The sequence below is a fragment of the Globicephala melas genome, chromosome 3 (assembly GCF_963455315.2).
Source record: "Globicephala melas chromosome 3, mGloMel1.2, whole genome shotgun sequence".
Lineage (NCBI taxonomy): Eukaryota > Metazoa > Chordata > Mammalia > Artiodactyla > Delphinidae > Globicephala > Globicephala melas.
Window position 1 is genome coordinate 112,181,227 of NC_083316.1, and position 144,179 is coordinate 112,325,405.

General features: G+C 47.0%; 1 protein-coding gene across 5 annotated transcripts; it reads right to left on the reverse strand.

The window, feature by feature from the left end:
* Positions 1–35,593: 35,593 nt before the first annotated feature.
* MACROH2A1 (macroH2A.1 histone) lies at positions 35,594–115,698 on the reverse strand. 5 transcript variants are annotated; one of them, XM_030869564.3, is made up of 9 exons: positions 115,513–115,698; positions 105,271–105,475; positions 84,808–84,914; positions 84,147–84,344; positions 62,606–62,713; positions 53,215–53,305; positions 48,310–48,399; positions 45,530–45,704; positions 35,594–36,373 (listed from the first exon to the last, which is right to left on the reverse strand). In XM_030869564.3, exons 2-9 carry the CDS (start codon positions 105,440–105,442, stop codon positions 36,208–36,210), a joined length of 1,107 nt encoding a protein of 368 aa, XP_030725424.1. In that variant the 5' UTR covers positions 105,443–105,475; positions 115,513–115,698; the 3' UTR covers positions 35,594–36,207. The 5 variants fall into 5 exon arrangements, with proteins under 5 accessions (XP_030725424.1, XP_030725423.1, XP_030725421.1 ...); XM_030869563.3 differs by having other exon boundaries at positions 62,606–62,716; XM_030869561.3 differs by lacking the exon at positions 53,215–53,305 and adding an exon at positions 55,069–55,168 and having other exon boundaries at positions 62,606–62,716.
* Positions 115,699–144,179: the final 28,481 nt, after the last annotated feature.

Below are 144,179 nucleotides of genomic sequence, written 5' to 3' on the forward strand. Positions count from 1 at the left end.
CATCAACTTCCCTCTTGGAACTGCTTTTCCTGTGTCATATGGACTTTGGGTCATTGTGTTTCCATTTTCATTTGTCTCCAGGTGTTTTTTTGATTTCCTCTTTGATTTCTTCCTTTGACTTCTCCATTGGTTGTTTAGTAGCATATTGTTTAGCCTCTGTGTGTTTGTGTTTTTTGCAGTTTTTTTCCTTGTAGTTGATTTGTAGTCTCAACATTGTGGTCATAAAAGATACTTGATATGATTTTAATCTTCTTAAATTTACTGAGACTTGTTTTGTGTCCTAGCATGCGATCATCCTGGATCTGTTCCATGTGCACTCGAAAAGAATGTATATTCTGCTGCTATGTGATAGAATGTTGGAGTAAGTCCATATGATCTAATGTGTCATTTAAAGCCAGTGTTTCCTTATTGAATTTCTATCTGGATAATCTGTCAATCGATATAAGTGGGATGTTAAAGTCTCCTATTATTATTACGTTACTGTTAATTTCGTCCTTGAACAACACTTGTTACAGTTGCACCCTTGAACAACATGGGGTTGAACTGCTCAGGTCCACTTATACGTTGATTTTTTTTCAATAGTACATACTATAGTTGTACGTGATCTGTAATTGGTTGAATCTGTGCATGTGGAACTGTGGATGTGGAGGAACTATGTATATGGGACTGACTATAAGTTATAAGCAACTTTTTGACTGCACAGAGGGTTGCCCTAACTCCTGCGTTGTTCAGAGATCAGCTGTATTTAGGTGCTCCTATGTTGGGTGCATATATATTTAAAATTGTTATATCCTCTCTTTGGGTTGGTCCCTTTATCATTATATACTGTCCTTTGTCCCTTGTTACATACAGTCTTTGCTTTAAAGTCTATTTTGTCTGATGTAAGTATTGCTACCCTAGCTTTGTTTTCATTTCCATTTGCATGGAATACCACTTTCCATCCCTTCACTTTCAGGCTATGGTGTCTTCAGATCTGAAATGAGTCTCTTGTAGGCAACATATATATGGGTCTTATTTTTTTAAACCATTCAACCACTTTGTGTCTTTTGATTGGGGCCTTTAGTCCAATTTACATTTAAAGTAATTATTGATGGGTAGGTATTTATATGCCATTTAAAACATTGGTTTCTGGTTGTTTTTATAGTTCTTTTCCCCCCCTTTCTTCTTTTGCTCTCTTCTCTTGTGATTTGATGTCATATTTAGTGTTTGTTTATATTCCTTTTTCTTTTTTTGTGTGTGTATCTAGATTTCTGATTTTTGATTACCATGAAGTTTTTATAAAGCTATATATATGATTATTTTAAATTGACGATCTCTTAAGTTTGAATGCATTCTAGCAACCTTGCATTTTTACTCCCCCTGCTCACATTTAATGTTTTTGACATCATATTTTGCATCCTTTTGTGTATCCCTAAACTACTTATTGTATATATAGATGATTTTATTTCTTTTGTATTTTAACCTTTCTTTAAAAGTGGTTGATCTATTACCTTTACTGTATATTTGTCTTTACCGATGAGATTTTTTCCTTTCATAAATTTTATATTTCTAGTTGTGGTCTTTTTTTAAAAAAATTTTTAATTTTTGGCTGCATTGGGTCTTCATTGCTGCACATGGGCTTTCTCTAGTTGCAGCGAGTGGGGGCTACTCTTTGTTGTGGTACGCAGGCTTCTCACTGCAGTGGCTTCTCTTGTTGCAGAGCATGGGCTCTAGGCACGCAGGCTTCAGTAGTTGTGGCACACAGGCTCAGTAGTTGTGGCTCGCAGGCTCTAGAGCGCAGGCTCAGAAGTTGTGGTGCAGAGGCTTAGTTGCTCTGTGGCATGTGGGATCTTCCTGGACCAAGGCTCGAACCCTTGTCCCCTGCACTGGCAGGCGGATTCTTAACCACTGTGCCACCAGGGAAGTCCCTCTAGTTGTGGTCTTTTCTTTTCTGTTTAGAGAAGTCCCTTTAACATTTCTTGTAAAGCTGGTTTAGTGGTGCTGCACTCTTTAACTCTTGCTTGTCTGTAAAATTCTTTCTCTCTCCTTTAAATCTCCTTACTCTTGCTGGGTAGAGTATTCTTGGTTGTAGGGTTTTTCCTATAATCGCTTTAAATACATCATGCCCCACACCCTGCTGAACTGCAAATTTCCGTTGAAAAGTCAACTGTTAGTCTATGGGAGTTCCCTTCTACCTAACTAGTTGTTTTTCCCTGCTGTTTTTAAGATTCTCTTTATCTGTAATTTTTGTCATTTTAATGATAGTGTGTCTTGGTATGAATCTCTTTGGATTCATCTTAGTTGGGACTCTGTGCTTCCTGGACCTGGATGTCTGTTTCCTTTCTTAGGTTAGTGAATTTTTCAGCTATTATTTCTTTGAATAAGTTCTTTGTCCCTTTCTTTCTCTCTTCTCCCCTGGGACCCCTGGGACTAGTGCCAACTGGCTAGAGGGCAGGTATGCCCCCAGCACTATTAAGGTAGAGGGAGGGCTCCAGAATGGCACTTGCCAGCCCAGCATTCTCATGGTGGAACAAGCGCTCCAAAGTGGCTGCCGCCAGCATCTGTGTCCCAGGGGGCATTACAGTTGCCTTCTGCCTCTTCAGGAGGCTCTCCAAGATAAGCAGGTAGGTCTGACCCAGGCTCCTTTCAAATTACTCCTTCTGCACTGAGTCTCAGAGTATATGGGATTTTGTGTGCACCTTTTGAGAGTGGAGTCTATGTTTCTTAAAGCCTTCTGGCTCTCCTGTAATGGTGCTCTGCTGGCCTTCAAAGCCAGACGTTCTGCGGCTTCGTCTTCCTGGTGTAGGACCCCTGGGCTAGGGAGCCTGATGTGGGGCTCAGACCCCACACTTCTTGGGGAGAATCTCTGTAATTGTGATTGTCCTCCTGTGGGTCGCCTACCCAAGGGTGTGGGTCTTGATGGTACCGCATCTTCATCCCTCCTACCCGTCTCATGTGATTCGTTCTTTACATCTTTAGTTGTGGAAAATCTTTTCTGCTAAGCTTCAAGTCATTCTGATTGATAGTTGCTCTCTAAACAGTTGTAAGTTTGGTGTGCCTATGGGAGGAGGTAAGCTCAGGGTCTTCCTACTCTGTCATCTTGGCCACTCCCTGTAAAATTTTAATGAGTGACAATGCCAAATGTTGGCGAAGTTGTGGAGCATTTAGAATGCCCATACATTGCTCTCTATGGGGATGTAAAATCATTCAGCCACTTTGGAAAAGAGTTTGGCTGGATGAAGCATAGGCTTACCATATAGCCCAGCAATTAAACTCCTTGTTATTTACCCAAGAATAATGAAAAAATATGCCTCCCCCCCAAAAAAAACAAAAGAAGAATTGTACATGAACATTCTTAGAAGTGTTATTTATAATAGCCCCAAACTGGAAACAATCCACTGGCCATCAACTGGTGAATGAATAAACAAATTGTAGTATGTCCATACTATGGAATACTATTTGATAATAAAAAGGAGTGAACTATTCATACATACAACAGAATGGATGAATCTCAAAGAGCATGAAGCCAAGTGAAAACACTACATACTGTATGATTTCATTTGCATGCAATGCTGGGAAAGGCAAAACTGTAGTTACAAAATGCAGATCAGTGGTAGGTTGAGGATCAGGGCTCAGGGGAGGGGATCAACGGCACGAGGGCTCAAGGGAACCTTTGGTGATAAAAAGTTTCTGTATCTTGATTGTGGTTGTGGTTACATGACTATATGTAATTACTAAAGTTAATCAAACTGTATCCTTAACATGGGTGAGTGTAATTGACTCTAATTTATGCCTCAATAAATCTGTAGAAAAAGAAAATATGTCGAATACCTAAAAAAGCTGACATTTTCAAGCGCTAGTGAGGATGCAGAGTAACTATAACTCTCATATATTGTAGGTTGAGGTGTAAAATTGTACAACCTCTTCGGGAAACGGGTTGGCAGCTTCATTTAAAGTTAAATACGCACTTAACAGTATTTCATTCTTAGGTGTTTATTCAAAAGAAATGGAAACAAGTGTCCACCAAAAGACTTTTATATGAATATTAATAGCAGTTTCACTCCTAAGAGCCCCAAACTGGAAACAATCCAAATGCTCATCCGTAAGTGAATGGATAAACAAGTTGTGGTCCATTCATCCAATGAAATACTGCCTAGCAATAAAGGTCAGAAAGCTGCTGAAATACACAGCCTCATGGATGAATCTCAAAAACGTTATGCTGAGTGAAAGAAGAGCATATCTTTCATGATTCCATTTACATGAAGATTTAGAACAAGCAAAGCTGTAGTGATTGAAATTACATTCATTGCTGGCTGGAGGTAAGGGAAATTGACTGTACAAAGGGTACGAGGGAACTTTTGGGGGTGATGGAATTACTCAAGATCTTGACTGCTGTGGTTACGTCTACATATATGTATAAATGTTTTATACATATAATATATGTGTCAAAAATGCCACCTATCTCTTTATATGTATGGCCTAATTTAGGTGTCTGACCAGGATCCCTCAGTCTGATTTTTAAGGCATTCTGGGTTATAAATAGAAGAAAAAAATTTTTTAACTTTTTTTTCCAAAGATGTAGTTGGAGGGCAAATTCACACTCATTAGGACTTTGCATTATTACCATTTTCATGTGAATTTTTTTTTACTTTTCCAGGGATTCTCTTGAACTCAATTCCCTGTACTGAGCAATTCTTGTGGGAATTGCATTTTTAGTTGTAAGTACTCCTCTTGCTCTCTGCAAAGGCAAGGTTGTCCTTCTGACTTCTGGAAATATGACCAGGGGCTGGCTTTTCATCCAGGGCCACTAAGTCCCTTGTTTATCAGTCTATGTCTGTTGCACACATATGAAACTTGAGGCCATTTAGATAATTTCCATGGGGAAAAACACCTTGTTATTTCAATTATCTAGTGACATTCATTAAAAAAAAATATTTTGCTTTATCTAAGCAATTGATCCACTGGCCCACTTTGGGGTGGTGGTGCAGATGTGCTATATTCTGAAGTGGACACTGTCGTTGACGGCAGAGGACACATATTATGAAGAAACAGGGATGTGCCGGGCACAGGGCTCAGTACTTCACGAGCATCGTCTTCTACCCTCAAACAGGCACCTCAGGCAGCTCCCATCATCTCCATCTTTCGCCAGTGCCCAAGGGTCAGCTTAGAGAAGCAACGCAGCTTTCAAATTGTGGAACAGGATTGAAACCTGGGACCTGACCCCCATGATCTCTCTGCAACATCTCACCATCGAAAATAAATTATGGTCCAAAGATGGCCAAGGAAACAAGCCCGCTTTCATCGAATCTGAAATGCCATCTTTGTCATTTTTTGCCCAAAGAGAACTGACTGCATGTTCCCACCTCATGTGAATGGCTGAGGAACATGGCAGGGGACAGGCCGCTGCCACGTCACCATCCAACAGCAGCCAACAGGACTTGTCTCTGAAGTCCCTGAGAGTCTGGCCTGGTTCCCCTCTAAATTTGCAGAATGTGTGCCTCCCAACCTCTCGACCCACCTGGAAGATCCCACAATTTTCTTGTGAAAAGATCAACCAAGAGTTCTCAGGGTTTCGAGAGCTTGTGTTACCCGCTCCTCTACCGAGCACATTTTACACTGGATTGAATTTCCCCTGCTTTATGGAAGAACTCAGCCCTGTGCATGAGCACACCGCCAGAGTCATAAATATTAAGAACAAAATTTTCTTTCATTTTTCTCCTGCTGCCCAGCTGTGGTACAGGCAGCAAAACCAGGCAGGTGTACAATTCTGCATGGATCACTTGAGTTCTGTGGGCTCCCCATGGGTAGGGTGTGCTGGGCTGGGTGGTGCTTGCATTGCTGAGGCAGAAGAAATGCTTTTGTGCACGTTGAAGCCCGGGGGAAGGTTCATGGCCAGGTCACAGCGTCAGCATTCTTGCCTCGGCCACAGCGGCAGGGCAGTGGTGGGCCCCAACCGGAGAAGCCCAGGAAGGCGGGGCGTATGGGTCCTGGGAGGCAGAGCTGCAGCTGCTGTGTTTGGTTTCCCTTTGGTCCCAGGGATTGAGATAAAAGGGCTGCTTTTATCGATTGGGGAGATTGGGGGAGGAAGGGGGCTCTAGAATTAGTCTTTGCCTTTTTGTTTTTTCTAAGCAAACATTTATTGAGCATATACTGTGGACCAGGCATCGTGCTAAAGGCTTTTCATGCATTATCGGGTTGAATCCACATGACAGTCCCGCTGTTACAATCTCATTCCACAGAGGAGGCGACTAAAGCTCAGAAAGGTTAAGTAATGTGCCCAAGGTCACACAGCTTGTACATGGTGAAGAGTGTGGACCCTGGAGCCCTCTCTCCCCTGAACTGTTGCAATAGTCCCCTTATTGCTTTCCTCTTTCTACCCCACAGCCCCCAATCCACTTGCAACTCTGCCACCAGAGTGGTCTTTCTAGAACTCAGCCCTGCTCTGCAGTTGCCAGTGGCTCTCCTTTTCCCATGGTGCAAAGTTCACAGAGTTATCTGAGCGCTACTTACCCTACCCCAGGAGTCCCCCTGGGCTTCCCTCCCTCACACCATGCCATCCCCCACAATACTGCCTCCCAGGCCTCCTGCCCAGCTCTCAAAGCACCTCTCGAGGCCCCTCCTGTAGGGAGCCACCCCCAACCCACGAGTCACAGCTCCTCCACCAGCTCCTTCTGGCCCCAACGTGCTTGGCCTTGGTCAGACAGGGCTCCAGAGGGTAGGGGTATATGTTGTTTGTCTTCCCCCTCCCCACCGACTGCCTGCGTGGGAACTGGCATGTAGCAGGTGTTCCGCTAGTGCTTGTTACGTGGACTTGCATAGGAAAACCTACCTTTTTGCCCCCTTTGTCCTCAGCACCAAGGTGCTTCACCGTCTCAGGAATCTCCCAGACCCCTTCCCCACTTGGCAGCGGACCCACGCCTAAAGGAGGGTCGGCCTTAGTGGCCATTTCCTGTCTAGTAATAAAGTCACAGGAGAAATTGACCAGGGATTTGAGAGGAAGGTGCTGCCTCTGCGTGGGCTGAGGCAGGCCAGAAAAGATGGGTGAGGGTCTGGCTGGTTCTGGACAGACATGGGAGATGCTGGGGTAAGATATGGGGCCAGTTGGGGACGGACATCAGGCCCACACAGGGATACAGTAAGAGAGAAGGTGAGGGGACCTCTGGGAGTCCAGGTGTTACCCGGCCAACAGGAAACCAGAGGGGCAGGGATTATCCAATTTGAGATCACAGAGACAGAGATGCTTTGGATGCCATTTACTGAAATGAATTAGGACCCCAGCTGGGTATTCGAATTGCAAAAACACCTCAAAGAAGTATTACTGGGGGATCAGTGTTCTACACTCTAGTTAATGAGTAGATAATGCTTCCATGGAAACCCTTCCACTGAGACCTAAGGGGAAATCTCCCTGGGCCTCAGTTTCCTCATCTGTGACAAGAGGCTCTCGCACAGCGGCCCTCCCGCCGCGCAGTGGTGGTGTCCACGGTAGAGAGACTCTGCCCCTGTGCTGTGGGCCGTGAGGACGGGTCTGCCTGAAAACGTTGTTCTGGGACCCTTAGCATCAGCAGTCACTCTGTGGGTTAGGACAGAACATGACTTGCTATCGGGGGGTTACGTTTCATTATAGGTTCCATCAGTTCAGAGTTTTAGCAGGAGTTTCTGGGTGGGGGTGTCTCCTGCCCTGCCTATCCTATATATGGGGCACAGATGGGCTCATTTCATTCCAAACGACACTGGGGGTGCAGCAGAGTTGGGGGGTTGGTATTCTCATTTGTAAAATGGGCGTGATGTGGCTCAGACAGGGCAGGTGCCAGTCCCAGGTCGCATAGGTGAGTCGTGGGGCGGGGATGGAAGTCAGGTGCGGCTCACTTGCGTGCTCCTGCCCTGGGCTGCTCTGTTGGTGGCCTTGCTCTGACCTCAGTGACAGAAAGGCCTCCCAGGTGCACAGCGTGGGACAGAACTGTGGCTCGTCCGTCATCCTCTTTTCCCGGTCCTCCCAGAACACCAGGATCACAGAACATACCAACCACATGTCTCTGCATCCACCCCTTGCTGAGGGCCGGCAGATTGCGCTGGAGGTGCCCTTCTGTTCTCGACCTGACGGCCCACGTGTGACCGGCAGCCCCGCCCTCTGCGTGGCTCACTCACTCTGGAAGGCTCTTGGTAGAGGCAGCGTTGCTTTGCTTACAGTTCGTTCCCAAGCTTAATGGTTCAAATGAAAACAAAAGAGAGTGACGCTCTGGGTGATGGCACGGGCTCACGGGGGTATGTGGCTGCTTACAGAGCGCTTCCACACCCCAGGTCATGCTGAAGAGGCCCACGGGCCTGACTTCCTTGCTGAAAGACGTTGGAAGGGTGTCTGGAGCAATGGTTGGAGACGGTGGCTTGCTGACCACAGCTGCATGAGGCAGGACTAGAGAGTGGGCGAGCGCTCAGGGCTGTGTGTCAAACAGCCTGGAGCTGGTTCCTGACGGCTACTTTGTGCCGTCTGAGCCCGAGCGAGTTGCTTAGGCTCTGTGGTCCCCTCATCTGTGCAAAAGGGGGGATGATGATGGTGACGATGGTGATGGTGATGATGGTGATGATAGGCGCTCACCATGTGGGGTGTGTGAGCCCCTGCAGGGACGCTGGGTCATGGGAAGCAGCACCTACGTGCTGGAAGTGGTTGACAGTTGCTGTTTTGACCCTGGTAGAATCAGGTTCTCCCAGCCCCCTCCCCCAGCAGGCCGGGAGGAGGCTGACTGGCCGAGCGACCCTGCAGGACAGGTTCCTCCACCAGGCCGGCACTGCGCCTGCCCAGGGCCCTTTCTGCAGGGAGACACATGCAGATAGTGTTAGGGCCCCGGCATCCATTGTTCAATCAATCAGGCTAATCTGCCTGGCCCTCGATAAGGGCAGGGATCAGGTTTCAGGGAGATTTTCCCGGGATTACTTCTGGTAGCCGCTCAGTCTAGACAGGCCTCTCAGTTACACGGGTGCAGACAAAGGCGAGGGCCGGGAGTGCCCGGCCACGAGGCAGGCCCAGAGCCCTGCCCCACGGGCTTCTTCCCCCTACAGCCCCTGCTTTCCTCCTGGGGGGCCAGGGCAGGGAATACATCAGCTCACTGGCCGGGGGCCCTGGTCTGTCCAAGCGAGGGTCCTGAGCCCCTCTCGTGTGTCCAGGCGGGGCCCCACGGCACCACCATAGTGTGAGCGGCTGGTGTCCATGGAGCCGTCTCACTGTGCCAGGCGTGGTGAAAGCACAGCTCATGCTTTCCGCCATTCAGTTCCTGCAAGATCTCGTGAGGTAGCTGCTAGTGAGAGAAGGGCTGTCCCCGTGCTGAAGAGACGGGCAGGGAAGTCTACCTACACGCTCACTTCTGGGTTCCCAGCCTGGTTTTTCTACTTCCTTGCTCTGAGACTTGGGTACTTGCTTTTGGACATCAGTGTGCCCATCTGTAGAATGGGCATGATATCAACCCTGCCAAATAGGGTCATTGTGTGAATCACCTAGAGAACGTGTGTGAAATGGTTTTGGAAATTGTGAAGTGCTGTGCTCATGATGGTCATGGGTTCCTAGTGTGCTGTCTGCCACAGAGTTGACCATAAGTAAGTAGATGAATGAATGAATGAATGAATCTGAATGAACCTCCCTCTACTATGGAATTTGTGAGTCTCAATTGCTCCCCTTCTCCACCTCCCTAACTCCCCCTGACCCTGGGAAATGTGTGGGAACAGCCTGAGGCACAAAGGACAGGGAGCTGCAGGGACAGCCTGCTCCTCAGTCTTTCTGGGAGAGGAGGGGGTGACATGTCCTGCCCTCACTGGCATCCTGGGGACATTGTAGGTGTGACCCCTCCCATTCAGATATCGCTGTGTCCAGATGGGGTGTGCCTGCCCCTCTTGGGCTTCGGAAACAGAGCCTGGAGAGGGGCTTTGAGAAAATGTCCTTTGGGGCTGGCATGTAAACTTTGGTCACGTAGGTGTGCGCATGGGGCGGGGGGGAAATGAGGAGACAGACGGACAAACAGCTCTTCGTTTTCTGGCTCATCTACCTTGGGTTTGAAACAGGCGCTACATTGCTTTCTGGTTCTCTACAGCTATACCCATGCCCTCTAACAAAGTTAGACTTGGCTCAAGACGACTAAGCATCGCTCATTTAATGAATTCGCTTTTCTCAAAGCAGCAAAACAAAAAGTCAAAATAGAATAAAAACAATGATAACAACAGCAAAGCTTACAAGTTCAATGAGACCGTCAGGCAGTGCTCTCAGGACACATGGCTTCTACCTCTTAGGGTTCTTTGATTTAAAAGCCTGCGATCAGAAATTGCCCTTGTACATGGAGCTCCAAGGGCAGAGGCTTCACAGAGGTTGGCTGACTTGCACACCCCTTATCTGGTGTTGGACAGTTATCCAGTCTGTAGGCTGTGTTCTTCAGATCAAAGGGTAGAATGACCAAGGGAGCATAGTGAGGTGGAAAGAGGACGTCTCTGTGACAAGGGACACTCAAAAGAGGCATGGGGAGGGCATGGGGACCTCATGGAGTTTTGAATCTCAGTGACCTGAGTTTGAGGCCTGGATTCACCATCTGCCAGCTGTGTGACTTAGGCAAGTCAGTTAACCTCTCTGAACCTCTGCTTTCTCGTCTGTGAAATGGGGAGAATGAGAGGACTAATGTCATGGGGCCATTGTGAAGATATGTCTGAGATGGCAGGCATGAAAAGGCGTGTGGGGAGAACAGGGCTTCCAAAGGGTCTGCCTCTGGAAGTGTGAGTGTGGGGAGCTGTCAACAGGGCGTGAATCCACCAGCAAGGCCTTCGCTGTGGGCTCTGCGGGTATTTGACTTGCTCGTGAATAACTGGCCTTGAGTGCCTTGACTCATTTCCATTTTCACAAATGCATTAAAAATGCCACCGGGCTTAGGACAAATGCCAGCTGAACCCTGTAATGGAGTCTGAACCTCCACCAAGCCATGCATGGCTGCTCCCAGCAAGATGAGCAGAGTTATAATGAAATCAGCATGTGTTCATGGACGTTGACTGCGTTAATAGCATCTCTGGATCTGATGAACCCTACTCTTTTCCACGGTCTGTGAGCGAACCATGTCAGTGAAAGAGAGATGGGAACCTTGCCGAAAAGGGAATGGTAGTAGCTCTGCCACCTCCTCTCAGTAGAGCCTTGAATAAATCACTTGGCAGCTCTGGGCCTCAGTTTCCCTAATCTGTCATATGTGCTCATTCCTGTTTTGTCTGCCCACTGGGTTGTTTTGAAGAACATGTGAAAATATGTACAGGAAAGATGTTAGAATCTTATACAAACGTACAGAGTTGTTATTGATGGTAGAACATGGTGATGTATGGATAGCCACTGGCAACAGATGATTTGTAAAATTCTGTAGTTAAGTATTAGGTTTCTGAGCTCCGTGAGTGACTTGGAAAATAGGCCAACCAAGACAAGTGTTTACATTTCTACAAATACTACACTTTGTGTATTTTACATTTCATTGCACATCCTTCTGTCTCCCTAAATAGAGCTAAGACAAAATATAACCTTTTCTTGTTGACCTGGTCTTTATAAACAGTATCAGCGATGGTAGCTGTTAGAGGCCAAGTACTGAATATGCATTTCCCATGTATTATCTTATTTAATCCTTGCCACAAAACTAGGAGGCAGATCTCATTATTTATTCTGTTTTATAGTGAGAAAACTGAGGCTCATAGGAGTGGGATAACATGCCCCAAATCATACCACTAATAAGAAGAGGGACAGGGGTTTGAGACCCTGAAATTATTGTCCTCTAGTATTGCCAGTAAGTCATTTAAAAATATTTTTCCTCTCTTCCCTTCATCCCTCTTTTCTTCCTTCCTTCCTTCTTCAATACCTTAGTCAAAAAGCCCTTGGACATTGGTATGGTGGGAATGAGAGGCTTGGCAAATCCTCTCCCCAAATGACACTGGACAAAATTGTCAAAAACAATTGTTTCAGGGCTCTAGAAGCTGACCAAGGTTATATATTTCTGGTGAGAATGTAAAATGGTACAGCGGCTTTGACAGACAGTTGGGCAGCTTCTTAAAAAGTTAAACATAAACTTGCTATGCAACCCAATTAGGTATCTGCCCGTATTGGTTTTCTGTCACTGCTGTAACAACGTACCACAAAACTTAGTGGCTGAAGAAAACACAAATGTATTATCTTACAGTTTTGGAGGTTAGAGGTCCCACAGGGTCTGACTGGGATACAGTCAAGGTGTCAGCAGGGCTGCATTCCTTTCGGGAAGCTCTGGAGGCAGAACTTTCCAGCTTCTAGAGGCTGCCCACGGTTCCTTGGTTCATGGTTCATGGCCTTCTTCCTCCATCTTGGTTCATGGTTCATGGGTTGAGTCCTTCTCACATCACATTACATCACTCTGACCTCCTCTTCTGCCTCTTCCACTTTTAAGAAACCTTGTGAGTAAACTGGGCCTGCCCAGATCATCCAGGATAATCTTGCTTTGTCAACACCGGTTGATTAGCAACCGTAATTCCGTCTCCAACCTAAATTCCCCCTTGCCATGTAACATAACGTATTCACAGGTTCTAGGGATTAGGACATAATATACAATAATCTAGGATAATCTTGCTTTCTTAAAGTTAGCTGATTAGTAAATTGGACTTCTTTGGGAGCCATTATTCTGCCAACCACACTACCCAAGATGAATGAAAATACGTATCCATGCAAAGACTTGTACATGAAAGTCCATGGCATTATACATAACAGCCCCCAACTGGTAACAATCTAAATGTCTGTCTGCTGGTTAACAGATACTTTGTTACAAAGGTAACATACTTGGTTTAAGTCTGACACATCCTTTAAATGGAATATGATATGGTAATAAAAAGGAGCTGTGGATGCATGTTACCTCATTATGTAAAAACATTGTGCTAAGTGAAACAAGTGAGATGCAAAAGATATACAATTCCCTTTATATGACATTTCCAGAACGGGTAAATCTACAGAGACAGGAAGCACATCTGTGGTTGCCTGGGGATGGGGAATGGGGTCTGGCTGCAAATGAACACTGGGGAGTTCGTTGGAGTGATGGAAGTGTTCTAAAACTGAATTTTAGATGATGGTTAGGTGATGGCTACACAATTCTATGAATTTACTTTAAAAATCTTTGAATTGGGGCTTCCCTGGTGGCGCAGTGGTTGAGAGTCTGCCTGCCGATGCAGGGGACACGGGTTCGTACCCTGGTCCAGGAAGATCCCACATGCCGCAGAGCGGCTGGGCCCGTGAGCCATGGCCGCTGAGCCTGCGCGTCCAGAGCCTGTGCTCTGCAACGGGAGAGGCCACAACAGTGAGAGGCCCGAGTACAGCAAAAAAAAAAAACAAAAAAAAAAACTTTGAATTGTATACTTAAAGTGGGTTAATTTCATGGTAATTTATAATTCACTAAAACTATTCGGGAAAAAAAGCATTTATGCAGGCCCAACAGGGGATGTGGCCTGGCAGAGGTTGAAGGCCATGTGAGGAAGGTGGCTGAGTGTGGTGGCAACCTAGGAGATTTGAGAATTTGATTATACACAGGGCGACTGAGCAGATAAGTAAATATATTAGGATAGTGGAGGCTAGTTTTCCTGTTATCAGAGGAAGGAGTTACAGATAAGGAAAGGGGAAAGTGAGAATGAACCCAGTGTTGTTGGCCTAAAATTGGAGGTATTGGTATAAACACTTGGTTTTAAACATAGATAAATGTAGAAATTAGCATATATGTAAATGTGATATATACGTGTATTCACATATACAAATATTACTGAGCTCTTTCCACTGGGAGGTCATAGAAACAATGACACCTATGTAGCAAATAGCACACCTAGTTGCTCAGGTAATGGTTTCTAATACCATTTTCCACTAAAGAGGACCAGGCCTCCTTGGAGAAATGGCTGAATCCAGGGCTGGGGCAGGAAAAGTACATGATGAGTTGGAAACATCTTCTGCCAGAAAGTGAGGAGGTAATCAAAGAATGATGTGGGTATGTCAGAAGAACATGGAAGTCAAATTGAAAGGGCTCCCCCTGGTGCAATCTGGGACATTTGAGCATCAAATTATATAATGATAGTAATGGGTTAAAACCCAATGCACAGCAATCCGTGAGTCCACACTGGTTTAAATTAATGCAGAAGAGGAAGCTCCTTATCATGGTAGAATGCCAACAGATCAATGTAGAAGGAGTAATGGGATTAGAAAAAAATCTCCATTCGGCAGTCCTTATAATGATAATGAATTCAGGTAAAACTCATTCATTAAAATTGTTTCCTATTAAAACATTCAAAAATATATTTGCATGCAATGATGAGCCCATCATTCTGTGCTACTCAGATATATGGCACTGTCCGTCCCTGCCCTGAGTGGTCACAGGCTACTTTTTTTAAGTTTCTTTTCATCTGTTTTACGGATCTGCATTCTTTCCCTGTGTCTTTGCTGTCAGTTAGTAGCTGTCACTTTTTGCTATGGCCCGTGTTCTGTCTGCAGGTGGTCCTGCTTGATCTTCTCATTGGCGGCTCCTACCTGTAATTTCCAATCTGTCATGGCTTAGGATACCATAGGAACAAGCTTGTTAGGGGCAGCACCACTGGCTCTGAGGGACTTGTGCATGAGGAAAGGACATGGGCTTTTGTGCATGGAAGTTGGGACAGTACTTTTGGCCTCTTGGAGACCTTTTGGCCCATTTCCTGGCTCCTAAGATATTTTGAAGAGGTAAGATCGCCTGAGGGTTGGATATAACTTGTGACTGCCTTTGGTTTGGGAGGGACATCCGGTTCCTTTTCCTAAAGCAGAGTCGCTTGACAGGTCAATGTGAGAATGCACATTGACCTGGAGCCCAGAGGTTGCCCACTGTTAATAGATTGGCCAAAGCCACCTGCAGAGTGAGTTGTCCATAGGCAGATACTTGGGAGGTGGCTCCAGGGCTGCCATCCGGGGGAACACCAGCCAGATTATCCTTTTAATGAAAATGAGCAAATGCTTGGCTGTTAGTGAGCTGAGTAATTGCCTCAGTTATCCATCCAGACCCAGACCCTTTTGCTCAAAGACAAATGCAGTTTCTCTGCCTGCCAGTCCACACATTCCACAAGCCTCTTCACTTCCATGTTGTCTGGGCCATCGTGAACCCTGCAGTTGTGTCTGTCCTTCCTTCCCAGGGCCTGGGAGGAAGATATTTGTGGAGGCAGATCTCCAGGACAACTGTCATCTATGGAGACCTCATTGCCAGTGACACCTCTGGGACTGGGAATGTGGGCAGGACAGATGGCCCTGGGCTCTGGGAAGCTGTCCCAAGATGTTTGGTCTACCACCCACAAATAGACATTCATCATCCTGAAGCTGGAAGTTTGGTTTCTGGACTCATTTTTATGTACTGTTTATGTTGGCCACTCTCCTCAAAATAACCTTGGCCAGCTGAGGAATGAGGGAAGTCATGCTGTGTCCACTTTGAGAGGGTAATTCCAAAGGGATGAGTTGGATGATCAGGGACTTTTCTGATGGGGTCTGGCATGCCTCTGCTTGGCAGAGCTGGGATTTTATCTGGGCTGAGTGCTCTCTTGGGAGTGGTAGCAGGGGTATTCCAGGCTGGGAGAGGCCCCAGAAGCCAGTTGGCACCACGTAGAAGGCAGTTCCTTCCCGGGCGCGGCCACCGTGGGCCAAGTAGGGTCTGGGTATGTGGCCTAGGTATCAGAGCCCTCGGGGGCCTTCCTTTCTTCTTCTAGGCCCTGTCGCATGGATTTGGGAAGCACCTGTTCTCCGTGTACCCCTCTATAACGGGCTGGGCACATTCAGCCCTCTCTCATAGGAAACACAGGTTGAGAAGTGGTGCTCTGGCCTCTCATGTCCGCCAAGAGAGTGAGACAGTATATGCAGGCATTTCCCCTCTCTCTTTTGGAGCCCAGTGTCCTCATCTGTCATTGAGGGGGCCAGATTAGAGACCCCCTGAGATTCCTTCCAGATAACACGACACATACAAAGCCACCTGCCTGGCAATTCTCCTCAATAAAGGGTGTAAGCGTCTGTTCCCATACGTAGACCCCTAGGCGTGGAGTTCACGCAAGGCAGGGGATCAATTGCACCCTTGCTGGCAACTTTTAAGATCTTCTTTTTGTCTTTGGGGTTATCCAGTTTCACTGTAGTAGGTGTAAGTGTGAGTTTCTTTTTTTCTATCCTACTTGGGATTCATTGGGCTTCCTAAATCTGAGGGTTGATACCTTTTACCAATTCTGGAACAGCGTCTGTCATTATGTATTTCCCCTCTCTCATTCTACTATCTTCAGGGAATCTGATGAGATATATAATAAATAAACGTTCTCAATCTATCTTCCATTAGATTTTGCAGGGAAGAACTTGTAACGGAAAGATTTACTTTTTGCTTACAGATTTGTAGGTTGGCTCTGGTGGCTCCACTCCATACTGAGGGTCAGGTTTGGGTCTGATCCACGTGTTGTCATTCCAGGACCCAGGCAGAAGGGACAGCAGTTACCTGCATGTGAGAGGCCAAGGAAAACCACAGGAGTACGTTTAACCTCAGTATACATCGTGTCCACTCACATTCCATTTGCCAAAGAAAATCACACGGCTAAGCCCAAAACAGTAGGTGGGAAGTCTCATTCACTCATGGAGGGGACTAAGGAAAGGTGATTATTTGCTGAGCGATAATGCACTGTCCTGCAGTCTGTCCACCTAGTCACAAATATTCACCTTAAGCAAAACACACGTCCTCTCTCCCCAAGACTGTACAACATTCTATCCAGTGATAGAATCAGGCTTAGAATCTTGTAATCTCCAACAGTTCTCCTGGCCCAGAGGCCTGTGAACTAAAGAGACAAGTATTTGCTCCCTATCCCCACCCCCTTCCCCGGCAAAAATAAAAACTACACAATATGCAATTGAATAATGGGGACAAAGTAACTACAATTATTATTCCCATTGAATCGAGGAAGAATGGGAGGAGCAAAGCAGTGGTCCACAGTAAATTCCTCCTTCTGGGAAAATACGGTGAGATCCTCTTCTGCGGAGGGTAGACAATATTCCTTGATTATTCCTTGAATATTCCTGGATTCCCTGATTCTTGGAGTAGCACCCACATCCATTGTTCTCTGTGGCTCCTGGTTTCACCCCTTGGGAGTTTCTCCCTCTTCCGTTGTCCTCCTTGCCTCCCTCCAAAGAAAGTGTTAAAAAATACGACTTCCTTCACTGGCTGAGAAACTTTCTCAGCCTCCTCCCCTGTCTGTGGAAAGTTGCGGGGGCCACGGGCTTTTTTAATGGCAATATTTCTGGTAATATAATACTCTCAAAATCATGTTTAAAAATGTATTTGACTTTTAGTTTTATTACATACCTCTAAAAATGTTTTTGAGTTCCAACTCCATATGCCACAAGCCAGTCTCACAATTCTTTTGAGGCCTGCCCCTCCCCCTCTCCTTCCCTTTCCCTCTCCCTCTCTTTCTCTCTCACTTTAATTATAGGTATTCTGAGTTAATCAGGCTTCCATGAGAGGAAAGCCTGACTTTGTCCTTGATCTACCCGGTATGATCTTAATCCCTTCAGATGTGAACAAATGCTGTGTGATGGCCACATCTGTGGTTTGATCTCTGTTCTGAGACAGTGTCTTAAAGGCTGTGCCCTTGATTTGGTCTTTGACCTAAGACTGAGTCTTATGGCTACACCCTCAACTTGGTGGGAAAGCATTTCCATTTTGCAGCTTTGCAAGTCCAGGGACTTTAGAACCACCTCCATTCTGCTTGCAAACTGGTCAGTTCTTCCCTGAGCTCATTTCTCTCTTGTAGCACCTTATGAAATGCAGCTAGTAACATCTGACTCACCCAAGGAATCATCTTTTCTGACTCTTCTTCACTGGAAGCCATAAATATATCAGGTGTATGTCCGGCTTTCCAGGGCTCATGGGCAGCACTTTTACCACCACATAACCCAAGTGCCATTTCTCTAGCCCTGTTTAGGTTTCCTTACCACTTGCTACCCAGTCCCAAAGCCAGTGCCACATATTTTAGGTTGTGATAGCAGCCCACTTCTAGGTACCAACTTCTGTGTTAGTTCTAGCAGCAGTCGTACTTTCTAATAACTCCAGGGCTTACAGCAAAAAAAAAAAAAAAAGCAACAACAAAAGAGCTTACTTTTTACTCAGGGATCTGCAGGGCGTCTGTTCTGCTCCAGGCTGTGGGTCAGGCTCAGGTCCACTCAACTGTGGATATTCTGGGCTCCAGGCTGAAGTACCAACCGCTGTGTAGGACATGTGCTCTTCTCACGGCACGTCACAGAGTGTGAGCAATAGCTTCGTTTTACACGTTTCTTTCATTTTCTCCCCCATCGCATTCTATCTTTGTGCCAGTTTCCAAGTTGTTTCTTTAGACCTTTTCCAGCTAATTTATTCTCACGTCAGCTCTCTTTAACCGTTCGTTGGGCTTCTAATTTCATTTTTCATTTCTGGAAATTCTAGTTGATTCTTTTTCAGGTATGCCTGGTCAGTCTTGAAATGTTCTTTTCCCATTATGTTTAAGCTTACAGGTCTTAATTTATGTTTGGTACCTGCAAATTTGATATCTGGTCCTTGGGGCCCAATGTTCCCACCGTTGTTCTTGCTGACTCTCACTCCTGGTGCCTTCTCTCCTTGGGTATTTGGTAATTTTTCATGGTGAGTTTATAGCTAACCGATTGTAATCTGCAAAATTCTTAGGGGGCCGGGGGTGAGCGTGCATCCCTTCAGAGAGATTTTGTGAAGGCTTCTTCCTGGTGCCCAGGGATGCTACCTCTCTGAAATCACTTTAAATCAATGTCTCTTCCTGGAGTTTCCCAGACTGAGAAGGTGTTGTAAATTCATACCCAAACCTGAGTGAAGGCAGGCTTGGGCTGTGATCTCCTATGAGATGTTTCTGGGGTATTTCTCATTCAGAGCCAAGGCTGGAGATGGCCATATTTCCTGGTGGTCTCCTTTTCCAGTGACTGGACTGGAGGAGGTATATCTCTTAGAGAGCCCTGGATCCGGGCAGAGATCTCAGTTCAGACCTCCCTCTTTTGTGGGCCAAAGGCTTTATCTGCTTCTGGGATTGGCAGATGTCCCGGGGGCAGCCCATGGCTTTAGTGTTCACATGGCCTTGACCTCCTTCTAGCACTGCTGGTTTCCCACATCTGCTCCCTTCCTCTCTTCCTTCCCTCTTTGCTTCCTTTGCTTAGCCTTTACATTTAAATTTATGTGTATCATGTCTTATCCAACATTTCTGGATGTTTATGGTGGGAAGGTGGCCTGGCACCCCTCCGTAGGACACTTGCTCCCGGGGTGCACAGTGGGCCCTGTTTCTCAAGAGGCCTCAGGGGGCACAGCCCTGGACTCAGCCCAGGGGCCATCCAGAGGAAGGAAAAGACTCACTTTCCCTTTATGAAGTCTTGTCCGAGGACAGGGTGGACAGACACAAGGAGGTGGAAGAGGACTAATGACCATGCATTTATTGAGCACCTACTGTGTGCAAGATCCTGTGTTGGCGCCTCTCCAATACACTCATATCATCTTATTTAATCCTCATGACAACCTTTTGAAAGGCTCAGAAATGGCAAGTGACGTACCCAAGGTCACACATGTAGTAGGTGGCCAGGCTGAGAAGCCAGATCCACCCCCTTTTCACTGTCCTGTGCTTCTCTAGAAAACAAGGCACAGGTGGGCCTGGCTGTCAGGCACGGGCTGCAGAGGAAGCAGTGTGACCCTTCAGGTACCACTGTGCAGCTGGCTCTGAGTGCGTGTGTACAAGCTGACATTGGACACCGATGGAGGGGGCGCTTTGAGGGGGCCTTTCCCCCTCTTCCCTTTTCATGATGGTTGTAGAAATTCAAAAGGAACCAACACGTCAACTTCTTAAATGAGGTGAGGGGATGCCGTGTACTGTCTGTGGAGGCAGACGGCTGTGGGCTGGCGGGGCTGCCAAAGCACTGTTGGCTTTAAAGTCGACATCTGGAGCCGCTGGTGACTTGAGTGTGGATGCTTCAGAGGCGCGTGTGGACGAGGCTTGGCCATGTGGTGCTACCTCTGCAGAAGTCCTAGTTGCCGCGTTGTTGAATTGCTCCCCAAACATTCGCCAGCCAGGACTCGTCAGGCCCAGGATCCTCAGATGTTTTATTATTTTTTTAAATCAGGATTCATTCCCAAGGATCACAGCAGCTTTAACACACAAGTCTGGACTTAGATCTTCTCCCCCAACCCAGTAGTGTCTGCTTACACCTTTGCCACCGAGAAAGTCTCAGTTCAGCTCTCCTCCCTGGCACTGCGTCAGCCCCCATGAAGTCGGTTCCTCTGCATCAGGAGGTCCCTGTCACCGAGAGGTAAGGCTCCAGCAGATGTTGGTGGCAGAGCAGAAGGAAGCTACCCCTCAGGGAATACAGGGCCCTGGGTGCCGTGTTCCCTTTGGTTTTCCCAGGCCCGCAGGGACAGGGTGCTCAGCGTAGGCAGGCGGGTAGCCTGGGGGTGCTCAGCTGCTGCACGCAGTACCCTGAGCTGGCTTTAGGTTCGCAAAGGCTTCCTAGGCACAGCAGCTTGGAAGCTGGGGCCTCTGGACGGAGTTCTGCGATGGGACGGGAAACACCAGGACAGGGCGGGAAGCAGAGTGGTTCAGAAAATAGGCTCTGGTGTCAGACCTGGATTCAAGTCCTGGCTCTGTCACTTGCTGTGTGACCTTGGGCAAGTTCCTTAACTTCTCAAAGCCGCAGCTGCCAGCCCTGGCCCCCACCTTGAGAATGAGAGTAATGGTAGCGTTCCCCTCTGTGTTGCCGCCGCTGCTGCAGCGCCTTTGGCACAGGGCCTGACCCGTGCTAAGCCATCGGTAAATGTTCCCTGTTGTCGGTGTCACCACTGTAGATGTTGCAGGACCCTGGAGTCCAAGGCTCTGACTTCCGTTGGCTCTGGTCTGAGGGGTAAGAGGAAAGCCCAGACCACAGAGCCCAATAATTCAGAGCACCAGTGTAGAAAGTGAGTTGCCAGTACTGGCGAGGCGGCAGCCCCCAGCTCCGGGAGGAGGGCGTCTGAAAGGCCGAGTGGGGTCAGCAGGTGGTTGAAGGGGGAGGAGCTGGTTTCCCCGTAGTTTCTGCAAGGAGCCTGGCAGGTGAGGCCTCTGCTCCCCTCTCAGATGGGACTGGTCTACCCCGCCTGACTCCCTGAGTCCTCCTGGGATGCCAGGAGATGAGGGCCTTTTCTAGGTGAAGGCTGCAGAGGAGCCTGGGTTGCCGGGGAGAAAAGCAGGCAGTCTAGGACCCCAGAGAGAATTAGGAGAAAGCCACCAAGCCTGACGATTGGAGAAGGGTAGATACTTACCCACTAGGCTTCACTGTGCCTGTGACTGTGGTCGTGTCAGGGCCCGCGGGCTCAGCCAGCTGCAGAAGTAGGCATTGAACCGGGGTTCATGGGCTCCAGAGCTCCGTTCTCAACCTGCTGGCTGTGTACGTCGTGTGGGAGCTGCTGTGTGTAGCTGGTACAGGGGTGCTCAGAGCCCACTCCCCGGGCCCTCTGTGACTCTGCATCCACCCCTATTTCACCCCCTGCCAGGACTTCACAGGCTCGAAAACTTATCAAAAACCAAGTGGCTGGAGACCACATTTGCAGCTTCATTAGGTGATGCCATGAAAGATTTGAGTGGGGCATGGCAGCCAGGTGGGGGAAGGTTTGGGTTAAGCAGTGGAGGGCCCAGGTCCTACTTCCCACAAGGGCCAAGGGCATGCCTGACCCTGGAGACAGCCCAGGCACAGGAGAGGGGTCCTTGTGCCCCCTGGGCCGGCAGAGGCCCTCAAATTCATGTTCATCAGGTGACACTGGGAGAAAGAGCACTTTGTAGGGAAAGATGTGTGTCATCTACTGGATTTCCTTCCCTCGGTGACACATGGATTCTGCTAACCCTTTTCTGATGGCGAGTCCATCTTTCCCTGTTCTTTGTGGCGTGAGGACCACTTATGCCCCAGGGGTCTCTGAAGACACTGCTGTAGATGGAGTAACACCCCCCAACGAGGTCCAATCCTCATCCCCTTTACGTGGCAGGAGACTTTGCAGATGTGATTAAGTTAAAGATTTCGAGATTATCTTGGATTATACGGTTGGGTCAATGTAATAATCATAAGGGCCCTAGAAGTGAGAGAGGAAGGCAGGAGTGTCAGAGTCAGAAAAGGACATGTGATGACAGAAGCAGAGGTCGCAGAGAGTCAGAGAGAAGTCAGAAGGTGCTACACAGCCGGCTTTGCAGGTGAAAGAAGGGACGCGAGCCAGAGACTGTAGGCGGCCTCTAGATGCTGGAAAAGGCAAAGAAACAGATTCTCCCTTCAAGCCCAGAAGGAACACAGCCTGGTGACACCTTGACTTTTAGTGCAGTAGACCCATTGTGGACTTCTGACCTATAGAACTGTAGGATAACTTGTGTTGTTTTAAGCCACTAAGTTCTAGATAATTCATGACAGCAGCAGTGAGAAACTAATACACACACTACGTCCTGAGCTTGGGCTGAATGAGATGATGAGCAGAGGGCCTGTCCTAGATCTGCTCCAGAGCCTCTACCTGAAGTGGCCCCCAGCCGCTGTTCTGCACCAGTTCTGCTGCATGGGTTTCCTGTTCTTCCCTTGCTACTACCCGACACTCCGCTGGTGTGTCTCTGTGAGCGTCCTCTATCTTCTCACTGTTCATTTCCTTCAGAGTTGCATCCAACAGCAGATTAGGAGCAAACAGAAAGAATATCAGGCCACTGAGGGAAGATCGGTCTCACTGATGTGGAATGGAGCCCCTTTTTCCACATGAGTCACAACTGTGAGCTTTGCGACAACAGTTTCTCCATCCGGCTGCATTTCTTCCACAATCTCTGGCTTTATAGCAGTGTTCCAGAGGGCAGAGCTCCCAGAAGGCTGAGTGCCAGCCAAAAGGTGGGTTCCGGGTGCTTTCAGCGAACACAGGAGCACTCACTCCACTTTCTTGCATGTATAGAAAGCCAGCACAGCAGTAGAATCTGTGAGCTTTTGCAGAAATACCTTTGGCTTTGGCGTACTCAGAGAGCAAGCGCTAAACCAACATCTTCACCACGGCTTAAAGAAGACAGCGTGCGGTTGGCAACTGGCTTTGTTAGAGGAACCATCAGGCTGTGTTGATGGACAGGGGGTGGGATGCGGGGGCGCATCAACTTTGGCGTTTTGCTTTTTCCTAAGGCCTCCGGAATCTTCCATGAATAGGCCAGCCTTTGCTCCTGGTGGGCCCCTTCCTAGAACCTGATGGACCTACACATTTCTGGACCTTTTAGCAACTTGGAAAAACAATTCAGCTCTTTATCCAAAGAGGAATTTAGCACAGACAATTACCATGGGATCTGGGCGTTTCAAGGCTGTTATAAAGGAGGGTGAGGCAAAGACAGAAAGGCAGACAGACCAAGACAGTGACGCTTACCTCCCCAGCACTGATGCAAAGCTGGTAACTGGGTCTTGCGTGGTCCCTCTGCACTGGGGCCTCAGTTTCCCCACCTGCTATCCAGGTGTTCCCCGTGGATCCAGCCACTTACTTCTGCCTTGTACCACTGGTTGATTCTAAACCTGAGCATCGCCACAGGCCTATGTTTTACATGACTTTACACTGAGGAGGTTTTGCTCCATTCAGAAACAAGGAGAAACTATTTCGTGAATGATTCCAAGAAATTCTCCTAGAAGGTTAGAATTCCGCAAAGGTGGTTAGCAGACAGTCCTCAGAATTTGCAAAGAGATATCAATTTTCCAGGTATTTCCGGACTAGGATGTGGTGGAGAGATGCCAGCTCTTTGAGGGGGATGCCAGGCAGCCTTGACTCCTGTCTGCAATCCCTCCCCACCCCTCCCTCCCTGAGCGCACAGCCAGAGGACTTCTGTCGGCCTGGCCTCCACGGCTGGGAGGCTGCAGGGCCTGGCCTCTCGGAGCCATGTTTAGTTAACTGCCCGTGGAGTAGGGGTTTGATTTTCTGCAGCAGATAGTAAACTGGCCCCCCCACACTAGACTGACTCCCTTTAGCACTGAAAACATTATACCACCACTACCCTCCACCATCGCCGGCTCAAACTAAGAAACAGAATTAAACCATGGGGCCGAAATGAAAATGATTTCTTTGTAATTCCAGCTAAGTTTCTTGATTTCTCACTGATTGAAGGGTGTGCTTGGCTCTCAAGCCTAGGATGTTTTGTAGTAAAGAGTTCATGGTCGTGGGCTTAGGAGTCTGAAAGACCTGAGACTTAAACGCAGTTCTGTCTCTTTCTCAAATGGGACTTTGGGTACGTCGATTAACCTTCTCACTTCCCTCGTTCTCCAGAAGGGGAGACTGGTGTCTTCCTCTCAGTGTTTTTAGGCTCTAAGCTACCATTTATGGAGTGCTTGCACCATGGCATTTAATATTCACAGCAACCTCATGGTGGGTGGGTGTGTGTTTGGGGCAGGGGGTATCACTGTTCCTATTTTAGAGATCAGTTATAGACTCAGAGAAGCTAAGTGACCCACCCAAGGTTACAGCTAATAAGTGGCACAGCCGGGACTCGAACCCAGGAATTGACTCAAATGTCTGCTTTCTTAACCACTGAGCTAATGCCCACCACATGCCCAGGAGGCCTTGCACACATGCAAATGCTCATGCAAATGAGTGAACAGAGAGAGAGCTGTGCACATGTCTGCAAACCTGACCCAAGATGTGTCCTGTCTCAGGCGTGAAACCTTCGTTCCCGTGACCTTGGCGTGATGGCAGGCAGGCAGACGGCATCCTTGGGGATTGTTCCAGGGCGAGGCTGGGCAGGAGAAGGCCTTCTGGGATGCCCACGCTCTCTCGTCCTGTTCCTCCTGGGTGGGCATCTCTGGAGTCTGAGGCTGGATCCTGGATCCTGGAGGCAGGCACAGGGGTGCTTAGATTTAAGGGGTAAGTTCAAAGCAGAAAGGAAGCCCTCTTAAAAATGAAGGGCAGCATGAGTGTCGGGGCCAAAGGAGGATGGTTGAGAATTCCTAGTAAAACTTTACAGCTTCCGCATTTCCCCTCCTCTAAATCTTCCCATGAAAACCGTGCGTCTGGGGGCCTGTCTTGACTGAGTGAGGGCAGGAGCCACCCATTAGCCCAGCCAGGGAGGGCTTTCCGGCATCACCAGTGCCCGCCCATGGTCTGGTGGACAGCGGCCTGCTAATTGGGGGCCATGCTCCAGTCCCAGGGGTGAGGAGAAGCGGCCACAGAGGCCTGCAGTAGCTGGGTGGCACCCATGCTACCCTCCAGCCCTGCTGGACCGCATTTGCGCAGAGGAAGCTCAGCTGTTGTCCCTTTCATGCGTATTGACTTAGTGGAGTGCGAACATGTTAAAAGTTCACTTTCTCCTTTATAGGAATCTATAAAAAGGCTCTTAAACCAGAGTCCTAGGTCTTCAGCAAGACACATGTAGGCTCGGGCCCTGGGGAGGGCATGGTCCATCCCTCGGCCTCCAGCACGGGGTTGTGATCCCACTTAGGACGTTGCTTCAGCTCAAAGCCTGGAAGCTCTGGTTTAGCTGGCATGACTGCAGTGGACACATGCCAGCAGGCAGAGGGTCCCAATGCAGGGGCTGCCTGAGGCCCGCAGGCTGCTTGAACCCAGTGCCTGGCGTTCATTTGTTCAATGAACCATAGACAAGTGAATGAAGGTGCTGGGGCTCACTCCAGGGGCCTGGCCGCCGTCACCCCCGTCCTGTCTCCGTGCCTTGGTGTGCGCCACAGCTAGGGCTTGGGGCAGGAACACCTCCTGCTCAGAGGTGCGTACACTGGGGTGTCCACCTGACACCTGGTGTCCCTTTTAACCCTGCTGACCTGACCCTGCAGAAGGCCACGCTCCCTGAAGGGGGTTGGCAGCACAGCTAGGGCCTTCATCCGTGGGCTGCCCCCATGGTACCTGGCCCCGGGTGGGCCCAGTGAGCAGGTCCCTCTAGGAACTAGGGTGGCTGATGGGGCCAGGGCAGCCCCACTGGCCGGGAGGGGCCTTCACAAACAAGTCTGAGCTTTCCTGAGAGGAAGAAAAGTTCAAAGCTAAGTGAAAGGCAGGAAGAGAACTGGCACCTTTTGGAAAGAGCAAGCATCCCTCGGGGTGCAACTGTAGTCAAAGCACAGGAGAAGGTGTGACTGAGATCTGCACCTGAGGGGAGGCTGGCTTTGAAGTTGGAGCTAGTTTTGCCACTACGCCTTGCTGGAGTTCCTGAGTCCATTTTGTCTTGAGTAAAATGGAGATATGTCCCCAACTGTAGAGGATTTAGAAGGTGGGGTTAAATGTGATAATGAGTGTGAGGTATGCAGCACAGTGCCTGGAACCTAGAAACCGTCAGTGCATGGATATTACTGTTTCCACCCTGACGATCAGTCCCTGTCCTTGTCATTATTGGTAACATAGAGGCATGTGCTGGTGGAAATGCCCTGGCCGTGGTGTTTGCTCCACACACTAAATTAAATGGTATGAAAACCTTGGGGAGTTGCTCAGAAGGGCTCCAGGGACTGATGTTCTAGAACAGAGCTGCCCAATGCTGTGGCTGCTGAGTACTTACAATGTGACCGTGAAAATGAGGAACTGAATGCCTAATTTTATTTAGTCTTAATTAATTTAAATTTAAATAGCCACATGTAGCTAATGGCTACTGTATTGGACAGCACAGTTCTAGAAGGTTCCCTCCAAACTGGGCATTGCCCAGCTCCTCTCTGAGCTGTGATAGCACAGGGTGGGGAAGGGCTCGCTGATGACTCCAGCCTCTCAGCCACGTACAATCAATGTTGGGTTAGAATGGACCATGGTATTGATAACCACCCAGCCGGGTTCCCTTGAACTTGGCTCCCGTGGAGATGAGCTACTGTCAAACACTGACCATAGGCAGAATTTGGATTCTAGCCATGACAGGTACATAGCTTCTAACCTTTATGGGAATCAGAGCAATAGCAAGAAGTAGATCACTTTGATTATGCATTTGTCCCTGACACTGTGCTGCCAACTCTATTTTAACAGATGAGACCACGCCCACAAGAGGTGGGATGACTTGTCAGCGCTTCATCCCCTAGCAGTTCCTCAGACCACAAAGATAAAGGACCAGCCAGGTTTTGTACTAACGGGACACCGAAGTACAGAGGCTCAAGGTCATGGGCTGCAGAGCAGTGCTTTCCCGGCCAGGACGAGGTGTAGCTTCCCATCACACAGCTGTAGGGATGGAGGGTCGGAGGGGTCAGGGGACCACAAGGCGGTGGTCAGCTGCTGAAGCCAGGGTGGTGCTCAGGGCCGCTGTCTCTGATCCCACTTCTCTTACCACCCAAGTCCTCCCTGCCCTGCTTTGACTGCCTGCGACCACTCTCGGAGCCCACACACCCCAGGAATGGACAGGCCCCATCATGGGGGCACCTCCGCGTGAACTGGAGGGTGGGCAGGGCCCGGAGTGGGGTGGTCCTGCCACGGCAGGGCGGGGTGTATCGGTGGGGGGCTGACAGCTGACAGCCTTAATGGGCACATTTTCCCCTCGCAGCCGTGAGCGCTGCCAGCCACTTCCTCACACACCGTGCGCTGGATGAGCTCATGTCTGGGCTGCGGGCGGTGCCGGGCGGCCAAGCTCGGCTGCAGGGAGGCCCGGCAGCCGCGAAGCCCGAGCGGCTGGGGCGGAGGAGTCGTGAAGCGGAACGTTGTAATGAGCGACGCCGGCTGGATTTATGGGGCTGCGCACGTGCGCCTGGCCTTCCTGCGAGGGCCTCGCCTGGGAACAAAAACAAGTCCTGGCCCAGGAACGGCACGACTTGGTCTTAACTAGGGCCCACTAATAACTGGAAGGCCCCGGCCGGGTCCCCAGCCTGCGGAGGAGCAGAGCTCGGTGCTTCCTGTGTCAGTTCAGGCTTCGCCAGAGCCCTGGATCTCTACCTGGGAGGCCCAGGAGGGCGTCCAAGGCCGGCGTCTCCCTGGCTCTGTGGCATCGTGTAAGGCACTGATCCTCTCCTCACTTTTCCTCACCTGTGAAATGGGATAATTTACCTTTTGCGGCCACTGGGAGGCAGTGTACTAGAATGAGCAAGGGTTGACTTCAGAGTGACTCATTCCTGGTTTTGAATCCCGTTCTGCCAGGTTCATGCTCTATCGCCTGGCCAGGTCACTTCACCTCTCTGATCCAAGCTCTCTCACCTAGAGAGGGGATAATCATGTTCATTTTCAGGGTCATTAGGAAGGGTTGATAGAGAACGCATGCAGGCTTCTTGGTGTTCCTAGCATTCACACCGCTGCCACTTCTCGACGCGTGGTCGCGTCTCTGGCTGTGTTGTTACTGTGGTTTTCCACCCGAGTGTGGAGGTGGCAGACAGGGTCTCGAAGGTTCTGCATCACTGTGATTCTGCCCTGTGCTGTGGTGGTCTGGGCAGCGCAGGGTCGGACACACATCCCGTCCGGGGCATGGTGGAGACTCACCAGGGCCAACGTGTGCTATGTGCTTGTGATCACAGCCTCTCTCTCCCTGTGGCAGAGCCAGAATCTAGGCCTTGGACTGAGCTGGCAGCAGGACCTGGTCCTCCTGTTACGGGGCTGGGGCTGTGAGAAGCTTCCTGACTCAGACTTGCATGTCAGGTCACCAGGAAATGCTGCCAGTGGCCCATCAAGGACACCTGCCCTGGGGTTACTACGCTGGCCTGTAAAATGTGTGCCCCCAGCCTCACTGGTACACAGGCAAGGGCTCTCGGCTGCCATAATTCAGAGGTTTCTCCTGAACACATTTCCCACTATTTTCCCTGTTTATTGATACTGTGGATTTAGCATCTAGCCGGAAAGGTTCCATGTCCACACCCTTTTCAAATCAAGAGCCAGGGGAAGCAGAAGCACCAGATGCCATGAGATCCAGGCTGTGGTTAGCAGTGCGGCAAGCTGGTGCCAAGCTGAGGCCTAGTGCCAACAGCAGCCTTCGCTCTGAAGCCTCTCTGTACCCACACGAAGCCAGAGAGCCAGCGGGGTGTTACCCCTGGCTGACTTCTACAGAACCAGAGTGTCAGGAATGGCCCCGTCCGCCCCGTTCTTCCCACTGCCTCCTCTGAGTCAGGCGCTCTGCCTGATGACTGGCCTTCGAGGTCCCAGCAGGCTCGGCTTGACCAGTGATTCATGCAGCCCTGAGAGAGAGCCCCTCTTCTGCCCCAGACCCTCTGGGCGAGGCACCGAGGGTGCTGCAGGGTGCAGGGGCTCTGGTCCCTGGCCTCGTGGAGGGTGGGGTCTTCTCTACTTTCTCACTGCTGTACATCCAGAGCTTAGCACAGTGCTTGGCCCAGAGGCTCAGGGGATGTGTGAGAATGAACGGCGCTTGCTATCTGATGGGGAGACAGCCACGTCAGCACATGAGAGCTGTCCAGTAAGTACAGTGCTGTGACTGGTGCGTGTGCAGGCTACCCTGAGGGAAGATACCTGGCTGGACAGCGGGGTCCGGGAGGAAGGGAGGTCTAAGAACAGAGACCTGAAGGATTGAGCAGGATTACAAAAAGGCGGCAGTAGCGTGTTCCAGGCTGAGGAACTGACACATGCAAAATCTTGAAAGCAAGATAGGAGTGGCCTGAAACAGAGTCGGCACAGATGGGAAGGGGAGGCTGGAGAGGAAGACCAGCCTTCCTCGATTCCCAGGCCTTTGTAGACTTTGAAGGCGGCTTCTAAACTTCCATGGGTCCCGTTTCCTTATCCCTTTTATAAATGGTGACACTGACCATCACCCCGGGCACTGTGAGGATTGAACCAGCAGTGTGCATGAAGGTCTTGCATGCTAGAAAGGGCTGAGTGGGGTGTGGTGATGGTTTCAGGGTGCTGTCCTCTGAGAAGCCCTAGGGGTGGCTGGGGACACATAAGGCAGTGGAGGGTTCAGGTGAGGGCCCCCTGGGAAGCGAGGTCCCCTGGATGTCATCTCAGTGAATGCTGTCAGCATCCTCCCAGGTGTTTGGATTTGCCCATAATTAAATCCTGCAAGGGCCGTCAGTGGCTGTTGACAAGCATATCATAAGTACTTGGCTAAGTCAAAGTTCCCCGAAGTTGGCGCCCCCCTTGCCCAAGGTGACATTTCCCTCCAGAGGATGTGTAGCAGCGCCAAGTAAGTGCGTTCTCTCCTGGGGCTCGGAGGCCGCCTCAAGGTGGGAATCCGTAGCCAGGACCTGCGGGGACCCTAATAAGGAGCTGCCAGGGTTCAATTACGCGCCCAGCCCGGCTCTGCACTGTTTGACTGACAGCTCATTACCCTGCTGCCATTTTGGGGCAGTGGAATTTAATCTCCCAGATGGGAAGCAAATCAATTTGCCCATCGGCCGCAGCTGAGCCTACTTGAACTCAACTCTAATTTATTCTCCTAAGCTTAGGAAGCTTGGTCGTCTCAAGGTACAGAAATATCAGGTTTCCCAGCCAGACCGGGCATGGGGTACATAGGTGGATGTGTCGAGAAGGTCGAGCCTGGGGACCCACCTGGACCAGCTATGGTGGTGGCCTGCCCAAGAGCTCAGGCCTGGAAGGGACTCCTGCCAGCAAGGCACGCATGACCTGCTTACACGCGTTCTAGGGCCGTGTTCCTCTGTGTTGAGGTTGTATGTAGCTCTGGTTCCTGGGCTTTGGACACAAGAAGCTTTGCGGGGTCTCATTCTGGGACTGTGAGCTTTCTACCCTCCCTGCAGTGTCGTCATACATCCACAGCCCAGACAGTGACCTTTAACTTGTAACACCGGGACAGATTTCAGGACCATCTGTGGCCTCTTCCCCGGTGATCACGTTACCTGCGGCGTGTGCTCCAGGGCACATGGCGGCGCCCCCTCTGCTGCGGGCGCGGGACCGCAGCGGGCTCTGGAGGGCCGTGTGGGTGCCCCCACTAAGCACGCCAAGGGAGGGTTAGCGGAAGCTGCACATTCACAGGGCGAAACAGGCCAGGGAGGGCGTCTCTGAGCAGAAACTTTAGCTGTTTTACAGAAAACTGAGTCCTGGCTGATTCTGTTCAAGCTGGATGTCTCTCTGCATGTCCCTCGACTCTGCCTCTGCTGGCCCGGGGGGTCTGGAGTCTCCCTCCTTAGGTGAATGAGAGCGTGTGTGTGTGCATGAGCGTGGGTGTGTGTGTGCACGTGTAAGCGTGAGTACGGGTGTGTGCGTGGATGTGGGCCGGTTTGGTGGGAGAATGGGAGTGAGGGGAAAGTGCCGTCTGTGGAGAGAGTACTTCTGAGGCTCTTTCTCTGAGTTTGACAAAGGAGCCCCTGGCTGGGTTGGTTTTTAGGGGTCAGGGAAAGGCCAGTCTATTTACACACCTTTGCTGAGGAGTATGGAGGGGCGGCGATGGGGGCCGGGATTAATGAGCAGTTTTATTGCCTTGCCTGTCAGGAGGGTCATGCGATATTATTTTGATATCGGGGCCCCCAGAAGCAAACACAACGGGCCAGGTTATAAATGGAAGAAAAGCCAAAGAAAAGGTGGCCTCACCCCTTGCCATTGAGCGTTTCCCTTTCTTCTCGGCCAGGGTTGGGCCCCAGACACTCCTCCCGCCCCCAGTGCCTTCGGGTGGATCGCTTCAAGGCGGCACCAAGGCCAGCTCCCAAGATAACACTGGCCAGTGGCGCCTGGCCGTGAAAATTAAACATCGCATTTGCTAATGAATAAATGGGCCACGCCATCCCCCAGCCACCATGGCCCCTGATGAGAGCTGGGCCAATCAGGGTGATTGACGATGCAGCCTGAGTGACACATAAGGAAACAAGGGGATTACCTGCCCTCTGAATTGACTGGCCCAGGCTTCCACCTTCCCCAGAAAGGCAAGACTTAAGAACAGGCCAGCCCAGCTGTGGGACCTCAGGATTTCCAGGGGTTTGTGATGGGATGAGAGAGGGAAATTACTGCCCATCTCTTGTTTCCTCCCCTTCCCCTCCTCCCTCCCCTCCCCTTCCCCTCCTCCCTCCCCTCCCCTTCCCCCTCCCCTTTTCTCTTCTCTTTTCTTGCTTCTTGCCTCCTTTTCTCTGTCAGGGCTAACTGTAGCTGTGACCAAACACAGCCACCTGACCCTGAATGGGAAGGAGGAACTCTGCCAGATAAACACATCCACAGACGGACAGCTCCACATGCCAGGGGCAGGGCTGCGGGTAGAGCCAGGGCTGACATGGCTGCCTGGCTGCAAGTGGGGTGCAGCCCTGGGCTTCCCAGCACAGGGACACAGCGAGGTTCCCCGGCTGGGGCCGAGATGCCTGTACACCCTCCTGCTACTTGTCACCTATCACCTTGCTCTCTTGGCCTAGAAGATTCCAACCTTCCCACAAAGTCTGGCTCTAGGTTATCTGCTCCAAGAAAGCCTCCCTGAGCACTCTCAGAGTGCCCATGGGTGCAGCTCCCCACACTGAGCCCTTCCCTGCCAATATAGCAGCTGAGTCTGTGGTTCACCCACTCTGCTGGACAGAAGCAGTGTCTCACCTGCTTTTGCAAGAGGCCCTAATCTGAGGCTTCATTCATAGTAAGCACCCAATAAGTCTTTTCTCGGCCACTGGATTGCTTTAAGTACACGTCTCTATCCGCCTATCATCCAACAGGTGCTGTGTATGCCCCCAGGGCCAGCTGCACAGGATATATCAGTGAATAGGCAAGAAGCCCTGCCTCACTGGAGCAGAATTTGTGGGTACATAACAAAGGAGAGGTCAGTCCCATGGGAGCTCTACTTGTAGAGTCAGACAGCTGGGTTCAAACCCCATTCCACCACTGATAGCTGTGTGACCTTTCTAATCTGTAACATAGGGATAGTATGGTTAACCTCATAGGGTTGTCATGAGAAGTAGATGAAATGATGGATGTAGAGGACCCGTGTACATGTACGCATGTGCCTATGTGCACACAGACGCCGCGCACACACACACACACACACACACACACAGTAGTTATTATTGTCAGTGTGGTCCCAGTTGGAGCCATGGCGCTGTTAGATCTCAGATGTCATTTAAGGGAGCTCATGAGGCACGCTGACGAAATCGTCTGGACTTTTCAGGGCAGAGCCCAGCTGCTGAGGGCAAAGTTTGATCCTCAGAAATAAGCGGGAGGGCGTGTTTCTGCTGCTGCCACCATCCCAGGCTGCATCCCAGGCTGCGCGGCCCCGGAGGAGTGGCTCCGCTCCACAGCTCTCACTGCAAGCCTGCCTCTGACACAGCTCAAGGCAAAGGGGAGGGCGGGACAGCCGTTACCTCTCCAGAACCTGCAGTTTTCCCCCTTCACAGAATAATTTCACTTCTGGTAAATTTTACTAACTGCAAACTTGTCTTCATTTGAGGTATGTGTATATTTCAACTGGTTCCTTGTAGTTATACCTTTTTTTAAAAAAAAAAAAAAAGTAATGAACTGTTTTCTTTCTTCCCTGAAAACATGAGGCTGACATCAGAGAACAATTTTTGATCCCAGTTTTAAAAACAGACTGGGTGGTTTAGAGATGGTGGGGCTCCCAGGCTGGGGGTTGGCTCTCTTTCCCTCAGTTTCATTGGAAACAATTTCTTCAGTGAGCCCACAGCTCAGGGGCACAGCGCACTCTGGATTATTGAAAGTTGAGAAACATTTAGCTGATTATGGTAAATAATTCACGCAAATCCTGACAAATGCAATCTATTCTTTCGTGCAAGCTCAAGGAAGAGCAGAAACCTGCTGCCCTTTCCTCTCTTGACTTCCCAATCCTTTTAGTGACATCTAGTGGACGATCTCCGCTAAACACAGGATTGGCTTCTAAGGTGTTCCTTCTCCAGAGCGAGGGAAATGAACGCCATTTACCTAGAAGCCATTTACAAGTTACTCAATCTCTGGCAGCCTCGGTGTTCTCAGCTGTAAAATGGCTCTAACAAAAGGACCCTGCCCTACAGGGTTATCACAAGGAAGAATGAATGGTACCCACAAGAGACTCAACACAGTGCCAGGCGCACAATAAATAGTATCACAAACTCACAGTAACCACAGCGTACTTCTCATCACCCTACACGCTGCAGATTCTACCTGCAGAAACAACGCTCTTGGGTGAATAGCTACTCGGTATGGTTTGTCCAGGCAGACAGTTTGCTAATATTATTTATGGAGTGAATTCATTTTTAAGATGCATCTTCTTTTTCTTCTCATTGTTTTTGTTTTTATTTTCATATTGGAGTATAGTTGGCTTACAATGTCGTGTTAGTTTCAGGTGTACAGCAAAGTGATTCAGTTATACATATACACGTATCTATTCTTTTTCAGATTCTTTTCCCATTTAGGTTATTAGAGAATACTGAGTATAGTTCCCTGTGCTATACAGTAGGTCCTTTTTGATTATCTATCTTATATATAGTAGCGTGTATATGTTAATCCCAAGATGCATCTTCTTGAAAAGGCAATGATAAACTTTCTCTCTTTTTGCCAAAATCTAATCAATAAGTAGGAATATGTCATCCATACCCAGTAAAGATCTTGGGAAAAAAATGTAAAAGTTTTAATAACACCTTACGTTTAGGAAAAATTTGAAAAATCTTTCAGGTTTGAATGAGAAGTAGCTGCTTTTAAACTGAAAAGATTGGTTGTGTGATGGCTTAGGAATTCTATTTTGATTTCATTAAGCACAGTCTGGAAAGGAAAAACGATCCTTTACATTCATCCGTGATGTGCAGTGTGCTGCGTATTTCCTCCTGGGTAAAGTCTGCTTTAGAATCAGGCACATTTCTTTTTAAAGCGACAAGAGCAGTCTTCTGTGCATTTTAGGCAAATTTAGATTAAGGTGAAAGTAACTGCTAAAGCAAATAATGTCTGCATTTTGCTAACAAGTTTAATTTTTATTTACTTTTGGCTGCGTTGGGTCTTCGTTGCCACGCGGGGTTTCTCTAGTTGCAGCAAGCGGGCTACTCTTCGTTGAGGTGTGTGCACTTCTCATTATGGTGGCTTCTCTTGTTGCGGAGCACGGGCTCTAGGGAGCGTGGGCTTCAGTAGCTGTGGCATGCGGGATCAGTAGTTGTGGCACACGGGCTCAGTAGTTGTGGCACACGGGCTTAGTTGCTCCGCGGCATGTGGGATCTTCCCGGACCAGGGATCAAACCCGTGTCCCCTGCATCGACAGGTGACTTCTTAACCACTGCGCCACCAGGGAAGTCCTTGCTAAGAAGTTTAGGTAACCAGAGTTAAGCTACTCTGGTGCAGCTGGGATCACCCCTAAATACCCACAGCTGCGAGAAGGCATGTAAAGGTGACAGCATGTCTTGGGGGCCTTGGTGGTGGCACCTTGCCTTTGGAAAGCTCCTGGCGACAGGGGCCTCATCCTGTAGGGACAACAGACCCAACAAAGCCCCAGCAGAGGGCTCAAGCCTTCTGTAGCCCCATCTGGCAAGTGGCCCAGGGGCTCTGGGTCCAGCCATGAGCCAGAGAGATCGTTGGGAGGGGGCAGATAGCAGGAGAGAGCTGGGCTAGAGATCTGGGCTGGAGTACCAGCCGCCCACTTGCCACCCACATGGCTTTTGGTACATCTGCTTCCTCATCCATGAAATGGGGATCAGGGCCTGAAGATGCTCTCCCCACCCCAGGGGGTGCAATGGCCACTGTGGTGCTTCCTGGAGGTGGGCTGCCCCACCCAACGTGCCCCATCCCGTGACGAGAGAAACCGACTTAGGACTCGAGGGCACAATAACTTGGAACACGCCAGTCGCAACAGTTTAACATTTTACTAAATCAATTCACACGAATTCCAAATTGCAAATATAATTAAGGACAACAGATTCTGTTCTGCCTTTTAACTCTTTCATTTTCAAATCCATCATTAAGACAAAGAGTAAACAAAAATTAAGTCTGCTGCAGATTCATGATTTTTCTTCTTGAGGGGAAAAAAAAGAACATTATAGTAAAAAGAATGCCACTGGGTGTACAATAAAGCACCACGACACATGGTTACAAAATGGGCTTCCTGGACTCTGCCCCACGTAGAAGACACTGCTCTCCCCGCTGCTCTGCGTCAAGCAGGATTTCATTAAAATAAAACTATAAAATCTCCTAGGTTACACTAAAGTCAGACACGGTCTGGAACACAGTGCTTAACAACAGTAATGTCAACTATCAGTGCTAACGTAAAAACATTTTAGAAGGTCAAAAACAATTAAACTGGAAACCAAAACCTTATTTTCCCTAGATGAGCAAAACTGAAAAAAATGAAAGGGTTCCCGCCTCCCACTAGGAGTGGAGGGAATCTTTTTTTTTTTTTTTTCCTTTTCTTTCTTTCAAATTGGAGGCGGGGGCACGGTGCGGGCTGGTTCTGCAGTTCCTCAGCCTAGTTGGCGTCCAGCTTGGCCATTTCCTGCACGTAGATGCCTATACTCTCGCTGTCAAAAAGCACAAAATACACCGTTTTGATGGAAGAGGACATTGTTGACACGAAGTAACTGGAGATGGCCTTCAGGATCAGCTGAGCTGCCGTCTGCTTCGGAAAACCGTTCCTGCAAGAGAGAGAACGACGGCTCAGCAACTAGGGGGCCATGGCGGCCACAGGACCCCCTCCCTGGCCACATCCTCCCTCCGCGAGCCCCTCGAGGCCCTCTGTGCTGCAGTGGCCTCGTGTTGGGTCAGGGTCCACAAGTGGTACTCGACCTCTGGCTGCCTGTACACAGGCGTGAGACAGCCCAGTGCCACCAGACAGGGGAAGAATGAATAGACAAAGAACTATGGCCCGCAGGAGAATGTGCTGTGCTCTGAGAGGCAGCATGCCAGCAAGGCGACAGAATCTGTGTTTCACGGCGTGTGGGCTGAGTGTAGTCTCCCGCAGGCAGTGTGAGCGCCCACGGCTCTTTTCCCAACATCACCGGGACCAGCATGGGCCTTGAGACACAGCCCAGGCTCCCAAAGGCCCCCCCGGGGGGCTCAGCCTCAGGGACGGCTGGAGGCTGGAGCTTCTCCAGGAAGCACGAGCCTCCATTCACGCAAGTAGAGGGTTACATCCTTCACACTGGCCTTCAGATTTCATGGGCGGCAGGAATCCACCTCCCGGCACACACCAGCTTGGACACCCCATAGGCCCAGGCCTTGGGGAGCTGCGTGCAGGTCGTTACCCTGGGACAAGTAGACTCTTCATCTCAAGGGACAGCATCCCAGTCTCCAAGCCAAACTGGTGTGAATTCCCATACAATTCCATTTAAAGTAAACGTCACGTGGCAATTCTGGAGGCAGGGGCTCAGAGCTCAGGCAAGAATGTGAAAGCAGGACTAGGAGGACGGGCGCTCCTCGCTCTGTGTGTGCTGGGGCTGTTCCTGGTCAACGCTGCAGGTGCAGGAGGACCCAGGAGGACCATGGCAGCAATGTGTCAACTTGCCTAGTCTGGGGGAAATAACGTGGACTTTGGAGCCAGTGGCCCTGGATTCAAATCCCTACTGACCCCGGTTTACAGCCCAGGATACTGAGGGTGAGAGTGAGGGGCTGGTCTCCATGGGGATTTCTTTGTTCCTAAGCAGATCGTCTTCAGTCTGCCCTGAGCCTGCGGGTCCAGTGGAGTCCGAAGTGCTGGGTCAACCTGCCAGTTTCGGCCGGGGCTTTCCTTCGGATGGGGTACCTGCTGCCAGGTGAGAGGTTTTCAAATGTGTCAGGTGCGGGATTTCTCCTAGGCTCACTCGCTAAGTGCCATGAGTTGTGGACCACCTCAGCGGCTTCTTCTGGAGGGTCGCACTTATTCTATTGTCAGCACTCAGGGCTTTTCAGAGCCTTTCAGAGCCAAGGAGAAAACCATTCCTGCGACTTGTTTTTGATCAAACAGGGCTTCACCCAGCTTGACAGTGGACCCCTAGCAACTCGTGGATGCTTTAGAAATGAAGTTCCTTTTTAGAGGACCAGGGTGTCACCCCCGGCCCGTTCCTAGCCTGTGCAGAGGAGCCTGCAGGCAGTAGTAGGGTGTGACCTAGAGTTGGGGCCCCTCACGTGCAGGTGACTCCCCCACCCCCAGGCACAAGGCATCCTGCCTGGCAGCCAGCACACATGAGCCTGTGAACCAGACCAGGGTCAGAGTCGGAGAGAGAGCTGCAGGGGCGCTCCGGCCAGGCCAGGGCTGCCGGACAGGCGGCTTCCTCCTGAGGAGACCCTGGGGCTCCGACCACCAGCAGAGTTGGGGGGACCAAAAGGCGGGCTGGGATGGAGGGTGGTGGGAAGAGGGGCTGTGCTGGAAGTGGGGAGGGTGGGGACCCCGCGTGGCAGGTGATACCCTTCGTACCCTTCCCCACTTGGGGCCTGCAGGCTCTGTCTGGGAGGAAGCTGTCCTCACAACACCTGGCTCAGCCGCCTTGACTATTTTCACAGGAGTCGAGGAGCACAAAGGCTACACTGTCCGGAACAAGACACGCGCTGGAAAGCGCTGGATGGAGTGAACCCGACCTTCTGCTCTGAGGGCCTCTCCGCAGTGAGCGTGTCGTGGGGCACCCAGCTCGCACCCTTATAGGGGCCGCCCTTCCTCCAAGCAACCCTACTCCTGAGACAGGGGCCAGGCCAGCCACGGTGGATGGCAGGCACAGGGTCACGCGAATGAGGGCCCATTTTAAACATCTCACAAAGAGCAAGTGTTTATTCTCCTGCTGTAAATACAGGAGCTGCCCTAAGGACTCATTTCGTTCCTGGTGAGGAAAGCCTGAGGCGGCGGCAGGCCCTGGGCAGACAGGCGGGAGTGGGCAGGGCTGTGAGGCTACGGCAGGACAGCGGGGCCCGGCCCGCCACTGGAAGCAGCCTGAGCTCAGGCCAGGGACTCTGAGGGCCGCTGCCCCAGGCAGAGCTCGGCCTGTGGGCACGACCTGGCTAGGCGGAGGCTGAGAGAACTGCAAAGAGTTGCCTCTGCACTGGAAGCCCGAGACCACGCTCCACCAGCCCCAAGCTCCCCCACTAAGGGTGCCCTCCTGCACGTCGCAGGTGAGCTGGGCTGAGGTGAGGGCCTGTGGAACTTCCCTGAAGAGCAAGCTGTCTGTTGTGTGGCCTGATGGTCACAGCCCATCTCCTCTGGTGTTTGCCCAGCCTGAGCTGACCCTGGCCTGGGCTTCGTGAGCTGCCCTTATGCCACCCTGCGGCCACTCTGCCCGAGCCAGGGGAGATGTGGTGCGGTGCAGAGACGCAGGGTGTGGCCGCAGGGCCTCCCTGGAGCACCCGCAGCAGGCTGGTCACTCCGCCTATGCCCAGCGTTGCGCCTATGCCCTGACACAGACCTTCTCCCACAGCTTTCTGTGCCTCTGCCTTGGACCCTTGAAAAGGGATGTGTGACTCTGACCGAAGGGACATCAGTTCCTGTTCCTCCACATCAACAGTTCTCAACATTAGCCTCTGTCAGGATTACGGAGGGCCGGCCAAGACGCAGGCTGCCAGGCTCCGCCCAGGAAATCAGATGAGGTGAGCCTGGGGACCATGCTTTGAGATCCACTGTTCTACACGCACTCAGGGTGGGCCCAAAGGTTAAGAACCTGCATTGGGAAGAAAGGTCGGGATCAAAGGTCACAGACCTGCAGCCCATGCCTGGATGCCCTACTGTTAAGGGAGCTTGGGCTGGTCTGGCCTTGTCCTTCAAGGTTGCTGTTGGGTGAACTGTGAATATGATTTGTTTCCAGGAAAACCTCTTGTTGACAAACCCATCCCTCTGTCTGAGGCACTCACAGCCTAAAGGAGAGACCCAGCCATGGGACTATGGCCCCTCTGGACCACGCAAGCCGCCAGGAAGGAATGGAAGAGGTGATGGCTTTCCTGACGTTTCCAGGTGGGTCCCAAAAATGTTTTCTAGTAGGCACAGTTAGAAGTATTTGTAATGAAATGGAATGTAGAAGTGGATGCTTTCACAAGCATGCTTTACATGCAGAGGCCCTGCACCCTCAAAACAGGGGCAGCTGTGGCACACGCAGTGGCCTGGAGCCACACGGGATTTGCGTCTGGGCCCTGTCTCTGTGCCTTGTTTCCCCACCTGGTGAAATGGGGTAGGTAATCAAGTATTTATTACCTGGGGAGGCTGTGTGTATCGAACAAAATACTGTACAGAGAGCCCTCAATCGACAGTGTCATCTCTAAAGTGGGTAGTCTCGAAGGGTCTTTCTAAAGGCCCACACAGTGGAAAATGGCCTTCCCAACCCGACCCCATGATAGCTGGGACTGGGTGACTGCTGCTATCTTTGCTGCTTCCCTGTGCTGACAAAGTCAGCATCAGGGCCCCAGAGGGCTGCTGCCCGGGTCTGAGATGTCCCGTTCTCTTGGAGGGCCACGGGCACGCTGCGGTGTGGCAGGGGCCCCGTCGGGGTCCCCTGGTGCAGTACTGAGCAGCTTGAGAGTGGCTTGCCTACGCATCTCACTCATCGTGTGGCTTCCTGGCTGGCTGGCTGGGTTCTTTTGTTGAATAACCACAGCCCTTCTGGCCAGGTCTTTGTGCCGTCCTCCCCAGCTCAGGCTTACTGCTTCTGTGACGGTCACTGTTCTACCGCTGTACCGTGTCCGCCTTCTGGATGAGACCAGATGGCCCCTCCTCAAGGTGCATTAGAGCAAGGGCAGGTAAGGGCTTCTGCACTCCAGTCAGATTCCAGTTTCAATCTTAGCTGCCCTCGGGAGCAGGCGTTCACCTCTCTCAGCATTAGTTTTCTCCACTGGAAACTAGGTACTGCTTGGCGATGGCAATGACGACAGTGGTGGTGATGCAGATGCGGCTCCCCATGAGATGGGTGCCCCTCCTGTTCCCATTCGGCTCCTGACCCTGCCAGCTGTGCTCAGGCCAAATGTCTTAAGTTCCCCTGCGGCCAAGCGCTTCCCACCCCACATGGAGTTTATCTTAGACTTAGACCTTTTTTATTGCCTTGACCCGACTAAGAAGGTGTCTGAGCTTCCCCCTGAAGTCGCTCCAGCTGTGTCTGCAACAGCCTTTCCCAAGTGTCTTAGACCTCAGTTTCCCTGGCTGTTGCAAGGGGACTCCATGGGCTACCTCCCACCTGGTGCCCTCCTGGGTCACCTGCTCAGTGATGGCCGGGGGCTGTACACATTGGTCGCTTGTCCACTGTCCCATCTGATGGCAGAGACGTGCGTTCACAGGGCCACAACACAGAAGAGGATTTGCTCCCTCCAGCTGTGCTGGGCCCCTCCTCATCCCTGCTCCTGGTGAGCTCAGCCTCCAGGGCGGGACAGGGCAGATGCTAAGGACTCCAGGCCGGGGGCTGTGCTGAGCCGGCTGATCAGGGACCCGGAGATTGCCGTGAGGAGAGGCTGCGTCCTGGGGGTTGGAAAGCGCGGATGGATCCTCTGGAGGAGCAAGTTTAGGAGCCTGACCCTGAAGGCTAACTAGGAATTAAAGCAGATTCTAGATGGACTCTGCTTTTCTTTTTGCTGGACCAGGCCACCTGTCTAATGGTCTGGGCTGTTTGGGAGATGGACAGGGCAGGGCGTCTTGGCAGCCTGGGTGACGTGGGCAAAATGTCTGTCACCCCATGTGGACCCTCCTCTGCTGGGATTAGGTTTCCCGCACACTGTGCTCCTGGGCGTTCCTGTGTTCTGTCTGGCTTTGAGTAACTGCCCAGCCAGAGACTACCCCATCCAGAGGTAAAGGGGAGGCTATCAAGGCCCTGAGCTGAGAGCAGTGGGTTAGAAGAGGGTGAAGCTAAAATTCAGAAGGGGATGGTGATGGGCCCAATGCCTCCAAAGCTAGAGAGAGGCCGGGGCAGCACAACCCTACAGAGGCCTCTTACCTTCTCTCACTCCAGGGCTCACGTGTTTTGGGTTAATAAGTAATTCTCCCCAATTCAGTTTGTCTCTGTCCTTTATATTTGTCTTCTGAGGCCCACACCGAGGGGGTAGGGAGGCTGACAGCTCTGCCTGGGCAGGTCAGGGAATTCCAAGAGGTGTTTCCAAGGTTCTCTAGAATCCACTCACACAGAGAGTGCAGAGGCAGTGGGGTGATCCTCTGGCAGGATGCTCGGAGGTGGGTCTGTTGACCAAAGGGGACAGGAGGCAGGGGTTCCGTGTGCCTAATACCGAGAGCACTGAGGCCAAGGACCTCTGAGCAAATTCTGGCTCTACCAAGTACACGCCGTGTGACCTCTGGTGAGTGACTTGACCCCTCTAAGCTTCTGTGTCTTTGCCTTTGAGTGGGATTAATAGTGCTGCTCACTTTGTGGGGTTGTGAGATACTGCAGACGAAGGGATTAGCATAGTGCCTGGGACTCAATGAATACCCACAAGTGGTAGCTTCAAGAAAACAAACTGGCTTTCCTTTTAGGCTCATAAATCTAAGGAGAGTTTAATCAAAGCCCCAAACTAGCTAGTCCCCAAGTACTGCCTCTCCGGAGAGGGGTCGTCCCCTAATGTCAAACAGAGCGGAGGGAGTGGGGTATCCATCAATATTGTGACCAGGATGCCCAAGGACAGGAGGTCCGGATGCCAGAGGTGGTTTCCCGAGGCCAGGGTTACACCCCGGGTCTCATTTGCCTCCAGTGGGCTTTAAGATTGGCCCCCAGTCTTGGGGGCCGATGGGCTGGAGGAAGGGAGTTGTAGGGCTGTGGTCATCGTCCACATGCCCAAGATGCCGGGCCTCAGCTGAGAGAAAGTGATCCCACAGCTCTTTACCAACATGTTTTGCATTTATATTGTTTTAATTCCAACATGACTTTTATGCCAGAGACACTGGATGCCACAAACAAGCTGTTTTATTTCCCCTCCTAAACCCCACTGTGATTTACTGGCCGGCTCTGGTATAATCCCAGTCTTTGCTCATGAAAGAGAGGGCAGCTGTTTACACGGCTCTGTGGGGCAAGGTCTGCCCGACAGATGTGGGGCTGGGTGGCTATGCACATGTGCTTGACTTTGGCATTCCGCCCTCTTAAAAGCTTTCAACTGATTATTTTTTAAAACTTCTTACTCCGTGAAAAATGTAAATAAGTTTGTAATAACAGATGCTCTTTTATGGGCATGACTTTTACGCTTCAATTAAAAATTTCCCACTAGTCATATGAAAAAGCATGAAATTATTACCTCCAATAAAGGCTCCTATTGCTTCTCTCCTCGGAAGCACCTTTCATCAGAGTAGATCAAAGTGCCTCCGAAACACTAATTAACTGAGCCTCAGAACCGTGTGTGAGGAAGGGCAGTCCCTTAGCCTCGCTAGCTGATAAGGCAGGCCAGGGACAGAGAGGGTGATTCATTTACCAAAGGTCACACAGCAGCGCAGTGCTGAAGAACAGAACTTCCATGGGAGGTGGGGGGCTGGGAAGGTGGGAGAAGCAGGAAGTTAGCTAATTATGCTCAGAGCCAAAAGCACTTTGTAAAAAAAAAAAAAAAAAAAAAAAAAAAAAAAGGTCTTGAATTGACTCTGGGACTGAATCGGGCACCTATACACCTCTCCACAGTTCCTGGGAAAGTTTAACCTGCTGGGTGCTTGCTGACCAGCTTATGAAGGATGCTCGTCTTCGCCAGGTGCTCTTAGAGCCGACTGAAAAAGGCTGTTTGTTAGATGCTCTAGCTCTGTCAGCTCTGCTTTCAACAGGCATTTAAATGGTATTGACTTTTAAAATGATGCTCAACAGATGCTTTTGGCAGAAGCGAACGGAATGAAGATGTATGGTGACGGGAAACATAGATGGCAGTCCAGAACAACAATCGTGTCAGCTCTGGATGTCCCTGCAGAGCTCGGCACAGGGCGGAGTGAGTGTGGGAACGCGAGGCTGGGGGCCGTGTGCGTGTTCACCTGTCCTCTGCTCAGGGCCCCTCCCCCGACACCAGCTTCTTTGTGCTAGTAAGTCCCAGAAGAGAGCCCACTGTCAGTGCAGAGGACCGAGGGGCCCTCACACAAAGGAGCACCTGGTCTGGGAGGCCTCGGCTGCCCGGAACTGCAGGGCCAGGGCCAAGGCCAGGAGGGGAAGAGAGGGGAGGTGCGGCGCCCACAGCTCACCTCCAGGAGGGACTGCAGAGGAATGCTCCTTCTGTCCCAGATGGAGGCAGGCAGTGACAGAGGCTCCAGAGGAAGATCTTTTCCCACATCAGGTCCTCTGGTGGGTCCACCAGTCACGTGTGACTGCCCTGGCCCACAGGAAGCCCTGGGGCACAGTGCCTGTCTGCCTGTAAGCAAGGCCTTCTGGGTACAGCGACTAAGCTCTGCTTGAGCAGATGTGACAGGAATTCCGCCCAGACTAGCTCTGTCCCTGGCACTTGGGGTGTGGGACCCTCAGTGATGGCACTGTTCAGGGAAGCGAATTACAAGGCCTGCCCAAGATAAAAACAGCAAAATCCACTCTCTGTCCTCCTCATGGGTTTGGAAGAGAAGTGCTTTGAGAAGAGCAGCTTTCTATACACACACGGAATAGTGCTGAGGACTGTGACTCAGGCTCTCCCAGGAGGGCGATGCAGCCTGCGGTGTCACGGGACGTCAGTGTGCTGGGACCTGTGTTGCCACCGCACAGCCCGCCTTCCTCGGGAACTGGGAGGGACTGATGGCAGAGACCCTGGAAGGCTCCCGATCTCCATGGGAAGCCCCAGGGATGATACAGAGTCCGGGGCTGCGGCAGCTCTGAAGGCCAGTTTCCCTTTGCTTCCGTGCCCCATCCAGATGGCGAGCCTTCCAGAGGCCTGCTGCTCAGACCCTTGGTAGGGAGGACCGTGGAGATGTGGCAGGCAGTGAGACACAGCCTCAGAGGCAGCTCTCATATCTTCATCGTGGCAGAGTTCTCAAAGCATGCTCCCTTTGGAGAGCTCCTTTAATTTCCGAGCAGTCCTGAGAGGCTGCGTGGGGGCACGGTCACATCTATTTTACAGAGTAGGGGGCTGGATTCAGAGGGGGGGTGGGGGCTGGATTCAGAGGGGGGGGTTAATTTGCATGCCATCACGCAGCTGGTTAGCCAGGCCCGAGCCCGAGCCCAGGGCTGCCCTGACAGGCAGGACCTGATGGGCTGTGTGCTGGCATCTGGGGGTGCACCACCCGGGAGCGGGGGTGGTTGGGGGTTGTGGCTGAACCCTGTCTGCCTCATCAGCGGCTCAAGGACTACACCCTTCCAGTGCGGGCCCTCTGGGTGGTGTGTCTGTCTTAGGGGCAGTTGTGCTGCTCCCCACAGCCTCCGTGAGTCTCCCTGGGGAGATTTCAGGGCTGGGAGGTGGGGGAGGCCCAGCCCTATTTCACGCTCACGTATCTGCCCACTCAGCTCCACCTCAGCAGCAGGGCAGTGAGGCACAGGGAGAGCAAGCAGGTTTTGGGAAGGTGGAGGATGCTTGGGAATACAAAGATAAGGGGCAGCGGGCTGTGCCCAGAGGATGCTGGGGTTCGGGGACAGAACTGTAACACAGCTATATGGGCTGGGTCTGGGAGGGGCTCTCCCGCTCAGTATCCCTGCATTCACGCCTCCCCACCCACCTAAGGTCTTAGTGTCCTTCGAGGGTCACCTTCTGTGATGACATCTGCTGTCACGGCTCAAGTCTGATTCTCTCCTCAGGCTTCCTGTCTCCCTACATCTCTTCAACTGTCCCTCACAATTACTTAATGTCTATGTTCTTCCCGATTTCGAGCTTCCGGTCTCCTCAACAAAGGCAAGTGCTTGAAAGTAGCCTTAGCCGACCATGGGCACAGTCGGAGCTCCCTGCAAGCATGGGCCGCATACGCAGGGGGACAGGCCGTGGGCCCTTACCTGCCGCTGCCGATGGATGGAAAGGCGATGGACTTCAGCTTCTTGTCATCCGCCAGGGCCAAGCAGTTCTTCACTGTCTTTTCCAGAAGTTCCTCACACTTGTCTGCACCCCAGACGGGACTGTTACAGTGGATCACAAACTTGGCGGGCAGGCCATGGCCTGCGCTGACAGCGGCTGGAGGGGACAAGACAGAAGCAGTGAGCTGGGTCCCCCTGCAGTAGCACGTGTGCTAGGTGCCCCTAGGAGCCCAGGCCGGCTCTCCAGCTCCAGCACGTCTGCCCGGGGCCCCTGACCACCTGGTCCAGGAGGGCTGCAGCTGCCTGCTGCCTTGTGATTCCCACGGAAGCTCGAGCCGGAAACTGCTTGTCCTGCAGTCTCCTCCCTCGGTGGCGGGGTGGGGTGGGGGGACGCCAAGCCAACCCCCACCCCTGGAAAGTTGGCGTTAGGACGCGTGGCCACCAGGAACTTTAGCCAAGGTCACAGTAAACCCTCTCCCTAGCCTCCCAGAAGGCCGAGCCATAACCATCTAACTTGACCAAATGTGTCAGAATGTTTGTAGCCTCCAATTAATCGCCTTTCGGGGGTCTCCAACCGCCCTGTCCTCAAGTGGATTAATGTGCATTTAATTATGATGTACCGATATCTATAAATCTCTGACACAGTTCGGAACAAACCTCCTGGGAAAGTAACCCAGATAGCATGTCTGCTGCCCTGTTCTTCTCCCTGACTAACCGATCCTGTTAGTTTTGACAGACTTAACTGGACAGTGCTTTTAGGATGGAACTATTTTCCTCTCCTAGAAGAGGAGCCTTTTTCCAACTACAGATCTCCATAGCAGACCTGCCTTTCCAGACTTGTTCTCATTCTCTGCCTCTTGTCAGATCTGAAGACACTGGTCTTGGGTCTGCTCCTACCAGGAAATATATAACAGGCCAGCCCATGTCTCCCAGAGCATGTTCCAGGATTCCTGTCCCAAAAGTTGCAATGTAAAGGTGGTGGTTCTGGAACCAATGGGTCTGGTGAGTGCTGCCTGGGAGACCTCTATGCAGGAGCACACTAATGTCTCCACCCACTGCTCCAGTAAGACACCCAAACTTTTTTGACCAAGTGTTTTCTAAACCCACTTTGTGACGAACACCATCAGCGCTCTCCAAGGGGTCTGGGCTGTTAACGGGTATATTCTGTCGCTAGGAGAACCTGGAGAAGAGTGATTTATGGGAGGTGTCTCATGCTGCAGTAGCAACTGCTCTGATCCCAGAGTCACAAGTCTGATTTTGAGTCCTGGCTCTGCTTGCTGACTGGTTCAAGAACTGTGGGCTTGAGACTGGGGGGCTTAATTCACCTGGATGTCCACGTGAGAAGTAACTGCTAAACTATGCATTGAAAAGACAAGAAATGTGTTAGCAGTGATTATCTTTGGACAGCGGAACAGGGATATGTTCTATTATTTCCTTTCTACTTAAAAAATATTTTAAAACATTTTCTAAAATAGATCTTAAAATCAAGAACGAAATGTGTTCTTGCTTTTGAAACAGGCAAACATATCTTTAGCTGTGCTAAGTCTAACGGGTTTGTACCAGCTGTGGCTCTGGTGTCACCAGACAAGTTTGGTGTGTGGCAGCATCAGGGCCACCTCTTATCACACCTCCTGCTGAGGGTCACCAAATGGGCTTTAACTGGAGTACCAACAGGAAGGACCCTGGGCTGGCACAGAGAGAGGTGCCAGTAAGGGCCTGAGGAAAGGCCAGGAGCCCCTGGCTGGGTAGTTTATGCTGTGTGTGTCCTCCCTGTTCAGTGTGGGCGGTTCCAGCGGGGAACTCCCTGGAAGAGCTCGGTAACTGTGCCCCCACCAACTCTCTGCAATGCCATGCCCTTTGCAGGCAAAACAGAACTGGCAGAGCAGAGGTCAAAGGCAATGCCACCCTCTTATCCCCTCCAGGACCCGTGACTAGCCCAGGATGGGAGTTTGTGCGTTAGTCACTGGGGAAAGAGAGGTAAGGCCTGGGGTACCCTCAGAGAAGGTTGTGTGGCTGTCACATAGTAACTGTTGATGCCCACATTAAGATTCATTTTAAAAACAAACAGGATTGGAAAGACAGAATTGGGAACCATCTAGTAAGAAGAGAAAACTGGAGCCCAAAGGGGAGGAAGGGAGTGGCCTGTCCTCACATAGCTGGTGGGGTGAGCCAGCCTCACCCACTGTTCAGACTCCCAGGTGCTCGGGAAACCCTGTGTCCACCTAAAATCCCCAAATCCAGGCTGGCATCAGTAAGAAGTGCCCTGCCTCTAGTTCTTAGCAGTAAATTCTCCTCACATCACATTTCAAGTCATCTTGTTACACCCCTCTTATCAGGAAAGGTGTAATTGGCAAATGAGAGATGTGTATTTACATTTCTCCCATGAAAAACACAGATGGCTGAATGAAAATGATTCATTTGCATCTCTCATCAGCAATTTTGCAGATGGCTCAGTATCCCTATCTATACTTCTCAGCTCTTAGATTTGCCGAACTTGGCTTCTGTAACTGCTTAAAATTTGAGGGCTAGACATCAAACACTTAGAAGCTATTTTAAGTAATGAAGAAAAAACTTGGAAAGGCAATTTCCACAACCCTTAAGTTCCCCTGACAATTTGTATGTGATAAAAGTCTAACAGGCTTTCTTCTGCCTCCGGTCTCAGAGATAGCCACGCACCTCTGAATTCTGAGTCGTCCTGTAAAACCGTTTCCCTAAGGCAGCATGCACGACGCCCAGATCAGCACAGTGCCTCCCCACCTCACCTCCGGCTACTTCCAAGGGCCCGTTCTTTTTCCGGAGTTCCAGAACAGCTTCCACGAACTCCTTGCCACCCTTCTTCTCCAGCGTGTTTCCTAGACAAGGACAGGGCGAGGTCAGATGGCCATCCTTGCGTCTCAGGGCACACACAGACACTTAGCATGTCAGGTGATTACATACTAAAAATGATCTGACTGGCTAAATGTCCAGACAGCTGCAAGACAGGAACAAAGCCCTGGCTGAGTCAGAAAAGTGAAGTTTCGAAGAGATTCACCATCGGCCAGTTACCACTCTGCACTGCCGGTCACCGAGCTATCTTTGCTGCCTCTTATCTGGGGGTGACTCGGGGTGATCCTGGACATGCCAGAGATGCGAGGGAGATGGGAGACGCCTGTTCTCTGCAAGCACGCCTGTCCTGCATGCTTTCCATCAGCGTGAGAAAGCAGATGGTGCCGGCTTCCAAGGCTGATGCCTCCCCCTGGATTTTCTTCCCTGTCTCTGGGGAGAAGCCCCAAATAAGGAGGTTTTAGAAGAAGCACGCCGCGCTTCCATCAGCAGCTAGCTCTCCTCTTGGCGGCAGGCCCGGAAGAGAGCATGCAGACTTGGCCACCTCGGGGCCAGCATTGTTACCATGCTTAGTTCCTATTTTGCAGCTCTGGTGTCATACGTGAATACAAAAAAAAAAAAAAAAAGGCCTCAGACAGTATTTCCTTAATCACACAAATGATTCAAAATCCTTTTAGGTAAAGGAGAGCAACACCAGAAACAGAGCTTAAAGATGAACTTGTACGCTTAAAGAAGGATGACTAACTGTTCAGGACCAGATTAAAAAAAAAAAAAAAAAAATCAAATGGAGGCAGGGAGCAACTCTTCTTGAATTAGGGTACTTGGTAAGTAATCAATTCTTGCTATGAAAGCCAAGTTCCCAAATAAGATTACCAACACCTATAAGGTCTGCGGGTTAAATGTCTCGCATGGGACAGCAAGCAGCAGTCAAAATCGTCCTTTTAAGTTTGGCCAGAACGGGGTCTTAGTCTTCCATAAGCTCTGCTTCCTCAGTTGTGCACATTTTAAAGTACATTCCTCACAAGAGGATAACATACTCCCCTTAAGATCCACCATTTGTCTTGGAAAATTCAAGGTGCCCTTGGCACATTCTGGTATGGGTCAGTGAGGGTGCACTGGGAGGCACCAGCCCAGATTCTCTTTGGATTCACCCTGGAATGACCAGGACTGATTATCTTAGAGAAACCTGCCTCATTTGCATGTTGTTCTGGTGGGGTGAACTAACCCCAGGAAGTGCCTAGAAGGAAAAGCAGACAGCCTGGGCACTGTTACAGATGAGACGGCACAGGGCTAATGGCAGGCACTGCCTATAAGCCACCCCACTCTAGGAAGTCTGGGGGCCTGAACGAACGTGAGCAGCAGGCCATCACCCACAAGGAGCTCTCGGCTAAGAGAAGGCCTGACTTTCAGACAGAGATTAACTTGGGATCCCTAAGGTGGGATCCAGCGTCCCTCCTCATTAGCCCAGACTGCCCACAAGCCTTCACCTGTCTTGGAAAGCAGTGAAGTGGGCTTTAAATGGCAGAGGTGTCCAGAGGGAAAACACATCCGCTTCAGAGGTTTTTACCGGCAGTGGTGGCAGCCTCTGCGTGTTTCTGACAAAGTTCAGCATCAGAGACAGTGGCCAAATGGGCTTAAGGGAGCAGGCTTGGGCCTCGTGGCTGAACTCCACCCACCAGGAAGTGGAGAGTTTGAGGGTACAACCCAGGTGAATGAGGCCCAATTACAGGTTCACCCGAAATATCCATGCAACCGAGAAAAATGAATCCAAAGTCTGAATCTGCTGGATCCCAAATGCTGCTGCCCAGCTGTACCCGGTCTGGCCTTCCCTCTTCACCCATCCTCCACCTTGAAGGATGGATACAAACATGCTCCAGGCAGGACTATTTCAGGTCCACATTCTCTATCCTATCTACTCTTTAGGAGAAATGGGAAATTTGGAAGGTAAAGTAAAATCAGTGTTGTATTAATACTACCAACTCCTTTCTGAAATAGAAAAATATTAAGAAAATGGGCTGATTTATAATTAAAGGTGTTTTATCTTAGGAAGAGTGTTTACTTTAAAATTTTTACTTATAATTAAATCTTGCTTTAATTAGAAGTGAAATTTGCACGTTAAATTACACTTAATGCATTTCCCAAACTCAAAAATTGAACCCTAGATTGCAGGCAATCAACCCGGTCAGGACTCGACTCCTACACACACATATGTATGCACATGTTCATGTAGACACACGTGTACTTTTTAACAAGAAACAGGCCCATTTCAACTGTATTGTCAACACTCTGAATGTAAGACTCTTGCTTTTTAGGCTTAACTTCAGGGTTAATCATAAGGCAATTGGCTTATTTGCCCCCAAGCATAAACATGTGTTACTCCCATGAGAACAAGAGCATTATTTCATGCTTAGAAAGCAGGCATAAGTATCCGTGTTCAAACCAGCCTAAGCGAAAATTTAGGCTTGGACAAACGTCAGGCTCAGCCTGTGGTCTATTTCACTGTTAGAAAGAACTTTCGATGGGTAAAAGTTAATCACTGGGGCTAAGCATTCCTGCACTCGCATTCCTTCTTCCAGCAGTCTCGGGACTCAGGAATTCACACCAAGTATGAGAAGTGGAGTGATTACAACCTCGCTTCCTCTTTTCCCCTCTCACACATCAAAGTGGGAACTGGAACCAATTGAGACCATGTGTGAATCTGGTTGATCATTGTTTTGGTATTGCAAGAGATCTGGGTTCAGTACTAGTTTGGAATGGTTCGCTGAGAAAAAGCACTGAGGTGGGCTTTGGAAGACCTGGGTTCTGGTCCTGGCACCGTCTTTCCTCCTTGGCCAGTCAGGTTGTCTGGACCTGCTGTGACAGTATCCACGAGTGATGTACGACGTAACCTTGGCCGAGCTCTCGGACCCGAGTTACTTACATGTCACCAAGGCTACTCATGCCTAACCTGTGCATATGAATGGGTTAAGGGCAAGCATGTCAGAGAGAAAAGCACTAGCACTGTCATTATTCCAAGGAGACCGGTTCCATTCATGGTTTAGGAAGGACTGGGCTCTTCTGGGGGCAGAGGCGGGGCACAGTTGGCTCTGCATGTTACCCCGTCTGGCCCCTGCCAGCCTCAAAGCCTCCAGCTCCACCTCCTGGTGTGGCTAATCCTGAGGAAACACTTTCACAGCCGCAGCAGGCTGGCCCCTTCTTCCTCTCCCTGAGCCTGGGCGAGATTCTTCTGCCCAGCAAGTTTCACAATTTCCATTTCACCCAAAGTTCTGGATGGCAGGATGAACCTAGGCCTTAGTCACTCCTGGCTGAAAGATAAGCCCTCAGCTGTTTATTTAGTTTCCTCCAAGTAAGTACTTCCCTCCCATCAAGTTTTCACTTGGTTAAGAAAGGAAGTATCTTTCTCTTAAGCTGCCTGACTTAGGAGCTCTTAAACTCCTCCAAAATCTTGGGAAAGGGGAGTTTATTTTAATTGCCTACAGCCTGATTTCATTTGGGCCTGGCAGGCTTGGCGAATCCTGACTTTCCATCCAGTTTGTCTTTCTATCCTTGTCCAAAATCCAAAATGCCCAGGAGAGCAATTAGCCCAAAGCAAAGTGGCTGGGGCAGACTGTGAACAGCAGGCTTTGCGAGTGACACTGAACAGAGCTGGACAGCTACAGATTGCTAAGCTGTTGCACTCCCAGTGTCTGGGACACTCACGTGAATCCCAACAGCATCATCCTTCAAGATGACTTCACTTCTGCCCTTACTAGAAATGCATCCCTTCTCTTTGGAAGCTGGTGTTTGAATCTATACTCAGAATGCTGCTCTCAGCACCAGCACACCTACTGTAAAAATCACATACGCACCTGAGAGCAAGACCTTTGCAATAAGCACCTATCATGAACCAGGCAATGAAGCAGGGTGCTTCGGTTACATGACTTAACATAATTCTCTTCATCACCATTATTTTACAGATAGGGAAAACCAAGGCATTGAGGAGTTATGTGACTTGCCCAGGCCCCATAGCCAGTAAATGGTAAGGTTAGGATTCAGGATCCTTCTACCTAGCTCCAAACCTGTACTTTTTTGCCATCACACCTGGATGCCTCCTCATTATAAAGGACCCTCAACACATTCTTAAAGCAGGGCACTATCTATGTTCGTGCAGCGGGTCTGCAGTCATAGTACTTGGCACGCCACATGCTCTCTCCGCCTCACCCCACCCTCAGCTACTCAGTGCCAGAAGCCAACTGACCACGTGTGTCAGCTGCTGAGGAGAGGAAGGAGCTTTCTGGGTCTAGGAGAGTGTTTCTCAAGAGAGTGATCTAGGAACAGCACATCAGAATGAGGTGGCTTTCGTACACATAAGGCCTGAGAACCCCTGAGTGTGAGAGTGCGCTAAAATTCCCCCCACGTGCATCTAAGGCTTGAAGCCCATCTCAGGAATGAGTGTGCTTCTGACACAGACCCATGCATAGTCATTCCTTTGTATCTGGTCCACGGGGGGCACAGAAGTGGTCCTGGATGCCACTCAGCCGATCTGTCTGCATCCCGCTTGCAGCTCAAATCACGTGTGAACCCAGTCTCCCACAAAGCTGTGCCTCAGGAAGCAGTGAAGAAACGTTGCTGAACCAGTTTCCAAACCAGAAGTGTGCCCATTTGTGAGCTGCAGGATGCAACCTGGCTGACAGTTAGCTGTAGTTCTCGCATTCACAACCCGGGGACAGGAGACCTGGGGAAGGTCAGGACAGCTGGAAGTGTGAAATGAATGCAGCCCTGCATAGCTGTCAAAGGATCAAGCTGTCTGCGGCGGCTGACTGACCATGCACACACACACTCGGCAGCACCCAGCTAGGCATTACCTACTTCACCACCGGTGTAGAAGTCAGTGTTTGTCGGGTGAACGACAGCATCACTGTCGATCGAGGCAATGTCAGCCTGTACAACTTGCAACTATAACAGGTAAACAGATGTATATCAACTGTGTTGGACCGAGACCCACGCACAGGCACATTTACTAAGGCCCCAATGGCAGGGCTGGCCTACCTGGTCGATTCCAACATATGAGCCAAAAGGGCAATCAGTCCACGAAGTGTGCGCACATGTGGATGGGGGTGAGGAGAGGAGGAGGAGGAATATCAAATGTGACATGTTTAAATTAAACATTTGAATGACAAGTCCAAAAAAAGAGAAACAGACACATGAGATCATTTCCAAAGGTTAAAAGAAATAACAAAACAACGAATGCCCCACTTCACTTCGCAAAAGCCTGTGAGACTGGCACCCCACTGAGAAGGCTACTGAAACATGGCATCTGTTTTTAAAAAACGTGGACTATCAGGCGAACCAAAACAACAAGTTTCTCCATTTTATCGGCAGTAGTCACCTTTTAGGGTTTGATTTTTATTCCTGTGATGGTCATCATTTTGTTTACCTTCGAGGGACGTCTCTTGAAAACTGAGAAAACAGTATAGGTGTGCACAGAGGAATGCCTTTATTTTTCCCCCTCGATGTGTAAAAATATTTTTCCAGCCTACCTCTTATTCTGATCAATCTCATTTTTATGTATTTTACATATAAAATATACTATGGATAGACAGGATCCTAGTTTTTTCTAGCTTGTGGGGGTTTGTTTTTGTCTTTTTAAAGAAAGTATCTGTTTAAGGCAGTTAGAAAACAAGTTCAAGCAGGGCATTTTTGAGTCCCAGTTCTCATGTCTTCAGCCCACTACTGTACCCAGTCTGTGTGGGTCGGGCCTGGGCTCTGGCATGAGCATCTCTCCCGGTAAGGAAATCTGCCATCTTACAAAGGTGGCCGAAGATGGGAACTAAAGATACACAAAACATACCTAAGTCAGCATCAGGCACAAGGCTGCCTTGGTGGGAACCTGCTAGCCTGTTGCCCCCTGCAAGGCTCACAGCTAAGGAAACAGGAGCCTTCACCGTGCCCTAAGCTGACAGTTCTTCTCTGTAAAGGTGAGGCCACAGAGTGGGACACCTGAGGGGTAGCCCTCAGCTTGCCCTGAACCGTCCACCCTCCTGTGCAGGGAGATGCCATGGCTCTGGGGCAGTTTTCCTCTGGAAGAACTCACTCAGAAAGAGATATTGCCCTTCTTTTTAATATCATACACGAGCCAAGTAATTCATGAAGGTGGCACTCAGTCATATACTGTTTTCAGTTGTAGAAGAAGTCGAAGTGACAGTAGGTGGTAAATTTGGGGGAAATCAATTTGCTGGTGGATTAAAGACAACTTAATAGTATACTGATGCAGCTTAATTGTCTCCCTTCTCAAGTGTTTTCATGCTTTGTTTGTCATTTCTAATTAAGGCTTAAATGGAGAAACTATCATTTTGTAGTTACCTGAGATTTTTCAGTTCTTAAAAAAAAAACAAAACAAAAAAAAAAAAACCACAGTTTTAAAAAATCCCCCCCGAGTAACCAGCAGTCAGTGTGATCATTATGGAAGAGAATTTAGATGGCAATATATTTATAATCAAGGAGAAAGCAGCCAATCGGGCTTAATAAGACATAATCAGATCATTCCCATTTGGAATGGCTTGAAGTAAGTAGACATTCAATGTCTACCCTCAAACATCAATCTTGCTTTTGGGAATTTAGTTTGACCATCTGAAGTTTGAGAAGATGAAGAGCCAAAATTCTGGGTTCCATAACTTTTCAACTGACAGCTGATGGTGCCAAACCCCATCCCCAATTACCTAGGTCATCTTTAAGGTCAATGTCAGCATTGGTAGGATTGATTATGGCCTCCACCTCAAAGCCGGCTAAATTACTGATTTCACTGTGAATAAGGTTCAGCTGAAAAGAAAAGCATGAGGTGGGAAATAACAGGACAGCTGGGAAGTCACAGAGACGTGAGCCTTGGGATACAGGTGAAGGGCAGTGGACACTCCAGGTGCACTGGGCACAAAGGGGAAGAGGGAGTCACTGGCTAAACTGAATCCGTGTCAAATGAAAGACTCAAATGCCACTCGGGATGCTAAAAGGAAGCAAGCTAGGCTGAGGGTCCAGAACGTGTTTGCCTGGTGATGCCTGGGGCCAAAGGGAGGCATAAGTCATATCAGGCTGGTGGATCCACTTCCCTTGAAAAGAACTTGTGATCTGGGGGCCCAAGTACAGCAGCTCTCAGGACCCAGAGTCAAGTACTCATTGCTGGGGTAGGGTGGGGTGGTATATGTGACCGTCCCCTTCTTTGAGCACTGGGATGGTGCAGAAGTCCTAGCTGGTTTGGGCAAACCCCTCGTAGCTCTACCATTCTCTTCCAAGTGGTCATGGGTCTTTGAGGCTGTCCCCATCACCGTGACTACTAGCTGGCTGGCTCCTGTGCCCTGCTCAGGGGTGGTGAGAAGCAAGAATGGCCTGTTATTTAGTAACATCTAATTTTACGTGCCTGTTAGTCATGTAATACTGAAGTTCTGGCCAAACCCAGGAAGAGACACAGCAGTTCTCCAGCAAGATAGTGTGTCTTTTAAACTGTTCACGTTGTTGGTGAGGCTACTCTGAGGCCCAAGGGGTAGAGCATTTTCTTTGAGTGAGTTTTAGGAGTACCCTACCACCTGAGTCTTTGTAAAGAACCGCTGAATGTCCTCCCTCCCCACTGTTACTCTGGTGCCATGGCAACCCTCAGTTTGAGAGGAATCCTAAGTTCTAGACTGGCTGTCAGAGGGCAGGGGGAATTAGCTGGCCCAGGATCCCCTTCCTGTTCTTAGGTCCAAGCGCGTGCAGCTCAGCACTCACACTCTCTCAGGGAAGATGGCTATTCTTCAGTGACAGACGTTCCTACCAGATGCAGCAGAGAGCAATGCCCAGAGGAGCGGATGACCAAGACCAACTGCAGTCCCGGCCTGGGGAGCTGACCGCACCCTCAGGGCCCAGCAGGGCAGGCGCTTAGTCCAGGCGCTCACTCCCAGGAGAGGGCCGTGTGCAGACACTCAGCTGGGAAGCTCTTGGCAACTGAGCTCCAAGTCCCTGAATTTCTGGGGCCAAACATTTTGTTGAAAACAAAACCAAACAAAAAACCTGATGTGCTATAAGCAGTAGAAATATAAACCCACATTTCTGATTCCCAGATGCAATCAGCAGATTCTCAAAAAAGGGACCTGCTTAGACTGAAAGTTGTGGAAATGACTTTGGTCTTATGGCCGGGGGAAGGACTCTGGCTAGGCCCTGCCACAGTGTGGTACGCCTCATTTTTAGTTAGGGCTCGAAGAGAGAAGAGGTACAAGCTCTCTCCACTTGGACTTTCTGGGGTGTGGTTCCCAGCACTGCAGGGTAATTAGGGGCCAGCCACTGGCATTCCTGAAGCTGAAGGAAGCCCACTGGGGTGCCCTCACACAGTGAAGCTCTCAGAGCACAGGTCCTGGTGCCAGGACAGAGGCACAGAAGAGACAGCATCAGGGAGAGGGTGCTAATGGTGTTGGTTCAGGGGGAAGGGGTGTGGATGGGCACACAATGGGGGGAGGGTCGGGGTCTCAGAGTAAGGCAAGTGAAGGTTTAGGGTTCAGGACAAGGTGAAGGGTTTGATTATGGTATCATGTAAGTACTGCATATGACTTCAAGCAAATGCTGTTTATAAAAACTCAAATTAAGCCAGTACTCCCTGCTCCCCACCAAAAATAAAAACCTACACTGTGTGAAGCAGCAGGAGATTGTTGGGGGAGGAAGGGAAAGGAGAAAAAAGGGAAAAGAACACTTCACTTGGTGTTATGAATGAATACACTTTAAAGACATCTAGGAGATTCCTTTTTTGTTTGTTTAAAAACCATACATGTTTAAATCTTTAAACTTCATAATATTTTTTTCTAATTGTACACACACTTCTGGATTTGTATTCAGAAATGTCTCACCGGAGAATCAGCTCCTGCCATGGGCTCTGATTCAACTAGCCGGGGAGACCCTGGTAGACTGTCTCTGCCTCTGCCTGGGGAGCACTCCCCCTGCTCTTTAGGGCTTTCTGGGGCAAAGTGCAGGGCTTTGTGGCCTTGCTGAAGTGAGGAAGCGGTTGCAAACAGAATTCCCAGCTGACTCAGGGCTTACCACCTTCCCTCTGAGCAGAAGCAGCCCCGCTCTTGGAAGCACTGAATCCTGCACATCAGGGAGCCACTGCCACCAGCATGGAGAAGCCCCAGCTAACCAAGTGCAGTTTCACTCTCACCCACCTCATGCTCTGCTGGGTACCAGGCTCAGCAGAAGTCCTCAGGGTGAGGGGCTGAGCCACAAAACAGTATTGCTATTAAAAATGTACAATTATAGAGGACTATAAAGCATGTGCTTGGGGGAGGGGGGCGGTCTGTGTTTGTGTGTTTGGGAGAGGAATGGGGAGGGGAGAGGACAAATTGCTTCAGGCACTTTGGAAAGACAGATGGACAATCATTTTGGCTTGGGCAGGCTGGCCCAGGGGGCAGAAGCCAACAGTGATCTGATCATCTGGTCATGAAACAAGAACAGAAGCTCCCCTGGACAGGAGAAGGATAAGCAGAGGCCACGTATACACATGCCTGAAAAGGCTCTCACTGTGCCGAGGACACACACCAACAGGCCTGGCAGGCCCAGGATAGATGCCCAGTCCTAGGAGGTCCCAGGCCCCCCTAAGCCCACCCAGGGTCAAATTCACCTGGGCCTCTTAGCCAAAGGGGCCCACAGCTGTCTGAAGCACATGGCAGAGCAGGGATATTTGTGGGCTGGGAAATCAGATTTCTGGGAAACTGAAAATTCCCAAGTTTAGTCTGATTTTCTGGGAGGGAAAAGGGTCATTAATGATTTCAGAATATGAACAAGGTAACTACTTCCTTGTCTTAACATTGGGAAAGATGGAAAACTAAGTTTTAAACCACAGAATGGTGAATTTAAAGTATCTGTGAAGATTGCTGGCCACTGGAGAGAGTGCCAGTTATAGAGCAGAAGGGGGGTCCCACTTGGCTGCAGGGTTGGGGGAAGGGGACTGAGCTAAGTGTCCTTCAAGATCTCTTCCACCACGGGGACCTGATGATGCTCATGTCAGTGGCCTCTACTGGAGCCAGCCTCTGATGTCTACAGTACCCAGTCTCCCCTCAAGGAGTTATGCCCAGTTAACCCTTGTTGTCTACTCCTGATGTGAACTCGTCAGGCTACAAGCTCCTTGAAGGCAGAGTGCAGGCTGCCTCCTGCCCAAGGGCCATCCGATACCTAAGACAGTGCTCGGGTTTCTGAAGGCCCACAAACAGAGCTGGAACTGAATGTCAAACATCCAGACACAACTTTAAGATGAAGTGAACAAACCGCTTCCCCGAAAGCAGAGCTAACGGAAAGGCTAGAGCTCAGGAACCGGGCCCTTGGCCTGGCTGGGACCTGAGGTGGCTCAGAGCTAACCTGGCTATCCTGGAAGGGAGGACGGCACCCACCACTGAGAGCAGGTCGGGAGGCAGCCTGCCCATGATAAGGAAGGAGCCGGTGGCTTGGGGCTACTGGATGGACATCTGGGCTGCCTTGACACGACCTCCTTGGCTACGGGAAATAGTACAATCCTTTTTTTTTTTTTTTTACACATATGTGATCAGAAATTCAATTTTAGGAAATAAACGTGATTTTTAAAGATTATCTGAGTGACTTGTTAAGTCTAGCCTGTCACTGTCCAGACTAGCCTGTTCGTATCTCTCATTCCCTCACAATGGACAAGGAAGACTCCTTTCCCTGTGCCCACCACATAAAATGCAACGCTTTTCCTGTCCCCAGGGTCCACTTTAACTAAGGAAGATGGAGAGGTGAGGTCTTCCACAGAACTGTTTCCACTTCCCCATGAATCACCATGTGTTCCCTGTGGCCTGCTCCAGGGCCCATTCCTGCCCTGGCCTCTGGGGTGGAGGGACTCCTTCCTCTGTGCTATGCTGCCAGCCTGCACGCATCTCCAGCCTGAATTCCCCCAGAGGCCTCAGGCCTGGAGGAGGCATCTGGTGGGTTTCAGGCTAGAATGTGCCACACAGAGACAAGGACAGCTGTGCGCACTGCTGGAGGCCCAGAAGCATGGCTTCATCAGCGTCCTAAACTGTCTCAGAAGCCAGTCGTCAGCCATAGGGTGGAAGAGGGTGGTGGGCCTTTCCTCCTCATTCCTGCTTCAAGAGCTCCCTCTCTCTTTACTGTTCCCCAGCCCCCGGGACTAGGGTGTCTGGATCTAAGGAAGAAAACCCATGGTACCTACCCCTGCCTCTAGCGGCCCACAGGGCTGTGACTGCAATCCTGATAGCTGGGGAGGCACACACGCATGCCCTCCTGACACTGCTTTCCCAACTGCTTCTAATAATACTGATTCTTCCAAGGAAGCCTACATCGCTTACTACCACTGACACAGATTTATAGAAATGCACTTTTTTTGGACATTAAGCTTTTTAAATCTTGAGAAGAAGCTGAGAATCTCCACTGAACCACAAAGCAAACACATTTAGTCGATTCAGATTCACAGCACTGTTTCCCTTTTGAAAACAATTCAACAATGTGTGTGAATACTGGGTAAAATCAGAGAGCAATGAGGGCGGTTACTCCTGAGACGTCAGTATGTGAGATATATTATCATCAACAACAATTGGATCCCAGGCTCCTAAGCCCTGGGCCAGCTTCTCCTGCAAGTAGCTTAGCAACTGTGCCTTTCAGGGCTGTAGCGAGCACAGTATCACCTTTCTGACCTCAGCTTGCTTTGCACTATTCCAGCATTGGTTTCACTGTCACAGGTGGAAAGTAAGACTCATAGAACACAGAGCACCATACAGTCACCATTGTAAAGCACCCTTTCTGAAACACTTCCTAAAATCCAAGTCAAAATTAATGTCTGTAATAATGACATTTTAAAATGTGCTTTGTGTAAAAATTCCTATGTGTCAGTTTGACCACTCTGGCCCCTTTTGCACTAAACGCCATGACTTTCGATTGACAGTAAAAACTATTTATAAAGGGCCAGAAAGCCCTGCTTCAAAATAACGCTCTCAACTATGAATACTTATTCCCTCTCATGCTGCAGGGCACAGGGTTCCAGAAAGGGCTGTTAGGACACTAGCTTCTAACAGGGTGCCCAGGCTGACTTGAGATGATGCTTTATTCTGTGACACCACTTTTGGGGAGACACAGTTTACTCTGCTAAAGGGCACCTGCAGGGCTGGATTTGGGGGTAGCTCATCCTGGATGCGTGTGTCCTGGGTCATTAAGCTGGAAGCAAAGGGCCGCCTTGTGGTAGTTTGGGGTTATGTTCTCACCACTCACACCAGACTGTGTGATACGGGAAAGAAGGCAGGTGTACTTTCTGGCTCTGCACTCAGCCCCTTCTCTCACAGCTGACCATGTTACACTGGGCTGCAGTTCAACCAGTCCCTTCAGGCTCTCCCTCCAAAAGTCAAGATATCAAAAAGCCACATTAGTTTTGCTGTCAAGCCTCCATCTTCCATTTTCCTCTATCTCCTAAATAATATTAGATAACATGCCTGTAAATGACTATAGAGTATCAGTGCCTCTCTATAGCTTTTTGGACTCTCCCTCCCCAACCGTGAGTGGCATATAGTCAGTATTAGCTGGATCTGCACTTTCTGGTACTCTCCTGCCTGTGGTGCCTGGTCCTGAGGCCTGAGACCAGGCTGTGCCCAAAATGGAGGAGACGGCACTGCTTGGCTGCAGAGGAGCTAGCAATATGTCTGCAGTCTTTGTTGCCTCCCTTCCCTTCCAGGGCTCGTATGCAGCAGACGAGGCCCTGATCCCAAGGCCAAGAAGGGCAAGAAGGGCATCTCCATTTGTACATGGACATTTGTATGGCTATTCCGGAAATCCAGCAAGGGGGTGTGAGGAGTTCTGACTTGATGCTGGCTTTGGGGTAACCAGCAGGAGAGAGCAAGAAGAACACAGGGAAGGGAAAGGCCAGGGTCAGGGTACGTGAGAGTGGGGTATGGGAAGGAGTGAGGGAGAGGGTGGACCCAGGCACTGAACTGTTCTACCTGCTTAACAGGTTTCCAAGTCCTGGCTCTAATCGTCAGCATTAGGGATCTGAAGCACACTGGAGCTAGTCCTAAATCGCAGAGCTTTTTTGCACTTTAGTTCAAACCAAAGCAATTTGGATGACAGGTCACATTAACTTTCAATATATTACCCAAAGGACAGGTTAAAGGGTGTGAAAGTAAACCCAGGTGGTTGCCTTCACTGCTGAGCTGAAATTTTATAAATAAAAAATATTTTAAACAAAAACTTACAAAGCCCCAGACCTTAAGATGACAGATAGTGCTGCTTATTTTTTCCTTTGAAAAATGCATACAAAATACAGATAATGGTTATAAAATGTACACTGTAATGGTTATTTGCTGGAACACAGAGTCCACCACAGGAATTGCATCATGGGAGCCTGAGTGCAGTTAGCGACAGGAAGAGGGAGGGGGAGAAGGAGCACTTGCAATGACGTGAGCAGGACTGTGTCACTGAGATGCCAAAGAAAACTGACAGTGAGGTTTTAAAAATGATGCAGCTTCAGAACCAAGTTGTTCACCACATGCAAACTGAATGCGATTTACATGGAAGCTCAAATCCATGCTTTTAATTTTTTTTTAATGTAGGATAAAAAAAATTCAGAAAAGTAATTTCCACTCTCTCTCCACCCCCTTTTTTGGCGTTAACGGAGAAATATGAACTCTCATTCTCAGGTCTTAAAAGCCTTTGCATCATTTTTATTTTCAACAAAAGTGAATCATTTGTTACAAAACCATGGCGTCCTGGCAAATTGGCATCACTGGGGCGGCTGAAAACATATTGCCCACGGTTAAAACAAACAAACGACTGGCTTGAGGAGTCCTCAGGTGGCACAGTGTGTCTAGCAACAATCCCGCCCCCTGGATCAAGGTTCCACCTTCCGTGCCCACCGGAACACCTGGGCTGCCTGCTAGATCTTTCCCTTTCTAGGACCCAGTTTTGACATCCAGCTGCTTTTCTGGGCAGGACTACAGGATGACCAGGTCATCCCATATACACAGCTCCTTCCACAGACTAAGCCCAGGGTGTCCTGACCCCCACAGGAGCTGCTGTCCCTCTTCTTTACCACCATCTCCTCTCCCCACCTGCCAGTCTCCCCTCAGCACCCTCTCCAGCCCTCCCTGAGTTCTCTCCTAAAGCCACCCCAGGTCCCACTCTCTCCTCCAGCCCATGAGGCCAGGAGTGGTCCTCAGTCAGCCTTCCTGCTGGTGGAGGCACCCACCTGTCCCAGGGCCTGCGAGCAGACCGGGGCCCGCGTTTGCCTACCTTCTGGCCGAGGAAGAGGCTCTTGGTGGAGAGCACAGTGAAGCCATCGGCGGGTGTGCCCTCGGTCGTGCTGTCAGCGCTGGCTGCCTTGCTGACTTCTCCCTGCTTCTTCTTGCACAAACAGAAGAGTCAGTATGAGGCCTGCACAGATGGAGACCACGTGAATCTGGGCTTTTCTAACAGGCAGGTGAATGCCCATAATACTCAAGAGAAAACAGGAAACTAAACCACTACTAGTTCTCAGCATTTTTCAAAGTGGGGGCTGCAGGCTTATTTTGAAGTCCAAGAGTAAAGAGTGCTAAACTGTATTTTCATCACCTTTATAATCTTAAAAAAAGAGCTACCTAAAGGCAAAACTTCACAGTGATAATTTAGAACAGAACCACTTGCATAACTTTAGACCAAGTAAATGTCTCTTAATTCAGGGTCTTCACTTTCTAGATGCCTGTACAGTATTCACGTCTGCGGGGAAAAACCAAACTGCTCTGGATCCTTAGTTCTCAAAGAGCCAAAACTCAGACCAAGGATCATCACCCTCCAACCCTCCGAGCCCAGGAGGCAAGACTCTCCCACCCTCCTTCATTAAGACCTGCCCTGGAGAAGGATCCATATGGGGGCTGTTGGTAAGCCTATCTGTCCCCTTGAGATGCCCCACCCCCCTGCAGTGAGCATGGATCTTGGCAGGCTCTTGGGCCTCTTTCCAGCATCGTTCAGACTGAAGTATATGTCCTCTGGGGTTTCCAAGAGCCTTGCAAAGGTATGTTGTGTAGAGAGGTATGATTACTTTCCAGATCCTCTGCTGCCTAATGTACTTCTTCCTGAAGTGGATCTGCCCTAAGAGCGATCTATGCTTGCAATCAAGGTTTCATGCTGGGTCTCCCTTCACAACCATTTCTCCCAGTTCCCAAGAGTGAATATGAGCACCACCCTTCAAGTAGGGATACATGTCTTTCTCAGTCTTTACTTCTGTCAAGGACGAGGCTTGTATTAGAAATGGATATTTTGGCTCATTTGGGGATTTCTTGCATTCAGATATATTGTTGAGTGAGAAAAGTGGGCACAATAGCAATTTTTGTTTAGGTACTTTTTCCTTCCCCCAATTATTATCAAAAAGGACATTACTCCTGAGGATGGTCCAGTGGGAGCAAATCAACAAAGTACGGGGTGAGAAATATTATAAAATATATAAAATATGATAAGTGGCCATGGCTTCCTGAAGGAAGGATCTGGACAGAAAACTCAGGGCAAGGCCCGTGCCCTATCCATTTTCCCTTTTAATACTCAAATTCATTAACATATTAATATTTTTACTTACACTGAAAAATAAGGTCTAATTTTACTAAGTGCTTTAACAATAAGGACTGCTTTGGCATTTAGGTTATGTGGCTAACCTGGAACATTTTCCATTAATTAAATGAGCTAAATTTGATGCTCCAAGATTTTGATATAAATTCTAAGACAGAAAGCATTTTAACAAGAAACATGGTATTAGCAAAGATATAGTAAAATTATCACTACTTTGGTTTTCCTAACACTTCAAGTGTATCAGATTTGACAGGTATAATCAACAATTACATGGTAAGTCTTAGTAAAGCCTTTTTGATATACTTTCCAGGAAATAAGAAAAGCAAAGACGGGATGACAAATCCTTTCACAAGTCAGATGTTTCTAATTCTGTGCTTTCAACAAAACTGAAGAAATACCAAATTGAGTTAACAGCTGATAGACCACTAAAGAACAGATTGATGGAGTTTAGTTAACAGTAATGTACCAATGGGGGTTTCTTAGTTGTGATGAATGTACCAGGGTTATGGAAGATGTTAACAACAGGGAAACTGGGTGAGGGATATTCAGGAACTCTCTATACGGGCTTTGTAACTTCTGTAAATCTAAAACCGTTCTAAAATAAAACATTTATTAAAACAAATTGATGACAGATTACTATGTGATTGTTGGCATGTAACTCAGAAAGAGTTCAGAGGATTCAGCGATGTTGCTATAACAAAATCCTTTCCAGTCCCATTTAATTACTTTTGTGAACAAGATTTCCCAGGCACTTATACCTATAAATAAAATATAGGATGATGACTCATTTTTACAATGAGCAACATTTATCTTTGGGTACTTGAGTTAACTGAAAAAACTATCTCCATGCATTCCACGACATGATACAGTTCCAAAAAAATTTTACTTCCTCCTTAATAGTTAAAATTAAAATGTGTCAAGTATTTCAGTTTGATCAACTGTGTATTATTAATAAATGTGATAACTATCCAATCCTGTGGAAACCATAATATTTAGTGCTTTTATGATCACAAGAAAATTTTTCAAAATGAATTTAAATTTATGTACATTATTTTTGTTGCGCAAATCACTAACATACTACAAGCGAAAAAAAAAAGTGTTACATTAGGATAAAAATTTGTGGGGCAAGTGAAAGGAAAATAAGGGCTCAAAGGAGTAAAATTATATAAATTTTCCAACTGTTAAAAAAGAGCCTGTTTGTGTATTTTGTGGTATATCAAATCATCACAGTAAGTAGATTTCTTTGGATACATTTAAATGATGAGAGTTTTCTTTTTAAATTTCAATATGTATTATATATCAAAATTATACCCTTTGTAGTAGATATTTAAATTTATTATGAGAAGTTTAGCTGTCAAATTTTAGATGTATGAGCTATGAAGATTTTCAAAACTGCTTTAGGAAGTATGCAAGCAAAAAAGTTTTAAAGCCACTACTCTACCCAGTGAACACCATTCATACACGAGGTGCTCAGTAAATGCTTGGGAATGAAATGCAGTTGCTAAGTAGATAAATATTTAGTGCTTCTGCCCAAGGATATTTGGATTTGAAGAGGTCAGAAGCCCTAAATGATAGAATTTCAAGCATCTGGGAATTGGAGCTGGTTTTACTGGGAGGAGGGGACCTGAAAGGCTCCCTGGGCCCCTGATACAAGTCAGCAGCTGCCTATGCAGCCAGGTTATAAAGCTTAACCTGTGATAATTAATACTGATAATTTTTCAGCAATGATTCATTTGCATATGGTTACCTGCATTAAAGCTGTTGCCCCACATTGTAAACTGGTGCAGCCACTACGGAAAACAGTATAGAGGTTCCTCAAAAAGTAAAAAATAGAACTACCATGTGCTCCAGCAATTCCACTTCCGGAAATATATCCAAAGGAAATGAAAACACTATATTGAAGAGATATCTGCATCCCCATGTTCATAGCAGCATTATTTACAATAGCCCAGACATGGAAACAACCTAAGTGCCCATCAACAAATGAATAAAGAAAATGTGACACACACACACACACACACACACACACACACACACACACACACACACACACACACACACTCTGGAATATTATTTAGCCATAAAAAGGAAGATAATCCTGCCAGGAAGCTGAGAGTTCCAAATAAGATGAACGCAAACAAAACCATGCCAAGACACATTATAATTAAAGTGGCAAAAGTTAAAGACAAGAAGAGAATCTTTAAAACAGCAAGAGAAAACCTGTGACACACACACAAAAAACCCATAAGACTATCAGCAGATTTTTCAGCAAAAATTCTGCAGGCCAGAAGGGAATGGCATGATTTTTCTAAATGCTAAGAGTAAAAAGAACTTCCCACCAAGAATACTCTACCGGGCAAAACTGTCCTTCAGAAGTGAAGAATACAGAAAGAGTTCTCCAGACAAGCAAAAGCTAAAGGAGTTCATCACCACTAAACTGGCCTTAAAAGAAATAATAAAGGGACTTCTTTTAAGCTCAAAAGAAAGGGCACTAATTAGTAACAGGAAAACATATGAAAAGTACAAGTACCTTTGTCACTGATAAAGGTAAATATAAAGGTGGTAGATTAATCACTTATAAAGCTAGTATAAAGGTTAAAAGACAAAAGTACTAAAAATAACTGTAACTACAATAATTAATTAAGGACTATACACAAGATAAAGAGGTGTAAAATGTGATGTCAAAAACAAAACATGGAGAGAAGAGTGAAAATATAGAGCTTTCGAATGGGATCAAATGTGTTATCAATTTTAAATAGACTGTTATAAGTTGTTATATATAAGCCTCATGATAAACACAAAGCAAAAGCCTATAGTATATACACAAAAGAGAAAGGAATGTAAGTGTACCACTAAAGAAAATCATCAAATCACAAAGGAAGAGAGCAAGAAAAGAAGAAAGGAACAGAGGAACTATTGGATTGGCCAAAAAGTGCCTTCGGTTTTTAAGTAAAAATAAAAGACACATTTTTCATTTTCACCAAGAACTTTATTGAACAACGTATTCAACCTTTTGTTCCACTACCCTCTGCCATTGTTCAGGCAACTTCATAATTCCATCTTACCAAAACTTTTTATCTTTTTTGAGCAAAGAACTGTTCCAGGTGCCTTTTACAGTCTTCCAGGGAACTGAAATTTTTTCCATTAAGAGATTTTTGTAAAGACTGAAATAAATGGCAATCTGAAGGTGCAACGTCTGGTGAATACAGCAGATGAATCAGAACTTCCCAGCCACGCTGTAACAGTTCTTGCCCAGTCATCAAAGAAACATGCGGTCTTGCGTTATCCTGATGGAAGATTATGAGTTTTCTGATGACTAATTCTGGATGCTTTTCATGGAGTGATACTTTCAGTTGGTCTAACTGGGAGCAGTACTTGCTGGAATTAATTGTCTGGTTTTCCAGAAGGAGCTCATAGTGGAGGACTCCCTTCCAATCCCACCATATACACAACACCACCTTCTCTGGATGAAGACTGACCTTTGGAGGGCTGGTGGTGGTTCATTTCGCTTGCCCCATGATCTCTTCTGTTCCACATTATTATACAGTAACCACTTTTCATCAACCATCACAATTTGCTTTCAAAACGGAACGTTTTCATTACGTTTAAGTAGAGAATCACATGGGGAAATATGGTCAAGAAGGTTTCTTTTTGCCTACCTTATGTGGAACCCAAACATCAAAGTGATTAACATAACCAAGCTAGTGCAAATGATTTTCAACGCTTGATTTGGATATTTTGAGTATGTCCAGTATCTCCAGTGTGGTATAATGTTGATTTTTCTCAATTAATGTCTCGATTTGATCGCTATCAACTTCAACAGGTCTACCCGACCGTGGAGCCTCATCCAGGGAGAAATCTCCAGCACGAAACTTCGCACACCACTTTTGACACATTTGATCAGTCACAGCACCTTCTCCATACACTGCACAAATCTTTTTTTTGTGTTTCAGTTGCATTTTTACCTTTCTTGAAATAATAAAGCACAATATGCCTAAAATGTTGTTTTTTCTGCCATCTTCAGTATTAAAAAGGCTACACAAAAATTCACCAATTTTGAGGTTTTATAAAATGCATGCTGATATGACAGCTGTCACAATACAATCTAACAAAATTTTTTTCGAATGAAGTTAAAGACAACTAAGTGCTACTAGAGCCATCTTATGGAAAAAACCAAGTGAACCTTTTGGCCAACCCAATACAAAACAGCCAAAAAACAATTAACAAAATGGGAATAAGTGCATACCTATCAATAGTTACTTTAAATGTAAACGCACTGAATTCTCCAATCAAAAGACACTGAGTGGATAAGTACACAACACCCATCTATATGCTGCCTACATGAGACATGCTTCAGATGTAGGGATATACACAGACTGAAAGTAAAGGGATGGAAGAACATTTTCCATGCCAATAAAAACCAAAAGAAAGCTGAGGTAGCTATACTTATATCAGACAAAACAGACTTTAAAACAATGACTGCAATGACAATGAATGTCATTACATAATCATAAAGGAGTCAATCCAACAAGAGGATATAATATTTGTAAATATTTATGCACCCAACACAAGAGCAAATAAATATATAAAGCAAATATTAACAGACCTAAAAGAGAAAAAGACAGCAACACAATAATAACAGGGGACATTAATACCCCACTTTCATCCATGGACAGATCTTCCTTACAGAAAATCAATAAGAAAACACTGGCCTTAAATGACATGTTAAACCAGATGGATTTTAAAAATATACACAGCATATTCCACCCAAATCAACAGGATACACATTCCTCTCAAGTACACATATAACATTTTCCAGGATAGACCACACGATAGGTCACAAAACAAGCGCTAATAAATGTAAGAAATCATGTCAAGTATCTTTTCCGACCACAGTGGTATGAAATTAGAAATCAATTACAAGAAGGAAACTGGAAAAATCACAAATATATGAAGATTAAACAACATGTTACTGAACAACCAATAGGAAAGATTACTTATCTTTAGTTTATCTGTTAGTTTCATTTACCGTTTCTGTTGTTCTTTTAATCTCTATTTCATTCATTTCTTCTCTGGCCTTTGTTATTTCCTTCCTTCTAACAACTCTGGGCTTCATTTGTTCTTTTTCTAGTTCCTTCAGGTTATGTTTTTTTATTTGAGATTTAAAAAAATTTTTGATGTAGGCATTTATTGTTATAAATTTGCCTCTTAGAACTGCTTTTGGTGCATGTCGTAAGTTTTGGTAAGTTATATTTCCACTTTCACTTGTCTGAAAGTTTTTAAAATTTCTTTTTCCTCTTTTCCTCTAGCCACAGAAATTAGGCAAGAAAAAGAAAAGGCATCCAAATCAGAAAGAAAGAAGTAAAACTGTCACTATTTGAACATGACATATTATACACAGAAAACTCTAAAAACTCCACCAAAAAAATTGTTAGAATAAATGAATTCAGTAAAGTTGTAGGACACAAAATCATTACACAGATTTCTGTGGTGTTTCCATACACTAATAATGAGCTATCATAAAGAGAAATTAAGAAAACAACTTACAACCACATTAAAAGGAATAAAATACCAAGGATTATATTTAACCAAGGAGGTGGAAGTCCTGCATGGTGAAAACCGTAAGGCACTGATGAAAGAAATTAAACACACAAATAAATGGAAAGATATTCTACGCTCAAGGACTGGAAGAATTAATACTGCTAAAATGTCCATACTACCCAAAGCAATCTACAGATCCAATGCAATCCCTAATCAAATTCCAGTGGCGAGAGAGCCCCAGCCAAGACAGCAGAAGAGAAGGACCTGAGCGCACCTCCTCTCACGAAAACACTAAAATCGCAAGTAACTGCTGAACAACCATCGACAAAAAAAACTAGAGCCTACCAAAAAAGATATTTTCAAAGACAAAGAAGAAGCCACCACGAGATGGTAGGAGGGGCACTTTCATGACATCATCGAATCCCATACCCAGCGGGTGGCTTACCCACAAACTGGAAAATAATTATGTCACAGATGTTCTCCCACAGGAGTGAGAGTTCTGAGCCCCACGTCAGGCTCCCAAGTCTGGTGGTCTGGCATCAGGAGGAGGAATCATCAGAGCATTTGGTTTTGAAGGCCAATGGAGCTTAAGTGCAGGGGCTCTACATAGCTGGGAGAAACAGAGACTCTGCTCTTAGAGGATGCACACAAGGTTTCACATACACTGGAACCCAGCACAGCAGTAACTCCACATGAGCCTCAGCTGGACCTACCTACGAGTCTTGGAGAGTCTCCTAAGGAGGCGAGGGTTGGCTGTGACTCAGTGGAGGGGCAAGGACACTGGTGCCAGAGGTCCCAGAGAATACTGATTGGCGTGAGCTCTCCCAGAGGTCACCATTTTGGCATCAAGACCTGGCCCTACCCAACAGCCTACAGGCTCTAGTGCTAGTACACCTCAGGCCCAACAACCAGTAGGATAGGAACACAGCCCCACCATCAGCAGACAGGCTGCCTAAAGCTGTGCTGAGCTCACAGCCACCTCTAAACACACCCATTGACACAGTCCTGCCCAGCAGAGAAACTCAACCCAGCTCCATCCACCAGAGGGCAGGCACCAGTCCCTCACACCAGGAAGCCTGCACAAGTCCAGGACCAACCTCACCCACCAGAGGGCAGACACCAGAAACAAGAGGAGCTACGGTCCTGCAGCCAGCAGAAGGAGAACACGAAAACAGAAAGTTAGACAAAATGAGATGGCAGAAAAATATGTTCCAGACAAAGGAACAAGATAAAAACCCACAAAAACTAAGTGAAGTGGAGATAGGCAACCTACCTGAAAAGAATTAAGAATGATATTAAAGATAAGCCAAGATCTCATAAAAAGAACAGAGGCACAGATCGAGAAGATACGAGAGACATTTAACAAAGAGCTAGAAGATATAAAGAATAAAGAAAGATGAACAATTCAATAACTGGAATGAAAAATACACTAGTAAGGATCAGTAGCAGAGTAATTGAAGCAGAAGAAGAAATAAGGAGCTGGAAGACAGAATGGTGGAAAGCACTGCCGCAGAACAAAGAAAAAATAATGTAAAGAAATGAGAACAGTTTAAGAGACCTCTGGGACAACATTAAATGCACCAACATTTGCATTAGAGGGGTCCCAGAAGGAGAAGAGAGAAAAATGGCCTGAGAAAATATTTGAAGAGATTATAGCCAAAAACTTCCCTAACATGAGAAAGGAAACACTCACTCAAGTCCAGGAAGTGCAGAGACTCCCATACAGGATAAACCCAAGAAGGAACATGCTGAGACACATATTAGTCAAAGTGACAAAAATTAAAGACAAAGAAAAAATATTAAAAGCAACAAGGGAAAAGCAACAAATAACATACAAGGGAATCCCCATAAGGTTATCAGCTGATTTTTCAGCAGAAATTTTGCAGGTCAGAAGGAAGTGGCACAATATATTTAAAGTGATGAAAAGGGAAAGTATATAATCAAGAATACTGTACCCAGCAAGGCTCTTGTTCAGACTCGACGGAGAAATCAAAAGCTTTACAGATAAGCAAGACCTAACAGAATTCAGCAGCACCAAACCAGCTTTACAACGAATGCTAAAGGAACTTCTCTAGGCAGAAGATAAAAGCCCAAACTAGAATCAAGAAGAGTATGAATGGGAAAGCTCACCAGTAAAGGCAAACACACAGTAAAGGTAGGAAATCATCCACACACAAGAAGAGAGTACAAATGCAGGATACAGGAAATGCATTTGAAACCGAGAGACCAGAAACTTAAAACAATCTTCTATGTATACAGACTGCTATATCAAAATCTCATGGGAACCACAAACCAAGAATCTACAGTAGATACATACACACACAAGGGAAAGCAATCCAAACACAACACTAAAGATAGCCACCAAATTACACGAGAAGAGAACAAAAGAGGAAAGGAAGAAAAAAACCTACAAAAACAATCCCAAGACAATTAACAAAATGGCAATAAGAACATACATATCGATAATTGCCTTAAATGTAAATGGATTAAATACTCCAAACAAAAGACACAGACTGCCTTAATGGATACAAAAACAAGACCTGTATATATGCTGGCTACAACGGACCCACTTCAGATCTAGGGACACAGACTGAAAGTGAGGGGATGCAAAAAGGTATCCCATGCAAATGGAATCAAAACAAAGCTGGAGTAGCAATACTCATATCAGACAAATTAGACTTTAATTTTTTTTTTTTTGGCTACGCTGCATAGCATGTGGGATCTCAGTTTCCCGACCAGGGATCGAACCCTGTGCCACCCTGCATCAGAAGTGTGCAGTCTTAACCACTGGACAACCAGGGAAGTCCCCAAAATAGATTTTACAAGAATGTTACAAAGAGACAAAGAAGGATATTACATAATAATCAAGGGATCAATTCAAAAAGATATTACAATTGTAAATATATATGCACCAAATATAGGAGCACCTCAATATATAAGGCAAACACTAACAGCCATAAAAGGAGAAATCGACAGTAACAGAATAATATGGGGGGATTTTAACACCTGACTTACATCTTTGAACAGATCATCCAGACAGAAAATCAATAAGGAAACACAGGCCTCAAATGACACATTAAACCAGATGGACTTAACTGATATATATAGAGCATTCCATCCAAAAGCACCAGAATTCACTTTCTTCTCAAGTGCACATGGAACATTCTCCAGGATAGATCACATCTTGGGCCACAAATCAAGCCTTGGTAAATTTAAGAAAACTGAAATCATATCAAGCCTCTTTTCTGACCACAATGCTATGAGATTAGAAATCAACTACAAGGGAAAAAAAACAAAAAACACAAACACGTGGAGGCTAAACAATATGCTACTAAACAACCAATGGATCACTGAAGATATCAAAGAGGAAACCAAAAAATAGCTAGAAACAAATGAAAATGAAAGCATGACAATCCAAAACCTATGGGATGCAGGAAAAGCAGTTCTAAGAGGTAAGTTCATAGCAATACAATCTTACCTCAGGAAACAAGAAAAATCTCAAACAAACTAACCTTATGCCTAAAGCAACGAGAAAGAGAACAAACAAAACCCAACGTTAGTATAAGGAAAGAAATCACAAAGATCAGAGCAGAAAAAAATTAAATAGAGACAAAACAATAGAAAAGATCAATGAAACTAAAAGCTGGTTCTTTGAAAAGATAAACAAAATTGATAAACCTTTAGCCAGACTCATCAAGAAAAAAAGGGAGAGGGCTCAAATCAATAAAATTAGAAATGAAAAAAGAGAAGTTACTATTAACACCACAGAAATACAAAGAATCATAAGTGACTACCTACAAGCAACTATATGCCAAAAAATGGACAACCTGGAAGAAATGGACAAATTCTTAGAAAGGTACAATCTTCCAAAACTGAACCAGGAAGAAATAGAAAATATGAACAGACCAATCAAAACCACTGAAATTGAAACTGTGATTTTAAAACTCCCAACAGGGAATTCCCTGGTGGTCCAATGGTTAGGGTCAGTGCTTTCACTGCGAGGGCCCAGGTTCAGTCCCTGGTTGAGGAACTAAGATCCTGCAAGCTGCAGTGCAGCCAAAAACAAAAATACAAAACAAAAAAACCCAAAAGAACTCCCAACAAAAAAAGTCCAGGACCAGATAGCTTCACAGGCGAATTCTATCAAACATTCAGAGAAGAGCTAACACCTATCCTTCTCAAACTCTTCCAAAAAGTTACAGAGGAAGGAACACTCCCAAACTCATTCTATGAGGCCACCGTCACCCTGATATTAAAAGCAGACAAAGATACCACAAAAAAGGAAAATTACAGGCCAATATCACTGATGAATACAGACAAAAATCCTCAACAAATACCAGCAAACCAAATCCAACAGTACATTAAAAGGACTTTACACCATGATCAAGTGGGATTTATCCCAGAGATGAGAGGATTTTTCAATATCTGTATATCAATCAGTGTGATACACCACATTAACAAATTGAAGAATAAAAACCATATGATCACCTCGATAGATGCAGAGAAAGCTTTTCACAAAATTCAACACCTTTTATGATAAAAACTCTCCAGAAAGTGAGCACAGAGGGAACATACCTCAACATAATAAAGGCCATACATCGATATGTCAAACCCACAGCTAACATCAGAGTCAATGGTGAAAAGCTGAAAACATTTTTTCTAAATCAGAAACAAGACAAGGATGTCCACTCTCGCCACTTTTCTTCAACATAGTTTTGGAAGTCCTAGCCATGGCAATCAGAGAAGAAAAAGAAATAAAAGGAATCCAAATTGGAAAAGAAGAAGTAAAACTGTCACTGTTTACAGATGACATGATACTATACATAGAGAATCCTAAAGATGCTACCAGAAAACTACTAGAGCTCATCAATGAATTCCATCAAGTTGCAGGATACAATATTAATACACAGAAATCTGTTGCATTCCTATACACTAACAAAAGATCATAAAGAGAAAATAAAGAAACAATCCCACTTACCATCGCATCAAAAAGAATAAAATACCTAGGAATAAACCGATTCAAGGAGGCAAAAGACCTGTACTCTGAAAACTATAAGACGCTGATGAAAAAAATCAAAGACGACACAAACAGATGGAAAGATATAACATGTTCTTGGATTGGAAGAATCAAAATGACTGTACTACCCAAGGCAATCTACAAATTAAGTGCAATCCCTATCAAATTACCAATGGCATTTTTTTTTGCAGATCTAGAACACAAAAATCTTAAAATTTGTATGGAAACACCGAAGACCCCAAATAGCCAAAGCGATCTTGAGAAAGGAAAACGGAGCTGGAGGAATCAGGCTCCCTTACTTCAGACTATACTACAAAGCTACAGTCATCAAAACGGTATGGTACTGGCACAAAAACAAAAATAGAGATCAATGGAACAGGACAGAAAGCCCAGAAATAAACCCACGCACCTATGGTCAAGTAATCTACAACAAAGGAGGCAAGAATATACAATGGAGAAAAGACAATCTCTTCAATAACTGGTGCTGGGAAAACTGGACAGCTACAGGTAAGAGAATGAATTAGAACATTCTCTAACAGCATACACAAAAATAAACTCAAAATGGATCAAAGACCTAAATGTAAAGACGACAGTATAAAACTCTTAGAGGAAAACATAGGCAGAACACTCTTTGACATAAATCACAGCAAGATCGTTTTTGACCCACCTCCTAGAGTAATGAAAACAAAAACAAACAAATGGGACCTAATTAAACTTAAAACCTTCTGCACAGCAAAGGAAACCATAAACAAAACGAAAAGACAACACACGGGACGGGAGAAAATATTTGCAAACAATGCAACAGACAAGGGATTAATCTCCAAAATACAAAACAGCTCATGCAGCCCAACAGCAAAAAAATACAACACGCAACCCAATCAAAAAATGGGCAGAAGATCTAAACAGATATTTCTCCAAAGAAGACATACAGATGGCCAAAAGGCACATGGAAAGATTCTCTAATGATTAGAGAAATTCAAGTTGAAACTACAATGAGGTATCACCTCACACCGGTCAGAACAGCCATCATCAAAAAGTCTACAAACAATAAATGCTGAAGAGGTGTGAAGAAAAGGGAACCCTCCTACACTGTTGGTGGGACTGTAAATTGGTGCAGCCACTATGGAGAACAATATGGAGGTTCCTCAAAACACTAAAAATAGAGCTATCGTATGATCCAGCAATCCCACTCCTGGGCATATATTCAGAGAACACCATCCTTTGAAAAGATACATGTACCCCAATGTTCATTGCAGCACTATTTACAATAGCCAAGACATGGAAGCAACCTAAATGTCCATCAACAGAGGAATGGATAAAGAAGATGTGGTACATATACACAATGGAATATTACTCAGCCATAAAAAAGAATGAAGTAATGCCATTTGCAGCAACACAGACGGATCTAGAGATTATCATACTAAGTGAAGTCAGACAGAGAAAGACAAATATCATATGATATCACTTGTATATGGAATCTTAAAAAATAATAAAAATGAACTTATTTTCAAAACAGAAACAGACTCACAGACTTAGAAAACAAACTTACGGTTACCAAAAGGGAAGGGGGGAGGGGAAGGATAAATTAGGAGTTTGGGATTAACATACACTCTACTATATATAAAACAGATAATCAACAAGGATCTACTGTAGAGCACAGGGTACTCAATATTCTGCAATAACCTATATGTGAAAAGAATCTGAAAAAGAATAGACATATGTATATGTATAACTAAATCACTTTGCTGTACACCTGAAACTAACACAACATTGTAAACCAAATACACTCCAATATAAAATAAAATTTAAAAAATAAAATGTACTCTTAATAAAAAAAAGTATATATATGTATAACTGAATCAACTTACTGTACAGCACAAATTAGCACAACACTGTAAATCAACTATACTTCAATTTAAAAAAATAGTAAAATGTGAAAAAAAATTCCAATGGCATTTTTCCCAGAAATAGAATAAACAATCTTCAAATTTGTATGGAACCACAAAAGACCCCCACATACCCAAAGCAATCTCAAGAAAGAAGAATAAATCTGAAGGCATCGTGCTCCCTCATTTCAAACTACATAACAAAGCTGTAGTCATGAAAACAGTATGGTATTGGCATAAAAACAGACACAAAGATCAATGGAACAGAACAGTAAGCCCAGAAATAAACCCAGGCATATATGGTCACTTAATTTACAACAGAGGCAAGAATATACAATGGAGAAAGGACAGTGTCTTCAATAAACAGTGTTGGGAAAACTGGACAGCCAATGTAAAAGAATAAAACTGCACCACTTACACCTTACACTGTACACAAAAATTAACTCAAAATGGATTAAAAACTTGAACATAAGAGCTGTAACCATAAAACTCCTAGAGAAAAACGGACAGTAAGCTCTTTGATATTAGTACTGGCAATGACTTCGGATTTGACACCAAAAGAAAAGGCAACAAAAGCAAAAACAAACAAGTAGGACTATATCAAACTAAAAGGTTTCTGCACAACAAAGGAAACAATCAACAAAGTGAAAAGGCAACCTATGGAATGGCAGAAAATATTTGTGAATCATTTATCTGACAAGGGGTTAATATCCAAAATATATACAAACTCAGACAACTCAAGAGCAAAAAACTCAAGACCATTTTTCCAAAGAAGACATACAAATGGCCAACTGGTACATGAAAAGGTGCTCAACATCGCTAATCATCAGGGAAATGCAAATCAAAACTACAATGATACAGCACCTCACACCTGTTAGAATGGCTATCAAAATGACAGGAAATAACAAGTGTTGGCAAGGATGTAGAGAAAAGAGAACCCTGGTACACTGTTGGTGGGAACGCAAACCGGAGCAGCTACTATGGAAAACATTTTGAAGGCTCCTCAAAAAATTAAAAAGAGAACTCCCACACAATTCAGCAATTCCACTTCTGGGTATTCATCCAAAGGAAACAAAAACACTCACTCAAAAGGATATATGCACCCCATGTTCACTGCAGCATTATTTATAATAGCCAAGATATGGAAATATGGAAAAAAACCTAAGTGTCCATCAATGGATGAACAGATAAAGAAAATATGATACACGTACCCACACACACACACCTATATAAAACAAAATGTAACATTCATCAGCCATAAAAGTGAAGGAAATTCTGCCATTTGCGACAAAATGGATGGACCTTGAGAGCACTATGCTAAGTGAAATAAGTCAGATAGAGAAATTAACACATAATCCCTCTTATATGTGGAATCTTAAAAAAACAGTAACAAAAAAACCCAAACTCACAGGAAAAAAGATCAGATTTGTGGTTACCAGAGGCAGAGGGTTGGAGGAGGAGGAATGATTGGAGGAAAGTGGTCAAAAGGTACAAACTTGCAGTTATCAGATAAATAAGTACTGGGAATGTAATGTACAACACAATGACTATAGTTAACACTGCTGTATGATACGTAGGAAAAGTTGTTGAGAGTAGGTCCGAAGAGTTTTCATCACAAGGAAAAAACTATTTTTTTCTGTATGTGAGATGATGGATATTAACTACCCTTATTGTGGTCATCATTTCATGATACATGCAAGTCACATCATGCTGTACACCTTAAACGTATACAGTGCTTTATGTCAATTATAATTCAATACACCGAGAAAAAGAATGTTGTAGAGGGTAAGAGGTGGAAATTATAAACAGAATATATATCATGAATGTACAAACAAATTTAATGAGAGGCCAGAATGTGTTATTTTAAAAAAGTTTTTTAAGGTGTTGCCCCACTCACTCTGCAGTGGGCGGCTTTGCAGCCCTCTACCATCAGACCAGAGGGGATTCTACCTAGGGACGTGGTCCATAGTCACAGGACACACAAGTAACACTTTATCTGAACTCTGAAGTCCTGCATTTGAGCCCTGGTCTACTAGCTGCATAGCCTTAGGTACATGGCTCACATTCCCTAAGACTTAGCTTCCTCATCAGGAAAGTGAGATAAGGCAGGAGAACTGACTAAACAAGTGGCCAAGGCAGAGAAAGTGGCAAACCCTGTGCAAGACCAGCTGCTCCTTCCCAGTTCTCACAGTCTGTCCACCTGGCAACCAACACCTGCCTCTTCCCTGCAAGGCGTGCAGCCCGTGACACGGTGCTTCAGGTTTACACAGTTGCCTTGGGAGATGTCACTATATTCCAATCGTAACAACTGTGCCCTAAGTTTTCCTAAGGTCTGTAGTCTGCGATTAAGTCCCTTCCTCACTTCTTGGTATTAAAATGCCCTTCCTTATATGAAATGGTGAGAGCAGATGGTAGATTCTTTACACAACCTGGCCCAGGGAGGACAAAAGCTAGCAAGCAATACTTTGTCCATCTCCAAAATGATTGACATTTTATGGATGGCTAGTGGGAAGCTGCTGCAAAGCACAAGGAGATCAACTCTGTGGTCTGTGATGACCTACAGGGCTGGGGTAGGGAGGGTGGGAGGGAGGCTCAAGAGGGAGGGGATATGGGGATATATGTATACTTATAGCTGATTCATTTTGTTGTACTGCAGAAGCTAACACAACATTGGAAAGCAATTATACTCCAATAAAGAGTTAAAAAAAATGATTGGCAGCTGCATAGCACAGGGAGATCAGCTCGGTGCTTTGTGACCACCTAGAGGGGTGGGATAGGGAGGGTGGGAGGGAGACGAAAAAGGGAGGAGATATGGGGATATATGTATATGTATAGCTGATTCACTTTGTTATAAAGCAGAAACAAATACACCATTGTAAAGCAACTTTACTCCAATAAAGATGTTAAAAAAATTGACATTTTAGAAATTCATATTGTTGTACAAATCCAATAACTCCATGTATTGTGCATACACCCAGTTTTGTTTTGAGCAGCAGAAAACCTGTAAGGTCAGAGTCAGTGGGAGACGTATTTAAGAATCTGTAGAACTGAGTGTCCAAAAAGACTTGTGTGAAATTATCAACCCAAGATTACCTACGCCTAGTCTCCTTTGCTCTGCTGTTTGAATCTCTGGAAATTTCATTAAAAAGTCAGCAAAATTTTGCAAGGATGGCAGCTTCTCAAAAGAACCAATCCCTTTTTTTGGCATCCCTTACCAGAACATTAATCACTCATTTGCAGTTTAAATATTTCTCAAAAAGAAAGAGGCGCTCTCCCAAAATCATCTTGGGCTTTTTGCCAGGCAGTGAGGAGCAAGTGTATCTTCTTGATGGGGAAGAGTGATTCACATATGGGGGTGGAGTTCAACTGGGGTGGTAGAGCGGGTTTACATTTGAAAAATCCTAGGTGAGATGACTATTTATCAAAACTTTTGGCAAAAACTGCCTTCTTGGAGATACCTTAAAGATTATCCTATGAATCTTGGTGAGCATTCTGACAGGGGTCTTAACCTTGAAGATTTAGGCATAAATGGTTTCCTTTGAATCTTCGGTATTTTATGCATTTTAAAACCTTATTTTGGACTTCCCTGGTGGCACAGTGGGTAAGAATCCGCCTGCCAATGCAGGGGACACGGGTTCGAGCCCTGGTCCGGGAAGATCCCACATGCTGTGGAGCAACTAAGCCCGTGTGCCACAAATACTGAGCCTGCGCTCTAGAGCCCGCGAGCCACAAGTACTGAAGCCCAAGTGCCCTAGAGCCCACACGCCACAACTACCGAAGCCCAAGTGCCCTAGAGCCCGTGCTCTGCAACAAGAGAAGCCACCGCAATGAGAAGCCCGCACACCGCAACGAAGAGTAGCCCCCGCTCGCAACAACTAGAGAAAGCCTGTGCACAGCAACAAAGACCCAACGCAGCCAAAAAGATAAATAAAATTTAAACAAACCAAAAAATCATTTGGGGCCAGCCAAGTCCCTCTTTAAAAAGTAAAATTAAAAAAATAAATAAAACCTTATCTTGAGAAGAGTCCCCAGGCTTCTCTGAAACGTTGGGGACCCCACATGAAGGCCTGTCCCATTCTCTCTGGGAAGAGCCAGGCATGCTCCCCCCTGTGCCAGGAGCTCTCTCCTCTCAATCACTTAAATGCCTTGAGTGTTACCTTACCAGAGAAGCCTCCCCTGAGCACCTATGTAAGACAACACTGCCATGCCATCACTCCACTTTATTGTGGTCGGAGCACCACTTGCCCCCCTCCTTGTGCAGTGACTCTACCTCCCTCACTAGACCAGAGCTCCCTGAGCACCAACGTGCTGTACCCTCACTACCAAGAAGGGGAACAAGCACATGTAGATGTGATAAATATGGATCGAATGGATGCATCTTCTTTCAACAACTCAGTGTCAAATGTGTAAATAAGTCCACTCTTGAAATTTCTTAATGGGATAATAAGCCATCAGAGTTAAAAAATACACTCTCTGCTTCAGTAAGTCCACCTTGAGGACTTTCTCCTACAGATACACCTGCACTTATGCACAGAGACCCACACACAGTGATGGTCACTGCGGCACTGTTTGTCAGGATGGACACGAGGAACAATCCATAGAGAACTGGGTACATTGCTCCTGCCTACAGTATCAGTAACTGGAGCCACACCATGAGAGACTACAGCAGCTCCACACGCCAAGATGAGTAAGAACTGCCAAGGGAGTAACAGCGGCAGCTGACATGTGTGCCAGACACTGCTGTAAGCACTTCACATGAACCCTCTTTTAAGCCTCCCAACCACCCTGTGTTATACCTCCATTTTACAGATGAGGAAATTGAGATAACAGAGGAATGAAGTAACTCCCCCAACTCACACCTCACACAGCCAGCAACTGGCAGAACTGGAATATGAAGCCAGATGAGCTGGCACCAGTAACCACTGACACCACACTGCAAAAACAGTGGGGAACACGACACACACACACACACACACACACACACACACACACACACACACACACACACACACACACACACACACACACACACACACACACACACACACACACACACACACACACACACACACACTCTAAAGGCCAGTAGGATGGGGAAGACTTTATGTATCTCTATGCTTTTTATGTGCTTAGACTTTCTGAAGGGTACATGAAAACTCATTCCAGAGACTGCTCTGGGGAGAAGTGGGAGGACTGAGTGAGATTTTATTACCGCACACTCTTTGTACCGGTAAACTGAGGCACAGACTTGCCTGAGGCCACCCAAGTAGAAGGAGGAACCCCAAGGCACTGCCAGGGCCCCGGATGCCCAGCCCCTGGTGGGTTCTGTCGCCTTCTCTAACAGTTTCCACTACGGCTGACTCAGCTGTCACAACTGGAGACTTTCAAAACCTTCCAATTACATAGAATTGGGGGGAAAATTATGGTTTGGAATTCAAGTGTTGACACTTGAAAAATACCAACTCCCTTTCACTACAAGTGCTTTAGCATGTTACTAAGGCTTTGTCTGCATGTCTCTGGAAAGGTTATTTTCAGAACATTCCACTTAAACCTGGAGATGCAGGGTTCTCCGCTGTTTCTGGGAGCTGGTACCACAATTTACATTAAACAAATGTTTTGAAAATTAGCTGTTCACGGTTCCAATTTCAGCTTCCCCCAGGGTTTAATGTTAGCCAAATACTGGTACAGTAAGCAGACAATGTGTTTTATTGTGTAGAAGAAAAACAGACCACCATAACAGACTTCCTGCTTTTGTAATCAAGGGAAAAGTTGAGTGTTCAAGTGATTATTGGCATATGGTTATTAGAAACACTGAGTTCCGAATATAGCTACTAGAAGACACACACACACACACACACACACACACACACACACACACACACACACACACACACACACACACACACACACACACACCCTCTATATGAAAGAAAAAGCATTCATAGTGTTTGGGAAGTTGGGAAGTTCGGAAAGTTACGGGGCAAAAACTACGCCAGAAGACTGGGGGTGACAGGGAGCAAGGTTCAACCCAGGGTTGCCAGAGACACTCGGGTTGGAGAGGTGCCACAGTTCTGCCCCTGCTGGCCCCCTGCTCTGTGGGCAGCCAGCTCCCTGAGGCCCATAATCAAGAGATGATGGATTTGGCATCTTCATCTTCTTTTTTAACATTTAAAGGGGGATACACAGGCACTTTCCCCTGCCTTCCCTGTCCTGCACCTCGCCCCAAATGCAAATGTTGTAAGGGAAAAAAGAAACAGTTCAATCTGCTAATTTTATAGTTAGCAGGAATGAGCACTCTGTGAAATCCCCAGCCTGCCCTGAGTCTCCTCCAGGGCTTGTGAGCAAGGTGGAGTGCAGTGTCTGGAAATAACTTACAGGACACTCTTCTGTATCCGGTTTCTCTCTCAAAGAGCTGGGAGTGATTCTGAGCCTGGTGGGGTAGGGTGGGGCGGGGGGTGTCTGTTGGCAAGAGGAATTTAGATTTTGTCGTTTTCAGGGAAGTGTTTGTCCACACCCAGAAGGATGTACAAAAAATACAGCCTCTTACACCTCAACTAAAGAGAGTCCACAAACACAAACAGTGTGGGTGGGAGGTGAGAGGTCACAGAAGGTGCCCCCATGTGGTGAAGGCCTGCCTGATGTCTGGATGGGCTCAGCGGAGGGGACATGCTGGGAGGGCGGGCTGGCATGTGGCCCCGGGTCACTGCTCCTGGACCTGTTCTGGGAAGGTGTCCTCACCAGCTCACTCTGGTGAGGGCTTTGGGCTCTAGTAAGAATGTCCTGACACTGACACTGCATTAGGCCTTGCAGGGCATTTCCAAGGGAATATTACTGGGGGTCTTTCAAAATAGAGAGGCCACCTTCTGCCAGAGATAATTTCCTCTTAGTCTGGCTAGAGGCCAGAAGGGTGACTCCTGAGGGGGCACCCCAGGGCAGGGCAGGGTGGAGCAGCCTTAAGATTCCATTTTATTAAACACAGAGCTGCGCTGTTCCTAGTCTGCTGGCCCTGGAGTCTGTGACAACAGCTGAGAGGCAGGGCCCAGCGAGGAAGAAACACAAACCATGTGTCCCAGTTACCCTGGAGTCTCAGACAGGTGAATGCAACCAGCCACGGGTGTGGACCTCCCGAGGGTGGACCAGGAAGATCCTGGCTTGGGATTAGTGGGCCTGCCCCATCCTAGAAGACATTAGGTCACACTCATGAGAAGGTTTCGCTCCCCACAGAAAGATCAGCACCTACAACCTAGTCTCAATCCCAGCTGGGTCTGGCAGGAAGCGCCCAAATAACACATCTATTTTCCTCCTTAACAAGGTGGTCATTTCAAAGAGCTAACCATCTGAACCATCCCTGCTGGAACAGGCTCGGAGGAGGACATGCAGCCATGGCAACACAATGACAGTTCTGGGCACGTCAAGGGCAAGCGGGCAGCTGGCAGCTCTGGGCAGGACTCGACTGCTGTCGCTCGCACAGGGAAGCTCCTGTATACACATGTCCCATCCCACGGGCGTGAGCATCTCCTGGAAGGGTGGGCACCAGGTCCCTCCAGCCTGGGGCTATCTGCCCCAGCACCTCCCCACATCCCCCTTGCCTACAGAAATCTAGTCCCCAACTTGCGTCCAGACGCTGGCCACTTGAGCTGCACTAGCCCTCTGTCACCAGCTCCATTTGTTCCACAGGCCCCCACCCCAGAGGGGAATGAGCCCTCAGTAGGAAGGGGAGCCCGCATGACCCCGCCTGCCGGCACCCGCCCAGCCCCACCCTCCACACGTCCCTGCCAAATCACCTACGCACCTTGGATTTCCGGGCCCCTTTCTTGCCCCCTGCTTTCTTAGACACGGGCTTCTTCTGGGACGGAGACTTGGCCTTTTTGGCTGGGGGTGGTGTGATGATGGCTTCCAACTTCCCTTTGGATCCTCGTTTCTTCGCTAGCAACTCCGGATGGATGTTTGGTAACACTCCCCCGCTGGCGATGGTGACTCCTTTTAGCAGCTTGCAGGAAAACCAAAGTAGTGGATGGTGAGTCAGACCAGCACGTCCGTGACCTTCAAGAACTCAGCCCTGCCCCCACCCCATGCTCTTGCTTTGGGTTGGTAGAGCTCCCTCCTCCATGGCATCTACAAGGAGGCTGACAGGACCCTGGCTCACAACACGGGGAGCAAGTCTTCAGAGTCCCTCACTCGGGTGGAGTTTCCACTCGGGTGGAAGAAAGAACCATCTTTCTTCCAAGGAGAGCCAAATACCTTGTTTCATTCCCCTCCCCCAAACCAATAAAATCTTGGGGAAAAACTGCCATGGGGTGGGGGGGGGACGGGGAAGCTGCTAATAGTCCAAAATGCAGTCCACACCCTTGATAGCCAGCCAAACAGCACCCTCCCTCTGGACAGACAACTCTTGGGCAGCAAGATTGCCTGCTGGTGTGTCTGGGTGGGGGAGGGAAAGGAGAGCCCCATACCTGATTCAGCTCTTCATCGTTGGCCACGGCCAGCAGGATGTGCCGGGGCGTGACCCGGCCCTTCTTGTTGTCTCTTGCTGCATTGCCAGCCAGCTCCAGAATCTCCGCTGTGGGGAGCAGAGGGGAAGGGCATGTGGTCACGTTAAAGCATCAGAGAACCGTGTGCATCCTCCCGGATCCCCTGTTCTTGGTGCCAGGAATGGGAGCAGGCAATTGGCTTCCCGAAGCAGCTACCCCGAACTACGAAGCTGCAGGCGGTCTGCCTGGCAACACCTGGAGCCAAGTCACAGAGGTGTTGAGAGGCAAAGCTGAGTGAGACTAGGAAGACCCCTGGTCCAACCCCTTTGTTGTGGACGTGAAGACCCCGAAGCTGAGAGAGGAGAAAGGACCACCAGCTGAAGGCCCTCAGTGAGAAGTGGTAGAGCTGAGATTTGAAGCCCTTTCCCAGAACAGGGCTGCCCAGTCAGCGCTCCAGACGTCACCAGCAACAACCCCGTGGAGCCAGCAGTGTGGCCGAGACTGAACTGTGCATCCTGAGCAACGGGTCATACATGGGTTTACAGAACTTCAGGGGGTGGTGGCATATTACTTAGTAAATTTCTGTTAATGGAACCAATGTTGAACGCCTGTACACTCAGATTCAAAACTAGAAGGATATGACTGGACCCTTTACAAAGTCAACGTCATAAAAACATAAAACAAAAAAGGTGGAGTGTAGTATATTAAAAGAGGCTACACAGCCACAACAGCCAATTACATATAGTGTCAATCCTTGATGGGAACCTGATTGCAAAAAAAGCTACAAAAGTCATTCTGGAGACAACTGAGGAGATCTGAATGTAGACCAGATATTAGACACAAAGGAATTATTGGTTTTCTTGGGTGTGATAATGGTATTACCACTCTGAAGGGAACATCTTGTCCTTAGGAGATACATGCTGAAGTATTTAGGGGTGAAGGGCTTTGGTGTCTGCAATTTACTCAGATAATCCTGAAAAAGTCTACAGAGGAAAACAAATGTGGTGAAACACTAACACTTGTTAAATCCAGGAGTGATGTAAGAGAGCGAGACGTCAGAGAGTTCCTCTCTCAGCTTTCTGTATATTTGACTTTTTCCACAAAATAATAAAAAACCTAGAAGGATATGAGCCTGACTTAGAGTTGGTGCTAAGTTAGAGTTTATTGACCAGTCCTTTGGGGCAGGGTTTGCCAGACAAGAAGACAGGTTCTTCCACAGCACCAAAGATGGGGAAAATTAGGAAGTACCCTTTGGCAAGAGATTTTTTTCTCCTTGGTGGCCCAGTTCTCTTTGTAAGTGTCAATCTCATCACTTTCGCCTCATTTTCTTAATGAGAAATGCAGACTGTCCCAAAATGTATCTTACACCCTCACTTCTGCAATTCTGTCCACGCCACAGCCCTGCCTGTCATATCCACCTAGCGCTCCCTTCTAGGCTCAAGTCTGACCTCTTCCTGGTACTAAAGGATTTCTAATATTCGAAGTTATGTTGCAAACACTAGATGTCTCCAGCAAAGCGAAAACTCAGAATCATTATAAAATAACTAGGGAAAAAATTCTAGCTACATTAAAACCAGGTATTTAAAATTTACAATATTACATGGTTTCTGTTGTTAAGGGGTACTAACAGCTGAACCCAACGCAAAAACTAGTCTGTGTGTCAAGCTGAAAAGCTGCTTGGATACTCACACCTGGATCACACGGATTCAATGCCTAAATCCAAGGCAGGAATTCCTTTACTCAATAATCAATCACTGCACTGATGATACTTGGACACCAGAGGCAACTGAGCCCCCTGCCTGCTTGATGCTCCCAGGCCATAGGGGTCCCTTGCCCTGAATGTCACATGAGCAAGTCACTAGAGTGAGGCCCGGGGAAGGGGAGATAATCAGTACACTTCCCACCCTCATCCATTAGTCTCCACAGGGCTGTTTCCCATACAGCCTGAGTACAGGCCCACCTGTCAATTTCATGGAAGCTTCCCTATAATTGATGGTGACTGTGTGTCCCGAAGCCCAGAGGAGATGACCCTGTCACAGCCAAGCAAGAAAGCGTGCTTGGGATACCTAAGTGACCTGATGCCCATGTGCAGAAATGAGCCCAGCTTGGCTTCCATTCTCCCACGTTCACGCAGGAGGCAGCACATCTGCAACGCTATTGTCCAACTCACTGCCTGTGAGGAAGTGAGGCCGGAGCCTGACGCAACAGGAGCCTGACCCTAGGAGTAAGGGCACAGGAAGGAGAGCCAGCCACAGCCAGCCCAAGGGGCAGGAAGGCTGGAGAGGGCAGCTGGCACCGCTGAGCTGTAGCCCACTTGGCTGGCTTCCTGCCCTCCACCACCCCCTCACCTCCCCAGCCTTCCTCCACTTTGAGGCCACAGGAAACGCGAGGCCATCAGCATTTACAAAGCCAGAATACACAGGAGGAGGCTGGGGAATTCCAATCTTCTCCCCATAATGTGCTAAGAATGCTTTACCTGGCCCTCATTTAAAAAGAGAGAGAGAAAGAGAAGGAGACAGAGAGACAGAGAGAAACCCACAACAGTGTCCTAAGCCCATCCATTTGGCAAGAAGATCGTTTGAAATTATGGTTTCTCGGGAAAGTGGAAGTGGCCTGTTTTCTCTTCCTGCCCAGAGTATTGGTGCAGGTTCTCCCCCAAGAGAAGGCACAGCGGCCGCTGGTGGAGGCTGGAGGGGAAGAGGCAAGTGGTCCTTTTATTTTTGGCATCACTACTTTATTTTTTGTGCGGGGAAGGTGCAGATGATGAATGCAAAGAGCTGGAGGGTGGAGAGGGGTCACCAGAACTCCAAGTGTGTTTGGGCCCCTGATTTGGGTGAGGGACAAGCAGTATGTAACACAAGCAAGTAAAGCAGTGCACTGAGCTCTAAGGAGCACCCACAGCTGAGAAACAGGACGATCAGGTCTCCAAGAACTCCCCTGGACTACCACTAGCTCCCCCTCCGCCGTCACTCTCACATTGTGTCTGCAATCGCAAATAGCCTGAGTTTCTCCTCATGGGAAATGTCAAGGACTGTGCTCACTTACTGCTAATTCAGCCTGGACTCAGGGAAGCCAGACTGGATCCACCTGGGAGTAATAACAAGGTGGACACAGAGGGGCTGGAGAGGTGTGTGGAGTGGGGTGAGGAGTGTTCTAACTCCTCAGAAAGAGCTGGGCTGGGGTGTCCTTCCTGTCACTCCTCTGACTTCTTCACCAAGGAGCTAGAAAATCCAGGACTCCTTCCTTTCTGCAAAACCCCAGCTCACTTGTGATCTGCAAAGACCAAGATAACTGGCCCTCCCACTCCCTATCTTCAAAGAGAGGACCCTCAGCCCTGTGGGGAGAGAGGGAGCTGCGTCAATTGGGTAACAAAGAGGGGCAGAGATTCCCATCTTGGCTGGTTGCGCAAGAGCTTTATCTTCCGTTTACTCCTGCATGTTTTCCAGTTGGATAGTTACCACCGCAACGGCTTCGGTCAAGGGACACACAAGAGGGAGCACCTCAGAGACACACCTTTTATGAGCTGTGTTCGCCGCTCCGCCCCAGGCAGAGGGCTGGGGAAGCTGACAACAGCCCAGAAAGATGGAGGACGCACTCCCGCTGCGCACAGAAGTAGGAACCCAGAGCACGAACTCGCCCCTTGCCAAGTATTCAGTAATACCAACCCCCCTTCGTCCTCAGTCCAGCGTTAGAAACGGCAATCATAAAGGGCTTTCCTGGCTGAGAGAGGGCTGCCTGCTGCAGTGGGAGAGGAGAGGTGCCAACTGCCAGCAACTCAACAAGATGGATCAGTTCCCACCTGCTCTCCAGGGCACGTCTGTGGGAGGGCAGGAGAGAGGGTGGTGAGTGCCGAGGAATTGGGGCAGGGCACACGCCACCAAAGGTGATTTCCTGATTAAGTTTCCTTCCTAGTAAGTGATCCTCGGCTTTGCAAATGATAGCAAGGGCAAATTCATGGAAGCCCTAGGCTCAGGGCTGTGCCTGGGTTCCTGCCACTATACCCACTGCCCTCGGGGATGGGCCCCTCACCCCCACCAGCAAGGGGGCTGCCTCCTGGGCTAGGCCGGAGCCAGCTTCAGCTCCGCCTCGACTTGAATGCAGCCCGTGCCTCCCTACCAGGGAGGGTTTCCTGCACATGATTAATCTTGCATTTTGGAAGGTTTTGTGCATCTCTAAATTTTTTTTGCCTCTGGCTGTTTTAAGAGGAAAGGGATTCTGAGAAAAAGAACCAGGAAAGCAGCACATCGACAGACGCAAATTCTTTTCTCCACGGTTTCCAGAGCTCCATGCTTGGATCCTGCCTCGGAAGGAGGTTCAGAAGCCACAGCCCTGAGGCTGTAACCCAAACAAATGGAACCCGTTAAGAAACCACGGGAGGAACCTGGCAAAGAGCAGTAACGGGGAGAAGAAACAAACCCCTGACCAGGTCCTCCACCCCTCAAGCCAAGTCTTCCTGACCAGTGACAGTCTAATTTTGATACCGCCGACCAGCACTGGGACTGGTGTGGGGCTCAGAGCACGTGGGGTCACTCTGGGGAGGACCCTCAGTGCGGTGAGGTTCCCCAGTTATAAACACTGCAAAGGGGACAGGTTGAATGATGAGCTACACCGGCCACCTTGTGAGGTAGTTTCCTGTTTTAAGATCTTTTTGTTTAAGATCTAATTGGCAGAACACCGGAGTGTCTCTGGCTCCGACTCCTGGCCAGGGCCGGTCCCTGGCGAGCGGTGAGTCGCTGGCTCCATCATATGCAGCGGCCTGGCCCAGCGACGTGACCTTATTCTCTCCTCAGAGCAGCAGGCACCCCTGGGCCCACCATTCCCCAGCCGCGGGGAACGCGATTGTTTTAAGGCCACTTGACGAAATTCCCACAACCTTGAGTAACAGCATTATTTGGCAGCCTTCTCAGCTACAGCCCAGCTGTCTGAACATGAATACCTCTGATAGGTCTACTTTCCAAGTTCACCAAGAGACCAAAGGCTTAGAGTCTTCCCCCCACCCCCGCAAACGCCTGAACTGAGCCCTATCTGTTGTACTGAAGCATTCTATCTCCCTTCAGGGAGCTGAAGTCATGGTTGGCAGAGTTAGACTCCTAACAGCTAACAGGTGATGTGTGGAGGCCGCACCAAAGGCTAAACACAGACCTTGCAAAGGGAAGAGTCGGGGGCTTCTACAGAACTGCTTGAAGCGTCTCCTCTCACAAAAGCAATACTGAAAAGAACAACCAGAAATCAAAGGAAAGCAAATGTTCACGTAATCCCAAGGAGAAAACAGGTATCTGCTACAAAGCTGACAGCACGACAAGGAATCTGTTTATCGTATTTCCTTCCATTCATCAGGCTGCCATCGGCAGTTCATGGAGTTCAGAACCGTTTTACGCCATTCTGGAAGGCCTTAACCCAATCAACCCCAATCGGAGAGCGACTGCTAAGCATTTCCTGCGTCCTGACTGCACCACAGTTTCCTCCAATTCCCTCGGCAGCCCAGAATCCACCGGCCCACATCCCACCTTTTCGGGAGATGAGTGGCAGGGGTTGAAGCCCGCTGAGCCGTCAGCTTGGAGCACCGGGGTCTTGCCTGTGGGCCAGAGCAAAGCTCTCTAGTCTGCCTGTCCCAGGGGCCTCCGAGGAAACAGGGGTTCCACAGAGAAAATAAAACCTACGGCAGTAATTGAAGGTGGTATGTTCTGTGCAGAAAACAAGGTATTTTGTAAGAATGAACCATTCTGTTGCTTTTCTGCAGATGTTCCGAGTCTCATACAAACTTGTCCACTGCTGTTAAGCCCACACGACAGATCCCCTCCTCAGGGCCCATGAGCCAAGGGCCCAGGAGGCAGCATCTGGTCCAGTCTCCCACCTATCCCACAAAGTCTCCCAGTAAGAAAGAAATACAGCTCAATATGAGAGTTTCTAAAGTAAGCTAATTGTTTTTGGTATTTCAAAATAAAAAATTAGTAATTTTGCATTATGCAGATTAACAAAAAAGAGATTATGATTCTTGGCAAATATTACCTTCATTTAAACTGCCAACCCAGCTTGGTGCGTCAGGAAAGCCTTGCTCTTCCTTCCCCAAGTCTCTAGCAATTCTGTGTAAGCTCACCTCCTAGGTCTGTCTTCAGTGGAGGCAGCAGCCCCGAACAGCACCGTGCTGAAGCCGGGGGCGTGCTGTCAAACAGCCTGGGTGTGAATCACAGCTCCTGCACTTTAGCTGTGAGAGTTGCCAAGACACACCTGTGCCTCAGTTTCTCATTCTATAAAAGGGGATGATAATTGAGGTCACCTCTAGGCTTGTGAGGATTAATGAGTTACCAAACGACATGCTTAGAACACTTGGTAAACGAAAGCTCCAAATACTGATGCTACGGCCACACACTTTATCTTTTAAAACAGAGTATAACAGGCTTGATTTCTATGGGAAGGAAATTATACTTTCTTTTCCTCAGTTTCCTCTATCAAAATAACTGGCTGGCTGGCTGGCTAGGTGGATAGATGGGATGTATGTGAGAGCCAAGAGGAGGAGGAGAGAAGCAATATGGAAAACCTGGCGTTTCCTCCCCTGATAGTTTACCCTTTGCTGTTACACTTAACAGTTTACATATGTTTGAAAAATGCACTTGAACCCGCTTAACCTCGGTGCTGCCAGACTTGCCTTGACATTACGCAGCACCCAGGGTGGCCCCACAGGCATCCTCTGCATAAGGATGGGGTCTGGGGCTTTTGTCTGACTCAGCAGGGGTAACGTGGCAAGGGCAGGACCAAAGCCAGCTGCTGAGGCAGCACAAGTCAAGGCCCCAGAAGGAAGGCGGAAGGACGAGGTGGCTGGGGAAGGCCAGAGGAACCTGCTCTGACCCAGGGCCTGGCTGACAGCCGGGCAGGGCCCTCTCCCCACCGCTCACTGCTTTCAAGGACTCGAAATTAATTTACAAGGAAATGGTTAATATGTATGTTTGTTTTGATATGGAAAATCACAGCCATTTGTTCTTAATTCATCTCAGGAAGGGGTGAACAATCAAGAGATGTCTGCTGACATGAAATGATTTGAAGAGTGTAATGTAAAGAGGAAACTCATTTAAAGAGCCCTGACATGGTGCCATTTCCCAGATGGACTTTTAAAGGGGAAACAAGGAGCAGAGCAGGGCTTTTGTAGGCTGCCATCCTGTGGGGGGCAGAAGCCATGCCTGTCGCCCACGCTTGAGCCCGCGCTGACATGTGTTCCTGGAGATGTGGCACAGCTTTGCCTCCTGGGAGTGGAATTGGTGACCATATCCGAGGGAGACATTTTTTTCTACCCTTTTGGCGCTGTCTGAGTTTATCTTGTGCACAATTTATCTTTTCAAAATGTAAAAAGTAAATTGAAAACACAGCATAAATGAGAAATGGCAACTATGCTATATGCCACCCCACTGGTTTTGGCAAACGGCATGTCGTAAGCACCCTCCTGCCTTGACATCTGTCCCAGCCTGCTTAATCCTGCTTCTGGAAAAAAAGATCTGACCACATGAAGACTCTTTAGGTTCTTCCATAACTGACTGTTTTTAGAGCGATATGAGTGTGTCATAGTAGGGGAGGCCCCGAAAGGGGCTGCCGCTCCTGGGGTCACCTTTACTAGCCCAGCCCTGTCTGCCCAAACGAATTCCCAATGCTGAGGGCCACTTGTCTAAGGATTTGCCTAAGCTCTGTTGCCCAGGATTCCACCTCCCCTTCACTAAGAGGACAATGAAGGGACATCGGGCAAAATCCTTTGGCCCTTCAGTCCACCCTCAGCGCTGCTGAGTGCTACAGCCTCCCCACACCCGACTGGGCACTGCCCTCCGCTCTGCTCAGGGCGGCCGTCTGGTGCTTCTCCCCCAGGACCTCTGTGTCCAGCTACAGGCAGCACCTCCCACACTGAACAGACTGCCCCTTCCCTATAGCCCAGCACACGTCCCTCCAATGGCCATCACCCCTCTTGAGCTCATGCACCTCCTTCCTGTCAGGGACTACTCATCCTTCCAGGTCCATCCCGCGGGACCCCTGTCCTGTTTGCCCACAGCAGGCCACAGGGCTGTCTCCCACCTGACACACCCACACCACGTGCCCTTTGGCAATCACCTGTGACTGCGCAGGGCCCGCTCCTCCCGTTGAGTCCACATCTGCCTCCTCGGCCAGGCTGCTGCTCTGGGGAGGACAGGAGCCAGCCATGGAGGCCTGGGCATATCCCATCCTCCTGAGATGTCCACTAAAGGCAGAGGAGATGCAAAGTGCACTGAGTAATCCCAAGCCCCAGGGCTCCCCTTTTCACTGCTAAGATTTCAGCTCCATTGAGAGCCTACAGAAATGCTCTTCTAGAGATGAGTTATTGTGCTGAGTGACCTTGGAGAAGTTATTTAAACTCCTCGAGCCTCAATTTCCTCCTAAGCAAAATAGGTGGTTTGAGGATTCAGTGAGTTACCAGATGTAAAGCACTTAGCCAATGCCTTGCACATAGTAAATGCTCAATGTATGACAGGCGTTTTATTCTCTAAACCGTCCCGCCTTTGCCTGCGTGCAAAGCACTGCCCTCTGTGCCCCAAAACTCACATTTTGACAAGCCACGATTTTAATCTGTGAGGGAAACTGCCAGGGCCTGGGGCAGAGGTGGGAGAGCAAAGAAAACAATGCTACTGGAGTTAAAGACCTTCATTTTCTGAATGAACAGCAGATATTGACTTGCAGCGGTCAATATCCAGATTTACAGAGACAACAGAGAAATGTTAACCAAAGACTACCTCAGTTACCCTTTACCACAGGAAGCATCAATCAGGATATCGACGGCAAAGGAAGCCGATAGATTAGCCTTTTCCAGAGGCCCTGGATTTCCACATGGTCCTCACAGTTCTGAAGGCAAGAAATGTGGGCTCTGGCAGAGAAGGAGCCTCCTTCTATACGGAGGACATATGTAAATGTCTTCTATCAAGGCCATTCGACACATGTCCCCCTGTAGACCCCACAGGCCTCTTGAAGTACCAGGGAACACATGTTTTCTGGCCACTAGACGGAGGGCACTTGTCTAACAAGGAAGAAGGTGGGGTGGAAGATAAAGGAAGAGAGCAGGAGGGAGGGAAGGCGGAGGCAGGGTCAGAGCTGTAGGCTGGCTGAGCAGCCTGGCAAATCCGAGGAGTGTGTGTGTCATCCTCTTGGCAACCAGAACTGGAGGGGGTGGTGGGAAGAGGGAGAGAGAGAGAGGCTGACTGTGGTTAGTATCCTTTGGGTTTGTCTCCTTGCTAGGACTTATTTATAGTTCTGAGAAGTGGCTTTTTGCTCTCATGGTATTTTATTCTGGGTTGACTAAACAGAGAAGCCCTCAGGCAGGGAAAGAAGGTAAGAGGGCTATAAATATATTTTATTAGTTGCTGATATTTTAACAGGAAGATATTGAGAGAAGAGATATTTGTAGAATTCTTACCTACTTCCTCCTCCTCTCAGTAAGTAAGTAGTTCTTTTAAAGCCATTCTTGATGGTCATCCACGGGGGACCCAGGGGGACCTCAAGCACCTCTCCAGGGACGCTGCTACTTTAATCAGGTGGGCAGCTCCTGGCTTCCTCTGTTATTCGAGGTGCAGCTGGAGACCTCCTTTTCTGGCAGGAGTGAGAGATCAACTCTTGAAACACTCCCAGTGCCTTCCTATTTGCCACCAACAGTTGCCCTGCCACTTGCCTCTCCTCAAGCAGGTCTGGTCCACGACACCCTGGTGTTAATCCTAATTATGCATCATTAAAAAAATCCAGGGGTCTAGTTCAACTCTCATCCTTACCAATTTCCTGGCAGCATCTGACATTACCTACATTCCCCCCTCCAGAAATTCATCCTTCCTCTAACTAGTCTTCTTACCCTTCAACAAAAACCTATGTGCTGAGCAGCTGAGTACACAGTGATGAGGGAGGGGGAGGGAAGGCATAGTCCCAGCCTTGGGGGTCACTAATATGTCCTCAGGGATGTCTGACCCATCACAGACACTCAGTACAAATCTGCTGAAATCAACAGTGATTCTTCGGACCCCCAGCACCCAGCTCAGCACCTTGTACCTGGTCAGAGCTTGGTAACTCTTTCACAAATAGGTCATTACAGATGAATTACTAAACCAGTGAACAAGCACTGCAGCATTCAGGCGGTGATGCAGGATGGAAGTGCAGGGATGTTCTCCAAGGCACTGTCCTGGTTTTATGGATTAGAACAAATACTCAGGATCCATGGCAGGCCGTGTGAACTACAAAGCTGTCATCCCGGGGGAAAGCAGCCCCAGGATGGCCCAGGATCCAGGCAGGCCGTCCCTCTCAGTCTCAAATCAGGACTCAAGGTTGGCTGAGGGAACCAGCGACGTTGGGGCAGGTTAGAGGCAGATCAACCACCCTCAGATTTGGGCTCAAATATAAATGTCAGTCTCTGCATATCACATGCACCCATTACATTTACTATATTTATTTTGAAATGAAAAGGGAGAAGAGTATATTTAGAAACATATACAACATATATAAGAAACTGATAACACTGATTGTCTCTTGAGAGGAGAACTGGGTGTGTGAAAGACTAGGGAGAGAAATGCATGTCTCACTGTATGTCCTTTGGGAACATGAATTTTGTCATTGGTATGTATTACTTATTAAAGGAAACAATTACTTTGTGTAAAAATAAAAAGACAGGAAAGACCTACCAGATATGAGAAACATAAAGTATATAACTAGATAAACATACCAATGAAACAGAAAAGAAAGTCGAGAAGTAGCCCTAATTATATCTAGAAATTTCATGTATGGTAAAAGCAGCATCTCAGATCACCAGGGAAAAGACGGAATATCCAATTAATTGTGTTGAGACAGATGGGTAACCACCTGGAACAAAATTAAGTTGATCCCTCTCCCACGCTGTATATCAGGATAAATTCCAAATGGGTCAAAGTAAAAATGTAAAAAATTAAACCATAAAAATACTAAGCAAGAGCATGAGGGAATTCCTCTGTAGCCTTGGAGAGAGGTAGGCTTTCTGAACAATGACTGAAAATCCAGCGAAAACAGACTCATGAAGACTTCAGATAAACTGGGTAATCATTTCATTTATGTTAAGGCATCGCACTGTACACTTTAAATATATACAATTATATTTGTCAGTTATTCCTTAATAAAGCTGGGGAAAAATAATTATTCAGAAAAATATATGAGAACTGTGTATAATATATATTTAAAGAAAAATGTGAAAATGAAGAGAAAACAAGATATTATAAAGAATGACCAAGCAGATTCACAAAAGAACCAAACAACTTCCAGAGTAAAAAATATCAACTGAGATTAAAAATTCAGTGACTGAATTAAATAGCAGATAAGACACAGCTGAAGAGAGAATTAGTAAACTGGGAGATAGTTCTACAAGATAGACCAGAAGTAATTATCCAGAAAGTAATCTAGAGAGACAGAAATGAAAAATACGAATGAGATGAACAGATATGGAACTTAGATAAAACACTAATGAATGTTTAATTTGTGTTCCATAAGGAGAAAGAGACTAGAATAGAGACACTGAAGAAACAACAGCTAAAAACTTTATGGATGAGATAAAGACATGTTCAAAATCAGAGCCCGAGAAAGCTTACGACCAGAAGACCTCACTAAATGAAATTCTGAAGGACGTATAAAGTGAGCCCAGATGGAAGGTCTGAATGAAAGAGGCATGCACAGTCTGGGTCACACATTTTTCCTTGCCTAAATCCAGAATCAGTTTTGTAGTGCTTCGTGCCTTCCCATTGGCCCAAGCAAAAACAGAACTTCTGGTGGGAACTCAGCTATGCATATGCTGACCCCAATGACAGAAATGAAAGCTGCATATAGCCCTTCAAAGGGAAATCATGAAGCAACAATGAGAATCCTTAACCACTGAGGTTTCCTAGGCAACGTGGCTTATCTTCAAGAAAGCAGAGAGGTTTACAACAAATGGTGCTGGAACAACTGGACATCCACATGCAAAAAACTGAATCTAGACAAAGACCTAACACCCTCTGCAAAAATTAACACAAAATGGAGCAGAGACCTAAATGTAAAATCCAAAACTATAAAACTCCTAGAAGATAACACAGGAGGAAATTTAGATGACTTCAAGGTTTGGTGATGATTTTTTAGATACAACATCAACGGCACAATACATGAAAAAAAGAATTGAAACTTTTTTAAAATAAAAAACATTCTGCTCTTTGAAATACAGTGTTGAGAGAATATGAAGTCACAGAGCAGGAGAAAATATTTGCAAAAGAAAGCAATGAGACCTTTCCTTTCTCTGATCCAAGTGATGTGGTCCAACCCCCGGGGCTGGGAGTACAGGGGACATGGGGCCACTGTTTTGTGAAGGGGGCCCAGGCCACACTTAACACTCTCCTGGACAACCTCATGGCCTCTTTAGAAGAACTGAATGAAGGACCAGATAAAAGTTCAGTTTTTGAGCTCTGCAGCAGATTCAAGTGGCCTTGGGAGAAGCACGTCCTCAAGCCGTGCTGCCGCCTCCACACCTTGGATGGGGAAGTGAAGCACTGGGGAAACTCCACCCCTCAGTGGTTTCTATGTCTGGCCTCAGCCCCGAGGTCTGACTCACCTGGGTTTGCTAACAGGCTGGCCATCTTACAACAAGTCATCAGGGAAATGTCAAGGGAACACTGTGCTAAAAAGCTGCTTTTTTCCAGCGCCCCTTGAATGTTCATCCACCACGGAATCATCTATTCCTCCTGTGAGACTGAGGAGGACTGACAATGTAGCTCTCCCTTAATGACTTCATGATTTGCTTCGTATGATCATGTACAGTGATCATCAATAGCAGATATTAATAAAAACAAATAGACTAAAATCTAACTCCCTTTCATGCATGTACACATACACACAAAAGGCATTCAGTGCCAGCAGCTATCTCTGGGCAGTGGGATTATGAGCGAGTTTTCCCTTCTTAAATTTTCAAACATAAATTACTCACATAACTGGAAAAGGGAACATACATTTAAATATAGGCTGCCAGAACACTGGAGTTTCAACTTCTGTGTCTCCAATTTTTTTCTAGTCGCAACCCTCTAGCTCATTAAAATCTAGTCCTCCCTTTCAGCTGAAGGACTTTACAGAACAGTGAGTGCTGTGGGGTTCTGGGAGCCCCAGGGAAGCATGAAGTCACTGGCAAGAGTTAGCTGGGTCCTGGCCTGAAGTGTAAGTCTAAGGTAGGGTGGTCATGCAAACAAGCAAGAGACACAGGAATTCAGAGAGCCTCGGAGCATCACGGAGCCGGCCTGTCCTCTTCTCCCTGCCCTATTTTTAGCTGTGTGAGTACAGGACACAGTTGGCTGTTCCGGATAGAAAAGTGGTAAAGAGGCCAGGTAAGTGACAGAGACAACTGCAGGCTCCGCCTACCGTAATCTTCCAAGCTTATCGGATCCTTTCTTTCCCAGGCCAGAAATGCTAAGTGGATGGATGTTTGTTGAAATGAGTATCTGTGTAACAGGACACACTGCTGACAGAGGAGGCCTCTCCCTACTATACTTACAAGAGATGGGGGCAGGGATGGAGTGCAGACAATGACTAACACCAAAGGGATATGCAACATCTGACCTGAGTTATAGATTAGAAATCAAACAAGCTGAAATTTGGGATGAGGATGATCACTTTACTAGCCAAAACCAGAGAGCAAGATGTATTTTTAACAACCATCCCTTTTCCCCGGGGTTTTACTACAGGATGCAGTCAGGCACAAGGGCTAACTCATCCAGTCTGTAAAGCAGCCATAAGGGTGCCCTGGGTGAACCCTGTTCGTTCCCCAGGTCAGGAGCTGGCCCTGTAAACTTCCCCATGGTTAGCGAAGTACCCGCAGGCAGTTTCAGACTGGAGTGCCTGCTGTGAGCGATGCCAGGTGCCTGCTAGAAGAGTGTGGAGGTCCTGGTCACTGACGAGAAACAGGAGAGGGAAGACCGAGGTCTGAAACACAGGGCATGGTGAGGGACAGGGCATGGGGAAATGGAAAAGGAGTAGGGGGTTAAGAATATGCAAGTCTGGATATCTTCATCATTTTGTAGATTAGAGCCAAAAAAGACAGAAAAAATAATTCTAGCCACGGCCTTATCCTATAAGAGGTGGAAATATAATACTACAACAGTAGGTATTTAAACAGACCAGAGCTGGGGTATCCAAATCAGCAGAACTCTCATGGTGGTCCCCTGGGGGAGCGGGGGGGGGGTGTCTACACTTATTACAAAGTGTCAACATTCAGTCTTGAGAGCTGGCAGCCAGGGCTTCCCATCCTCCTTACTGTGGAGAAATCCTCTGAGAACAGATTTGATTTTTGCAAACAGGCTTACATCCTAGGAGGCAGGTTGGCACAATAAGCTGTGTGATCAGGCTATGTAACAGGGTTTCTGGACCAGAAAAAGAAAAAGATGTCATCAGGCGTTGGGTGAGTGCCTCCAAAGGCACTTCCCTCCAGGGTAAGTCCCATGGGCAGGGACTTTTGTCTGGCATATTAGTGACTGCCACAGCCCTGGAGAGTGGTCAATGCATGAGTGGCTCAGCTTAGCAGAATAACTGCACAGCTTTCCCAAGTCATAGCCTCCCTGTGTGAATGCTGAAGCACCTTCTAATGTGTTGGGCCCTGTATGGAGGAGGCACACCTAGGTCTCCTTATCTATTAGCCAAGCTCTGTGCCTCAATGTCATGAGCCAGACCAAAATGCATCCTTCATGGTGGCCTTCACCTTTGTTTCTTCAGTTGGCACTCTTCATTTCTCATGGGCCTAACCCATAAGTGTCCCCACACGGTATGGCGCAAGGTGTTTACAGGTGTTCCTTGAAAGGCTTTCTGATAAAAGTCTGGGATCCACTACATATCACAGTTCCCTCCCTTGGGGATTCATGGGACACCAGTATATTAAAGGCTCTGAAAAGTCCTGCAGTAAAGAGAGCAGCTTCTCGGTGGTACCCAAACTAAAATCAGTTCCTTTACTCAGGAACTCAACAAAGGTATTCACATATCCATCTCAAAAGACGGAGTGTGAATCTAGCCACCTCCTAATTTCACCCATAGAGCCTTATGTTTTGGTGGACTACCTCTTAAATTTCACCAAACACCTCGGTTCTGCTGAACACAGTCTGAGCAATGCTGACCCAGAGTGCTTTGCATCCATCGAATCATAGCATGGTTGCTTTTTGCTCTTCCACACACTTCTCATTCCCCCTGCTACCCCCACTGTAGGACTCCAGTGCTTCTAACTTGTCCCTTAGACCTGCCCTATTCCCCTACTGGTTTGTGGGCTTGTGTGTCCCTAACATCGATGGAAGTTCCACTAGGGCAAAAGCCATGTCACGTGTTCCTTATTTCCTGTCTCCTATACCTTCCAGCACAGAGCAGTGCTGTACTGAGCAGAGCGAAGAAACTCCAAAGAGGCTTTCTGAGCTGAACTAAATTCAAGTTCCCTTTAAATATCATTTAAGAAAAAAGTACCACAGTAGTATGGGGACCAAGATGATGCCTCAAAGAAACTACCTCTGTCTCCCCATGATAATACTTATTTTTATCCATCATTTATTGAGTGTTTGGTAGGAATGCTGGCTAAATTCTTAAGATGCAATATCAATCTTCAAAGCAACCCCAAGAGGTGGGGCTACTATCATCACCTACGCTGGAAGGTCAAGGGCCAAAGAGTTGAGAATGGACTGTCCTGGGGCACTGAGAAGACCAGCAAACAGCATCACATTCCTCAGGAGGAGCTCTGGGAAGAGTCAGAAGGGCTGCCAGGCACAGAGAGGTGTGCAGAAGGAGCTGTCTGGTCGCCAGACTCAAGCTTGTTCCAGATGTTGCCTTTTCCTTTTAAGTTCGGCAGATGATTGGGCTCTGCACCCAAGAGGAGAAACAGATGCCAGCTTCAAGTTTCACAGCAAGATGCAAGGCCACATCCTCCTCCCACATCCACCCCAGCCTTGAACAGACCCTAAGGATGAGTACTTACCCACGAAGTACTCCATGAGTGAGCATGGTCCCTCACCCCCGAAGACATGCTCTCCACAGGAGATCATCTATCTGGGCTCTGATGGCCCCTGGCCTGCCGGGCTGCTGCCTGTCCAGATGCTCTAATGTTGATCTGGCCTCAGCTCTGGCCTAACACAGGCCCAGGGCTGGGTATGCTCAGCTCCTAGCTAACCAGAAAACCCTTCAAGGTTTTCATGAGTGTGCCAGGAGCTCAGGACAGAAGTGGCCTTCAATACCAGACAAAAGAGTTTGGTTAACAGGGCACCTTGGTGTTGAGGGTGATTCAGGCTTGACGAGGGGTCAAATGGCAGCTTGAAATAAATCAGAGCAAGTAGGCCTGAAACAGCCAAGATATTCTACAGGTGCCTGATGAAAGGACACCACGCATGAGTGGGCAGTGACAGCCCCATCGCCATCCCTAAAGGAAGTGGGCAACCCTCAGTTACCTCAGCAGCCAGAGCAGGATTACTGGGGACCCCTCCCTCTGCTTTTATGCTACCAGTTAGCATTGGGGCACCTACACTGTGCAGGCACAGAAAAGCACTTCACGTGCATCCTCTCATTTCCACCTCATAATAACTCTATGACACAGTGACTGTAACCCCCATTTCACAGATAATAAAACTGCAGCTTGAGGATGTGAGTGACCTGCCTAAGACCACAGCGAAGAAATGGCAGCTCTGACACCAAGGTCCACACTCTTAACCACCTGCCTCTGCTGCCTCTACCCGATTCTACTGAACATCGTGGCACCCCAAGTGGTGCCCCTGGCTGGCCACCAAGGAGACGTCAGCTCCCTGCTCCAGAGCTACCTGTTCCTAGGTGGGCCCTGCAGCTAGCTCCGCAACTCCTGAGCATCCAGACCCCTCCTCATCTCTCCACCGGGGCCTTCTCACAGGAGGAGGCCTGGCCCAGCCATCTCAATAGAGCATTGTGTGGCAGGCACCCCATCACCATGCCTGCAATTGTGTAGGCCACCTGTAAGAGAAGAAAACAATCCCTCCATAGGGCCCTTCAGGTGACAACTGGACAAGCAGGGCAGCTCTGGTCAACTGGTTAACAAGCATCCTCCAGGAAATGTTTTCTGAAACCTACTCCCAGCACATGCAGTCCTACCTCATCACTGCCTTTTTCTTGCCTGTACCTGCCTCTGGACAAAGCTCTTTGGGCTGGGGGGAGGTCTTGTTCTGGCTTATATCTCAGCACCGGACACACCGTAGCTCTCAATGAGGACCTGCGGAATGGGTGGTACTTCCTTCAGATGCCTTGTGTTGGAGCATGATGTCTGGGCCACATCCTTGACTCGGCCCTAAGCTGCATGAGCGTTGCTCTCCTGGCTTCTCCCAGCTCTGGGAAGAGGCTGGCACCCAGTAGGTGCACTGTGCGCAGGTGAGTGGGTGGCAGAGCCCCTTTCCCAGCCCTCGCAGGGCTGGTTGGCACCGTCTCCTTCTCCAGGTCTCAGCTGATGTCTCCTCCTCAACGAAGCCCTCCTGGGCCACATCATCACCTGGGTCCCTCTGTCCTGTTTACAGCCTCCACAGCACTCAGCACAGTCAGTAACCATCTGGGTTGGTTGGTTCTGTCTCCCAGACTAGACTGTGAGAGCTCCACAGAGCAGAGACCATTTCTTCCCCAGTCATTCCTGTGCACTCATACAGAGCCTAGCACGGTCAGGCACACAGCAGGTGCTCAGTAAGTATGTGGAATGGGTGGGAAAGGGTCTTCAGTGAAACAAGAGCAAAGAGCGAGAGCGAGCTGGTCCACCTTTACTTCTCTCTCAGGGACCAAAACCAAAGTTCTGAGCAGGCAGATGCCCAGGACTTCCCAATATCCACGTGCTCCCACATCCCAGCCCGAGGGGCTCAGGGCAGATCACCGTCTAAGAGCAGTGAGGGTGGGTGTGCAGCACTGCCCTGATGGGTGGAATGGAGCACTGCTTCACTGGATGTGGCCCCAGAACTCAGCTCCTGTCCCATCAGGCAACCAGACACAAGTGACCACCAACAGTGATTGAGTATAGTGCTCAGGACGTCCCTCAAGGCCCATCACACAGACCAGGTACCCAGTCGGGGGCAGGCACTGGGCAGCAGTCACATAATGACTCAGCACTGCGTATAGGCAGAGGAAATGGCTCAGATTCAGCTAAAAGCTCTGCTGGAAGCACTTGGTAAAATTTAAAAATATATATTACTCTTTAATATACAGGGGTTAACATGGCTAACGCCAGAGTAAGGATTTGCCTTGAGCGACTTGGCCAGCTCTAGGGCTGGGCTGCCCTGTCCCACCCCTCTTTGGGACCACTACTGCACCTATGACAGCCAGAGACAGGCACAGTTGGTGGGGAGGGTGCAGGGTCTCAAGGTCCGTTCCCATGAGAACGGACCAGCTGACCTGGCCTTCATGAGCACTGCACTCAGTTTCAGAGCCAGCCAGGCATAGACGAGGAAGACGTACAGATTTTCTGTGCGGCACAGACAGTAGTTGCCTCAGACATGATGGGGCAGTGGTATCCCCCCACCCACGCCCTGCTAACTGAAAAGAGGAAGCTTGACAGAAGAAATGAACCTGCTATTGTACTTGACCTAATGAAGGTGTCTATGAACACCCCAGTGTCACTCCAGTGCCGGGGGCATCATAGCATCCGGGAACCAGGAAACACCAGCTGGCTGGGTTTGCACATCATGTCAGCTTTCCCATTATACTCAAACAAAGCCCCTCTCGTAGCAGCCTGGAGTTGGTGAAGCAGGGACTGCTGTCTCCATTTGATTTGTAAGGAAATTGGGGTCCAGAGAGGTTAAGTGACTCTCTCTGGGTCACACAGCATGTAAACTGCCGGGCCAGACCTTAAAAATGTTCTCCGAGTCCTATCTAGTGACGTCTTCCCTGGTCTCCCTGGCTGACTGCCTGTGTTATACATGGTTTTCCTGGATGTGACACATAAATTCTGGGCTCTGTTTCCTCATCCACATAGTGAGAAGAATTAGGCCTACTTCATGCTACCAGCCATGCCACCTACGAGTCTCTGACAAGCAGAGGGTCCAAGTTCCAAATATGTGCAAAGGCCTCACAACTATAACCCCAATTACTTTTTTCGCCTAGACTCTTTTAACAGAACACAAAAAAACTCTATAACCCTCATGGCTGTGTTCTCTGTGGGGGAAACCTTGGTGTTGTCTTATTGAGAGGCCTGGGATAGCAGGAAGTGACCCAGCTCTTCTACTGCCTAACCACTTCCGTTTGGAAGAGGCGCCCTGTCTTGTTGAGTCTCTCCTTTCTGGCTCTAGGGAGGCAGCTGCCCCTGCCTGCCACCTACCCTGATGGTGTATGGAAGCAAAAAGTGGTAAAAGCATTACAAAAGGAGAGCAGGATGTGCATTCCTTCTCAAGTACTTCCTAGTTATATGTGACCCTAGGCAAATTTTTTTATGCCCAGAGGTTGGTTTTCTCCTTACTAAAAATGGGGGGTGGTATCCCTGCCCAGCTGGCCTCCCACAGTTTCCATGGAGCCACCAATAACATTATATCTGGGAAAAGGACCAAGGACGCCCCTGAAGGGATGGCTGATTCCAAGACTAGGGCAGGGGAAGGTCAGGGGGAGATGAGACTATCTCATTATGTTGCAAAGCAAGGAAATGTACAGAAACGGATGGAGAGGGGGCAGAAGGACACAAAAACCAGCTTGAAGGTCAAATTTGAGACAATGTGACCATCATAACGAGTAATGACATGATAGTGTATAACACACTAAATTTTAAAAATCCGTGAACCAACATTGATAGAACAAAAAATAAAAAGCAGGGAAGGGCAGAAGGAAACCTTTTCTTAACAGAAGAATGCCGACTAACAAATGTAGGAAAAATAACAGAAATAGAAAAATCACTATTTTATAACCGTCATAGTGATAACAGATCCACGTAAGATCATCAAGGAATGCTAAAGCCAATGGGTGACAGATTGTGATCCAGAATGTGCAGAAATGCACAGATACCACCTTGATCGAATGACTAAAGCAAAGATCACTAATGACAGGACAAACCCACAGCAGGTACCTTCTGACACAATGCCAGAGAAGGACTCAACATCCCTTACGGAATTCTCCTACCAAAACATTTAACCTAAATCCAAGCCTTAGGCCAACCCAGATTAAAGGACATCCTGCAAAACAACTGGACTGGGCTCTCCAGAAACGTCCAAGTGCGTGTGCGCGCGCACACACGCGCGCGCGCGCGCGCGCGCGCACACACACACACACACACACATATATACACAGGGTGGAGGGAGATAAAGCAAGTGGGGCAACATGTTAGCAACTGTTGAATCTAGGTAAAAATGTTCACTGTACTGTTCTCGTAACTTTTCTGTAGGTTTGAAAAATTTCAAAATAAAAGAAATGAACAAGGTCCTCCTACCAATCCTTGGAAAGCTGTGGTGTCTGCAGTGACTTGGGCACACTCACCTGTCAGGTACTCCAGGACGGCGGCCATGTACACAGGCGCGCCCACTCCGATCCTGTACTTGGGGTGGCCTTTCTTGATGTACCGCAGCATCCGGCCCACAGGGAAGATGACTCCTGCCTTGGCGGACCGGGAGGTTTTGGTGGACTTCTTCTTCCCACCCCGGCTGGACATGGCGGTGGCCCTGGAGATGGATCAGTAAACACACTGTGGAGGCAAGAGACACATGGGTCAGGATTACTGGGGACAGGGCATCTCCCCTTTCCCCATGCCTCTGGCCCCTGGAAGAAATGGGTCGTGCCAGCAGATGCCACTGCCTGCAGCCGCTGAGCCCCACAAGCCCAGTTTCTGCATTCTGCCGGTGCGCTTCAGCCCTGGAAAAGAGAACGGCTTCGCTTTTCCCGTTTTATACCATGACATCAATTTTATCGGCCACTTCCATATAAACGTTACTCTGACAATGACTGCTCTTAAGTGCCTCGCCTTTATGCCACATGATGTAAAAGAAAATGGGATTTCTTGGCTACAATCTATACGCTTGTTTAATAATTGTATTTTCATACACTTGAGACCAGGGCTGATAAATTTGCTGAAGCCTTCATAAAAGAAAAGAAAACTATGTCACCTGCCCCTAGAATGAAGATGTAAGGCATATACCTAGGTTCTCTGATGAAAGCAGTACCTCTACCTTAAGGTCCTTTATTGTGAGAGGCAAGAACAGCTCACAGGAGTTCAGTGGGCAGCCAGCACCTTCAACTACTTCTGCAGCACTGCTTCCTGCCACCCCTGCCCAGGCTGATGTCCCAGGCTGCCCCTGGAGTTAAGAGGCCCTCTGAGCACTTGCAGACTGCTAGACAGGCCTGTCCTTAGAGAAGAGGGAGGAGAGTTCTTCCTTCCTTGGCCCCCACCCCCCCCAACCAAAATGCCCCTCAGTCCGAAGGATCCCCCCTCTTCAACACCTACTGTGGAGTCCCCTCTTTTCCACCCCGACTGTGCCTGGATCCAGGTCACCACTATCTTAACCAAACGATCACAAACATCTCCTGAAAAGGTCTTCTCACCACAGGCCACACTCTAATCTACCTGCCCTCCACTGGCTGGGCTATCTCCGTACACACAAACCTGAATACGCCATGGCCCAGGTCTTAAAGCTTTCCCTGCTGCCACAATTCCCAAGATAAAATCAGGACCCCTGGACTGTCACGAAACGCCCTAGAAATCTAGGCCTGGCACCCGCATCTAGTTTTACCTGTGCTTCCTTAGGTCTAAACGCAAACACAGGTAGTGTCCCCAAATTCCCTCCTCCACCGTGGCTGTGCCTGTTAGCCAGGACCTCCTTTACCCTTCATGCTTCTTTTCTGCCCTCTGCCAACCCCTCCCTGAGTGCTCCATCCTCTGGGCTCCTATGTGCTTCACACCACAGCACTGACGTGCACACGGCCCCGCCCCACCCCGCCGTCTCTCCCATCACACTGCAAGGTCTCAGACGGCTGCCCCCAACTGTATACCTAGTGTAGCACCACACAGTAAGGTCACAAATGTTCACTAAGAGCATTCAAGTCATTCATGCATTCACTTCAGGAATTATGCTGGGGAATGGAGACAGCAGTGCACGAGACTGATGTGGTTCCTGTTCTCCCAGAGCTGGTGGGGAAGAGAAACAATAAATAACCCGACAATCATTTAAATGGTAACTGTGAAAGGCCAGTGCAGGGTGCTGGGAGAGGGGCTATGCAGAGCCCTCAGCCTGTTCTGGGGCGTCAGACATGCCTTCCCTCGAAGTCACTGATGCTCAGACCACTGAATAAAATGGGCAGGTCTCTCATCTTCTCGTAAACTGAGGTCAGGCTCCACGGTGTGTGGGCCCCGCCAGCTGCCACAGCCCATATCTCTATGACCATGGAAGCCACAAAGTTAGGAGTCCCTGTTACTCTGACACCCGACCCTACATTCAAGATATGCATGGTCTATACCTAACATCAGTATGACCCCCAAGATCATCTCAGATCACATGCCTGACAGAGAGATGGCCAAAACAGTAGAGAGCAGAATTCCTGGACACTCTGGGGCAGCTGTGCTGACTGGCTCACCAGAATTAAGGGGGCTCAAGGCCTCTGTAATGAGAACCCTGTATCTCACCCTGTCAAGGGGGGCACCAAGTCTTAACTGCTCACTGAGCGCTAAAGAGAGTCCCAGAAGGGTCTGGTTTTTCTGAAACAATTAGTTGGCTCCATTTCTTCTGTAATGAGCTCTATTTTAAAACATTCCCTGCAAACAGGTGCCCATGCTCACTCTGAGCAGGAAATGGTATGTGTACACGTGTGTGCATGTGTGTTCGCAGGGAAAAGCTGTAACTGGGCTCCTAGCAGTCTTCTGCTTTAATGCAAATGTGTTTCACAGACCAACCCCATTCCTTTGGCCTAACAGCTTTTACATCTGAATGCTTCCCCCCTTCCAGAAGGAGAAGCCTGTTCTTATTGGAGCACAGACTCCAGCTCTGTCTACAGGCGGACCTGTCTGGGTATGTTTGGGGCTGCCTTTGTGGGAATGGGACAATCTCCTGTCCCAGAGAGGAGCCACTACCATTGAGGGATCTGATGGGTCCTAGACACGCTTATTCTTCAAAAGTAATGCTCCTGGGGTTTCCCTCTGACTTGAGTCAAGAGTCTTAGTCGACATGCTGGTGACTCCCAGGTCCCTAACCCAGTGCACACCTGTTTGCTGAGCCCCAGAGCTCTGTTCTAACTGCCTGCGGCAGGGTCCACTTGTTAAGTCACACAGGCAGGTGAACTCCTGGGTTTCTCAGCCCCAGCAGTGGCAAAACCATGCATCAAGCTGCCAGGCGGGAGTCACCCTGTCCCTGTTTCTCTGCCCACCACCACAGCTCCCAGTCATTAGTGAGGTTCCACGGAGGCTTCCCTAACTTCTCAAGCCTCTTCCCTTCTCTTCGCCCTCCCTGCCTTGGTTCAGCTCCCACTATTTCTCACCTGTTCTCCCCAGCACCAGTCTCTCTCCATGGACACCAGAGGATCTCTGCCCACTTTGCTGGTTCCCCATCACCCTGAGCCAGCCACAAACAGCATCCTTCAACTACTTCTGCAGCACTGCTTCCTGCCACCCCTGCCCAGGCTGATGTCCCAGGCTGCCCCTGAATTCCTGACCTGTGAAGCTGTGTCCAGAATGTTTTTATACACGCTGCTTCCCCTGCCTGAAACACCCTTTGTCCTCTTGCCAACCTGCTGAACTGATGCTCACACAACCCCTCTCCTCGGTCCTGACCATGGAATTGCTCACTGCTCTGTGTTCCCACAGAACATACCCCGGCACATATCTGTGTGCCTGCCTCCCCAGCTCGACTCAACCTGGAGCTACTCCATGCCAGGTGCTGTAGTCAACTCATCTGTAGCTCCCCAGGTCCCAGGAAAGATCTTAAACATCACTGCCACTCTGCTGATAGAAGAACATCTTCACGTCTTATTTGGAGTCAGGCTCCTCTCTGATAGAGCAGCCGAGTTTTCATCCCCTCCCCAAGGGGCCTGTCCTGAAGGGATTCTGTTCCTCTCCCCTCCTCATGTGCTTCCTGCACTTCTAACTATAAATCCCCAAGCTGCAGGCACAGCTCTGAAAGAATTCTGACTGAGCCATGCAGCCTCATGACATCCAGTAACTGTGGTGGTTTTTAAAACGTCATTTGGAAACTGATGTGCAATCTCCAGATCAACCAATCTACGAACACGCTGGGTCCGTCCTGCTCTCCAGAGGTCTATGGGATGCGGGGCAGCTGTGGCCAGGCACCAACATGGGGGGAGAGAGTGGCTGTGACAGAAGTGGCTGTTGAGCACTGTGGTTAATAACTCGAATTCCAAAGTCAGACTGACCTGATTCAAGTCACAGCCCCACCACTGAAAGCCTATGCGTCCTAGGTTAGCTGCTGAAACAAATAAGCGCCCCCAGCTTACTTCTCACTTGTGAAAAGTCCAAAGTGGCTTCCATGACTGGCTGGTGCTTCTCTGCAGGATGATTTGTGGATCCAGACTCCTCCCACCCTTCAATGCACAATTCAGGGTTTACTACTGGAGGGAAAGGGCCATGGAGGACAACACATGGGGGCTTTCAGAGGCCAGGCCTGGAAGTGGGGCACATCACCCCTGACTGTGATCCACCGACTAGAATGTGGTCACGTGGCCACACCTAATTGCAAGAGATTGGGAAATGGCCTCCAGCTATGTGCTCGAAGAAAAGAGGAAACAGCCAGTCTCTGTAACCTGACAAACCAACTTGAAAGCTGACCCTGAAACCAGGGTCTGAGCGACCAGTCAAAGCCTACTTTGACCCATGTCCTGTGTCTAGCCTTTTCTGAGAGACGGACAGTCCTACGTCATGGAGCAAGTGGCTTCTTCTGCATTCACCTTCTCTTTGGGGCACTGAGCTTGCCCACAGGAGAAACAGCAATAATACCTTATCGAACTAACAAAGCTGTGTCCTTCCTTCCTGGACTCGTCCACCAGGGGGGCACCCTGTTAGCAAACCAGAAGCCCTCAGCCCTGTAGAGGGCCCCACAGGCTTTGAAAACAGTGATAGGTCTTCAGGCAACCCTGGCATCTGTTCGTTACTGAACATTAGCTTGGCGGTCTTTTTGACTGTTATCAGGCCAGGAAACGAAAATTCTGTGGTTGGTCCTGAAGGGATCTCTGTGGTCTTTATCTCTGCAACTCCTCCAACAATCAATCATTCACAATAGACATGAACCGTGTTTGCAGAAACCCAAAGTTCACACAGAGACACACTGGTGGAGGGGGCTGTAGAGGGAAGAGCCAGGCTTGAGTGAGAAGAAGGTCTTTGATGACAAGCCCCCCAGCGATCGAGATGAGACCGCGACAATGTGATCTGTCCTCAAAGCACAGGACAAAGGAGAAGACTGGCTGTGAGGATTCCATGAATAGAATGGACACGAAAACAAGGAGGAGGGGCAACAGAGTTCAGGAGGGGAAACGGCCACCCTACCATACCGTTCTATTCCTCACCAACAGGGCACCCTTACTGGTTCCTAAGTGCGCTGCAAACCACCTTCATTCCCACTTCCACCCTTCGGCACATGCCACTTGCTCAGTCTGGAACTCTCTCTCCAGCCCTCAGTCTGGGGCAATCCTACCTAGTGGTCCCAACATGTCCTCTGGCGATGGAGACCCATTCCTGCAGTGGCTGTGCCATGTGGCCCCCAGTCCCAGTCTAGTGTGGAGCAGCCCCACGCCCAGACTCTAGCTTTACACGCAAGGTCCTGCTGACCTCCAGCTCATCTCTCCCTGTTTCCAGCAAAGGGCTCCACCAGGCTGAATCGCTCTCAGTTTCCTCAGTAGACACTCCTGCGGTGGCCCCTGAGCCCAGCGAAAAATCCCTTATAATGCACCTCAGCCACCACGGAAATATGTTCAACTGCTTTTGTCAGTCTTATATAAAGTGCTTGGCAAGTGCAGTTTCCAGCCCCTCCCTCCAACATGATTGCCACTCCGGATCCAACTTACATAAACATTCTAAAGCCAACTATCCCACTCTTAGCACGTGTTACACTGTATCACCACTGCCTATTTCCTTGTCTGTCTTGACCGCATGCACCAGGCTGCTCTGCTCACCACTGTATCTCTAAGAACCTACCACCCAGCCACGTTCCTGAGAGGCCCTCAAATGCTGGCTGGGTTGGGACTGATTAGTTACAGTGGATGGGGTTCTCCTGACCAAAATGAGGGCAGCATTTCCAAAGGCCACAGGACTCAGAGATGTGGCAAGTGAGACACCAGTCCGGGACCTTCTTTGGGACCATTCGTGTGGGAGCCCAGACCCTCAAAATTCAGGGAGCTTGTGGAGCTACCTTGGGGATTCCCAGGAAGGGAACACTGCAATTTCCCCGATGGCTGAGGCTGGAGCCTGCAGAGGCCTTCTGACTCCCTGACCATCCTATGGCTCCAGCAGTCTCTCTTCTTGCCATAAGATGGGCACCGTAACACAGACCAGAGGAAAGTACTGACCTTCCTCATATCTGTAAGACACTGACCTCTGTAAAAGATGCAGCATAGAAAACTTAAATAATCAGGACGCTCACAAAACCATTGGAATGGTCAATGGTGAAGTCTTTTATTTTCTAAGCAATGAATGTGTGCATATTGATCTTGAGCAAAATATTGATTAGAACGGCTGGGGGGCTGCGAGTCAGACAGCCCTATCTCCAGCACCTGAGGATGGAGCAATCTGAGCTATCAGCGCTCAAGTCGCTGTTACAGAGCGAGGACTGCCCCATCCATTCCCTGCAGCTGGATAAATGCCCACGTGTCCACATGCATTTGTCACCTTCCCATCAACTCCAATCACAAAGGCAAACCTGAGACACTTAATTCTGAAGCGCAGGACACTAATCCTGTTTACTGCATTCTCTTCCGTTTACTTCTATCGTACCAAATGATTAACGGTGTTGTTGCTGTCATGTCCCCAGAGGCATGTGGATATACTACATAACTATCACTCACAGAGCAGGGGTTCACAAGCTGCACTCTGATTGGCTCAGAACAGAGACTTGGTCTGGTACTCTGGCCAATCAGGAAAAACATCTCTCTCCATTCATAAAACACTACACCATAAAATGAGGCGGATGAGTAAAGAACTTACAGTCCACCCTCAGTGAACCAAGGGACTGCAAACAAGGAGAGAAGGATAAATTGAGACAGTAAGTAAACCCTAAACCACACATTTTGTTCCAGCAGATACTACTCTCCTCATGTGTTAGGTTTTTAATGGCGGGAAAAAAACAAAAGCTGAACACAAGTGTTACTCACTACAAGCAGGTACAGTTAGCAGGAAGCTAGTCTGGAATTAAAATCTCACCTCTGCAAACCCACTCCATGATGTGCTTCCTGAGTGACACTAAAGGAACCAGCACTATTCTTCAACAACAGTAAGGCACTGTCTGCCTGCTTCATAAGGACATTTTCCTTCAAACCTCCTCTCCCTTTTAAAGGTTGTGCGAAACTCAGAGAGTATCACTCCAATGGAAGGCCCTCAGAGGAAAATGTGAGCTTCAGTAGGGCAAGACCCTGGTGAGGCTTGGCATCTAGAAGCTATTCAATATTTGCTGAACTGATGAAGCATTCCCAATAAAGGACATCTGACCACATCTTCCTCCTACTCAGAGCCTTCAAAGGCTTGTGACTGCTCTTAGGAAGAAGTTTAAATCCTTCCGTGTGTTTCTGATCAGGATCCTCTGTGATCTGGTCTGTTTGGCCCTCTGGCTTCACCTGACTCCCCTCTAGAATCCAGCCATCCTGAGCACTCTGGCAGTTCCCCCATACGACCTCTGTTCTCATTGTTCTCAGACTCTGCACATGTGGGGCAGGTCTCAAACGCTTGTCCCCACCTGCCCTCCTTTGCCCAGCCAACTCTTACTTGGCCTTTCCGTGCCTGGTAAGGGCTTGCTCCTGAATAGGCTACTGTCTGGGAGCTGCTATGGGATCTACTGTGGCCTCCTGTACTGACCCTGCAATGGCTGCTTGCCTGCCTTCTCCTCCTCATATCAGTTTCCCAAGGATAAGAATTGGGCATCTCTTTTTTTTTTCTTCTTTACTAGATTACCAGTTTATTAAACTTGGAACAGCCTGATGGAAGAGATACATAGGGCAAGGTCTGGGGAAGGGCATGGCGCGTCCATGCCCTCTCCAAGTGTGCCACTCTCTCCAAACCTCCACTTGTTCACCAACCTGGATGTTCTCTGAACCCTGTCCTTTGGAGGTTTTATGGAGGCTTCATTACATAGGAGGCACGACTGACCAAATTACTGGCCACTGGTGACTGATTCAACCTCCAGCCCCCTCCCCTCCTGGGAGGTGGGGGGACATGGCAATACTGGACATTTCTTGATCAGGTTCTGTCCCTAGTGCCTGACCCTCAAGAAAATGATTCTCAAGAAATATTTACCGAAAGCTGCAAGACACTGATCTGGAAGGCCTGATCCAAGTTAACAAGCTATACAACTCTTTGGAATGAAGAGCTGACGCACTTGGGCTCACTCATAAGAGCTGGGGTGGGGCCCAATGTATTTCTAAACCTACAGAACTTGGGAAGGACCCATAAGACAGGTATGGGCCCCACTGAGCCCTGCCCCTTCCTAGTCCATGTGCCAAGAATGGGGCTCTGAAAAAGCTGACATAAACCCAAAGGCACACTCAAATGAGAGCTAGAGGCTGCTGAAATTCTGATGAACACCACATATAGATTCTTGTTGGGTTTTGTCAGGTTGGGTTTTCAGTTTATGCTTCTGTTTATTTAAATAAAGCTCCTTTAAATGGCTTGGGGCAGCATTAACTCTGAAGCTATTAAAGGCAGGTCTGAGAATACATGTATGTAGTCCAAGTCTCTCTTGGAAGGAAGGGATGAGGGATCTTCCAGAGATCTGCTGCCTGGAGGACCAGAAGAAATGTTAGATTGAGACGTACCCCTCCCTGACCCTGGCCCATTTGGTATAGACCAAGCCAGTGACTTATAGTTGTGTAGAGTGTCATGTGTGATGTTCCAGACAACTCTTAACGTTTAATAAAATGTGAGCCATTCCTTCCTCATTCTAAAGGCCCTCCCTGCCTCAGACAATTTTCACATACTTTAACCCCTTCCCTCCTACTAAACGCCTTTATCTAGGGATCAGCATTAACAATGGTAAGAGATCAAAACAATAACAAAGTGGAAAGATTTCCCACTCTCCTCCTAAAACTAGAGTAAAGAAAAATTTAAAGTCTTGAGGATTTAAAAAAAGAAAGAAAGAAAAACAGGTTGAAAAACACAGTTATCCTCATCGGGTAGTCTCTTGTACAAGACTGAGATGCTACTGCCCAGCTTTGGTTAGTTGTGTACAATGGGTATTAATTCCAGTTGCAGGCATAAGGTGTCCATTTCAGAGCTAATAACTCCTCTGAAAGCAGACTAGTAACCGAAACGTGGCCATGGATTCCATCTAATTCACAACTAGAGTCTCCCACTCAAACCTAAAACTGTTCAAAATTCCCTGAGTCCCTAGAGCAGGAAGTCTTGTAACAAAGCACTTTCCCCCCTCTTTAATGATAAAACCTCAAACCACAAGGGTAGAAGAGAGAAGCTAGCAGAAGTGCCCCTCTAACTGTCTATTCTTATATGCTGTTTCTTGGATCATTAAAGTCTTACAAGGACTTCGTGGTAATTTTAATTATTGAATTTAAGGCTTGTCTCAGCTGTTTGTATCAATACATAAGTCTCTTACTTTCAAACTCAGGAATATTTTTCTCTAACATCTTGTCTAAAAGAAACTTCCAAGCAATCTACTGACAAGATCCTTGAGTGATCTGTGATCTCTGCAGGAGTGGAGGTGGGGCGCGCCATTCCGCACACCTGTTGTCAGGTGGCATGGCCAACAGCATCCTGCACACTCACCTCCTCACTCCACCCCACCCCCAGCGAGTCTCTTCCCTCCCGGCCTTCTCCACCCGAGGAACCTAGAGCCTTCCAGCCTTCCGGAGTTACCTTTAAAAAAAACCTCCCAACCACAAAGCAAACAAAAGGCCGGTCAGAAGACGAGTGAAAGCTGCGGGGGTTCCCGTGGCCCCTCTCCAGGCAGTCCCTGAACAAACCCCTCCCCGCCCCTGCCTGGTTGCAGTCCCGCAAGTATCCCCCAACCCCCCACCCCACCCTCACAGCAGATACCAGCCAGACGCCTACACCACGGCCACCTGGGGCTCGGGCCCCACTTATTGTGCCGGGGCCGGCAACTCGCCGGCAGACGGGCGCCTCACCAAGTACAACTCCGCGCACAACAGCTCCCGGGCGTCCAGGCCCAGGCCGATCGGCCAGCTCCCCGCCGCCTCCCGCAGCCTCGAGTCCAGCCCGCCCGCCCCGGGAAGGGTCGCCGGGGAACGGGCCAGGGCTGTCTCCTGCCCACAAAAGCGCCCAGGCGCAGGCAGGAGGACGCGGTTCTAAGAGAAGTTGGCTTCCGGGTTTGCTTTTTGAACAAAACCAGAGGGACTCCCGCGCGGCCGGGGCAGGGCCTGGGAGGGCGCCGTGCATGCGCGAGGCCCCGGCGTGGGCCGCGCTGAGGCCGGCGGCCCGAGCGCGGCCGTGCGCCGCCCGGTACACGCCAGGCCCGGAGGCTCCCAGGCACCCTCGGCCGGAAGAGCGAGGCGGCCGGACCCGGGCGGCGGGGACGGGGCGCGCGGCGAGGGGGCCCGTGCGGCACTTACGGGGCGGCTTGGCGGCGGCGGCGGCAGCAGCAAGGTGTCTGGCCTGTGCCCTCTCGGCCGCTCGCGCCTTTTCTTCTCCGCGCTCCTGGCTGGCCCGCCCGCCTCCTCGCTTCCCGCCCGCGCGCCCCGCGCTCGCCCCCTCCGCCCGGCTCCGCTGCTGAGTGAACTGGAACCACTAGCCGCGGCCCCGGGATTCCCACAATGCACAGCGCGCCGCTCGTCACATCCCATCCCGTCCCCGCGCGTCCGGCCACCCCTCCCGCTCCACCCGGGCGCCCCGGCCTTGACCCTAAGCCCGCGGCTGCGCGCGCGGGGGACCCTCCGCGCTGTATTGCCTGGACGTCGGTGGGTCAGTCCCCTGGCCGCATCGCGGTCCTGGCTCTGGCCCTCAGCCCTCGGTCAGCTCGCCAGGACACCGAACGCTGGGTCCCGCCCGAGCCGGGGACTCGCCCTGAGCTAAGTCCTGGGAAAGGGTCGGGACCCCGGCAGAGGCACTTCTCCAGCGCGCGTCCCAGCCTGTGCGTCTCGAGTGACACTTACTGAGCGCCTACTGAGGGGGGCTTTTGCTGCCCATCCCTAGAAGCCTTCCCATTAACGCAGGGAGGGAGGCACGACTGCTGTTACCAGCAAGCACTTTTCCCTCCCCAACCAATGCAAACCTCCCGCGAACTTCAGAACCTCCCGCTGTCTTTAGACACAAGCCCCCATCAAACCTGGTCTTCCCCACGACCATCTACTGCGCACCCCTGGGGTTCTTCATAGTGACCCCTAGAAGTCTGGATTGCTCTGTTGCATGGAAGGCGTTTACTTCGATTCAGCAAATGTTCACTCTTGGACCCAAGTTGAGATTTACTAATATAAACAGTGATTCTTTATCATCACACACTTTTTTTTTTTAACTGCAGACAAGCAGAAAGAGGGGCCGATGCAAAACTTATCTTGTATTCCTAAATTGGTTTTTGGCCTGAAGGCGTTAGTGACCCATCCCAAGGACTTAAATAGGGACCTTTCCTCTCCTTCTCTCCTCTCCCTCCACCAAAGTGTGGAGGGGGAAGCCACCTCGGCACCCAGCTGTGGACCAACTTTAGATAACAATACTTACCCTCCGCAGAGTTGTTCTGTGGCTGCTGGAGTTGGTGACGGGAGGTTATGAGTCACTGAAGACCCCTCCCTTCCCTCGGGCTGCCCCTGTAGCAGCTGTTGGTAACCTCCTCCCCTCACCATGATGCTTTACACTAGGCTTTAAAAGTTTAAAGAGCAGTGTCCAATACATGCCATTCACATATCCATTAATTCAATTAACTACTGTGGTCATACTTTGTGCCATGCACCAATTTGGGTGATGAAGATGAAGCAGTGAACAGAACAGGCAAAAATCCCTGACCTCCTGAAGTTTGCCGTGTAGTAGGGAAAGAAAGGTTATAGGCAAAAGAGATGATGTGCCAGATGGTGTAAATGCTATAGAGGAAAATAAAGCTGTAATAGGGAAGAAATTTTGTATCCTACTACAAGTTAATCACTAAAAGGGTGTTTCCTATAAGCTTAAATTACATATAATGGCCCATCTCTGCGAACTCTGCCTCCCAGGTAATGAGCATGAAGCTAAAATACCTTTGGTTAGCTCACAGGAACCATCCTTACCAGGCCCACCTGTGAATGACTGCAGGGAGGAAGAAATTAACACATCCCCTCCAGAGGCTGACCAGAACCAGCAAATGTTTGGCTTTACTCCTTCCCCTTTTAGTATAAAAGAAGCCTGAATTCTGACTCAGGCAAGATGGTTTTTTGGGGCACAAGTCCACTATCTTCTTGGCTTGCTGGCTTTCTGAATAAAGTCATTATTCCTTGGCCCAACAACTCGTCTCTTGATTTATTGGCCTGTCGTGCGGCAAGGAGTACGAGCTTGGGCTCAGTAACAAAGCAAGGAAGGGGGATAGGAGGTATGAGTTGGGGTGCAGTTTCAAACTTTAGAGAAGGCCTCCCTGAGAAGGTGACATTTAAGCAAAGACGTGAATGAATTGAGGGAGCAAGCCAAGTGGATATCTGGGGGAAGAGTATTCCAAGCAGCAGGAGGGCAAATGCAAAGACCCTGAGGCAGAAGAGTCTCTGAAATCATCAAGGTATAGTGAGTGTGTTCTTACCATTAAAAAAGATAACGTTTGACATGATAGAGGTGTTAACTAGCGCTAAGGTGGTAGTCATATGGCAATATATAAATATATCAAATCAACAGGTTGTACACCTTAAACTCACACAATGTTATATGTCAATAATATCTCAATTTTTAAGAAAGGAAGAGTGAGTGTGAGGCTGAAGTGGAATGAGTGAAGGGGAAAATTACAGGAGGTGAAACTGGAGAAATGATAGTTCTTTGGGTCCAAAAACAAAAGCATTAAGGATGTGTGAGGACTCCCCCAGGGAAGCTGCAGAGAGGTGTCTGGAAAGGGACAGAGATCACCCGCCCACCCCAGTTGCTCTGTCCTTCCCCGCTCTTTAGGGTGGTCCCTCAGTTCTGCAGGGGCCAGCCACCAGGTGAGGCTTCTGTAGGCCACAGCAAGTAGGGAGGATGCCAGACTTCAATAATTCACTCAACAAATACTTGCTGAGCACCTGCTGTGGACCAGGCTCCTTCCAGGAGAAAACCCCTCTAGGTGCGTTGCCACACTGCCCAGACTCTGGTCCGAAACATAAGCAGTACTCCTAGAAACTTAACAAGAGAGAGCAGCTGGGCTGTAGGGAAGGCCAGGCATGTGTGGAGAGGAGGAGATGCCTGCAGCCTGCTGGTGTCTGGCTGTTTACAGACCTGAGGCTTCCTCTTCCCCAGGTCCTTAGTGATGGCTAAGACCAGACACAGAGCATGATTGTCTAAGAGATCCCAATCTGCAACCCTAGGGCGCCAAGAAGTAATTCACTCACCTCCACCCCAGCTTTGGTTTCTGACTAAATTGATTTCCCTGGTGACATGGAAGTGGGTCATGCCTACAAGGCTGTTTTTTCTTTCCATCTTATTGCACACTCACTATGTGTCAAATCACATGTATCATTTTCATTTCACATCAGCCCTAGCAGGCACACTATTTCTGGGACATCTCTATCCCCAGTTTACAGATGAAGACACTATAGATTCGGAAAGCTAAGAAATATGCTGGAGATCACAGAGCAGGTAGGCTGGCGCTGGAGTTCAAATCCAAGTTCATCTGGGACCTGAGTTCTCATGGCTCAGTCCTGAAGAGAGCCCTTCTAGGGGCTTGGTTTCCTCTGCGCCCAGCATCTATCCTCGGCATCCTCCCCGGCCATTCAGAATGGGTCTTTTTGTCCCCACTGAGTCATGCACTGTTGTCCTTGGGTTAGAGTCTATACCCCTCCAAGAGCTGGTCTTAGTGCCATCCCCCCTCACACTCCCCACCCCCCCGCCACAGTGTGCCATGCTCATAGAACTCAGTAGGAATATTGTCCCTGGGAGCAGTTCAAGATGCCCTCTCTCCAAAAGGCTCCACCACCCTTTCTCTTCCCCTCTAACTTGTGTGCTCTGTTCTTCCACTTCAGTGACATGCATTCTCCCCTAATCTGGCTCAGAGGGTTCCACCAGCTTTTTTTTTTCTCCAATTGCAAAATAAATGCATGCTTACTATGTAAAACTTGGAAAATAAAAATGCTCAAAAAAAAAATCACCCTAAGTATACCACTGGGAGAGAACCACTGATTCCCTTTCAGCCCTTGTATCCATATCTACCTAATAGTAAATGTATTTGGGTTCCTATTGTATTTAGGGCTTGTCACCTGCTTTTTAAACTTAATGGTCCTTTATGAACATTTAACCAGGTATTCTACAACAGCAGTTCTCCAAACTATTTGAATTCAAAACGCCTTTATCTTAAATTATTGAGGACTGCAAAGAGCTCTTGTTTATGTGGGGTATATCTGTCAGTATTTGTTCTATTAGAAATTAAAACAGAAAGATCTTAAATACCAATTTATTCATTTTTTAAATGTTAATATGTAAACAAGTTACACATTAATATAAATAATGTATTTGTATAAAAAATAACTATATTCTCCAAACAAACAAAATTTAGTGAGAAGAGTGTCATTGCCTTGCAACTTTGCACATTTCTTTAATGTCTGGTTTAACAGAAGATAGCTAGATTCTCATGTCTCCTGTATTTGGTCGTTGCTGTCTATTGTTTTAAGTATAAAAAAATCCAGCCTACATTAAAAAAAAAAAACAGATATGTGTTTGGGAAAAGATAGAAGATTTTAATATCCTTTTCAGATAATTTTGGATGTTCTTCTTTGATACCATACCAAAACCCAAAAAGTAGTAGTTTCTTAAAGGTTAATAGCAATGTAGAATCTGAAACCAATGGATACATTTTTGAATTTGGTAACATAAAAATCCATTAATGTACTTTTTTATTATTTTGAATGGATTTATTAATCTATCTTATTTGGGGGGGAATGAGCAGAATTCTTAAATTTTATTTTACATTTAAAAAGTCTGCATTAGGACAGGAATAAAGACGCAGATGTAGAGAATGGACTTACACGGGGAGGGGGAAGGGTAAGCTGGGACGAAGTGAGAGGGTAGCATTTACATATATACACTACCAAATGTAAAATAGATAGCTAGTGGGAAGCAGCTGCATAGCACAGGGAGATCAGCTCGGTGCTTTGTGACCACCTAGAGGAGTGGGATAGGGAGGGGATATGGGGATCTATGTATACATATAGCTGATTCTCTTTGTTATACAGCAGAAACTAACAAACATTGTAAAGCAATTATACGCCAATAAAGATGTTAAAAAATAAATAAAATAAAAAATAAATTAAAAGTCTGCATTAAAAAAAAAACACCATAAATCAAGTCCAAGGAGAAATGATAAGCTAGGAAAACATGATTTGTAACTCACACCAAAGGCAAAGGGCTGATTTCCTTAATAGTCTCTTATTTTTTTATCCATTATTTTGATGGACCTTTAAGCCATGCACGATTTGGTGTCATCACTCATTGGTCATTTGGAAAACAGTGGTTCACTGAGTTATACAGATCTCCCAGTCTTCCAAATGCCAACTCCTTTCATGGTACAATCAGATCACATTCCTTAATATCACCGCTGATATCAACAGAAGGTTTTTAAGTACTGAGAAGATTTCAAGCTCATGGTGGCAGATACAAATTTCCCAATATTGTAATTTTTCCTTGTAAGTTCAAATTTACCATTGGCAACATAATGTCACAACTACCTTTCTTGAAGTGACAAGTTCATTTTATTCATTTTCAAGAAAATGTCCACCATATACACAGGGCTGCATTATGACTTTCCTGGGCCTTAGGCATCTTTACCTTCTTGGGCTCCCTTCCTCCATTTAAAAACAGAAACAAAAACAAACAAAAAACCCCGGCACTGGTGTAAAGACAAATATATTAACATGATATATTACAACTATGCCTCATGGAGGATTCAGCCTTGCACACACCCAAGTCTGAACAACCACAGTTCGTCTGTCAGTCAGGCCCACCTTCTCCATTAGGAACAGAGCCCAGGCCCACATGACTTTATGGGTCCATAAAAATGTTTCAACTTCTTTAAAATCAGAAGAAGAAAATGAAGGTTACTTCTTTTAGATCAAATAAAATATTTTTAAATATAACATTAATATATTTGTCTTTATACTAACATAGTCATAAAATATAATTTTTATATCTTTTTATAGAGGAAGGGGCCCAAAAAAGCAAAAGTGCCTGGAGCCCATGGAAATATTAATGTAGCCCTGCTGTCCGTCATGGTCATTTCAAATAAAAATGGTGTTTCATGAAAAAAGCAGCTAGTTTAGCCCACAACTCAGTCACACAAATGCTTTTTCTCAAGGCAACCATCCTAGTTTGTTATATAGCAGAAGTACGTCACACATACTTCCCAGGTGGTCACAGAACATTTTAAAATGTAAAATGTGTCCTGAGGGGTCAAGATCAATAAAATCCGTTAATCAATAAGAACAATAAAATTAGTGATTTTTACTGCTTCATCAAGGACATTCTTAAGTGAAACTGTTGGGATTTTTTTTTCTGCGAGTGCTTGGCAATAAATGATAAAATGATGATTAGTAAAGTCTGGTGTCATTGCTGATATGTGCTGTCACCAGCAGTTGTACCCACGATTGTTTTTGCACCATTGGTACAAAGACCAAGACAGTGAAAAAGCTAAATAATGTCTGAGCATTATCATGAAAAGTCTGGGGTCTCAGTGACCTTCAGGGATCTGCAGACCCCATTTTGGGAACCACCGTCCCAAACATCCTGGGCTGTACCATTGTTTAGTTAACCAATTATTATTGGTTATTGTTGTTGTTACTGTTTTTCTTTCAGGCAATTTCCCACTCTATTAGAAAGACCTGATGAATGTCCTTAGAGATGCATCTTTGTGCACATCTGACTGTTGAGGCTAAGTTCTTAGAAGCGGAACTGCTGGATCAAAGAGCCATAGTTTACAAGCTTTAACACAGGTAGCCAAATGGCCCTCCAAAGATCTTGGGACAGGGCAGGCAATGGGTGGGATCGAGCATTCGTGCATTTCCCCAGCACCTCCTGGCCCCACCCTGACTGTTCTCCAAGACCTTTGATGATCTGAGAGTCAAACGGTGGGGTGTCACCATTTCCCCGGTTTAGCTTGACCTTATTTGTGGAAGGGCAGGGAGTGGGGTCTCTAGTTAGTTCCTAAGCTTTTCATCAACACACTCAAGCAAAGAGAAGTGAATGTGAGTGCTCGAGGGAGTGGAGGAATCCCAGGAAAGAAATAAACCTCCCCCCACTGTCCTCTGCCCCCCACAAGCAAACAGATGTGGTCTTTTCCATGGAACAGATGCACCACCGTCTAGTCTCTTCCTCTGGAGCCTTTCTTCCTTACTTCATTACTGCAGAGGTAAGTTCTCTCTCTTTGATCTGTAATTGGCGGTAACGTCTGACTCCTTCCCTTTTTTTCAATAATCCCCACCCCCTCCTGTCTTTGTTAAGCAGTTAATGCCCTTCTCTAAGAGAAGTACAGATGAATATTTACCCTTAATTGGGAACAACAAAGGGACCAAGGAAAACCATCAGGGCTACATTACCTTTTTCCAGGCCTAGAGACATCTCTAGATTTAAATATTTTCCCCCCTGAGGTTAGAGCTGGATTGAAAACATGGTTTAAAGGATTAGGCTACCTGTAGAGCAGTGGTGCTCAAAGGGACAACTTCAGGGTCCCTGAGACTCTTTACTGGGGTCTGTGGGTTGAGACTACATTCATAATTAATAGTAGGGCCTTATTTGCCTTTCTCACTGTATTGACATTTGCACTGATATTACAAAAGCACTGGTGGGTAAAACTGTGTCTTAGCATAAATCAAGGCAGTGGCCCCAAACTTAGCAGTTATGGAATTCTTCAACAAACACACAGTTTCACTTAAGAATTAAAAGTGTCTTTAATGGCCAGATTTTAAAAATTTTTGAAAGCCTGTGTCTGCCACCATGAGCTTGACAGTTGACAGCTTCCCAAAACTTAAAAACTTTTCTGATGATATTGGTGACGGTATTAACTAATATAATTTTTTGATGTTATATAATAAAAATCTGTCAACATTTAGAAAGATCTTAAATATCTTAGTAATATATAAGATAGTATAACTTAGTGAACTTATATTTTCCAAATGCATGATGTTATAACATCATGCATTGGTTAAAAAAAAATTCATTCAAAGTGAAAGAAAAACCAATGGATTTAATGTCACAGAGTATGAAAAGTCCAGTGATATGTTTTAATATTCTACATAACTACTAACCGTTAGGAAACTACCACTTAATGAGTTTGGGTGTAGAAATCAGAGAACAATATTCACAATTATCTGGAAAGGTTATTATAATACTTCTCTCTTGACTACATTAAAAACATGAAAAACAAAACAAAACTTTTCCATGGAAAAAGAAAACCACCATAAGAAAGTCAAAAGACAAATGACAAACTGGAAGAAAATATTGGCAAAATATAACACAGGTAAAAGTTATTGTCCTTCTCTTAATCTGCTTAGGTTGCCATAACAAAATACCATAGACTGGGTGGCTTAGATAATAGAATTTCCTCACAGTTCTGGAGGCTGGAAAGTCCAAGATCAAGGTTCTGGTACAGTTCAGTTTCTGGTAAAAGCTCTCTTCCAGAGCACATGGCCACTTGTCTTCACATGACCTTTCCTCTGTACACCTGTACAGAGAGAGAGAGAGAAAGAAATAGAAGAGATTATTCTCTGGTGTCTCCTCTTATAAGGACACTAATCCTTTTGGATTAGAGCCCCATCCTTATGACTTCATATAACCTTAATTACCTCCTAAAGGCCCTATTTCCAAATATAGTCACATCGGGGTTAGAGCCTCAATATGAATTCTGGGAGGGCACAATTCAGTCCACAGCAGTCATATAACTATATCTCTTCTGAAAACTGGGGGGAAGATTTAAAATTCTATTGAAAAAATGCTCAGGGACTTCCCTGGTGGCGCAATGGTTAAGAATCCACCTGCCAACACGGGGGACACAGGTTCCATCCCTGGTCTGGGAAGATCCCACATACCACGGAGCAACTAAGCCCATGTGCCACAACTACTGAGCCCGTGTGCCTAGCGCCCATGCTCCACAACGAGAAGCCACCTCAATGAGAAGGCAGAGCACCACAGCGAAGAGTAGCCCCGGCTCGCCGCAACTAGAGAAAGCCCACGCGCAGCAATGAAGACCCAACGCAGACAAAAAGAAAAAAAAAAAGAAAAAATGCTCAAATGATACGAACAATTAACAAAAGAGATATAAAAATGGTGCTTAAAACATGAAAAGATGGTCAACTTCACTCATAAGAAAAATGTAAATAAAAATACACCTAGGGGCTTCCCTGGTGGCGCAGTGGTTGAGAGTCCGTCTGCCCATGCAGGGGACACGGGTTCGAGCCCCGGTCCAGGAAGATCCCACATGCCGCGGAGCAGCTAGGCCCGTGAGCCATGGCCGCTGAGCCTGCGCTAGGCCCGTGAGCCATGGCCGCTGAGCCTGCGCGTCCGGAGCCCGTGCTGCGCAATGGGAGAGGCCACAACAGTGAGAGGCCCGCGTACTGCAAAAAAAAAAAAAAAAAAAATACACCTAGATATCATTTCTCACTTATCAGACTGGCAAAAGTTCAAAAGCTTGAAACTACACCCTGTTGGCACAGCTGTAGGAAACAGGCTCTCATATATTGCTGGTAGGAATACAAACTATTACAGACTTATGGAGGGGAATTTCACAGTATTTAATAAAATTATCTTTGTATGTACCCTTAACCAAGCAATTCTGCTTTTAGAATTTACCCTGAAAATGCACCCCAATGATACGAAAATACATCCTCTCAAGATTATTCATTGCTTCACTATTTGTAATTGCAAAATATTGACAAATACTTAAATATCCAAGCATGTAAGATTGGTTGAATAAACTCTGATACTATACTACACACTGTAAAAAGAAAGGATGAAGATCTCTATGAACTGATTATGGAGTGATTTACAGGAGATGTTGTTAAATGAAAAAAGCAAAGTGCAAATGAGCATATATAGTGTGCTACATTTTGTATAAGAAAGAAGGCGAAATAAGAAAACATACATATATCTCTACAAATAGAAACACAGAAAGGATAAACTAGAAAACAATGAACATAGTAACCTAGAAGGGGTAAGGGGCAGAAAGCAAGGGAGACAGTAACACTTCTCTGAGTATATTTTGCACACTTTGGCTTTTGGAAGTATGTTAGAGTTCCACATACTCAAAAACTAAAACTGCATCTGTAAGAATGAACAGGGAGAACATTTCTAAAACTAAAATCAAACTAAAACCAGTAAACCCAATTTATTTCAAATGAATACCATAACCCTACAGAATGCGGGGGCGGACAAAGAAGCAGTTGACTTTACCTATGAATACAGTATTTGATACTTTGTCTGTGGTGAGGAAGGGAGGCAGGGAAGAGTTACAAACAAATCCTGAACCGTTTTTATTGTTTGCTTTTTTTCTGCAATGCTATAGGAAAATCAATTCTAAAACAATTTTTTTGGGGGGGCGGGGGGCTGCGTTGCTGCTCGCGGGCTTTCTCTAGTTGTGGCGAGCAGGGGCTACTCTTCGTTGCGGTGCACGGTCATGTCATGGCGGTGGCTTCTCTTGTTGTGGAGCACAGGCTCTAGGCCTGCGGGCTTCAGTAGTTGTGGCTCGCGGGCTCTAGAGCGTAGGCTCAGTAGTTGTGGTGCACAGGCTTAGTTGCTCTGCGGCATGTGGGATCTTCCTGGACCAGGGCTTGAACCCGTGTCCCCTGCATTGGCAGGTGGATTCTTAACCACTGCGCCACTATCTTATCCTCTAAGATAGTTTTGGATCTATTATACGTTTTAGAAAAAAGAGTAAATGTGTTGATATTATTGGAAGCCAGGGTTCTCACCATGGGGAAAAGGGATGTAGAAATATGGAATGGAGGAAGGCAAGGAAGAGACCTATAGGGATGAATTGGGACTGGAGGTACTGGTGTGAACTCATTTCTAAAATAGGTATGTATAAATATATATGTGCATATACCTGTATATGTTCACACACATATATATTTGTGTGTGTATATATATGTGTGTGTGTTTATTATACACGCATATATTTCCTAGCTCTATTTGCTGAAAAGGCCAAGAAGAAAAGACACCCCTGTAGCAATATGGATATCTAATATCCAGATCTTGATTTTTAATACCATTTCCTACTAAAAGGAGTCTAGGGCTCCTTGGAGAAATGGCTCATTCTAGGGCTAGGGCAGGAAATATATAAGACTGGAATATCTTGCTATGCTAGGAAGTAGGGAAATACACATGCACAGACACACACACTCACAAAATGATCAGAGCCAGTTAAAGAGGCTCAACAACAAGCCAGTTTAAGAGGCTCCCATGGGCCAAATCTGGGACAATTTGATGGATTTATGAGTCCATACTGATTATAAAAAGATAATATATATATACATATATAATATATACTTATATATATAGTATATTGCATATAAATATATGTTTAATAGATACTTATACATATAATATTTATTTATATAGAAAGGGGGAAAAAGTTCTGTTCCTTTAGCAGAATGACAAGTGGCAACTAGAAAATGTAGAGGGAGTGCTGGAGTTGGAAAATCAGCATGTTGCAACCATCAAAGTAAGGTTAGTTTTGGCAAAAATCATCAGTGGATACTACATTAGTTTCTTATTACTACTGTAATAAATTACCACATATATTACAAGATGTCTGCTTGACATTTTACCAAAAAATTATTTTTCCTATCTTCCCAATAATTTTAACACCTTAGAATATTTTAATTTAGAATATTTTTAACTCTCTCAACTTTTCATTATTCTCATGAATCTTCCACATATATTTTAAACTCCACAACATTATTAGGATTATTCTGTATAGTTACCTTAATTTATGTTCATCCACATATTTATCCCTTCTGGTGCTCTTCAGTCTCTCTTGTATATCTATGTTTCCATGTGGGTCATTTTTATTGCTTTTTTTTAATTGAAATTCATTTATTTTTAAAAATTTATATTGGAGTATATTTGATTTACAATGTTCTGTTCGTTTCAGGTGTACAACAAAGTGATTTAGTTACACATATACATATATCTATTCTTTTTCAGATTCTTTTTCATTTTTATTTCTTGAAAAAACTACCATTAGTGTTTCTTTTAATAAAGACTTGCTGGCAACTAATTCTCTTCATTTTTTTCTTCTTTAAAGAAATTTTAAAACTTCTTTATTTCACCTTCATTAACAAATTCTATTATGGAAAAATTCACATTTACAACGTAAGGAGGAGAGTATTATTAACGCCAGTATATTCATCACCCAGCCACAACAATTATCAAATTCTGCCATTCTTGCATCCACTGTACTCCCCCGAACTTCCCTACCTGATGATGATTTTTAACAGTTCTTTCATTTTAAGGTAAAATATACATGCATGGAAGTGCACACATTTTAGCTGTACGATTCTGACAAATGGATATATCATTTAATTGCCTCTTTTATCATGATACAGAACATTTTCATCACCTTAGAAAGTTCCCTTGAGTCCCTTCCCAGTTAATCTCTACCCCCAGAGGCAACCATCATTTTGATGTTTTTCACCTTCGATTGGTTTTGACTGTTTTAGAACTTCATAAAAATGGAATTATAGAGTATGTCTCTTTTGTCTTCAGTTGTTTTTGTTTGGGACATCAATCCATGTTGCTGTGTGCATTGATTGTTTTTATTGTTGAATAGTACTACATTGTATAAATACATCGTGATTTGTTTATCCACTCTCCTGTTGATGAATATTTGGGTTTGAGTTTTTTTTCCAATTTTTTTGTTATTGTGAATAAAGGTGTGTGGAGCATTCTTGTATAAGTTGGTTTAAAGAAATATGTTTTTGTACCTCTTGGATAAATAACTAGGATTGGAATTGCTAAATCAAAGTGTAAGTGCATGTTTAACTAGCTAAGAAATTGCCAGAGTTTTTGCAAAATGGTTGTACTCTTTTATGTTCCTACCAGTAATATGAGAGTTTCGGTTGCTCTACATCCTTGCCACTTTCCTAATGCCTTGTAATGTTGAGCACTTTTTCACAAACTTATTGGCCATTCAAATATCTTCCTTTGTGAAACGTCTGTCAAATTTTTTGCTTATTTTTATGGGGCTGTTTTTCCTTTAAATTATTAAGTTGTAGGAGTTTTTATGTATTCTGAATATAAGTTCTTTCTCAGTCATCTATCTTGTCAATATTTTCTTTCAGGCTGGGGCTTGCCTGTTTATTTTCTTTCTTTTTTTTTTTTTTTTTTTTTTTTTTTTTTTTGTGGTACGCGGGCCTCTCACTGCTGTGGCCTCTCCCGTTGCGGAGCACAGGCTCCGGACGCGCAGGCCCAGTGGCCATGGCTCACGGGCCCAGCCGCTCCGCGGCATGTGGGATCCTCCCGGACCGGGGCACGAACCCGTGTCCCCTGCATCAGCAGGCGGACTCTCAACCACTGCGCCACCAAGGAAACTCTGTTTATTTTCTTGATGGTTATCTTTTGATGAACAGATGTTTTTACTTTTGATAAATTCCACTCAATCAATGATTTCTTTTATAGTTATATCTTTCTAGTTCTGAGAAATCTTTGCCTACCCCAGATCATGAAGATATTTTCCTTACTATCTTTACAGTTATAGCTTTTACATTTAGGTTTATGATCCATGGCAAATTAAATCTTACATATAGTGTGAGGTAGGGAGGTCAAGTTTCATTTGATCTCATATGGATATTCAGTTGTTCCAGCACCTTTTGATGAAAAAACTAATCTTTCCCAACTGGTTTGATTTGGCATCTTTACTGAAAATGAATTGACCATATAAATGTCTCCTGAAAATAATGTGTATTCTGCACTCATCTGGTAAAAAGTTCTCCCCTCAATGAAATCTTATCCTTTAATCTCCATTGCCTCAGTAGTTCTCTGATGCTTTTGAATATATGATTTTTATAAGTTGTCTGTGTTTCCAGGGGTTTTTTTAGTGGGAGAATTGCCTTGCCACAAACCACTTCATGCACCTGGAAGTGGACCTTTTTGGGTTGAATATGCTGTTGATATTCTAATTTCCTGGAGATAGATGCTCTTTCCTCTTTTCTCTTACATGAATTCCAGGTTATAAATTTCCTTCCAGGTCCAGGTCCATTGTGACTATGTTCCACAATATCTTAGTCATTCCATAACAAGATTCTATAGCCTGGATGGCTTAAACTTTTATTTCTCATAATTCTGGAGGCTGAAAATTCCAAGATCAAGGTGTCAACAGATTTAACACCTGGTGAGGGCCCTTTTCCTGGTCTGCACACCTTCTTGCTGTATCCTCACGTGGTGAAAACAGAGAAGGTTCTTGTCTCTTCCTCTTCTCCTATGGGTACCAATCTCACCATGGGAGCTCCATTCATGTCACCTCGTCTAAACCTAATTACCTCCCAAAGCCCCCACCTCCGATACCATCACACTGGGGACTAGGGCTTCAACACATGCATCTGGAGGAGACACAAACATTCAGTCCACAGCTCACAAGTTTTCGTATGTTGTATTTTCATTATTATTCAGATAGTTTCTCCTCTCTATTGTGATATTCTTTGATCCATGATTTATTCAGAAGTATATTGCTTAATTTCCAAACATTTGAGTATTTTCTAGTTTGTTGTTACTGGTTTTTAACTTAATTCTACTGTGGTTAGAGAATATCTTCTGTATGATTTCAGTTCTTTGAAATCTGCTTTATGGCTCAACACATGCTCAATTTTGGCAAGTGTTCTGTTCACTTGAAAAGAAGGTACAGTCAACCCTCGAACAACCAAGGGGTTAGGAGCACCAACTCTGCATGCGGTCAAAAATCCAAGTATAACTTTACAGTCAGCCCTCCATATTCACAGTTCCACATCCTTGGATTCAACCAACCATGAATTGTGTAGTACTGTACTATACAGTAGGTGAAAAGAATCCACATATAAGTGGACCCAAGCAGTTCAAACTATGTTGTTCAAGGGTCAATTGTGTACTCAATCTCTCACTGTTTAGAGGTGGTAGTATGTATGTTATAGGTCAACTTTTTTTATTTTATAGCTCGATTCTTTTAAATCCTGGTTTTTTTCCTGCTTGTTCTATCAGTTGCTGAGAGAACTGTATTTCAGTCCGCTACTGTAGTTGTAGATCTGTCTTTTTCCTTTTTAGTTTGATCTAATTTTGCTTTTTATATTTTGAGCCTCTGTTATGAAGTGCATACAAATTTGGAATTGTTATATATTTCTGGTGGATTGACCCTTTTAATATACATGATCCCTCTTTATCTCCAATAATGCTTTGTTTTGAAGTCTACTTAGCTACACCAGTTTTCTTTTAGTTACTGTTTGAATTGAATGTCTTTATCCATCTCCATTTTTTAATAATTTTGTATGCTTATAATTAAAGTATATTATTTAAAGAAACATTTGCTTAATGTTGTTGTTTCTAAATCTCCTCTAACTTAGACTTTTAATTGGAGCATTTTCTTCATTCATACTTAATGTTATAACTGATACTTAGGTTTCAGCATTACAACTTACTATTTATTTTCTATTTGTCCTACCTCTTTTATGTTCAATTTCCTTTCTTACTCTTTCATATTAAGTATTTTTATTATTCTATTTTTCTTCTCTGTTGGTTGCTAAGTTACACATTCAGTTTCTATTATGTTGGTGATGAAACTAGAGATTCAACATGCATTTTTGATTTATTAAAATCTAATATAAGTGAATATTTTAACAATTTCCCAGACAATACAAGGATTTTAGAACATCTTAACTCCATGTATCCCCATCCTTCTGCCTTTGAGCTATTGCTGTATGTTTTAATTATGTACATGTTTTAATTATGTATGTAATCTAATTATATGTTTATGTTTATTAATATTTAATGTGTATATGATTTAATTATACGTGATGTTAAATACACGTTTATAATCCCACAAGACGTTGTTATTCACGTTTTCACCAGAGAAAATTCATTTGGTTTAACCTATCTGTTTACTCTTTTCTTTTTAATAAAATTGTATTTTAGAATAGTTTTAGATTTACAGAAAAGTTGCAAAGATAGTACAGAGAGTTCCATATACCTTGCACCCACTTTTCCCTATTGGTAACAATTTACATTACTAAGGTACATTTGTAACAATTAAGGAGCCAACATTGGTACATAACTATTAACTAAACTGCATACTTTATTTGGTTTCCATTAGTTTTTCCCTAATGTTCCTCTTCTGTTCCAGGATACCACTTCATATTTACTCATCATGTCTCATCTGGTCTGTGATAGTAACAGATTTTCCTTGTTTTCGAAGACCTTGAGGGTTTTGAGAACTGGTGTTTTGTAGAGTTCAGTACACCCTCCCTTACACACGTTCTCCCTTCTGCTCTGCCCCACTCCCTTTCTTCCTCACTCCAGCTTCCCTGCAAGTGTGTTTCCTGGCAAAGTGGCAGCATGCAAGCTTTTGCCTCTGGCTCTGTCTTCTAGGAAACCTGGCCCAAGACCCTCTTATTCTAGGTAGTAGATCTTTGAGACGCCCACTGAAAACCTGGGCCGTTCATCGTATCCTCTCCTGATTGGCAGGTCTCAGACTCCAATTTTTGTTCCTGCAACCCGGTGAGAGGCTGTCAAGAGTTCTTACTCAGCTTCTCAGCTGCCACTTTCTGATCAGCGCTTCAATCAAAAAGTCCAGGGACTTCCCCGGCAGTCCAGTGGTTAAGACTCTGTGCTCCCAATACAGGGGGCACAGGTTCGATCCCTGGTCAGGGAACTAAGATCCCACACGCTGCATGGTACAGAAAAAAAAAAAAAAAAAAAGTCCAAACTTCTCAAGGAAAAGAGGGATGCCAAATATTGGGCTTAGATTCCTGGTTGCCCCTTCTCTCTGAGATCTTGCTTCTATAAATCTTTGGTTGCTCTTTAATGCCATCGAACAGTTTAAAAGATATATATATATATATATTTCTGTCTTCTTTTCTAGTTATTTTCAGCTAGAAGCTTGGTCTGGAAAAAAGCTAGGCCCCATCTCATCCCCCACCCATTCCAGGAAGCAGAACTCACAACCTTGGGTTTTAATAAGAAACCACAGGGTATTGCTAGAGAAACTGCTGTTTCCTTATAAACTCTTGCAAGCCCCAGGCCCAAGAGAAAACAAAATGGGACTCTGTCTCGTCATGTGCGTCTCCTTTTATATCTGTTTTTCCCTCAATGCCTCTTTTCTAACAGCTCTGCACATTTGTATGTTTTGGTGGAAGGTAGCTTCAGCACAGTTTTTCCGTACCTCATGCAACAGGATATTTCAGCTAGAGAATTTTCAGACATGCAGGAAAATTACAGGCAGAGTTGGTCCTTAGAACAATTGCAAAGGAGATGGAGGTGGGGGACACCTATCTGGAAGAAACTTTCCTCACTGTCCCCCACTACATCACACAGAGACCTTCCACAATCCTGGTGTCAGCCTCCTGCCCCTTTCCATAGTTACTGACTCCATTTCTCCCTTTCATGAGGATTCAGTTATCATATGTGTATCAGCCATTATATAGTATTGCCCTCTGGTGGTACAGGACTGTTAGCCCTGTATTGCATGTGTCCGGAATGCTGCTGTTCTGAGCACTTTGTTAACAAAGAAGGAGACAGAACAATTAAAAAAAAAAGGACTGACAACTCTCATATCTTATAATGAGTCTCCCCACCTTGACCTCTTGCCCTAACTCACCTGGGAAGCTGGTAAATGGTACCTATTACAACTGTTTCTGAATTAAAAGTCAATCGGTAACAGGCAAGAGGCCACTTCGGCTTCTCAGATTTTAAAAATTCTTTGGGGCTGGCTCTACATTGGGAAAATAGGGGTGATTTGGAGACCAGGATTTGCCTATTTTCAAAATGGTTCTTGTATTATTCAGGGTAGGCTAACTGCTGTAACAAACAAGCTATGCATTTCAATACTTCACACAATACAGTTTATTTCTTGCTTGTGCAATGTCCCATCATAGGTTTTCCTGATGAGGCAACTTTTCTGCATGGCTCTCCTCCACAAGATGTCACAGGGACCTGGGCTCCTTCTGTCTTACAGCTCTGCCCTCTTCTAGGACCTCAGAGAACTCTGCAGTTAGCCAGTAGGTAGGAAAAGGTAACCAAGGGTTGTTCATGGGAGGGTTTATGGGCTAAACATGGAATCTGTGTCCATTACTTCTACCCACTCTGGGTATTCCATTGGCCAGAATCCAGTCACATGGCTGCCCCTACCTGCAAGGGAGGCTGGGAAGTATAGCCCAGTGTTTGCCCAGGAGGAAGAGGTAAATAATTTGTGAACAGCTACAAGTCTCTGTCACAAGTCTCATTTGTATGTGTATGTGTGTGTTTCTGCCTTCTGAAAAAGTAAAAGGAATGTCTGTGCTTTTGCCAAAGAGCCCCTAAACCTTCTTGACTATTTCACTCCTCAGTTTTCTCAAACCCTGAGTTAACAGCAGCACTGGATATGGTTTGTTCAGGCTCTTAAGACTAGAAGGAAAATACTTTTCAGGGAAAACATGGACTATTTTCCTGGTACTGAGGGAAGTCTAATCAGCCACTATTGTTTTTATTTATTTCTTATTGAGGTAACGTTGGTTTATAACCTAATTTTCAGGTGTACAACACTGTATTCTACTTCTGTGTACCCTACAGTGTACTTACCACCAAAAATTTAGTTTCCATCCATCACCAAACAGTTGATCCCCTTTACTGATTCCCCCCCTTCCTCCGTACCTGTTCCTCTGGTAACCACTACTCTATTCTCTGTATCCACGTTTTTTGTTTGTTTGTTTTTTTAGATTCCACCTATAAGTGAAATCACACAGTATTTGTCTTTCTCCATCTGACTTATTTCACTAAGCATAATACTCTCTAGGTTCATCCATGTTGTTGCAAATCAGCCCACATTATTTTTAAGTAAGCTTTTGATTGAAATTTGACGTAATATAAAAAATGAAAAAAAAAACCCATAAGTAATCAGCTCAATGAATTTTCACAGGGTCAATACAGCCATATGACTATCACCCAGATCAAGAAATAAAACAGGAACATGACCACTATCTCAGAAGCTAACAAGTAAGGGTTCAGGGGGATTTCTTAGTGATGAAGGAATTCTAGGGGCACTAAGTTTGGGCTATGACGCCTCCTCCTTTAAATGTAAGCTCCAAAGTTGAGGAGAAGATGAAGCAGCCTGGGTACTGCCCCCACCCCCTTGATTCTAGCCATCTAAATTACCTTTGGCAGGTCACTTCCTCTCTCACAATCTCTTTCTCTATGAATACAATGCAAGGCTTAACTAGCAAGCCATGAAGGTCTCTCAAGCTGGAACAATGAGGTTTTTAGGACTTGCCAAAAATCCCAAGGGATGGGGTATGATGGGGGAAATGCATGATGGACCTGGAAAGAATCCCTGGAGTAGAGAAATGCCCTACAAGCTGTCCCCAGGCCTGCTGGAAGCCCCTCCACTGAGTTCTCCAGACTGGCGTCCTGGGAGCGGGTCACCACTGCTCTGTTACAAGCAGTGTCCACCCAGCTGGTATTCAATCTTTTTGCCTTAATCCAGCTGTGTGTGTGCTGTGAGGGGCTGCCAGACCTTGGAGGGTCAGGGAGGTGTACACATAGCCAGGGGCTAAGGATTTCAGAATACGGACTGAGACAGACTTGTGTGCCAACTCTGACTTTACCGCAGACTGACTGTGTGACCTCGGATGAGGCATTTAACCTCCCTGAGACTCAATCTCCTTATCTATGAAATTCAAAGGACACAGTCACCTACCTCAAAAGTTCTTGTGCAGAGGAAACGAGCTAATCTTTGTAAATATGCTTGGCATCATGCCTGGCATCTACGTGCTAGCGTTAGTTGTGAGAACTGCCCTTCCATGCTAACCCTTCCACAAGGGTGCTGTAAATCTCCCCAAGCTGCAACGGCAGGGAGTGAGGAACCTGTAGCCTGGAACAGAGATCTAGGAGGATATAGCTTTGCTCTGCAGCTAAGTCCAGACTAGACACATTTACTTTCTCTTAACCACTTCCTCTGAACGCTCTCTCCACTGATACTTGAACAATTCATTTCTCATGACTGCCAGAGTAATTTTATCCATAATAGTCTCCTGGCAATTTAATCTGAGATCTATAATAACCACCAATGTAATTATAATTAATAGGAATGCTTAGAATATGTAGAGTGCTTTTGCTCCTATATTCCCCAGAAAGCAGTGGGTAAGAACAGGCTTCATAGTCATGCAATTTTAGGCTTAAGTAATGGCTCCACTACCTACTAGCTGTGTGACCTTGTACAACTGGCTTAACCTCTCTGGACACAACTGAAAAATGAGGAGGTGAGGCACCCTTATACTCAATTCAACCCTCCTTCCTTGGAGAGCCTGGAAAGCTCCCCAGACACCCTTGCAACTAGAGTTCTGGATGGGAAGTAAGTCCCACTAGCTGGTGGTTCTCATGGGAGGTTTGGAGCTGAGGGAGGCCTCTTCCTCCTGCTGAGGCAAGCTTGGCTGTTGTGAGTTTAGAGGTGTTCAAGAAAGAGGGTCACCAGCTTCAGGCTGGGAGAGGTCATGTGACAGTAGCCATGGTGGCAGCTATAGCAGCTTCCTGATGTCTCAGCCATGTAATGGGTCCTTATAAACAGCAGCTTATTATCACCCCTTTGCATAGGCAGCCCTACCACAATCTGGTTGGCATTTGATTCCCAATACAAAAATCCCCTTTTGCTCGAAATACCTAGAATAACCTGTTTCTTACACTGAACCTGGGATGATGATACTGTTTAGCTGTTAAAATTTGGGGGAAATCAGTTCTGTAAATTGCATCTTGCTGCCCACTGGTGTTAGAAGGATTCCCCGCCCTCCCCCCACTTCTTTTTCCAAGCGGTCAGCAGGCATCTATAACAAGAGGAAAAGGATCCTTGGCTAATGTCGCTTTCCCCTTATGTTCTCGCCAACAATTCATGTTGCCTTAAGAGATCAGGCCTTTTTATTGCTTGCCTCATTGCCCTGCTGTCTGCACCAAAGTTATGTCTTGGCTGGCTGGGCGTGTCCTTCTGATGGAGTCCAGGCCTGCTGCACAGAGAGCAAGGGGGTTATTTGATCTCCTGACTGTGGCTCTTACAAGTCCCATTGAGAGTGTGCTTACCCACAGAGCTCTGCTATGCTAATTGGCCCAGTGTAGCCCAAGAAGCAGAATTCCACCTAAAGCAGTGAGTGTTTTTTCTGGCAGGATGTGGCATTTGTGAGAGGGCAGCCTCTATGGGGCTCAGGGGTCAGCACTTCCCAGACACTCAGAACCCCCACTGGGCAGCAGCTTCTCAATGAGGGTGATGGCGGGGGGCGGGTGGGGGGCGGTATTGAGGGGCATCCCCTGACTCCGGAGAGATTTTCACACAGCCTGGACTAAAGTCCTAGAAAACAAGAAAACCTCTCTGATCGGATATGTCTCAGGATGGATCCAGAGCCTGATATCTTGCCCACTGAGCACTGTTGCACAGACACTGCTGGTGGGAACACAGAGGAGTTAGTCTCTCCACCCATGACTCACATGTTTTTCTTTATTAAAAAGCTGGATGGCGCTTTTCCCACTGTTCATTCTCATGACAGCTCTTCCTAAAAGGCACAGTTATCCTACAAAGTCAACACATGAAATCACTAGACCCTGGAGAGAGGCTCAGACGCAATCCCTTCCACTGCTACGAGCTTCATGAGAGTGGGGGACTTCAGGTTTCCACGGCTCCATCGTCACTAATCCTGCACCTCTGCCCCCAGCTCAGTCACTATCTGCGCAGTCTTCTTAGATCTCAACCCCGCCCTCCCAACTCCCAAACTCTTCAAACTTGCTTCAGGACTATAAGGTGCTCTTGATGGGCCACTGAATTCAGCACTAGGAACCAGTGTTTGTTTAAAACCACAAAAAAGAAAAAAATTCTTTTTCTTTGAAAAATGACAAAAATCCCCTTCCCTTTACCTGAGTCCTTATCTCTGTTGAAAGTTCTGTCTCCTTTTTATTTTTTATTTTATTTTATTTATTTATTTTGCGGTACGCGGGCCTCTCACTGTCGTGGCCTCTCCCGTTGCGGAGCACAGGCTCCAGACACGCAGGCTTAGCGGCCATGGCTCACGGGCCCAGCCGCTCCGTGGCATGTGGGATCTTCCCGGACCGGGGCACGAACCCGTGTCCCCTGAATCGGCAGGCGGACTCTCAACCACTGCGCCACCAGGGAAGCCCCTGTCTCCTTTTTAAACAGTACAGTTCTCCAGCTTTAGTGTGCATGAGAACTACCAGAAGAAAACCACATGAGATACCAATTCGCATCTACTAGGATGGTATAATAAAAAAAAAAAAAGGAAAATAACCAGTGTTGTTGAGAATGGGGATGGAACACTCATGCATGGGAATGTAAAATGGAGCAGCTGGTGGAAAAAACTTCAGCATTCCTCAGAAAGTTCAACATAAAATTATCTTGTGACCCAGCAATTCCACTACTAAGTATATACACCAAAAATTGAAAACAGGGACTTGAACAGATACTCAAAGACCAATGTTCACAGCAGCATTATTCACAAAAGCCAAAAGATGGAGTGTCTGTCAATCAATAGGAGAATGAGTGGGTAAACAACATGTGATATATCCATGCAATGGAATATTATTCAGCCATAAAAATGAAGTTATGGTACATGCTACAACATGGATGAAACCGGAAGATATTTACACTAAGTGAAACAAGCCAAACACAGGACACATATTGTATGATTTCACTTACGTGAACTACCTAGATTAGGCTAATTCATAGAGACAGGGAGTGGATTATAGGTTACCAGAAGCTGGCGGAATTGGGGAATTATTGCTTAATGGGTACAGAGCTTCCGTTTGGGGTGATAGAAAAATTCTGGAAACAGATAGTGGTGATGATTGCTTGTGATGTTGTGTCGATGTGATTAATGCCTGCCACTTTATTATACATTTAAAAATTATTTTATGTTATATATATTTTACCACAGTTAAAAAAAAAAAAAAAGAATTACCTGAAGAGCTTGCTGAAATGCAGATTCCTGAAATCCACTCCCAGAATTGATTCAATAAGTCCAGGTTGGGCCCCAAGATGTGCCTTCTTAACCGCGTCCTCTCTTCCGAGAACCTTAACCGCATCTTGTATCTTTGCCGTAAACTCTTTCCCGCAAGCAGTTTTACCGCACCGCTTGGCCGTAAGGCACCTCTGCCGTAAAAGATAAAGTAACTGGGTGACAGTTTGGTTTCAAGGCCATAAAAGATAGTATAAAAGAGGCAGCTAGTGGTTCACAACACTCTTCGAGAGCGTTAATTATCAATTCTTTGGCTAATTTAGATCCAAATTGTTCTCTAATGCCATCTTTACCAAATTTATCGTTGCAATATTAGAAGTTGGAGGCAAAAGAAGAATCAGCACTTCCTATCCCCCCTCCCTCGGCCAAATAAATGGTTACATGATTCCTGATGAGTATAAGTTTCTTGAAAACGGTGAAAAAAATTTTGCAATTTGATAGTGGGTAACATGATGGAGACAGAATTTTGGTATTTGGCACAGAATTTGGCTTAGATGATTTGGTGAAATTTTAAAACTGGGCATGTGATGGAGCATTTAAATGTAGTCCAGATGTGTACTACCAGTTATATGGGCTACATATATTGGTAAGAAATATCAGCTTTACTTCCAGGGAAGTCTGAAGAGACTTACAGCAGAGGTTTTTTTAGTATTGTAAAGAACTCACATACGCCTGACATTAGATCCTAAACCCTTAATGATCGACTTTGAGAAAGGACGATCTCTAAGATATATCCAGATACAACTGTAATCATGAATCTACACACTTTTTTTTTTTTTTCGGTACGTGGGCCTCTCACTGTTGCGGCCTCTCCCGTTGCGGAGCACAGGCTCCGGACGCGCAGGCCCAGTGGCCATGGCTCACGGGCCCAGCTGCTCCACGGCATGTGGGATCTTCCCGGACCGGGGCACGAACTCGTGTCCCCTGCATTGGCAGGCGGACTCTCAACCACTGCGCCACCAGGGAAGCCCTCTACACACATTTTAAATGTATTCAAATAGTTTCTGTATTTTCATTTTCCACAATAAATCTCTTTTAATTTTGTTATTAATTTTCATGTTTCATTATGTCCTTTTTAATGTCCTCTTTTATTTTCACCATTTTATCTTTTATGTTATTTCAATTGGTCTTATGGCCAGTTCGTTGTGCGGCGAAACAGCCAGCAGCAAAGATTTTTAGGAATCCTTAGGTGAAAGAAGACAGCACGACCAACTACAGGAGGGGATTGGAACCCAAATCACCCCCTGCTCCTGGCTTTTGCCAGACCGAGCAGAAGAGTCTGTCTGGGGAAGTGCAGGCTGGAGAAGTTTGCAAGACAAGGCTCTAAGTGCTTGTATGACACCTTTAAGCATGGACTATTTCTAGGCAGTAGGGAATACCAGAATATTTTGCAGTGTTGTTTGCAGTGTTGTCAGATTTGCAGTGTTGTTTTTTTTTTAATGTATGAAAAATTTTGTAAAAAGTGGACAGAATAGTATTATGAACTTCCCATGAACCCATACTGAAACTGAACATTTTTTTTACACAACTACAGTGCCATTATCACATCTAACATAGTTTCTTAATATCTGATACCAAGTTCATATTCAAATTTCCAAGATTGTCCCCAAAATATTTTTGTTTTAAGGTTGATTTGTGTGAATCAGGATTCAAATCAAGTCTGCCATATTGCATTTGTGATTTTGTTTCAGAAAGATCACCAAAGAAGGTGAACTGTGGAAGGCTCAAGTGTACTGGCTTGGGAGAAAGGCCAAGCTGCCTTGTTTTGGTTGAAAATATAGGTCTGGAGTTCAGGAGAGCAGGCTGGGCTGGAATCATCTCTGTGTTTGTGGGTGAGAAAGGGTGGGGTCCAAGCCCTGGGGAGGACCAGCCCTAAGGGGTGGCAGGTGCGGGAGTCTTCGGCAATCTTCTAAGAGAGATGGGGGAGGGGTGCCTGTGGCCAATGTGTCTGAGGGTCAGGTGGCCAAGCACTGAAAAACAACTTTGATGTTTGGTTCAAGGGGGGCCTGTAGTAACTCTGAGGATAGTCTCAGTGGAATGGTGGGGGTGGGAGTCCTTCTGTGGTGCCCAGAGCAGTGGGTGGAGAGAAGGACGAGGGATGTGGACACCTCTTTCAGGAAGCTCTGCTGACAAAGCATGAGAAAATGGGCCACAGTGAGAGAGGGAGTCTTGGGCAAAGAAGATATCTTTAGGAATGGGAGGTCCATGAGCCTCTAAAGGTTGAGGCCAGAGCTTTTCACTAGAGAAGGAAGGATCGGGATGGTGTGGGTAAACAGAAACCACTTTCTGAAAGACAGACTAGCAATACATATCAAGCTCTTCAAAGTGGCCATATCATGGAGCTTGCCCACAGAAACTGATACAAAGGACGTAATCAGAGGTGCAGCATGATTTATCTAGGAAGTCTGCTGTTGCCTTATTAATAACATTAATTATTATTAATTATTTACAGGGGGTCTCAGCCTCAGCACTGTTGACGTTTGAGGTCAAATAATTCTTTGCTATAGGGGCTGTCCTCTTTAACAGCATCCCTGACCTACTAGATGCCAGCAGCCACCATGCCTCCCAAGTTGGGACAACCGAAAATGTCTTCACACATTGCAAAATGCTCCCTGAGGAGGGGCAAAATCAACTGAGGTTGAGAACCACTAGGTTAAAGCATGGTATGTCCCTATGGTGGCACGTTACAGTGTCATAAGGATAGTTTTCAAGAGGCATTAAGGACGTGTGCACAAATCCTTACAATATCATATTGAGCCAAAAAAGTCACACAGGCACTTTTAAGTTCAAAAATATGACTAAGTGTATAAAATACACACACATCATACATGGCAAAAGGTGGGAAGGAAATAGACTAAAAAATGAAAAGAAGTAACTTAGGATGGTAGGATGAGGGATCTGTTTCCAAGTTTCTACATTAAAAAAACCATTTTCTACACTGAACATGAATGTTTTATATTTGTTTTTAACACGGTGTTGCCAAGGACCTGGAAATTTATTTTAAGGAAATTTATTGTGAACTATAACAAAAGACACAGAAAAGTGCCAGAATCATGAGTGTACAGCTCAGTGGGTTGTCACTGAGTGAACATACCTGTGTAAACAGTTCCCAGATCAAGAAACAGAACATCCATCAGCAGCCCTTCAGAAGTTCCCCTGTCTTCCCTTCCAGTCACTACCACCCTCAAGGATGACCTGCTTCTGAGTTAAACACCACAGATTACATTTCCTATTTTAAAACCTTATACAAATGGAATCATGCAGTGTGAACTCTTTTTCTGTCTAGTTGCTTTTGCTCAACGTTGTTGATGCGATTCACCCACATTATGGTGTGTAGTCGTAGTATATTATAATAAGCATATATAGTTTTTAAATCATAAAACTATTTTTAAAAATATGGCGGATGGCAGCCGTCAAAAACCTGGATGTTTTCCACTTCCCAAGGAGGGCTCTACAGTGCTTCTGCTAGGGAGTTAGTTATGGCCTCCTGCTCCCAGCCCTCTGTCCTGAAGTTTCTGGCTCCCAGTTGCTTCTCCAGGTCTCGGATGGATCTGTGCCAATCCCACCATCCCTTGGCTCACCTGCCATCACCAATGACACATATTGGTGTTTGAACCCCTCAAAGAAACCAGTCAGACAGGGTGGGAAGGGGACATGTGCATCTTGCACAAGACTGAACGAGACCGGAAGTGGGGATGTGGGTGTCTAGGATGGGGTCAAGTCCTCCTGAAGGGCGAGTCTTCACCTCCGTTCCTATGGTGACCATGGCTGACATGCCACTGACAGAAAATCAGAAGTTTCCTGGCAAAAGCAGCCTCGCCTGGTCTCCTGGCTTGTCACATTCCTCAGCATAAAGCACCTCATGGACATTCTTTTATTTCTCACACCAACCTTATAAAGGTGGGGCTATCATGATTTCCCATTTTATCACCATGAGACTGAAACTGAGAGAATTTAGCTTGTGTCAGAGCACAATCTGGGCTTTGAGCCCGGGTCTGTTGTGAACCCCAGGATCACCCCCACAAGCCCGCTTCCCTGCGCTTTTCATGGCTGGCTGAGATGGGAAGATGGGAGTCACGACTCAGTCTTCAGTGATGGACTCAGTCTGGTGGCCTGGTCCCAGCCAGCTGTATGGTCAGGCAAGCCACTGTCTCTGACGATGATTTGGTTGGTTTAACCATACAACAGGTAGCTCAGTATCTCTTTTCTTGTTCCAAGCCCTGCCTCCTCCAGCCGGTAGGAATCTCTGGAAAAATATTCTGGAAAAATGGAGGCATTTTTACAACTCTCTCCTCACCTAAACCTGCTGGGCCAGGGCAGAGCACAGAGCCTTGGGCCCTGACCATTATCCTACACTTTGGACCCGGGCTGCCCCCGGCTTTGATGTTGTCTTGGTAAATGTCCCTGAATCACTGGTGGGATCTGATCTCTCCAGCACCTAATAATTCAAACAGCCTGGGGCAGTGAGCAGCTAATCAGCTGGGCAGCCCTTGCAGCTGCAGAATGAGGTGGAGGGAAAAGGGAGTGCTTTCATTCTTAGGGTCTCATTCCATGACCTGATGGCCAAGGCAGACACCCCCGTCCGCTAGCCCAGGGGTGAGGTTAATTCCCGCAAGGACCTGGGCGGGGATCTGCCTGGCCGTGGTGGCGGTTACATGGTTTGAATCATGGCTGTCCTGGCCAGGCCATCGGGTGGGAATTAAAATTTAATTTAGAGAGTCCTGTCTCTGCGGCCCTGGTGGCCGTCGTCTGGGTGACTGACTGGCTGGTTTCTTTCACCTTTGCACGCCTTGGGTTTTTACTGGCGGAGGAAATGAAGGCTGAACTGGGGCAGGAAATTCCATGTACACAGTTGTTTCTGGTTAGCCCCATGCACCTCGCCCAGGGGCACAACTGGGGGCCAGAGATGCCTGTGTGAGCCTGGCGCCTCTCTGGCCCGGCAGCTGCGGCAGCTTTGCATCTAGAGAAGGCTGGGCAGGGCGCTCAGGCTGCCGCAGGGCAGAGAGAGGTACCCGCGAATGGTCCCCTGCCAGGTCCTGGGAGCCCAATGACCGCCTGCCAGTGATGTGAGATCATACAGGCAACTGGGTGAGAGCCACCCGGGCCTCTGTGCCTGCAGTGGGCGGCTGGTGGCACCAGGCCCTGACCTGGGAGATTAGCAGCGCTCTGTTTACACATTGCGGCCAGCACTTCATGTGGCTGACCTGCCCCCATTTTCACATCTTCTGAAGGGCTTAGAGATCCAAAAAGCATGCCCTCCCTGGCTTAAAGGGTCCTTGGAGGGACTGAGGAGGGCAGTCTTGGGCTTGGTCAGAGACAGCCATCTGCAGGCTTCTTTCAGAGGTTGAAGAATCGACATTCTTCATCCTATAATTATCTCCGTGCTGCCATCCAGGCATTTCCACTGTTACTCATTTACATGTAGCCTTGGGCAAAGACACTCAGGTCTCCTTTTAAACCCAGGGTGCATCGTGAGGGAGGAGGTCACATGCCAAGAAATAGCACAGGGAGATACCCACTCCACCCACCTCAGTTTTCTCATCTGTAAAATGGGAATCAAGAATGCACTATGCTGGGTTGGCACATGGATAAGTGAGAGGCCATTCATAGAACATCAAGCCCACAGAGAATCTTCACACAGCTCTCAACTGGGCATCCAGCTCCCGGGAACATCTCCAGGGGAATAGCTCAAAAGGAACATTATTTTATAAATAGTTTAGGGTGTTACTTTGAACACAGTAAAAAAAAAAAAAAATGTAACCAGTGAAAATGCTGCCCATAGATTGGTTATACACTGAGGTGTGTCATTGATGCCATTAGTGAATAGCCAATAAGATCAATATGACAAGTATGAAGCCATGTCCAATGCCCAGGAAGTAACTGAAGAAAGCAAGTGTACGCACCCTGATTATGACTGTGGGAAAATGCATACCCTGAAAAAG

What these genes read in the sequence shown, in the direction of transcription:
- MACROH2A1 (XM_030869561.3), bottom strand. Translation starts at nt 105,442, where the DNA reads ATGTCCAGCCGGGGTGGGAAGAAGAAGTCCACCAAAACCTCCCGGTCC. An exon ending in ACGATGAAGAGCTGAATCAG is followed by an intron (nt 84,345 to 84,807) that starts GTATGGGGCTCT and finishes TTTTCCTGCAAG; the next exon opens with CTGCTAAAAGGAGTCACCAT. An exon ending in TGACCTTAAAGATGACCTAG is followed by an intron (nt 48,400 to 55,068) that starts GTAATTGGGGAT and finishes GTCCTTGTCTAG; the next exon opens with GAAACACGCTGGAGAAGAAG.